The sequence below is a fragment of the Antechinus flavipes genome, chromosome 1 (assembly GCF_016432865.1).
Source record: "Antechinus flavipes isolate AdamAnt ecotype Samford, QLD, Australia chromosome 1, AdamAnt_v2, whole genome shotgun sequence".
Lineage (NCBI taxonomy): Eukaryota > Metazoa > Chordata > Mammalia > Dasyuromorphia > Dasyuridae > Antechinus > Antechinus flavipes.
Genome location: NC_067398.1, coordinates 657,546,357 through 657,686,893, shown reverse-complemented (window position 1 = coordinate 657,686,893; position 140,537 = coordinate 657,546,357). Strand labels below are relative to the sequence as shown.

Sequence of the window (140,537 nt, the reverse complement as noted above, 5' to 3'; positions counted from 1 at the left end):
TTACAGCATTATCCCTTGCATTCACTTCTGTTCCGATTTTTCCCCTCCCTCCCTCCACCCCTTCCCCCAGATGGCAAGAGTCCTTTACATGTTGAATGGGTTGCAGTATATCCTAGATACAATATATGCGTGCAGAACTGAACAGTTTTCTTGTTGCACAGGGAGAATTGAATTCAGAAGGTATAAATAACCCGGGAAGAAAAACAAAAATGCAAGCAGTTTATATTCATTTCCCAGTGTTCTTTCTCTGGGTGTAGCTGCTTCTGTCCATCTTTGATCAATTAAGGCTCTCTTTATCGAAGAGGTCCACTTCCATCAGAATATATCCTTAAATAGTATCGTTGTTGAGGTATATAATGATCTCCTGGTTCTGCTCATTTCACTCAGCATCAGTTCATGTAAGTCTCACCAGTCCTCTCTGTATTCATCCTGCTGGTCATTCCTTACAGAACAATAATATTCCATAACGTTCATATACCACAATTTACTCAACCATTCTCCAATTGATGGACATCCTTTCATTTTCCAGCTTTTAGCCACTACAAACAGGGCTGCCACAAACATTTTGGCACATACAGGTCCCTTTCCTTTCTTTAGTATCTCTTTGGGGTATAAGCTCAGTAGAAACACTGCTGGATCAAAGGGTATGCACAGTTTGATAACTTTTTGAGCATAGTTCCAAATTACTCTCCAGAATGGCTGGATGTGTTCACAATTCCACCAACAATGTATCAGTGTCCCTGTTTTCCCACATCCCCTCCAACATTCATATGAGGGGCTTCTTACCTCAGTAAAAAGAAATCCCCGTATGGGCCACCAAATGATGAGGTCTGGATCGTGGCAGGAATGTGGGTTGTTCTCCTAGTTCTCCAAAACACCAAGTTAGGGCGGGTTCAAAGCAAGAAATTTGCTAACACAAAAGGCTGTGATAAGAAAAGGCTTTTATTAGCCAGACACCAAGATGTTTTCTTGGTGGACAATGTCAAGTGATTGCAAAGAGACATCTTCTAGAGACTTATTTTATACAGGAACAGAACAATAGAAGGGAATAGGTAAAGTCATTTAAGTTTTGCATCCAAAGAGGTGCATACTTTAGATAATTTTTCTTCCTGCTTCCAGAGGGTGTGGGACCATATAAGTTTGTGTATGAAAAGAGTCTTTCTCTGGATTTTCTTCCAGAGACTGTAAATACACTTAAATTGTTCCAGGACAGGCTGTCTGGTTTTGTTCTCATCACATATAGTGTTTCTTTGGAAACTGACTCGGAACCATTATCATTATAATATTCACATAGTTGATCTCCTACAAATTTCCAATTATTTAGACTTATTTCTTCTTCTCCTAAGAACCAAGGGGACGTACATTCTAATGTATCCAGGAATCCATCAATCTGCTCCCAAGTCATAAATAAGCCCTGTCTCTTTATCAGTCTGAGTATGCTTCCTGCAGATCTCCTTTGGGGTGGGGTTGGGTTGGGGTTGGGGGAGAATCTTTTCCCAATATCTGCCCCATTGCAGCTAGAAAAGGTTACTAGTTTAGCCCCTAACAAAGTAAGTTCCCTGTTTGTCTTTTAAAATACTCACCCTATTTCCTGGTCACCTGGGACTTCTTCTGTGAAATTAGGGTCCTCAGGCCCCACACTTGGGCGCCAAATGTGATGACCACATTAGCATCCTAGATACCTTAAAATCAGCTGGAGTCAGGATAAGCAAAAGTCCTTAGTCTTTATTCTTGGTCTTTAGGGGTAGAAGTGAAGGGGATGGAAGTAGGATCTCCGAAATCTCCTTCTTCCTCATCCCCTGCCAAAGTGACTCTGGCTAGTCTTACTCCACCCCTTAGTCCCTCCTACAATGCTCTGTATACACTAATCATCCAGTCAGCTCAGGATAGTGGGAAGGGCCATTTTCCAAGCATATGCTAATTGAGTATTGTTCAATCGGCAATTAGCCTCAAGTGCTCAGCTGTCCTGACCTCAATGCATTGTCTCAAGAGTTTCAGCCCTCTATATAACACAATTTATTCAGCCATTCTCCAATAGATGGGCATCCACTCAGTTTCCAGTTTCTGGCCACTACAAAGAGGGCTGGTGGGTAAATGTTTTAACAGCTCTCTAGGGGGGAAAAATACACAGGATCCATTTTTTAGTTTAATCTGCATCATTAATATTTTCTCTATTATTTTCTGAAGTCTAAACAACCAATAAAACCATTCATTGAGCCCCAATCTGTAGTTCATGCTAATTTCTGAGGTATAAATACTACACACTGAAAATTTATCAACTTGGCTCATTTGGTTCAGCACACCCCTCCCAATATGTCATAATAAGAGTGGGCTCACATGCACAGTAAAGTCCACTTGAGGTGAGGATTATCTTTTTTAGATTTGAAGGGAGCCATCTCTTCTCTCCACTTCTCCAATTTTAATTCCTTTCAGAAGAGAAAGCAGGAATCACCACTCTCCCCACAGTGGGAAGGGGTTATTGAGATAAAATTAGATCTTTCTGCTCCCTTAAATATTCAAGAAGACATAATCAAATTTCATCTTACTTTTGATCAGCTTATCATTTTGGAGGGAAGGAGGGCCCTCAGCTCTATAGCAAAAGCTTGGCCCATTTCCTATCAAATGCCAGCTCCATAGTGAATACACATAACAAATAGCAAAGAAATCCATTTATCCAAATCTCAGAAATCAGAGAAGTATACATGAGAGAATATATATCAAACAAAATGAAGGGAAGGAGCTATTGGAAACAAGATAACTTTAGGTCAACTACCAAAAAAAGATTCTGAATCTCATCCAAGGAAAAACTCTAAATCTTTAGATAGCAAGCTGAAGGTGGGGGAACATGAAGGAGATTGCCAGCCACTTTCATATCTTCCCAGAATTTTTCCTTCAACAACTAAAGTGGGGTTGATCCCCTACATTTTCCTTTCTTAAAGCTGGAGGCCAGGAGCACCCAGCTTCACCCAAGGTGGGGCTGGCTAAGGTCAAAGCGATTCTGCTGTCACCAACTCCACCAGGCCCCTCAAATAGGGCAAGGAAATTCATCTTCACCAACAAAGAGAGAGTTTCATACCCACAGACTTTGGGACAGGGGTTACCAAGCCCTTTGAATAAGTTCTTTAAAGATACTGAGACAGGGAAAGAATGGGAAACAAAATGCATGCGGGCATGAATGAATGAATTTTAATGACTTTAAATACATATTTAATACATATGTGATTGTGATGGGATACTATTGTGCTGTAAGAAATGATGAGGGGAATGCTCTCAGAAAAACCTAAGAAGACTTAACATGAGCTGATGCAAAGTGAAATGTACTATATACAAGGTAACAGCAATATTGTATGATCAGACTTATCTACTCTCTGTAACATAAGGATCCAAGATAACTCTGAAGGACTTATGATGAAAAATTTTCCTGAGAAAGAAGTAGTGGTTTCTGAAGACAAGATTAAAACATACTTTTTAAACTTTATTTTTCTTGAAGATTTTTTTGTTCTATATTTTCTTTTACAATATGTCTATTGTGAAAATGTTTTGTATGACTGCATGTGTTTATCCTATATCAAATTGCTTGCCTTCTCAAGAGGAAGAATAGGGAAGGAGGAAGGAAGAGAATTTAGAATTTTAAATTTTAAAAATGAATGTTTAAAATTGTTTTATGCGTATATATGCAATGCATATGTAATATATTATACACAATAGATGCATATAATGCATAATGTAGGAAGTTCATGTATATAACTGGGGGAAAATAAAATTTTAAAATAAAATTAATAAATGAATAAGTAGATAGATAAATACACATACCTCCAGATGGAAATGTGGCATCTAGAAAGCACTAGAAAGAAAAAGATATGTGGGGATGACTTTCTGCACATTCACTTTCCTAAGAGCCACCTAATAGCTTGTGTAGATACAACTACTACAAACCTCATTGCCAAAGAAGCAATTAAGTGGCACAGTGGATAGAGTGCTTACAGTCAGTAAGATCTGAGTTCAAATTCAGCTTCAGATACTTACTAGCTGTGTGGTCCTGGACAAGCCAATTTACCCTGTTTGGCTCAGTTTTCCCAACTGTAAATGGGGATCCTACCTCAAAGGATTGTTGTGTGGATCAAATGAAACATTTTTAAAGCACTTAGCACAGAGCTTTCCACATAGTAATGTTAGAAATATATTGCAAAGACAAAAGGACTCAGGAGTGTATGAAGTAAGTTGGTTTATTTACAGTTCTTGCAGGAAAAGGACCATCCATCAAGGAGCAGATCGCATTTATAGAAGCACGAATGAGCCTTTTATTTCCTGTCCTGAAGTACAAGGTCCCTTCCTTGTCTCCCCGGTTGGCTGGGGATGATGAAGTTAATAGACTTCTTGATCCTCCCATTGCACATTCCTCCTTGACATGTTCCCTCTTGTCATACAAGCCACGTTCAAAAATGGTGAAAAACTCCTTTATCATAGAAAAAAAAGGACCCACATGTGCAAAGATGTTTGTGGCAGCCCTTTTAGTGGTGTCAAGAAACTGGAAATTGAGTGGCTGCCCATCAGCTGAAGCTGAATAAATTATGGTATATGAATGGTATGGAATATTTATTATTCTATAAGAAATGAACAGCAGGATGATTTCAGAAAGGCTTGGAGAGACTTCTATGAACTAATGCCAAGTGAAGTGAGTAGAACCAGGAGATCATTGTAAATAGCAACAGCAAGATGATATGATGATCCATTCTGATGGACTTGGCTCTTTTTAACAGTGAATGTCAGATCAGTTCCATCATGATAAAGAGAGCCATCTGCACCCAGAGAGAGAACTGTGGGGGCTGAATGTGAATCACAACATAGTATTTTCACCTTTTTTTATTGTTGTTTACTTGCATTTTGTTTTCCTTCTTATTTTTTTTTCCTTTTGTGTGGGAAAAGGTGAAGAACTTACAGATTCTAAAGTAGATTGAGCCTTATAGGCCTCAGTTTCAGCTTCTCTGCCTGGACTACATTCCATTATCCAACGAAAGGACGAAGTGGCCGAAGAGGCTGTATGTCACCTTGTCTACTACGTTCCACTGACCAACTAGGGGAACAGTAGATTTAAGTGAGGGTGGGATTTTGGAAGTTCCTTGTCTGAAATGTATAAAAGCTGTAAGCATTTTCAAGGCTCTGGCCCTATCCTGCTGTGAAATTTTGCTCACAGACCAGGATGGGGTCCACTTCTCGAGATTCTAATAAATAATTCTGCTTTCTATGAGTGATCTCTGTAGTAGTCAATTTGGGTAGGTCTTTTTGTCCCAAACAGTTGGGGGCTCTCTGGGATGGGGTCTTTGGGGGAGATGGTTGTGCACCCTGAACAGGGACAGGTGCCCACAGAGCAGTTTTCTCCATGGTCTCTGGCTCTGGGTGTGCAGCCTCCCTCCCTCTTAGACAATGACCCAAGGCAAGGATACTCAGTGGAACGCAGAATTGAAGAAAGAAGACAATAGACAAGTCCTGACGGCCAGCACAGTCTACAAGATCTACCTATAGCCCGAGAGATAAGTGCAAGTCGGAGCCTGGGGTCTATTGACCAAGGGAGAGACAAGTTCTCTAAATGAACTGGAAGACTGCCCAGACCCCAAGGAAAGGTCTTTCGAGAGCACTCTCGCGTGACTGTTGGTGTGAGGATGACCTACACTGATACTGATTGCAGTCCAAAGTTGTATGTCAGGACAAGATGCAGGGAATTCCCACCGATAATCCCCTTGGGAGTCGGTTAAATAACTGGGACAATGTCCCGAAGTACAAAGAGAAAAGTCAAAAGAAATTAATTAAATACTGCTGCTTTGTTCTGGGAGGACCTTTCCTGAAAACCTGGACTGGGTCCAGGTAGAAGCAGTCCATGAATTGATCAGGACGTTAGCCAGGGAATTCAAGAAAATAGAGCTCTGTGTCTGTCTGTGTGTCTATGTTTGTCTGCTTTGCATTCTGTTCTGTGTTAAAAGTTAGCAAGCTCATAAGAGATAAGAATTCAGCCTCTATGTTGCAGGCTTGGAAAAAATATCAGGCTGAATTGTGGGGGGAAGAGAGGAAGAAGAGAAAAAATAAGAACATAGATTGAAAGTCTGGAAAGTTTTGAGAAAATAAAACAGTGACTATCACTCCTGTAAACAAGGAGCTTGTTATCTGGACTCAGTCAGAAAGAAAAAAAATTTTTTTCAAGGTAAAGCAGGGATTGGTGCTTAACTCTTTCCTGGCTTACTAAAGAAAAGAAGTTTGAATGGAATATCTAGGTAGATTTTAGGAAATTTCACAAACTAAAGTACTGGTTAATATTAAAATAACTTTAAATTGGTATGTATGTTAAGATTGGAAATAAGAAGTTGCAGATATTGGGAGGGAGGAATAAAAATAGAGTAAGAGAGTCAAATAGTTGAACACAGGGCACTCTGATCTGTTGGATCTGTGGGAAAATTAGGCATATTTCCAAAAAAAATTTTTTTCCCCAGGAGAAGAAAGAAAAATCATTATTAGCAAGTTTGCTTTCATGGAATTAGAGAACAGAAAGTTTAGGAAGGCTAAACTGGATAATTGTTTGTCTACAGCATTTTATTAAGAGTTTTGGAAACTTACTATATTTTAAAGAGGTACTATAATTTTGAAATTGAAATAAAGTTGAAATTGGAATAATTTTGAAATAATTTTACTGTTGCCTTGCACATGTTAGGTTTGTTAAGAGGATAAAATCTTAAGAATTGTTTGAATATTGTGGCCTTTACAACCAAAGAGAAAAAACTTTTTTTTTTACCTTATTGTTTCGTTGGACTTCAAATTAAAATATAGGTTATTATTAAACAAAATGCCAATAGCTTACCTTGGGGGGGGGGTCATGTTTGTATTTCCCTTCTTAAATGGTATATTCCTTTTTAAAATATTGAGTAATTTGTAAACTATATTATGAGTTTCATGAAATTTGGTCCAAATTTAATTGTGATTCTTGAAGTTTAAAGTTTTTTTTTAAAAAAGATGATTTAAAGACAAGGGACAAGAGAGATTGATTTACAAAAGCAATTATTGGTTTGGGAGTGTTTAAAGTATGTTAGAGAAGGTTTGAGCACGTAGGCATTGGGAGGAGAGAGACAGAAAGATGGGACAGGAGAATGAAGGTTATTTAAGAAGGATTGATTAGTGGGAGCAAATGATTTCAAGAAAAAATTAGTGGGAAAAAGAAGGAACTGATTGGAAAGGATAGTCACAGAGAGATGGCTGTGAGATGGGATGTGTTTTTTTGCAGGGGGAGAGCAGCAATAGAAAGGTGCAGCCACTTTTGGCTGAAGAAAGCAAACTCATTTAAAGGGAAATGCTGCTCTTACAAGATATTAATTGATTGAACATTTGTTTCTTTAGATACATAATGGTTTTCGTGTTTAAAGAATATGATCAGAAAGGCCTTGTTTCCAAAATATATAGTAAATTGACTCTAATTTATACGAAATCAAACCATTCTCCAATTGATAAATGGTCAAAGGATATGAACAGACAATTCTCAGATGAAGAAATTGAAACTATTTATAGACATATGAAAATATGCTCCAAATCATTATTAATCAGAAAAATGCAAATTAAGACAACTCTGAGATACCACTACACACCTGTCAGATTGGCTAGAGAGACAGGGAAAGATAATGTGGAATGTTGGAGGGGATGTGGGAAAACAGGGACCTGATACATTGTTGGTGGAATTGTGAACACATCCAGCCATCAATTTGGAACTATGCTCAAAAAGTTATCAAACTGTGCATACCCTTTGATCCAGCAGTGTTTCTACTGGGCTTATACCCCAAAGAGATACTAAAGACGGGAAAGGGACCTGTATGTGCCAAAATGTTTGTGGCAGCCCTGTTTGTAGTGGCTAGAAGCTGGAAAATGAATGGATGCCCATCAATCGGAGAATGGTTGAGTAAATTGTGGTATATGAATGTTATGGAATATTACTGTTCTGTAAGAAATGACCAGCAGGATGAATACAGAGAGGACTGGCGAGACTTACATGAACTGATGGTAAGTGAAATGAGCAGAACCAGGAGATCATTATATACCTCAACAATAATATTGTTTGAAGATGTATTCTGATGGAAGTGGATCTCTTCGATAAAGAGAGCTAATTCAGTTTCAATTGATCAAGGATGGACAGAAGCAGCTACACCCAAAGAAAGAACACTGGGAAATGAATATAAACTGCTTGCATTTTTGTTTTTCTTCCCGGGTTATTTATACCTTCTGAATTCAATTCTCCCTGTGCAACAAGAAAACTGTTCGGTTCTGCACACATATAGTGTATCTAGGATATACTGTAACCTATTTAACATGTAAAGGACTGCTTGCCATCTAGGGGAGGGGGTAGAGGGAGGGAGGGGAAAAATCAGAACAGATTCAAAATCCCTTGAATGCAAGGGATAATGCTGTAAAAAATTACCCTGGCATGGGTTCTATCAATAAAAAGTTATTAAAAAAAAAGAATGTGATCAGAAATGTGATATGTAGTTTGAAAGAGTTGTTTCAAAAAAAGTTTAATTGATGTTTTTAAGAACTTTTCAGGGTCTCTTATGTAAAAATAGGAAGTTTTAATTAACTGTATTGATGCCAATTATTTAAATGGACTCTAAGAATAATAGTTTTTGCTTCTGTCCTTTTGAAAATGTTTTTGTTATGGACAATATGTAATTTGGGATTTTTCTGTGTATTGGATATTTAAAAAAAAGCAAAATGATTGATATAATATTCAGTTTATGGAACATCTATTTAGGTATATAAGAATTGTATGAACTGGAATAAATTTCTTATTGTCAAAAGTCTTACAATATACATATGATCTTCTTGTGGCAGGAAGGAAAAAGAGTGACCTTGTCCAAGTCACTATCAATTTGTTAAATTAGTTAGGAGCACAGGGACTGAGAATATCTTAAGACAAATTGCAATTTGTGAAATGTGAGGTAAAATATTTAAGTCATTGTATAAGTGAAGGGAAAAAGAAATTGGATCCTGTAAATTACTTGAGAGAAAGAATGGAAACAGTAAAGGTAAGGGATTGGCACACAGAGCACTGGTCACTGAAATTTTGACTAATCTTATGTTACCTAAGAATGTTGCAGTGATTCATGTGCAGGGGCACCAAAGAGGAGATTTCGGACAAGGGGAAACTGCTTTGCGGATGAGAAGTGAAACAGGCTGGAGAACAGGAATCTGTGAATATGGAGGAGATGATGGTGCTATCTCTGGCATTTCTGCCTCCAAAGCCTCCACTTTACCTTACCCCAGAAGAGAAGCAGGAAATCCAAAGCCTTGATGCTCAGGAGGATAAAGAGGGGCACTGGCTCCTCCCTGACGGCAGAGAGGTACTGACCACAGCAGGTATGGGACATGTGCTCCACCATTTACATCAGGGCAGTCCTTGGGGTGTCCAAGACCTGTGTGATGTGGTGCTGACTAAGTTTGTGGTATCGGCTTGTACACAATAGCAGGCAACTGGCCAGCGAGTGTCCTGTTTGTCAGAGGATGAATAGAGCGGCCCAATGACAAGTCCAAAAAGGAGGAAGGCCCCCTGGTGTCAGGCCTTTCCAAAGCATTCAGGTAGACTTTACAGAGCTGCCATCAGTGGGGCTTCTCAAATACCTGTTGGTCGTTGTGGACCATCTGACCTTATGGGTGGAGGCCTTTCCCCTTGCCCGGGCAACTGCCTCAGCAGTTGTAAAAGTCCTCCCTGAGCATATCATTCCAGGGTATGGGATGGTGGAGCAGGAAGATTCGGACCAAGGCACCCGTTTCACAGCTAAGATCCTCCTATCTGTGGCCCGAGCTTTAGAAATATCATGGGTCTTACACACCCCATAACCTCTGCCCTCATCAGGTAAAGTGGAAAGGATGGATAAGGAAATTAAACAGCAACAGACTAAATTGGCTGAGACACAATTGCCCTGTACCAAGTGCCTTCCCCTTGCCTTATTAAGAATAGAATAAAACCCTGAAAGGATGTGGGATTATCACCTTATGAATTATTATATGGTCACCCTTATCCAAAAGGGATTCAAAATTCTTCCTGGGATCCAATATTTGAGACCAAGGATTTGTTTTTAAGGAAATATGTCTTGTCTGTACTGCAACATCTGAAAACTTTACCACTAAAAGGGCTCATTGCTCAGACTCTTCCCTTAGGATTCACGGTGTATAAATTCTAGCTTGGAGACTGGGTCCTAATTCAGACGTGGAAGGAGGACAAGCTGACCCTGACCTGGGAAGGACCATTCCAGATCCTCTTGATATCAGACACAGCAAGGGCCGGTGGACACTCCAAGGGTGTGGACTTCCAAACTGAATCCAGAGAATGAGCTGAGACAAATATTGAAAAGGAACTGATGAACTCTGCATGTAAAATCTTGATAGTGGTATTGATCAGGGGGACCTTATTGGGGCATTGCCTAAATCAAACAGGTACAGGGCCATGGATGGGAGAGAGTAAGTGTGAATGGACTTTTACTCGTCGACCAGAGAGGATAGATATCATAGATTGTAATGAACATAGAAACAGAGGGAGCAAGTCAAATATTGTTTGTAATATGGGTCAGTGCTTGATTGTGTCCACCAGCATTTATTAGGGGGTAATGAGGGATGTTTGAAGGAATTTAGTTGAAGCCTATTTGTTGAACAACCCATAATCTATTCAAACTGGTGATACTAATGGGTGGGGAGATGCCTGGCCCTAGCACAGATTATCAAGGAATATGGACCGGCGACATGGGCCCAAGATGGTAGTTGGGGATATCGGACACCAGTATGTGTGTGTGTGTGTGTGTGTGTGTGTGTATGTATTAAACAGATTAATTCAACTGCAAGCAGTCTTAGAGGTAACAGCTAACCAAACTGCTCAGGCCCTTAATCTATTAGTCAATCAAGCCACCTAGACAAGAAAAGTAGTTTTATAACCTAGATTAGTTTTAAATGATCTGTTAGCAGAGGAAGAAGGAAGGAAGGGTCTGTGAGGAACAAAACTTGTCCATCTGTTGTATGCAAATTGATGACAACGGACAAGCAGTAAAAGAAATTACTAAGGGCATTCGCAGGATAGTTCATGTGCCTGTACAAATTTGGAAATCTCCCTTCACAAATAGCTGGTGGTCTTGGTTTGATGGTGGCTGGTGGAAACAGCGCTTATGGTACAGACATTGCAATCAGGGGTATTATTTTGTTGCCACTATGTTTACCCTGTATAATTACATTGGTAACAAGAATAGTTCAAAGATCACAGTGAAGAATCTTACATATAGAGGATGCCACTAAAATGATGATTTTACAGAAAGAAGGATGGGAGGCAGCAGCAGGGGATGATCCAGATGACGAGATTAACAAGCAATGTATAGACATGTTAATCGAATTTGACCACAATATTAGTTCTTCATGGGGAAATATATGTACAAATATATTTATGAATAACAGGGGGGACTGTGTGGGAAAAGGTGAAGAACTTATAGATTCTAAAGTAGATCAAGCCTTATAGGTCTCAGTTTAGGCTTCTCCAGAGTCACGTGATTTCAGATAAGGTCTGGACTATCTGTGAAGAAGCTGTATATCACCTTGTCCACTACATTCCACTGACCAACTAGGGGAACAGTAGATTTAAGTGACCAATCACAACATATAGAGGGTGGGATTTTGGAGGTTCTTTGTCTGAAATGTATAAAAGCTATAAGCATTGTCAAGGCTCTGGCCTATCCTGCTGTGAAATTTTGCTCGCAGACTAGGATGGGGTCTGCTTCTCGAGATTCTAATAAATAATTCTGCTTTCTATGAGTGATCTCTGTAGTAGTCGATTTGGGTAGGTCTTTTTGTCCAAACACTTTTTTGATCTGATTTTTCTTATGCACCATGATAATCCGTATAGAAGAATTGCACTTGGTTAACATAATGAATTACTTGCCATTTAGGGGAAGGGGTGGGGGAAAGAAAGGAAAATAAATTTGAAACATAAGATTTTGCAAAGGTGAATGTTGAAAACTATGCAGATATTTTGAGAATAAACAGCTTTAATGAAAGAAAGGAAGAAAGAAAGAGAGAGAGAGAGAGAGAGAGAGAGAGAGAGAGAGAGAGAGAGAGAGAAAACTTTCTCTTTTGGGGAAGAGAAGTTAAAAAGAATTACCTCATTAAGCTTGTGCACTCAGCGCTTGCAGTTACCTTTCACCTACTTCTTGTTTTGGGGCGATTTTTATCAGTTTATCAGTTCAGTATCTTGTTTTGTACAACTCAGTCAGCTGACTTGGCCTTTCTCTTGAGTCTTTGTCTGTATACGGAAATACAATTCTATAGGTTGCTATAGAAATACTTATTCTCTTCCCCATCGGGAAATGTCCTATGGAGAGACAAAATTATTGATGAGAAAATAATAGAGTGAGAAAAATAACACTATAACATGTTCCCTATAAACCTGGGGCACTTCTTCAGTATGTCATGCTGCTTTCTTCTGGGCCACCTCCCAAAGTATCATGTCTCTGTGTCTCTGTCTCCCCTCCTCTCCCATATCTGCTGGGCTCTCCTTGCTGCTGCCATCTGCCAGGCTCGGCTGTAGTCCAAGGCAATGTGGGTTTCAGGGGGTCTAATTCATCTCCCCATCACAAAGCAGTAAATACTTATTAAATGAGCACCTTTTGTGCGGTGAATGAGCAGCCACAGCAAGGAGGGAAAAGCAAGCCCCCAAACTGAAGAATCTGCATCTACATATATTGAAAGATGTTTTAGGAGTGTTTTAGTCGGTCCTTGGTCTCTAGTACATGGGAACTCAGCTACTGAGCAACCTGGAGCAATTCCCACTCGGAACATGCTCTCCCAGGCTTTGAGCCCGGTGTGGATCATTCTGGTGGAAGTGTAACAGCTTCAGAGCTATCTGCCCAGATCCCAAATGGAAGAATTTCATCTGAAGTTGTTGTTCTTGTTAAACAATAGGGGTGAGCGGCAATCGGATTAATTTTTGAAAATCAAGGAGATACAGGAGATAAAAAACAAAACAGAAAAAAAAGGAAAAGGAAAAAATCTTTTGGGCCCATATGCCTTTTTTAAGGATGAAGGGAAATGTCTTTTAAAAAGCACTTTAATTATTTATTTAGCAAGAGAGTTTCATTAGTTGGGCCTCTGAGCGGGGACCCATGCCTTTCTCATAAGCTGCAGGATTCCTTGTGGCCACTAGAGGGACTTCAAGATCGCAACACCAAGGCTATTATCCCTATCACCATGGGGATGTCTGAAACGCATCTTTGAGTAACCCTTCTCTCATATGTTCATCTTGGAAGAAATGGTTCTTTCTTCTGATCAGTTCCTCCTGGGACTTACATTTCAAAGAAGTGTCCACTCTGGTTTCATTCACTCTTCTATTTGACTTCAGGGATAGCTGAAGTGTTTTACATTGCCCGTATTTTTCAGACTTTTTCATTGTATTGATCAGTAATGCTGATTTTATTCTTTTTCCCCTTTTGTCTTAAAAAACCCCAACATTATTGGATGGCTCTCTGGGAAGAGGAGGTGGAAGGATTCTGGTAGAAACTGGTAATGTAAAAAACAAAAGACATCAAGAAAAATAGTTTAAAATAATACTATCAATTAATATATCAAAAATAATTTAATGTATTGATCCAAATGTTAAATGATATATATCTGGTGAAATTGTTTACTTTCCCAGATTTCTCCTCAAACACAACTTACATTCAGAGTCTTAGCCATTCTGGATTTGTATAGTTTTTATACTGTAGTGTGAGACTTTGAGTGACTCATTCACACAAGAAAATATCAAGAAACCACTAAAACTGGACAAAAGATAATGCACTTCCCCCTAGAAATGGATAGCTTCATAGGGTTGGTTTTTTTTTTTTAATAATAGTTTTTTATATTCAAAGTCTCCATAAGTTTTTTAAAAACCTTTGAGGGGATCAGGAAAGAACTCAGAACTTTGGAGATAGAAAACTGCTATAACATTAAAGAAATGAACTGGACTTTCCACTGCTCCTGGACTAAGGATCAGGGTTCTCTTTAAATGGTGTAGAAGGGAATACGAGTTTATTAAGAACCTACTATGTGCTAGGCACTGTGTTATTAAATATGATCTCATTTGTTCCTAACAATTCTGTGAGGTAGATGCTATTGTTATCCCCAAGTTAAGTAACTTGACCGAAGTTACATAGCTAAGAAGTGTCTGAGGGCAGATTTCCTGCCTCCAGGTCTAGCACTGCACTACCTAGCTCAATGAGTTCAGCTGAATCATGCTGTGACTGTGTGGACTTTGTTGCCATCATTAATCCTGGGATATGCCTTCCTTCATCCCTCTACTGAGTCTCTTTGGGCCTCCATTCTGGGGATTGGCTCACGTTGGCCATGCTTCATTCCCCTCCCAGCTCTGCTCCTGACTCTTCAGAGTTCATCCCTTTGTCCTTGCCCATGGTGCCTTCTCTCCCTCCATTTCTTTTAGCTCCTTTTTATGGATTGCTTTCTCCCATTAGAATATGCTCCTTTGAACTGTCCCGGTTCTGCACACATATATTGTATCTAGGATATACTATAACCTATTTAACATGTAAAGGACTGTTTGCCATCTGGGGGAGGGGGTGGAGGGAGGGAGGGGAAAAATCGGAACAGAAGTGAGTGCAAGGGATAATGCTGTAAAAAATTACCCTGGCATGGGTTCTGTCAATAAAAAGTTATTTAAAAAATAAATAAATAAAAAAATTTTTAAATAGAATATGCTCCTTTAAGGGCGGGAGCTGTCTTTATTTTTGTTTGCATTTGTATCTGCAGTGCTTAGCAAAGTGCCTATTACACAGTAAATGCTTAATAAATGCTTATGGCCTGCCTGCCTTGTAGGGGTTGTGGCCTAGCAGCAAAACCTAGTAAGGTAGAGATGTTGCAAGCCAGGTTGCTGAGCAGAGAAGCAAATTTTGTAGAACAGAGAATGTAGTGAAAAGCAGATTTAGGACACTGAAAAGATATCAAGCAATCTGCCGCATCAGATATGCTTCCCTTCCACAGATTGTTTTCCATTTGAAGAAGTATGTACAGTATATATATACATACATATGTTGTATATGTATATATGTGGGATAATTTACTATAGGTTTATGAGAGAATGCTATTATTATTATTTTTTTTTTTTTGGCTGAGGCAATTGGGATTAAGTGACTTGCCCAGGGTCACACAGCCAGGAAGTGTTGAAGTGTCAAAGTGCCTGAGACCAGATTTGAATTTAGATTCTCCTGACTTCAGGGCTAGTGCTCTATCCACTGCACCACCTCTCTGCCCCAAGAATGCTATTTTTTTACTATCTTTTTTACTCTTGTAAATGTCTTTTGCTCTCAGCTAATTTTCTCCTTTGGCTGACTACTATCGGTGGGGGCTTATGAACTATAATTTGATTTTAGTACCATTAGAGTACCTTGAACTTAGGGTACACACCCACTGGAGAACACAACTTTCAAATGCTTGAGATAGAGGAAAGAAAGAAACAAAAGTAGCCCAGAGGAGAGCTGTAATAAATAGAATGAAGTGAAAAGAAAATGGGCATAATACTACTGTTTCAAAATAGTCACCCCCACCCCCAGTCATTTTCATTTCCTAATCCTTCCATTTCACTGTGAAAGCTTTGCAGATGGGGTGAAATTCTGACCACAAACATTTTTAACTCTTGAAAAGGAAGTGGAAGAGATGGAGAGAAGCATTTACTAGACATTTTAACATCATAAACTAAAAAGGGAAAATGACTCATTCGCCAACCTGGATTCTAGAAGCTTTGCTGTTCAGTGTGTCTGACTCTATGGTTCTTTTTTAGGGGTTTTCTTGGCATAGATACAGACTTCTTTGCCATTTCCTTCTCTGGGCCGGTTTACAGATGAGGAAACTGAGTTGAAGAGGGTTAATACAATCCAGGGTCCACAGTTATTAAGTGTATGAAGCCACTTTTGAACTGAAGTCCTTCTGACTCCAGGTCTAGTATTCTATTGGATGAGCCACCAAGCTGTCCTCCCTGGTCCTCCCTCTCATAACCTTTTGAAATTTATAAGTCTATAGCCTCCTATCTTTGCCTCAGCAGGAGAGTGTCTGAATCCTCTCTCTCCCCTTACAGTATTGTCAGTCATTGGATGCCATTAATGATAGAGACAAACCAAGAAAAGAGGTCCAGTTAAGAGGGAAAAAGACTGAGACTGACTAATGCCTCTTGAAGGCACCCTCCACTCCCATTCTACTGCTGTAGCTGATCAAACTGCCTGCTCTTGTTGAAGAGTTTGCATATCAGAAGCAGTTAATGAATGTGTAAGTTTGGTGCAAAGTCCCTAAGGCACTTCCATTATGTTCCGCTTAGGAAATTTTATCAGTGGAGCAAGCTGAAACACTAGGCTCTGGATCATAAGGCTTATTGACCTTCCCTCATTACATCAGCCCTAAGAAAGAAAGGATAAAGCACTTAACTCAGGAGATACTCCAGCCCCTCATCCTGATCTCTAAATGCATCTGGTGGGAAGTAATGACTCCTTCAGTGTTGGAACATCCACTAAGTCGATGGAAACTGAGCCAGTCTCTCTGGTCTATCAAGTCTTAGGAACAGCTTCCTTGACTTCAGGGCTTCCTTGCCTAACCTATTGGTGAAGGTGAGGGAATCCCGGTAGTTACTGAGTCTATCACAGAGAGGAGTGACAGAAGTCCTGCCCCAAACTACTCTGGAGCTGAGTATGTGCCCCGGCCAATTCTGGGTACATGTGTGCTTTGACTGCCCAGGAGGATGAGAATGTACCCTACTCCTTTCAGTGGCCTCATGCCACTTTTGGTGGCCCGAGACCTTTTGCTGAAGGGTATGTTGAAACAGACCTAATTAGAAAAGTTTACTTGACAGAATTAGCTGCAGAGTTATTGACTGAATGAATAAATTTTTTTAAAAGGGAATAAATAAGTACTTACTATGTGCTAAATACCAGTGAAAACAAATGCAAAGGCAAAGACAGTCCCTGCCCTTTAAGGCTTACATTCTGATGTGGAAAGAGAGGAGAAATACACAGAAGGGAGACTAGAGAAGGATCTCTTCCAGAGAGTTACCAGGATGCTCATTGGGACCATAAGAGAGTAGATCAATAGAATCTACCCAGGAACAATGACAGAATTGATTTGATTCCAAAACTGTTTAGAGAAGGACAGGGGTTGAAAGAGCTGGTTGATAGGGAAGAAAAGGTACATGATAAAACAGTTGAAAAAAATGGAAGAGACAGCCAGAAAGTATAGAGTGAAGTCAAGTATGGTAGCTGGGAATATTAATCTGGAAGAGGTGGTCATCCATTAAGACAGTGAGACCCCAGGGCAAAAATTCCTCTGGGGCAAGATTGGTAATAGAAAATTATGAAAGCTTATGTTATAAATTGAACATCTGCAATTTATAACTGCATTTTAGAAAAAAAAAATCTGGCATAGGTGGCTTGAAATGGGAGTTTTGAGGGGGGGGAAAAGATGGCTGTTGTCATTGTCCAGGTGAGAGGAAATGAAGGCCTGAAGCAGGCTGATGGGTGTTTAAGTAGAAAGAAGAGGATGTGGGCAAAAGATATAGAAAAAAAAGATTGCAAAAGATTACAAGCCTTGAAAATGGATTGAATATGCAGTGATAGAAGGAAAGAAAGGAAAGAGGGGGGAAGGAAAGAAGAAGGAAAAAGAAAAAAGGGAAAGAGAGAGAGAGAGAGAGAGAGAGAGAGAGAGAGAGAGAGAGAGAGAGAGAGAGAGAGAGAGAGAGTAGGAAAATCCAGAATAGTGGAGGGTTTGAGGGAAAAGATATTTTTGGACATGTGGAATTTGAAGTGCCTATGCTACATCCTGTATGGAACTAGAACTCTGAAGAGAGTCTACATAGTAGTTGGAATCATCTGCATAATAATATACAGGAATGGAGGGTGGGGTTCTGCCCTCAACTCCCCCAATAATGTAATCAGGAAAGTTCTGATATGAAAAGTGAATCCATTAATCAATCAAAAGTAAACTTGGTATAAATGTGAATAACTTCTTAATTTTAAAAGGATGGGAGTGTGGTAGGGAGGAGACTGGATGAAAACAAGTGACACAATGCAAATATTCCAGCATTGGGTTGGTTAAGTAATGATTAAGTCACTCAAGGATTTCTTTCTTTCTTTCTTTCTTTTTTTTTTTTTAATAACTTTTTGTTGACAGAACCCATGCCAGGGTAATTTACAACATTATCCCTTGTACTCACTTCCGTTCCGATTTTTCCCCTCCCTCCCTCCACCCCCTCCCCCAGATGGCAAGCAGTCCTTTACATGTTGAATAGGTTACAGTATATCCTAGATACAATATATGTGTGCAGAACCAAACAGTTCTCTTGTTGCACAGGGAGAATTGGATTCAGAAAGGTATAAATAACCCGGGAAGAAAAACAAAAATGCAAGCAGTTTATATTCACTCCCCAGTGTTTTTTCTTTGGGTGTAGCTGCTTCTGTCTATCCTTGATCAATTGAAACTGAATTAGCTCTCTTTATCGAAGAGATCCACTTCCATCAGAATACATCCTCAAACAGTATCATTGTTGAGGTATATAATGATCTCCTGGTTCTGCTCATTTCACTTAGCATCAGTTCATATAAGTCTCGGCAGTCCTCTCTGTATTCATCCTGTCACTCAAGGATTTCTAAGAGAGAATTGATAAAGGAGAGAACATTTTCTTTCTCCCCTGCCCTCACTTCTCCATTGACCAGATGATGACAGTTTAAATTTCAGAAATACTAACGGTTCTATAATATTAAATAGCACTTGTAGTGTTACCCACTAATGCTGATAATAGTGTCTTTGGAACAGCAGTGACTGACATCAGCATTAGTGCACTGGGAACTAAGAGATAAACCTTGGACATTTTAGATAAGATGAAGAAAGTCAACTTTAGTCTCAATACTAATTTTCAGAGCTGAATAAAGCACTTTAAACACCATAAGGAGTTATTATTAAAAACCCATTCCCTTCCCTTGTTTTCCTTCTCACCAAATCATCCTATCAATTCTACCAGGGCAATGTCTTACCTTTGTCTTCATGCTGGAGCCAATAAGCTATTGCTAAATTTTCAGCCTGAGCATTTATACTTCAGAAATCATCGAGTGGTACAAATAAGAGCTTAATTTATGTTTTGTTGATTGTCTAGACTTACGAAAGTGTTAATAAGGAGCAGAGCTAAGATGGCAGAAGAAGGCAGAGATTCACCTGAATTCTTCCAAATTTTCCTCCAGACAATTCAACAATAATGCCTCAAAACAAATTCTGGAGTGGCAGGACTCACAAAAGGACAGGATGAAACAATTTTCTAGCCCAAGACAACTTAGAAGATGAGTAGGAAAGGTTTACTACACCTTGGTAAGAGTGGAGCTTAATCGAGTACATGAAGCCTAGAAAGATAGCAGCAGCACTTGAGGGCAACGGAATCAACAGCAGTGACTCTAGAGCTATTAGCCCACAGATATTAAGGAGTTGGATAACAGGTCCAAAGGAGAATAGAGAGGTTCCTTTGCTTGCACTGGGTATAGGACTCTTTTCTATACATAAATCCAGGTTGCAGTCTTAGGTTACAATGCCACAGTGAGGAGGAGTACTAACACATCAGAGCTTGTGACTTTGGGGGAGTGTGACTCTAGTGACAGTTCAAGAATAGACAGGAGTGCTTGTGGTCACTCACAGGCCAAAGCAATAGTAAACACACTTCTCCTTCACTTATATCACCTTGAAAAAAACTGGTAATTTACAGATACTCTTCCTGCCTACCAACCACCCATAAACACAATTAGCTCTGAAAATAGTTGCACCAAAAAAAACCCTGAATCTTAGGACAAAATCCCCTCCACCTTGGAAGATGAACTCCATTTTTATATAAAATTCAAAGTTAAGAAATAGGCTGGGAAAATGAGCAAACAACAACAAAAGAACCTGATCATAGATAGTTACTATAATGATAGGGAAGATCAAAACACAAACTCAGAAGAAGACAATAAACTCAAATCTTCTATTTGGGTCCCAAAAGAATTTCTAGAGGAGCTCAAAGGAAGTTTCAAAATCAAGTAAGAGAGGTAGAAGAAAAATTGGGAAAAGAAATGTGATGTAAGAATATTATGAAAAGAAAACTAACAGCTTAGCAAAAGAAGTACCAAAAAATACTGAGGCAAATAATACCTTAAAAAACAGAATTAGCCTAATGGCAAAAAGAGGCACAAAAAAATCACTAAAGAAAATTCTTTTAAACGAAGAATTGAAAATTACCCTGGCATTGGTTCTGTCAATAAAAAGTTATTTTAAAAAATAAATAAATAGAATAAATTAATTAATTTTTTAAAAAAGAAGAAGAATTGGCCAAGTGGAAAAAGAGGTATAAAAATTTACTAAAGAACCCAATTCCCTAAAATTCAGAATTACACAAGTAAAAAAGTAAAAAATAAATAGAAAAAAGAAAAAAAATGTGAAGTATCTTCTTGGAAAAACAACTGACCTAGAAAATAGATCCAGAAGAGAGAATTTAAGAATTATTAGATTACCTAAAAGTCATGATCAAAAAAAGAGCCTAAATGGAATCTTTCAAAAAATTATCAAAGAAAACAATCCTGATATTCTAGAACCAGAGTGAAATTGAAAGAATCTATCAATTACCTCCTGAAAGAGATCCCAAAATGAAAACTTCCAGGAACATTATAGCTAAATTCCAGAGTTCCCAAGTCAAGAAGAAAATATTGCAATCAGACAGAAATATTTTAAATATCTTGGAGCCCACAATCAGAATACCACAATATTTAGCAGCTTCTACAGTAAAGAATCAGAAAGCTTGGGAAATGATGTAAGGCAAAGGAATTAGAATTACAACCAAGAATCACCAATCCAGCAAAACTAAATATAATCCTTCAGGAACAAAATAGATATTCATTGAAACAGAGGACTGCCAAGCATTTGTGATGAAAAGGGCAGAGCTGAATAGAAAATTTGACTTTCAAATACAAGACTAAAGAGAAGCGTAAAAAGGTAAACAAGAAAGAGAAAACATAAGGGATTCAATAAGATTAAACTGGTTACATTCCAATATGGGAGGATGATACTTTTAACTCCTAATAGTTTTCTCATTATTAAGGTAAATAAAAAATCCAACCTAGAAGGAGAAAAAACTTCCTAACAAGTACTAGGAGAAAGTTAGGGGAAAAAAATAGGTTTTCCACAGGGACTACAGGAATACCCAGAAGAAATGAAGGAAAAAATTCAAAAATAAAACCAAAAACAAGAACTCTGAAGGAACGAATTAGGGGGAAAAAGTTCAGATAGAAAATAGTAAAACTTACTTTTACAAGTAATAGACTGCAGACTCCCTGAATATTAGAACAGACAAAACAAATCCATACCATAATGACACAGCAAGAAATACTAAAACAAAACCAAAAGACTGGAAAAAAATCTAAATAAAATATCAAGTGTCTATTATAAAAAAAAATTGATCTGGAATTGATCAAGGAAAGATCATTTAAGAATAATTGTACTCCCTAGAAGTTATAATCTAAAAAACAAAAACAAAGACAAAAACCAACTCTGAGTACTACATTTGAAGAAATGAAAACTGTACAGGTCTATTAGAACCAAAGGATAAAATGAAAATAGAAAACATTTACCCCTTCTCATGAGAGAAACTTCCAAAAGGATCCCAGGAATGTCATAATCAAAATCTTGAGTTTCTATATGAAACAAAATTGCAAAAAGTTCAGCTGTCTGAGAAACATAACTAGGATCACATAAGAGTTGAAAGCTTTTAGTGTAAATGAGAAGAAATCTTGGAATACAAGATACAATCTTTTCTCACTTAATTTAAATGGACCTTTCCACATACCTTTCTGTCCCCTCAGGGAGCTCAGAGTGATCCCACCCCTTTTGCAACTTTATAGCATCTGCATAATGCAAATTTATGTAAATCAAGAGTTGTTTTTCAAATGGCAAGTGACATAGGCTTACAAATAAGAATAACTTATCCTGAAAGGGCTTATACTATCATATAGGGGGAAAATGGATTTTTAATGGAAGACTTTTAAACATCCCTGATGAAAAGACCAAAGCTGAGTAGAAAGTAAAATATAAACAAACACAATGGTCAAGAGAAACTGACAAAGATAAACTGAGTTGAGCAACTAGAAGGAGCTATAGGATGGTGCAATACAAACTTTTAATAGGGAAAGAAGAAACAAATGTCCCCTCAAAACCATAAAGTATTCAAAGATTAGAGAAGAAATTAAATTAAAATACCCCCCCCCCCAAAAAAAAAAAAACAAGGGAAGGATTGGTTCTTTTCTGAAGTTCTTAAGAAAAGAAAGAAAAGAATGCAAAAAGGAATAAATACACTAGTGAAGAAATAAAGTAAAAGGAGGTAGAACTTATTATTTTTTGCCATCAGGGGAAACTCACTCCTGAACAAAGGAGGGTCAAACATATATCTTTATACGTATACAAAGTTTAATATGAAAACCATGCATCAAAACTTGAGAAAGAAAAAGATGCTAGACAGAAGGATAGAGGAGGAAGGAAGGAAACAAGAGTCTGTCTATCTGCCAGCTGCTGTACTGTGTTTGACAAATATTATCTCATTCAATCTTCACACCAGCCCTAGGACAAAAGTAATCTTTACATTTAATTAAACAGATAAGCAGAAAAAAAAAAAAAGTAGGAGTAGGGGCCTATTTCTCAGAAACCACAGAATCCTGACAGGGAGAAAGCCCAAAATCTTGCCTCTTCTTGCAATATTACTCAATGGACACTGAACCAAGCAGCTGAAGAGAGTCACCAAGAAGCACAATTGGGGTTGATGAAGACCTTTTGAATGCCTCCAGAATCAATGCAGGGCAGTGCAATGAAGGTGATGCAATGGATAAAGCACCAGGTCTGGAATCTAGAAGATCTGAATTAAAACCTAGCTTCAGATGCTTATTAGCTTATTATTTAGGTAATTATTAATTACTCTAGCTTATTAGCTCTGTGACCCTGCACAAATCACTTCCTCCTGTTTCCTCACCTGTAAAATGAGATGGAAAAGGAAATGATGAAACACTTCTTTTCAAGAAAACCCCAAATGAAGTTATGAAGAGTTAGAAACACTGAATGATAAACAACAACAGCCAATCAAATTCACGCTTGGTTAGTGGATTGATATCAGCTACAGAATGTTCACATATGCTGCAGGCTCTCCAAGCCAACTCCATCTTGCTGTATCACGATTTTTAACGCTGTGGCAATAACTTCAAATAACTTAATAATCTTACAGTTTTCATAAGTGGTAGCCCAATTATCTTAGCTTTAGAAAGGTGAAAAGGTGAAAATACCCAATGCCCTAAACTGCAATTACAAGATACCATCAGTCTTTTCCCTCTCGCAGCTATTACTATTGTAGCTTCTGGAAGCTCTCAGGAGGGCATGGGCTTCCCTCTCCTGTTCCCTTAACTAAATTTCCCTTTTGTTTTAGGGAGAAAAGACAATTCTTAAAATTCAAATAATAATTTGAATTAATTACTTAATTTAATTGAAGGCACTTCACAGAAAATCATTCATCTCAACATTGGCATTTTGTTGGTCACATCTACAATATAAACCCATTTAAAGTTATCAAGTATAAAGTAATTACATCCAAGAAAACAGCTAACATTCATATACCACAATTTATTCAGCCATTCTCCAATTGATGGGCATCCATTCAATTTCCAGTTTCTAGCCACTACAAACAGGACTGCCACAAACATTTTGGCACATACAGGTCCCCTTTCCCTTCTTTAGTATCTCTTTGGGGTATAAGCCCAGTAGAAACACTGCTGGATCAAAGGGTATGCACAGTTTGATAACTTTTTGAGCATAGTTCCAAATTGCTCTCCAGAAAGCTGCCCAGCATCAGGCAAGGAGACAATGAAGACTTTGGACTTTAACACCTGGCTGTCTTTGTGGTAATTACTGAACTGAAATGAAGGCTGCTCCCAGAGACCACCAGAAAACCAAACCAGAGAACATTTCAGAACCTAACATTCTGATGTGGTAGGTCAGTATCTGCCTGGAGCTATTAAGTAACAAGTTAGGTTAATGAATGATTTTTTAACTCTCCCAAGCAGAATCCTAAAACTTGAACTCAGGGCTCACTTGGATTTCCCTTGGAACAATGAACAACTGAAGCATGGTATCACTGAAGAATTCTTCAATAAAGTTACTGGATGAAAAATTCCATGTAAAGGTAAAGGAAAGGAAGATCACAGACTCTTGGGTTTTACATTGATACCCAGTGGTACAAAGTGGGAAGCTCAGCCCAGGATATATATTTTTTTCAATTTCTTTTTCCCTTTCATTTGGAGTTATTAGTAGTGCCATACTTGTTTCTTTTGCTTCTACATAATCTATAAAGTCCTTTTATATCTTCATGAAGTTTATGATTTATATGAGATTACAAACATTGTTTTCATAATTTTACAGATGAAGAACATAAGGCTGGAAAAGCTTTGTTTTTGCAATCATGCTATATACACAAATCTTAAGTATTTTGAGAATGAAGAGAATATTAACAACTGAGTAGGAAGGTATAGTGAAGTTGGGTGATGAGGTGAGGACAAGAAAAGTTTAACATAATAAGTAATGAGTTGACTTGGAAGGAAACTAGGAATTCTTACAAGTGGTTATCATGAAAGGGATATAAGGGGGAATTCAAAAAAAAACCTACAACAATGGAGATTGAATGTTAATTTTTGGGAACAACTAGCAGAAGAAGATAGGAAAGATAGGAAAAGGATTAAAAGACGCATTCCCATCAAAAGACTTAATTAATACCACATAATTATTAAATAAACAATATATTTAGAACTTAAATCCAAGTTTTCTGATTCTGAATCCAGCACCCACACTCTCTTTGACTTGCTTTCTCTTAATATGGACAATACAGGAATGACTCACAGATAATCAAAGCAAAGGAGACACAATAAAAGGAAGATAACAAAATAAATCAGACATTGAATTAAATAATGACTTTATTGGCACCCATCACAATATCTATCCACTCTTTTCAAAATTTCTAGGGAACACAAGTTTGTTCTACCAATTCTCTTGTAATTGCTAAATTAACATGACTAGATACATAGCATGGCGTAACAGATCAGTAAGCACAACAATCTCTTTCCTGAGAGATTATCCTATTCCATTTTTAAGTATACTTATCTATCTCCTGCACTTCTATTCTCTTTTAGCTAGGTTTGTATCTCTCCTTTGACAATACTCTTCTAACCTTATTTATATTTCCTACATGCTAGAAAACCTAATTTTGTTACAAAATCATGTATAATCTTTAAAACACTCCATCCTTTAAAAAAAAAAAAAAAAAGGTCATGAATTACATTTATGGGAGAGCTGGGACTAGAATACAGGTGCTTTGACATCCTTTCTAGTGTTCTTTCTGTTAAAGTTTTCCTTAATCCCTTTGGGGAGTCAAGCCTGTAAAGCTGAGTTCAGAGAGCAGAGTTGGTTGCATTATTTTATAAAATGAAGTTTTGATGTTTTTTTTTTATTTAAAATTCTGTTTTTGGTCATTTTCCAATGTCTTCTTCCCTCTTCTTCTCCCTTACCGCCTCCTTTCCCCCTCCCCCCCATAGTATTTCTTTCCTTTGTAACTAATTAAGGGCCTCATAGAAGAGAAAAAAAAATTTATTAAGTCCCTACTATATGCCAGGTACTCTGCTAAGTGCCTTATGAATATTATTTTATTTTATCCCCATAATGATTTAGTGAGGTAGGTGCTATTATTATCCCCATTTTATAGTTGAAATCAAAACAGACAGAAGTTATATGACTTTCCCACATCACATAACTAATAAGTATACCAGGACAGATTTGAACTTAGATCTGGTCAAATCACTTTACCCTGTTTGCCTCGGTTTCTTCATTTGTAAAATGAGCTGGAGAAGTAAATGGCAAACTACTCCAGTATTTTTGCCAAGAAAACACCAAATGGAGTCATAGTCAGTCATAACTGAAACAACTGAGCAACTTCCTTTCACCTAATTGAACTCTTCTAATGCACTATTTCTCACAATTTCTGCTACCTACCTATAAGAATGTGGTATATAGACTTTTAGGCTTTACTTTTTTCAGACCTTAAGGGATATCATCTACTTGTATACAAGTCCAGGAATTCACCAAGCAGTCATCAGAAACAATGATCTTGCTTTCTGTACAAATTAAAGCGTCTGAATCATTCCCCCTTCCCGCCCCCCAGGCCCATTCATTTATATGGACAAATGGAAGAAATTCATAAGTAAAACTTGGGAGAATTTAGAATACCAGAGATAGTTTGCGGTTATTGGGAAAAACAAGCATTGCTTGAGTTATAAATTACCCTTAAAAGTTATAAGTTTAGGAAATACATTGGCTAATTGTCAAAATAGGATGAGGTCTCTGACCAAGAGCAAGTAGCCCCACACAAAGAAAGAACTGTGGTGGGGAAATAATGTTTATCCTAAAAGCGATAGCTTGCTGTATGATTTTATTTTTATCCCAAAGGGATTACCATCTAGAGTTTAGAATGACCTTAGGTATTTGGTTTCCTAATGTTAATGTCTCCTACTTCTCACCTCTATACAGTTGCCTTCTCCCTGGTGATTTGTATGTTTATAATAGAGTTTATCAAAGATTTAAAAAGGAGATGCTAGGATTCTTATTATGCCCCTTCAGTAAATGCCTTTTCTTTGAACTAATTGTGATCTGAATTTTCCATCTGATTATTGCTAGAGGAACACTATAGGGCCTTCACAATTACAGTTTTGGGAGTCTAGACAATCAGTAGCTTAAATCTTTCTGAGTCTCAGTTTCCTCAGCTATAAAGTGAGGAAATTAGGCTTGATGACTTCTGTTATCTTTCAGTTTTAAATCTTATCAGTTTTAAAGTTGATGTGGTGAACCTCTTCGGATCTCTTTTTTCATTTGTAAAATGAAGGGGTTAGTTTAGATGAACTCTAATATCTCTCCTGTTTTTAAATCCCAGAATTCTAGCATACTTTCCAGCCTCCTCCTCTCCAAATCCAATGATCTTTTCTCAATCATCATTCTTCTTGATTTCATGGCAATTGTTATTACTCCTGATCACCCTTTTCTCCTGGATACTCTCTTCTTTCAGGATGCCAATCTCTCTTGGTTCTTCTTCCATTTATAAGTCCATTCCTCTGTTTCCCTTGCTGGATTTTCCTCCAGATCATTCCCTGTAAATATAGATGTCCCTCAGGGTTCTTGTCTTGGGCTTTCTTCTTTTCTCCCCCTTCTTACTTCACTTAGTGATCTCATCACCCAAGGGTTTAATTACTATCTCCATGTTGATGATTCTCATGTCTATCTATCTTGCCCCAATCTCCCACCTCTGATTGCTAATCTCACATTTCTAAATGCCTTTCAGACATCTTACAATGGTGAATGTCCAGTAGATACCTTAAATTCAATATATCCCAAATTGAACTCATCTTTATCTTCGATGCCTTCCCCCCTTCCTAATTTCCCTGTTCTGTGGAGGACAAGAACATCTTCTCAGTCTCTCATTAAAATAAAACTTGTGGGATCATACAGTCAGAAAGATAGCAACTGTTTTCTTCAAATTTCTCCAACCCCAGAACATCTCAAAAAAAATGATGTGCCAGTTAAGGAGTAATTAAAGCTGACTATACAGAATAATCAGGCAGAAATAGCATAGTAGGCTTTTTAAAATCTTAGTTTAAAATTTTAAAAATTAATTTTTAAAAAAGATTAAAATTTTAAAAATTAATTTTTAAAAAAGATTAAAATTTTAAAAATTAATTTTTAAAAAAGATTAAAATTTTAAAAATTAATTTTTAAAAAAGAACCATTTTCCAATTGATAGATGATCAAGGAATATGAAATGGCAGTTTCCAGAAGAAGAAATCAAAGTTATCTATAGTCATATGAGAAAATGTATTAAATTACTGCTGGTTAGAGAAATGAAAATTAAAATAATTCTGAGATATCACTTCATGCCTATCAGAAATGGCAAATCCTTGAAGGGGAGAAGGGAAAAATAGGTATACTTAAGAACTGTTGGAAAAATAGGTTCAGTATAATTGGTTCAGTCATTGTGGAAGACAATGTTAAATTCTGACCAAAAGGCAATCAAGCTGTGCATACCTCTTGAGCCAACAATACTCTTGCTATGCCTGTATACCAAAGAAATCATAAAATAATGGAAAAGAATTTACTTATATAAAAATATTTATAGCAGCTCTTTTTTATGCTAGCAAAGAATTAGAAATAAAGAGGATACTTATCAATTGGGGAATGGCTGAACAAGTTATGACCTATGATTGTGATGAAGTACTCATTGTGCCATAAGAATTGATGAGTAAGGTGGTTTCAGAAAAAAATGTGATTAGAACTATATGAACTGATACAAAGTGAAATGAGAACTAGGATATCATTGTTTATAATAACAGGGGTGTAATGATGATCAATTGTGAAAAACTTGACTACTCTGATAAATAAGATAATCTAAGACTTTTTTTTTCCTGAGGCAATTGGGGTTAAGTGATTTGCTCAAGGTTACACAGCCAGGTAGTGTTAAATGTCAGATCATATTTGAACTCAGGTCCTCCTGACTTCAGGATTGGTGCTCTATCCAATGTGCTATCTAGCTGCCACAATCTAAAACATTTTCAAAAGACTCATAATAAAAAATTCTATTATGTTCCCCTGTCTCCTCTACCAAGAGATAACTGATGAACTCTGAGTTCAAATTGAGGTATATTTTCTTACTTCCTTTATTTTTCTTGATTTTTTGAAATATGCCTAAAATGGAAATATGTATTATATGATTTCATATATATAATTGATATAATTTTGCTTGTCTCCTCAGTGCCTGGGAAAATCTGGAAGGAAGGAGAGAATTTGCAACTCAAAATTGAAGAAGAAAAGAATATTCAAAATACATAACAAATTAAAATGTTAAAAATAAAAAGAAGAAACAACAAGAATAAAATTTGCTTCCATGGTAACAAAGCAAAAATAATGTTGAACAGTATTTTTCTTCATCCTCTATTGGTCTAACTATCTATGAGTCAAAATAAGAATTTAGATCATCTAAGTTGCCTAAAACACAGTTATCTCATAATATAGTGATCATCCTTTTGTTCTCAGGTCATTAGAAGACATGATTATCTATCCAGGTAATTAAGAGGCTATATAATATAGTGAAAAATGTCTTGTACCTAAAAACAGTGGAACTGAGTTAAAAATTGTTACTCATTCCCTTGTTGCTTATTATCTCAGGCAAATTTATTATAATTATAATAATTCCAAACTGGAATTTATATAGTGTTTATTAATGTGCCAGGTTCTGTGCTAAGTACTTTACAAATATTATCTCATTTTATCCTTAGAATGATCTTGGAAGGGAGGTCCTATTATCATCCTCTTCTTACAGTTAAAAAAAACTGAGGAAGAAAATGGTTAAGTGACTAACTTTAGGTCACACAACAAGTAAGTGTTTGAAGCTAAATTTGAATTCAGATTCTGTAATGGGCTGAAGCTCAAGTTGATGCACTGAGGTCCCAAGCACGTGAGGCTAAATAGTAATTGGACCATACTCTATTAATATATATGCTTGGAGAAAGAATGGTCCCCACCCACTTTTTGTGCAAGTCCTGATGTATTGTATAGGAAATTATGATTTTGGTGGGTGGAGGCAGAGGGGTGGAATGAGAAGCGGAAGGAGGCTGCTGGCTGGCATCTTGTTGTAGCTGCTCACATTGCTAATCCCCCTTCACCTCAAAAAGAATAAAGATTGAATATTTTCCCTTAACCTGAATTCCTGACTCCAGCTGATTTTAAAATCCATGGTCATCACATTTGGCACCCAAGCATGGGAACCAAGGACTCTACTTCACTGAAGAAGTCTCCAATGACTAGGAACTTAGGTAAGTATCATAGACAAACAGGGAACTTATTTTCTTAAAGACTAAACTAGTAACCTTTTTTGGCTGAAATGGGACAGATGCTAGCTAAAGATTCTCCATTTCTTCCCAACCCCCTCACCCCCATCCAGGAGTGGCGCTATAGAAAGCATGCTTAAGCTGCTAGAAGGACAAGGGCTACTTATAACTTGGGAATAGATAGCTAGATTTCTGGGTACATTAAAATGCACCTCCCCTTGGAGGTGCTAGAGCTAGAGCAAAACTCTCCAGATAATTGGACATTAATTGGGCAACAGCTCTCCATATATTACAACAAAAACAGTCCTCATTCAATTTCCATCGAGGCATTCTATTTATACAGTATAATACAGTTGGCCTTAAAAAATTGTATGTTATAGAAGAAAGAAAAAAGGCTCTAGGAATAGCCAAATGGGGAAGCCTGAGATAAAGGAGGAAGACAATGAACACATTAATGACCTTATCCCCACAGGGAATGGAGACGTAAGTGAGGCTCCAGGGTATGGTGACTTTCTACCCCAGAAAGCAGCTGCAGCCCCACCTAAGGAGCAGGTAATTGACTCTCTTTCATCAACTCCACTCTCCGGGATGGAGAAAGGAGGGGTAGTGGCGGAGGCAGTAACAGCACCAGCGCCCCCCCCAGCATCCACCTGCTCCTATGAGTAGATTGCAAAAGGGACTAATTAAAGCCAAGGTGGAAGGGAGAGATGTAACAAAACTCCAAGATCACATTTTTCCTGTGATTCAACAGTTTAACTCTTCAGGTCAAGAAAGTAGAAAATACACTCCTTTTGATATAGAAATCCTCAAAGACCTGAAAAAGGCTTGCACTCTTTATGGGGCTACATCAGCTTATGTTAAGATGTTATTACAGAATTTGGCTTTTGAAATCTTGACCCCTAATGACTGGAAATCTATAGCAAGGGTATGCCTAGAACCTGGACAAAACTACTTGTGGCTTTCTGAATATACAGATTAATTATTCCATAGCAGCATATGAACAAATTGCTGCTAATGCTATCAAAGCGTGGGCTTCTCTCCACAATTAAGATGACAAAGGTGAGGCCTTCACAAAAATAACACAAGGGCCAAATGAACCCTTTGTTGACTTTGTGGGACGTTTGCAGACAGCTATCACAAGAACAAATGGGGAAAATGCAGTAACAGACATTTTGATAAGGCTACTTGCTAAGGAAAATGCTAATGAGGTTTGCAGAGGAGCTCATAAGACGCTGTGCCACAGTGGGCACAAATACCTTTTATACCCAGGCTATGATGCAGACTTCCCAAGATCCCAACATGGGAAGATAGGGTCCCTTCTGGCAAGGGACTTCCAGAGACTTTCAGTGTGGTAGAGTAAGGCATCTGAAAGCTCAGTGTTGGCATAGAGACAGAATGAGAAAACAGGGTGGGAGAACAAGACCCAATACCCCATGTCCAAAATGCAACAGAGGCTTCCATTGGGCCTCAGAATGTAGACAGATTCAGGGAAATGGGTTGAGGGGTCCAGCCCCAGGGCTCCAGGCAAAAAACACTTGGGGTATGATGGCAGCCAATGGTGCACCCAGAGAGTGCTTAGAAGTCCAGTACCCAGACATGACCAATCAGCTAGAAAGCCATATGATGGGAGAAGGGGATTACACAGTCAACCAGCCAGGAAGCAACCTGATGGCAGAAAGGAATTACAATTGGGGAGAATAGAGCTGTATGCAGCTGGGACAACTGAGATACCCCCTGGAGAGGTGAAATCTGTTCCTCTCCAGCCTATGGATCTCTTACCTCCAGACACAGTAGGCTTGACCATTTCACCTCCTTTTTGTATGTGCAAAACAGTGTCCATCGACACCTGATGTGGAAAACTGGGGAATGTGTAGACAATATCTCAGTCACTAATGACAATGTGTGACTTATCACCCAGGAAAAGTAGTAACATCAGGTTTACTCATACAGAATCCTAATAAGCAACCTGGTGATAGTCACCCAGATTCTGACTCCAGACCACAAAATCCAGGACTATAATAGATAGCAGCTGTAACAGCTGACTGACCTATGCTCACGATCTATATAAATGGCCTACCATTAGAAGGATTGGTACACACAGGGCAAATCATACAGTCATTAGAGGTGCCAATTGGCCCAGTCACTGGACAAAGATTAAAGCAGACACCTACATGTCTGGCATAGGAGGATCAATAGCAACTGAAGTTAGTGCTGCCCCTTTGAGATGGACTTTTGAAGGTGAAACAGGAGTTTTTGCTCCTTTTATAGTTGAAAAAATCCCCATCAATCTGTGGGGAAGAGATGTTTTACAGCAATTAGGGTTAAAAATGAGTACTTCGGTTTTTTAAGCAGGGCTGCTGTTGAAGGCCTGCCAACACTTTCACCTGTTCCTATCCAATGGAAAACTGATACACCAGTGTGGATAGAACAGTGGCCCTTAGGTAGCAATAAAATTCAGGCCTTATTAGATATAGTACAGGAGCAGCTTGACCAAGGGCACTTACAACCTTCTCTAAGTCCTTGGAATTCCCCAGTATTTGTTGTAAAAAAGAAATCTGGAAAATGGAGGATGTTGACTGATTTAAGAAAGGTGAATGAACAGATGGAAACTATGGGAACTCTTCAGCCTGGACTTCCATCTCCTACTCAATTGCCTAGAGAATGGCCTCTTTGGGTCATCGATATTAAAGATTGTTTCTATTCTATCCCTCTGGATAAGGAGGATATGAAAAGATTTGCCTTTTCAGTGCCCAGCATTAACTTAGCTGAGCCTTATAAAAGATATGAATGGACAGTTTTGCCACAGGGAATGAAAAACAGCCCCACTATGTGTCAAATGTATGTTGCTGCTGCTCTTGCTCCAGTAAGAAAAACATTTCCAAAAGTTATGCTATTACAGTATAGGGATGATATATTGGGATGTGCACCTGAGGAACAAATGTTAGAAGCATGTCTACAAAAGACCATAGAAACACTAAAGAATTACAAATTGTACATAGCTGCAGAAAAAATTCAAAGACATGCTCCTTTTCAATATTTAGGATATGAAGTATACCCTAAGGTGCTTACAGTACAAAAACTGTCCTTAAGAACAGAGAAGCTAAACATCTTAAATGATTTTCAGAAATTGATAGGAAATATCCAATGAATGCAACCAGTGTTAGGCTTGACTACCTATCAATTGCAACTGTTATGTGATATTTTAAGGGGAGACAGTGCTTTAAATTCACCACGCCAGCTTACAAAAGAAGCTCAAGAGGCTTTGAGAGAAGTTGAACTGGCTTTATCCAATGTGGTTGAGTCTCTCAAAAACCCTTGGAAATGTCAGTTTTTGCCACACAAGAGGCACCCACAGCAGTCCTTCATCAAGGAGACAGTGTGATAGAGTGGGTGAACCTCCTGGCACAACCAGAACAAAGCTTTACTCCTTACCCAGTGCTTGTGGCTAGAATTTTATTAAAGGCCATTAAGCGAGCAGTACAATTATCTGGGACAAGACCTGACAAGATATACACCTTATATACCAATGCACAAATTACTGTGTGCTGTGAGACCATCCCAGAGTGGCAAATTTTATTAGCCATGGCTCCAAATTTTACACATGGGTCTCCATTAAAGATAACCAGACTATTACATAATTGGCAATGGATTCTTGAAGAAAAAGTTTCTAAAGTTCCTCTTAAAGGACCAATTTTCTTTACAGATGCATCCAAACATAATATTTGTGCTGTATATTCTCATGACTTAACTATAAAGAGAGTAGTCAGAACTCTTTTTCAGTCCACTCAGCAGAATGAATTGTATGCAATCATTCTAGCTCTTACTTATTATCCAGGAGACATAAATATAATATCTGATTTGGCCTATTCAGTAGGTGTGGTACAAAGAATTGCCACAGCCCAAATAAAATTTGGATTCTCTGAGACATAAGACTTGAAAGCCCTCAGGAATCATTGGATTCTCTGAGACATAAGACTTGAAAGCCCTCAGGAATCATTGGATTCTCTGAGACATAAGACTTGAAAGCCCTCAGGAATCATTGGATTCTCTGAGACATAAGACTTGAAAGCCCTCAGGAATCATTGGATTCTCTGAGACATAAGATTGTTGTAGGACTTGAAAACCCTCAGGAATCATTGGATTCTCTGAGACATAAGATTGTTGTAGGACTTGAAAACCCTCAGGAATCATTGGATTCTCTGAGACATAAGACTTGAAAGCCCTCAGGAATCATTGGATTCTCTGAGACATAAGACTTGAAAGCCCTCAGGAATCATTGGATTCTCTGAGACATAAGATTGTTGTAGGACTTGAAAACCCTCAGGAATCATTGGATTCTCTGAGACATAAGACTTGAAAGCCCTCAGGAATCATTGGATTCTCTGAGACATAAGACTTGAAAGCCCTCAGGAATCATTGGATTCTCTGAGACATAAGATTGTTGTAGGACTTGAAAACCCTCAGGAATCATTGGATTCTCTGAGACATAAGACTTGAAAGCCCTCAGGAATCATTGGATTCTCTGAGACATAAGACTTGAAAGCCCTCAGGAATCATTGGATTCTCTGAGACATAAGATTGTTGTAGGACTTGAAAACCCTCAGGAATCATTGGATTCTCTGAGACATAAGATTGTTGTAGGACTTGAAAACCCTCAGGAATCATTGGATTCTCTGAGACATAAGACTTGAAAGCCCTCAGGAATCATTGGATTCTCTGAGACATAAGATTGTTGTAGGACTTGAAAACCCTCAGGAATCATTGGATTCTCTGAGACATAAGACTTGAAAGCCCTCAGGAATCATTGGATTCTCTGAGACATAAGACTTGAAAGCCCTCAGGAATCATTGGATTCTCTGAGACATAAGACTTGAAAGCCCTCAGGAATCATTGGATTCTCTGAGACATAAGACTTGAAAGCCCTCAGGAATCATTGGATTCTCTGAGACATAAGACTTGAAAGCCCTCAGGAATCATTGGATTCTCTGAGACATAAGACTTGAAAGCCCTCAGGAATCATTGGATTCTCTGAGACATAAGACTTGAAAGCCCTCAGGAATCATTGGATTCTCTGAGACATAAGACTTGAAAGCCCTCAGGAATCATTGGATTCTCTGAGACATAAGACTTGAAAGCCCTCAGGAATCATTGGATTCTCTGAGACATAAGACTTGAAAGCCCTCAGGAATCATTGGATTCTCTGAGACATAAGATTGTTGTAGGACTTGAAAACCCTCAGGAATCATTGGATTCTCTGAGACATAAGACTTGAAAGCCCTCAGGAATCATTGGATTCTCTGAGACATAAGACTTGAAAGCCCTCAGGAATCATTGGATTCTCTGAGACATAAGACTTGAAAGCCCTCAGGAATCATTGGATTCTCTGAGACATAAGACTTGAAAGCCCTCAGGAATCATTGGATTCTCTGAGACATAAGACTTGAAAGCCCTCAGGAATCATTGGATTCTCTGAGACATAAGATTGTTGTAGGACTTGAAAACCCTCAGGAATCATTGGATTCTCTGAGACATAAGACTTGAAAGCCCTCAGGAATCATTGGATTCTCTGAGACATAAGACTTGAAAGCCCTCAGGAATCATTGGATTCTCTGAGACATAAGACTTGAAAGCCCTCAGGAATCATTGGATTCTCTGAGACATAAGATTGTTGTAGGACTTGAAAACCCTCAGGAATCATTGGATTCTCTGAGACATAAGACTTGAAAGCCCTCAGGAATCATTGGATTCTCTGAGACATAAGACTTGAAAGCCCTCAGGAATCATTGGATTCTCTGAGACATAAGATTGTTGTAGGACTTGAAAACCCTCAGGAATCATTGGATTCTCTGAGACATAAGATTGTTGTAGGACTTGAAAGCCCTCAGGAATCATTGGATTCTCTGAGACATAAGACTTGAAAGCCCTCAGGAATCATTGGATTCTCTGAGACATAAGATTGTTGTAGGACTTGAAAACCCTCAGGAATCATTGGATTCTCTGAGACATAAGACTTGAAAGCCCTCAGGAATCATTGGATTCTCTGAGACATAAGACTTGAAAGCCCTCAGGAATCATTGGATTCTCTGAGACATAAGACTTGAAAGCCCTCAGGAATCATTGGATTCTCTGAGACATAAGACTTGAAAGCCCTCAGGAATCATTGGATTCTCTGAGACATAAGACTTGAAAGCCCTCAGGAATCATTGGATTCTCTGAGACATAAGATTGTTGTAGGACTTGAAAACCCTCAGGAATCATTGGATTCTCTGAGACATAAGACTTGAAAGCCCTCAGGAATCATTGGATTCTCTGAGACATAAGACTTGAAAGCCCTCAGGAATCATTGGATTCTCTGAGACATAAGACTTGAAAGCCCTCAGGAATCATTGGATTCTCTGAGACATAAGATTGTTGTAGGACTTGAAAACCCTCAGGAATCATTGGATTCTCTGAGACATAAGACTTGAAAGCCCTCAGGAATCATTGGATTCTCTGAGACATAAGACTTGAAAGCCCTCAGGAATCATTGGATTCTCTGAGACATAAGATTGTTGTAGGACTTGAAAACCCTCAGGAATCATTGGATTCTCTGAGACATAAGATTGTTGTAGGACTTGAAAACCCTCAGGAATCATTGGATTCTCTGAGACATAAGACTTGAAAGCCCTCAGGAATCATTGGATTCTCTGAGACATAAGATTGTTGTAGGACTTGAAAACCCTCAGGAATCATTGGATTCTCTGAGACATAAGACTTGAAAGCCCTCAGGAATCATTGGATTCTCTGAGACATAAGATTGTTGTAGGACTTGAAAACCCTCAGGAATCATTGGATTCTCTGAGACATAAGATTGTTGTAGGACTTGAAAACCCTCAGGAATCATTGGATTCTCTGAGACATAAGACTTGAAAGCCCTCAGGAATCATTGGATTCTCTGAGACATAAGACTTGAAAGCCCTCAGGAATCATTGGATTCTCTGAGACATAAGATTGTTGTAGGACTTGAAAACCCTCAGGAATCATTGGATTCTCTGAGACATAAGATTGTTGTAGGACTTGAAAACCCTCAGGAATCATTGGATTCTCTGAGACATAAGACTTGAAAGCCCTCAGGAATCATTGGATTCTCTGAGACATAAGACTTGAAAGCCCTCAGGAATCATTGGATTCTCTGAGACATAAGATTGTTGTAGGACTTGAAAACCCTCAGGAATCATTGGATTCTCTGAGACATGATAAGATTGTTGTAGGACTTGAAAACCCTCAGGAATCATTGGATTCTCTGAGACATAAGATTGTTGTAGGACTTGAAAACCCTCAGGAATCATTGGATTCTCTGAGACATAAGACTTGAAAGCCCTCAGGAATCATTGGATTTTCTGAGAAATGATAAGACTGTTACAGGACTTCAAAATCTACTGGAATCATTGGATTCCCTAACACATAAAAAGACTTTTGCAGGACTTCAAAAACTTGGGGGGATCATTGGATTCTCTGAGACATAAGACTTGAAAGCCCTCAGGAATCATTGGATTCTCTGAATCACAAGATTGTTGTAGGACTTGAAAGCCCTCAGGAATCATTGGATTCTCTGAGACATAAGATTGTTGTAGGACTTGAAAACCCTCAGGAATCATTGGATTTTCTGAGAAATGATAAGACTGTTACAGGACTTCAAAATCTACTGGAATCATTGGATTTTCTGAGAAATGATAAGACTGTTACAGGACTTCAAAAACTTGGGGGGATCATTGGATTCTCTGAGACATGATAAGACTGTTACAGGACTTCAAAATCTACTGGAATCATTGGATTCTCTGAGACATAAGACTTGAAAGCCCTCAGGAATCATTGGATTTTCTGAGACATGATAAGATTGTTGTAGGACTTGAAAACCCTCAGGAATCATTGGATTTTCTGAGACATGATAAGACTGTTACAGGACTTCAAAATCTACTGGAATCATTGGATTCCCTAATACATAAAAAGACTTTTGCAGGACTTCAAAATCTACTGGAATCATTGGATTCTCTGAGACATGATAAGACTGTTACAGGACTTCAAAAACTTGGGGGGATCATTGGATTCTCTGAGACATGAGAAGACTGTTGTAGGACTTGAAAACCCTCAGGAATCATTGGGTTTTCTGAGAAATGATAAGACTGTTGCAGGACTTCAAAAACTTGTGGGGATCATTGGATTCTCTGAGACATAAGACTTGAAAGCCCTCAGGAATCATTGGATTCTCTGAGACATAAGACTTGAAAGCCCTCAGGAATCATTGGATTCCCTAATACATAAAAAGACTTTTGCAGATTTAAAAAACTTGGGGGGATCATTGGATTCTCTGAATCACAAGATTGTTGTAGGACTTGAAAGCCCTCAGGAATCATTGGATTTTCTGAGAAATGATAAGACTGTTACAGGACTTCAAAATCTACTGGAATCATTGGATTCTCTGAGACATAAGATTGTTGTAGGACTTGAAAGCCCTCAGGAATCATTGGATTTTCTGAGACATGATAAGATTGTTATAGGACTTGAAAACCCTCAGGAATCATTGGATTCTCTGAGACATAAGAAGACTATTGTAGGACTTGAAAACCCTCAGGAATCATTGGATTCTCTGAGACATAAGACTTGAAAGCCCTCAGGAATCATTGGATTCTCTGAGACATGATAAGACTGTTACAGGACTTCAAAATCTACTGGAATCATTGGATTCCCTAATACATAAAAAGACTTTTGCAGATTTAAAAAACTTGGGGGGATCATTGGATTCCCTAATACATAAAAAGACTTTTGCAGATTTAAAAAACTTGGGGGGATCATTGGATTCTCTGAATCACAAGATTGTTGTAGGACTTGAAAGCCCTCAGGAATCATTGGATTCTCTGAGACATGATAAGATTGTTGTAGGACTTGAAAGCCCTCAGGAATCATTGGATTCCCTAATACATAAAAAGACTTTTGCAGGACTTCAAAATCTACTGGAATCATTGGATTTTCTGAGACATGATAAGACTGTTACAGGACTTCAAAATCTACTGGAATCATTGGATTTTCTGAGACATGATAAGACTGTTACAGGACTTCAAAAACTTGGGGGGATCATTGGATTCCCTAATACATAAAAAGACTTTTGCAGATTTAAAAAACTTGGGGGGATCATTGGATTCTGTGAGACATAAGATTGTTGTAGGACTTGAAAGCCCTCAGGAATCATTGGATTCTGTGAGACATAAGATTGTTGTAGGACTTGAAAACCCTCAGGAATCATTGGATTTTCTGAGACATGATAAGATTGTTGTAGGACTTGAAAGCCCTCAGGAATCATTGGATTCCCTGACATGTGAAGCAATGGACAATAGATTGGTTTTGGACTATCTCTTGGCTGCTGAAGAAGTCTTATGTGTGACTGTTGTTTACATACCCTCCTTCTAGGACTTTTGGCAATCTTTTACAACACCATGTTGATTTATATTGTTTGTTATACCGCTACTTGCGTGTACAATTCATGTTTGTTACACCACATTGAGCCTGCACTGACTATGGGGAGAATCATCATTAATAGCCTCTGCGTTATTGCTATGTGCTTGTGTAATACCTCCCATGCTGATGGGTTTGTGCATAATAAGACCCTTCAGCCCAGAAACCCGCTAGCAACCCCCACTTCCCTTTGGTGCTTTTCACCTCTCTTCCTGAGATGTCAGGGAGGGCGTGATCATCTCCTTTTTAGTGCTTTCACCTCCCTTGAGCTCAAGCAAGCCTGAGAGCCTAAATCACACAATAGTTTATTCTCATTTTATATTCATTCTGTTTTTTTTTTTTTTCTATGTGTCCCTCTGGGATCTGGAGCTACTTGGGGCAAGAGCTAGATGTTTTCTCCTCTGATCTTCCCCTGGATACTGCTGAGGAAGTTAATGGATTCCCCGAGCTTGTCTTTTTTAGTTGTCATATTTTCCAAAAACATTGGATCCCGAGTATGTAGGAGATCCTGAATGTGTCAAGGATGAAACTCTCCAGCCCCCCAGCTGACATAATTTGTCATTTGCCCCTAAAACTGGATTCCTCATATATCCTTATGAGTCAAGACAGGCACTAGTCAGGCTGCACTATACTGGAAAACTGCTTGTGCATTGGGGTAGCCTTGTAGATGAGCAGACCATCCCATCCCATCTTCATGGTCCAGCAGTTCCCAAGGGAAAAGAACTTGGCTTTTGACATCTCCGTCTCCTTGTTCTTGCTCTTTGGAAGAGATTTTGTAATTGGCCCACCCTAATTGCACCTTTCTATCTCTTGTGCCAAGCCCCTTTAGGTTGAAGATGTGTGTTTCCTTCCCTTTTCTTTGTCCTATTGTTATAAATATGCAGACTTCTGTATGGATTGTGAATTTTTTGAGTCCAACATGTATGTTCATTTCTCTTGTAATAAACCTAGTCTTCATGTAAATCTTGTGGAGTTGATTCCCTTTTTATAATACCAAGTTTTGAATTTCCTATAAAGTAAAAGAGTTAGATTAAATCATTTCTAAGGTTCTTCACTGCTCCATACCTTCTCATTGGCTGAGAACTGTAGATAGGAATATTTGTGCTTGGGGAGATCACAGACTATGCTAAGCAGGAAAATCAGTCCATCAACAAAGACATCAACAACAAACAGCACAACTTTTCACAACTTCCCTGAGACTGGGCTCAATAAAGGCAATAATAAGGATTAAATGAGGGAAGAACACAAAGGTCAGCTAGATGGTGCAGTGGATAGAGTGCAGGGACTGCAGTCAAGAGGAATTAATTCAAATATGACCTCACACTGGGCAAAAAACTTTATCTCTGTCAAAATGTTTTGCTTCTCAGGGTAAGGTCCAGCAAATAGACTGTGCCCTGAACTTGACATAACAATAATTCTTTGCACTTCAAATCTCACCCTCTAGCAAAGTGAATTACTTTATTAATTGAGGATTTATGATTAATCACTAGCTGTTTATTTGTTGGAAACCGCCCCTTCCACCTACCCCCCCCTCAATTTCCCAGGGACCTGAAAGCCATCTATCATATCTCTTAATATGTTCACAATCCCTTTGTTGTAGTTGCCAAGTAAACTGAACCAGATTCTGTAGTCCATTGTGAGAAAAACCTAGAAACTGCTCCAATTGGACCCAGGAATGCCTGCATTATCCATGCATAAGCCTTCTGTGAGAATTGCTAATCAAGACTTAAGAATGATTGTGTCATGACCCAGCCCACTTGTGTTTTTTCATGATAAGTCCTGGCTTTACCCCAGCATGTTAAGGCCTTCTCAGAATGACTTCTGTTTGCAAACATTTTCCTAGCTTTAAAATTAAACTTCTGCTTGATCCCTGTATCTCCAATCTATGAGATACAGACTCAGTAAAGACACTACTGGATCAAAGGTTATATATGTTCGATAGCCCTCTGGACATAGTTCCAAATTGCTCTCCAGATTAGTTGGATCAGTTCACAACTTCACCAACAATGTATTAATATTACCTATCTCTAGCCTGCTCTGTTCAGCTGTAGTCACCCAAAGGTTAGAAGCCAGTTCCAGTCTGGTGACACCTCAATTGACTCATTTGTAAAATGAGCCGGAGAAGGAAATGACAAAAGATTCCAAGAAAACATCAAATGGAGTCTAACACACTGAGAAAGGACTATACAACAAAGAGTGAAGAACAATGACTGCTAAGGTTTCCTTTTCTTTTTCTTCTGGTTTAAATATCTTTGCATTCCCAACCAGAGAGGATCTTGGGGAAGCCCACTACTGTTAGACAAGGTGAAGTTTGGCTGGAGAGAAAATATTCTACAGCTCAGTGGGCCAAATTTGGTTCCCTGCTGTTCTTTCTCTTAGTTCCAGCCCTAGAGCCTGGAGTCACCAGGCCAGGTACCCCACACTCCCAGGGGAGATAAGTACAACTGAGTGACGGGAGCAGATATCAACCCTGGGGACTCAGACTATGATCCTGGTCTTCTGACTCCCTCAGAGGAAGAAAACCCAAATATTCTCCGTATCCCACAGGATTCCAGGCTCTGCCACTGACTTGATATTTGACCTGGAAAAGCCTCTTCTCCCCACTTGGCCTCAATTTCCCCATCTGTAAAATGAGGGATCGGACTGGTCTCTAGTGAAAACAAGCCAGCTCACTGAGGGGGTCCGGCTCTGCTACAACTCATTGTTTGATCTAAAACAAGTCACTGCTTCTATCTAGGCCTCAGTTTATTCGTCTGAAAAAAAAAATGACAGGTCCCTTCTAGTTCTGAACGGGCATTCCCATCCTACAATCTCAGGATTCCACCCTCGATTTTCTAGAATTCTGTCTCATCTCAGGTCCGGAGGGCGTCCTGGAGGCGGTGCCGGCTCAGGACTACAATCCCCGGCCTGCCTCGGGCCGGGAGGGGCGGGACCGGAGCACAGGGAGTCGGAGCCCAAGCCTGGGCAGCAGCCGAGGTGCAGCAGGTACTCGGGCCAGGGCTGCGGCCATCGCCTTCGCGTGGCAGTGGGACGGACGGACTGGGGAGGCGCCGGGGTGAGCCAGTGTTTAGAGTGACCGGGCTGGCTGCCTGGCCCTTTAAATATCGCTGGATTTGGGGAGTGGGGGGGCGGGGGCGGGAACAGCCCCCAGCCCCTCCCCCCCTGGGCTGGGGACCGCCCCGAATCCCCCAGATCCTGGTATCCTCCCTCCTTAGTCTCCGGGTCAGGGTCTTGGAAGGGTCTATTCCTTCATAATCCATCCCTCCCTCCACCTACTTCCCATCCCCCCGTCCCCAGCAGTGCCCTTATTAAGCCCCTAAATCCAGAACCTAAACCTTCCCGGAATAGCCCTGCGGGAACTGGGTCCCGGGCCAGGCGATGTGTTGGGTGGAGGAGGGGAAGGGGAGAGGGATGGTTCAGGAACACCCCCCCTCTTGTCAGAATGCACGGAATTGGGGGGAACGTAACCTCCGCCCAAGCCCCAATCCCCAAACCCGAGGGATTCCCAGTGAGCACCTCTCAGTCCAATTCCTGTCCTTTAATCCAAGGGACTTCCCCCAGGTACCGAACCTCTTCTCCGCCTCCCCGACACACACCTGTCTGACTTTCTTCGCTTCCCCTCCCCACCCCTTAGCATCTTGGGACCCTGCGGAGCCTCGGTGGAGTCAGAGGGAGAGTCCCTTGACCTCAGGTGGGGGTGGGGTGGTAGGAGATAATTGCCTCTTAGTGTTGATGGGGCCCTCCTGCTAGGAGCAGGGAAGGCTAAGCTGTTGTCTAAGAAGGGGGGAGGGGGAGAAGAATGTTAAAAGTCCCAGCTTTGCAACTGAATTTTTGTAAATGCCTTCGCCTTCCACTCCAGCTTCCCGCTTTGTCAAATGAAGTGCTGGGTTTTTTGTAAATCCTTAACGACTCTGTGCCTCAGTTTCCCTGGATGTAAAAGGAGTGGATTGGACCAGATGGCTTTGTAAGAGCCAGCCTGCGGGGTGTCCCAGAATTCTTAGAACAGTTGTACACAGTGTATCCAGATCCTCACTATGTATCTGCATCCACGTGTGATACTTTGTCACCTTTAGAATCCACATTCATATTATGATGTTGAAATTATGATGCTGATCTCTGAGCTCTTCTGCGGTATCAACATTGTGTTCACATATCTTGTCCTCTGAGGTCCTCCATTTTCTGAGATGTTCTGTGTTTTAAGGATCCTTCCGAGGGGATGCTCTGAGTTCTAGGATTCAGCTGCTCGGCTCCACCCCGGCTTATCCAAAACACCCATGGCCTACAAGAATGTGTTGATCACTGGTTGTTCCTCGGGCATTGGCTTGGCCCTGGCTGTGCGGCTGGCCAAGGATGAGCTGAAGAGGTTCAAAGGTGAGCGGGGAATATCTGGGCTCTCTTCTCAATACCCCTTGCTCTTTTCTCCCTGCTTTTTGCACACTTGGGACCAGGCTAGGAAGCATTGGCTGTGAGGCTTGGAGAGGAGGGCACCTCAGTCTTGGTCTTCTCAGACTACCTGACCACATATACTTCCCCCATCAGAAGCAGAAAGATGTTCAGAGCTTTGGGGCTGCCTAAGACCCGAAAAAAGAATAATACTGTGATAGCTTTAGTTTTTCCACTTGTAAAATAAGATTGATCTCCATGACCTCCGAGTTCCCTTTCCGCTGACATTTTTTGGTGAGTGGAGAACTTAGTGGTGGGAGGATGGGGTACCTGCAGGAGTAGGGGAAGACATGTTTGGACTTTGACATGTAGAGTTTTGGCGACTTGTTCTGGGATTTGGGGGCAGCTGCTGGTCTAGATCTTGGTGGGAAATTTCTATTCCCTTCAACCCTAAAGTGATCGCTACCATGCGAGACATGGCAAAGAAGGGGCCTCTGGAGGAGAAAGCTGGGGAGACACTGGAGAAGACACTTCAGATCCTGCCCTTGGATGTCACCTGTGAAGACTCCGTTCGCCAATGTGTGGCAACCATACCAGACCAAAGGGTGGATGTTCTGGGTGAGTCTGACCCAGTTCTTATCCGGAGAGCTTCTCACAATGGAGGATCAGAAGTTAGTTTTGAGGATCCAAAGCCAAGGAGGCTCAGCCTTGGAGCTTTGGAGCGGGGCAAGGTGGGCAGTGGTTAACAGGAGGAGCCCTGCCTCTAGCTTTTGGGGAAGGGAGCACAGTTAGCATGCAAGAAAGATATGATCTGCTTATTCTCGAGGTCAAGAAAGGACCTTAGGAACCATCTTCTCCAACCTTTACTTGACCTAAAACCTTTCTGCCACATAGCAAACCTAGTTATCCAGTCTTTTCTTGAAGGTCTTTCACAAGGGACCATTTTTTAAAACTCCCAAGGCAGCCTATTCCTCTTGGGAATGCTGGAATGATTGGGAAATAGTTCCAGAAAGCAAACATAAAACTGCCTTGGAGTAACTACCACCCCCTGCTCCCAGGTCTCTTCTCTGGGGCCAAGCAGAATAAACCTAGGCTGTCTTTCCCAAGTCAGGCCTCCAAATACTTGAAGACAGCTCCCTAGTCCCTTGAAGACTTAAGTCCCTTCTTAAGTCTTGTTTTCTTTAGGATAACATTCCTTATTCTTTTACGGGATCCTGGAATGACATGAGCCTAAAACAGGGGTTTTTAACCTAGGGCCTATGAACTTAAAAAAAAAAAACCAAAAACTGGTATTTCAATACAATTGATTTCCTTTGCAATCTTGTGTTTTATTTTATGCACTTAGAAGTGTTATTCTAAGAAGGGTTCCTTCCTCTTCACTAGACTGACTGCCCAAGGACTACATGACAAATAAAATTAAGAACCCTTGCCCTTGGGGCTCTTTCCTATTTTGACCATGCCCTTATGGATGTTTCACTGCTTCTTAATAAGAGGAATCAAATTATATTAACTGTCTTCAAGTATTTCCAAGAATTGTCACAGGAAAGAGCCTGTTTTTCTATCTGGCTCCAGACTGTGGATGGGTATTGGGGTGGAGGTGGGATGAGAGGTGGGATTGACATGTGGAGAGGGAAATGTCAGCTAAATATAAGAAACTTCCTAAGTTTCCTAAGTGGAGCTGGGAAGGAAAATGAGTCGTGTTGGGAGGGAGTGGGCACCCCAACTTGCTCCGTGAGGGGCAGTCCTGCTTGGTACAGATTCAGACAAGACTGTGTTCCCTTCCCTTCCGGCCCTGAGTCCTCTCTTCCCTTCTCTTCTTCCCCCTCCCCGTCGTCAGTGAGCAATGCTGGGGTGGGTCTGATCGGCCCCCTCGAGTGTCACAGCATGGCGGCCATGCAGCGGGTGCTAGACATCAACTTTCTGGGCCTGGTGCGGCTGGTCCGGGAAGTGTTCCCCAGCATGAAGCGGCGCCGCCAGGGGCACATTGTGGTCATGAGCAGCATCCTGGGCCAGCAGGGTGAGGTCTGGGCCCTGGGACGGCAGGACGGGGAGGGACAGAGGCCTCCGGGGGGCAGGCTCGAGCCCCCAGCCCCCATTTCCTTCCAATCTGCAGGGCTCCTTTTCAATGATGTGTACTGTGCTTCCAAGTTTGCGGTGGAGGGGTTCTGTGAAAGCCTTGCCCTGCAGGCCCTCAAGTTTGGGGTGAAGTGAGTGGGGTGCGGGATGTATGTGGGAAGGTGGGAAGCAAAGGGCAGCTCAGCGGAGTACCAGGACACCCGGGCTTGCCAAGGGCTTTCCTCCCGCGACCCAATGAGGCATGAATTAGTGTCTTATTTACAGAGGAGGAAACCGAGTCTGAACGAGACATGATTCGGGGAGAAGTTAGCACCCCACCTTCATGGGCTGCCTTGGCCAAGCCCAGTCCAAACCGGGGTTCACGCCGTTAACCCCGCCCACCCTGGGCTGAATACCCGATTTTCCTAACTGGTTGTGAGATCCCTGAGCTTCATCTGGCTCATGTGAAGAATGAGTAATAGTGATGCATGCTCTGAGTCCATACAGTGATGACATAACAGATTGCAAAGGGTTTTGGGCACAGTCATGAAGCTCCAGGGTCCAATGTGCCCCTCATCCCATTCCTTGTCCCCATTCGTGGATCTGTTCCCTAGGGGGGCTAGGAGCTGGCTGAGGGGTCCCAGGCCCCAGAGGCAGCTGGAGCCTGTGTTCCCCAACTCCCAGCATCAGCCTCCTGGAACCGGGCCCCGTGGTGACAGAGTTTGAGAAGAAACTGTACGATGAGGTGGCCTCCATGGACTTCTCCAAGGTGGACCCCGAGACTCGGGACATCTTCCAGGGCTTCTACATGGCCTACTCAAAAGATGTCTTCTCTGCCTTGGGCCAGACCCCCGAGGAGGTGGCAGAGGTAACCTCCCCCTGGCACCCCCGGGCCTGGCCAGCTCCCAGCAAGATGCCCCCTTCCCTTCCCAGATCCTGCAGTCTGCCCCTTCGGGGAGGCTGGGCATTGCCATGCCAGAGAAACAGCCCCAGATGACGCTCTGCTCTCTCCCAGCATGCAGTGCAGGTGATCGGGGCGTCCAGGCCTCCATTCCGCTGCCAGACCAATAGCGTGTACACGCCACTGACCACTCTGAAGCATGCTGACCCCTCGGGCCGGCTGCCCCTCAGTGCTTTCCATCAGCTGGTCTTCCAGCACGACCGGCTCTTCCGGGCCAGCCTCAGCCTCCTGAAGATGCTGCAGTGGAGGAAGCGGCGTGACCTGGGCCCTCTGCCCCGGCCCCCGGCCCCCCCCTGACTCCCAGCCCTTAGCTGTGGCCGCCCCCACCCCCCTTCTTCCAACAGCCCCAAGGACCCCAGGCTAGCATCGATGACGGTGGGGGTAGAAAGGTCTCAGGCCCTAAGCCTGCTGCTCTTTTTCTCCTCTTCCTAGGCGGCTGGATGCCCCGGGGTGTTGGAAATTCTAAGTGTGTAGGGCAGGTTGGCTGGTCCTACCCCCAGTTCCTACTGCAGATGATGGCACATTTTCTTAGTCTCTTTGTCTCTTGCCCTCCTCCCACCCAAGTTCCTCCCAGAGGGCTACAAGCCTGTCTTCAGGCCTGGTCCAAAAACCCCAGACACTGGGCAGCGACCGGCATGGAGGCAGGGCTTGCCCCGTAGCCAGCACAAGCACAAGCCTAGGCGGATCTAGGTCCTGAGGGAGGGGAACCTTCCCCTTCTAATAAACGTGCATGTCTGAAACTCACTGTCAATTCTGCTTTGCCTCATATAGCTCGGGCCTGCACCCCGTGGGGAGAATGGGGCAGAGCAAAGGCAGACTCACACAGACCGTTTAGCAAAAAAGACTGATTATTATACAGCAGGAATGTGTGTGTGTGCAGTGTGTGTGTGTGTGTGTGTGTGTGTGTGTGTGTGTGTGTGTAAGAGGGGGGATCGGAGTAGGGGACCACCCAAAGCTGCCCTCCCCCACTCACCCGGGGCAGTGATAGGCATTGCCCTTCAACCCAAGGGGGGCTCCCCCGCTTCCCCCAAATCAAGTTCTCCCTGCTCCCTTGGGGCCTTGTCCTGGGAGGGAGAACAGGGAGGAGTGTAGAGGCCACGGAACGTGGACAGTGGACGGCTGGTGCCGGAGGGGCCCCCTCACAACAGGACACGCAAGGTTTCAGAGGGCTTCTCTGCTGGTGGCTGTTTTGTTGACCTTGGACAGGCCCTCCCGGAGTCCAGATTCTGTCATCCTAGTGGGAAAAGGATGAGAAGGAGGGGGCGCAGGGCCTGAGAAACAGTTCCCTCGCCTGTAGCCGGCAGTCTCTGGGTCAGCGCTCCCTCCTCCCCGTTCCCAGGCTGCTTACACTTGGTCCATCTGCACATCTTCCTCGTCGTCCTCCTGGGGCAGCTGCAGGTAGGGATTGTTGGATGCCGGGCGGAACTTGTAGCCAGTGAGGATGAAGAAAACCAGGGTGGAGACCTCCACCAGCAGCTGGGACGGAGGGAGGGGAGAATCAGTGGTCAGCGCCCGGGCCCAGGGCGTGCCGGCAGCAGTTGGTCTCCGGCCCCACTCACCTCATACAGCCACTGCCATTGAAAGGGCACACTGACCCGGAGCAGGACAGCCACGATCCGACTGAAGTAGATGTAGCACACCGTCTAGAGGCAGTTACCCGAGGAGACAGACGTAAGGGACAAACATGGGCAGCAAATGGGTATGGGCGGACAGGGGCAGCTCCCAGGGCACGGAAGGACAGAGAGGGGCAGCTCCCAGGGCACGGATGGACAGAGAGGGGCAGCTCCCAGGGCACGGATGGACAGAGAGGGGCAGCTCCCAGGGCACGGAAGGACAGAGAGGGGCAGCTCCCAGGGCATGGATAGACAAACAGGGGCAGCTCCCAGGGCACGGATGGACAGATGGGCAGCTTCTAGGAGTACATATGGACACATATGGGCAGCTCCAGGGTCATGGATAATCAAACAGACAGCTCCCAGTATGGGAGACAGACAGGCTCAGGTCTGGGAGCAGCAATGGAAAGGCAGGATCAGTTCCCAAAGGGATGACAGGAAGAGCTACTGGGCCAATTTCCAGGATGAGGGCCCCAAAAAACTATAGATACACCCCAGGATACAGTCCCCCTTCCCTGCCCCAGGCAGGCCCTGGTCCTTCTTGCCCCTACCATGACGTAGTAATGCCGGAACAACTTGAGCTTTGCCAAGTTCACTGCCACTGAGAGAGGGGAGAGATGAAGGAAGTCAAGGACCAGAAGGAAATGAGGAAGCAGGGGAGGGGGGGCAGGAAAGGACTCTGGAGCACAGAAGGGGCATGACTCACCCTTCCCATCAGTGCCCGATGCCTCTTGGAGATGGCGGATGGACCTGCCATTTGGGTAGGAAGGGTGAGAACACATGGTCAATGGAATGCCCTGCACCAGAGGGCTTCCAGCTACCCTCCCAGAATCCCAGGATCAAAGGCTCTTAGGGATTTGGCTAGTTCAAGCCCTTCTGCGTGATGAACGAAGATGAACTAAAGCCCAAAGTCACCCCTGTACACAGCATACGTGCCTCCAAGAGACACAATCCCCCATCTGCCATGCTATCCATGGCCTTGCCAGGAAGCAACCCCTGCCTGATGCCTCTACCCGGGATCAGAGATCCAGAGCAGGAGAGAAGGCCAGACATCACGCAGACCGAGCCACTCATTTAACAGAGGAGAAAAATGGAACAGATGCGGCCCTGACAGAAGAAGGGAATTGCTCGAATGCCTCAAGGTCATGGCCTCTAAGGAAGGCTCCAGCTCCAGAGGTCTGCTGTGAGGAGACTGGGCCAGGAAGATGGAAGAGGAAGAAGGGCCAAGGACTGAAGGCCAGGTCCTCACCATACAACAGGAAAAAGAATGGCCCCGCAGCAGATGAGGTCGACCAGGAACAGAATCTCCTTCCACAAGGCATAATCACTGGTTCCCTCCTCAGTGGACTCGATGATGATGTAGGCCACGTTGGCCAGAACCTGGGCAGAGTTGGACAGGAGTCACCCCTTGACTTCCCCTCACATTCTGGCACCTCAATCCCCAGGGTAGATCTGAGGGCAAAGGTGTTTCACAAACGGAGAAACTGTAGAAAAGGCTTGTTCAAGCCCTAAAGCTTGAAACCTAGGTCTCTAGCTATAAGCCCAAGTGTTTCTCCACCTAGAGAAGAAAGGATCCCTGTATTATGGGGGCAAGGCCCCGTCTAGCAGAACCAGGACCAGGATGGAGCAAGTACCTGCAAGGGGATGACAACCCCAAAAAGCTTCTTCTCCTTATCGGAAAGGACATATTTGACAAAGGCCCAGCCAGAGCCAATGAGAGCAATGGTGATGAAAAGGAGGGCTCCCTTCAGCCTGTGATAGGAAAGAGGAGAAGGAAAGGGGAGGGTGAGAATAACTGGAATGTGAGTGCTCCTGGGTATTGGCCCAGAGAATGGGAAATAGCCTCCCTTCTCTTCCCATCCTTTCCTTCTGCCCTCTCCTTTCTCTTCCCTTCCCTCCTCTCCCCTTTCCTGGGTTTCAAGGCTGAAAAATCTGGAATAGGGAAAGAGGATAGGTAGCTCCCACCTTCCACCCTGGGACCAGGGAAAGGTTTGGACCCTCACTTACAGGTGGGTGATGTAATCGGTGACAGCAAGACCCTCGATGGGACGGCCCTGGCTGTTGATGAAGTAGTAGTTGATCTAGAGAAAGAGGCCCAATCATGGGCGGATTGGGTTGGGGATGGGGAGATGGCCAGGTGCCTGTGGCCCTGGGGTGACAGTTCTGTAGAGGGTCAGGGTTTTCTAGCTGAGGCTCTCACGATGAACAATGCTTGCGGTCACCACTAAATCGGTCGGGAGCTCAGATTCCCAAGGGTCTCTGTGAAAGCCTGGGGCCTCCCTTCCCAGGCCTAAAGTCCCCCTTGCCCTTTCCCCATTTTGACCCAGCTGGGAGCTCACACTGTGAAAGAGGAGAGATGCGCTCTTGGTGAAGGCCAGAGCCGCCATCAGCCAGTGGATTTTGAAGACATTGTATCTGGGAAGAGGAGGACATGCTCAGAAGGGGAGGCTAGGGGAATGCCTTGGGATTTGGGAGGGACAGAAGTCTGGGTCTGGGGGAGCCCCAGGGACTAGGGGCTTCCAGAGTTGTGGAAGGGAGGGGATAAGGGCTCCCAGTTTGGGGTAAGCAGGATTGTTACTTGTGTTTGCAGAGAACAGAAACCCATAAGGCTCCGGCCCCCAGAAAACAGGCTGACATGATCAGGTAGAGCTTGAAGAGGGGGATTTCAGTAGCTGACAGAAAGCCTTCGGGGTTCTTCTCTCGGATCATTATCTGGATGAAGAAAACAGGATGAGGGGCGGGCCAGGTCAACACGAGGGCTGCACTTCTGACTCTGCACTTTCTCAGGGAAAGGAGCCTTACCGTGATGTCAAAAGGCCTCTCGTGACCAGGGATGGCATTGTAGCAGTTGTGAAAGTTGAGGTTGTAAAGTCCTTCCTCAGCTGGGGAGCCAATCACCACGTGGAACTGGTTGGGGAGAGAGCAGCTCTCAGGCTTCCTGCCTCTGAGGGCCTGGAGGAGCCCAAGCTTCCTTCTCCCTTTCCAGAAACAGGGGGCTGGTTTTCTAGGCAAGCAGGAGGCTGCTGTGCCAGGGAGGGGAGGGGAGAGGTCTGGGTAGATGGGGATGAGGATCAGACATTGGGGCAGAGAAGATGGAGCCCTGAAACCAGGAGACAACTTACACTGAAGTTGTAGGAATCGTTGTTGTAGCCCAAGCTCAGGACCAGCCCCTTCTCCTTATGCCTGGGGTCCTAAGGAAAAAAGAGCCCAGCATCAGGGCCCACCACTGGTTCATCTTGGCAGTGGGGTCTCCAGTGGGAATATTTATTGCCTGAAACAGCTCTTCCTGCCTTACACCCAGGGTTCTGAACCGTGCCCCATCCAGTCTGGTCTTTTCACCCCTCTACCCAATCCTGTCTATAACAGGAATGACTTCACTCTTTGTACTTATATCCCCACTGCCTGACACATAGGAGATGCTTAATAATGCTTGTTGATTGGCTGAACAAAGCCCAACGACATGCTTTCCCTTCAGGAAGTCTTCCCAATCCCATCCCACCTCCCTCTGAACTCCCCTCAAGACAGGGAGGCCTGTATTGTAGTGAGAAAGCTCTGGATTTGGAGAGAGTTCCAGTCCTGGTTTCATGGGATCCCTCTTGCCCTTTCTGAGTTTCAGTTTTCCCCTCTGTAAAAATGGGGATGGTAAACCTTGTGCTCTCATACGCTCACGTGGCTGATGGGAGGAACAAAGCTTGTAAACTCTAAACTGTGCCAGGTGGCATTGACCTTGTGGGAGAAGCCTCTCCTCCAACTAGTGAGGGTATTGCCCATGTCCAGTGCTCTGCCTGCTCCCCTAGTGTAGTCCCGGGGCACCAGTAACTGCTGGCAGCTTGATGCTCCCAGAATCCTCCTTACCTGACTCCTTAAAGACAGTGGTGAAGACTTCCCGTCCTGCTTGAGTGCACTAGTCCCTGCAAAGCAAGCACAGGCCTGTCGACCAAGGATGGCAAAGGGTCAGAAGGTGGGGTGGGGATGTGGACAGGCTGATGGTGACAGACAGACAGGGCTCCTACTGGAACGTACCGTTGCCTGGACTGGACCGGGATATGCCTTCCTGGAGAAGTCCCGGAGAAATCTGGAGTTTCTTTTGCTCCCCAAATTGGTATACCTGAACCCTATAATCAGGAGAAGGAAGTTAAGAATTCTGACTTCTAGCTCTCCTCTTGACACTGGGTTATCTTGATCTGGCACTTCCCATTTTTGGGGTCTAGATAATTTCCAAGACCTTTTCTAGCTACTTTCCCCCTTCTACCTTTATATCCCCCCAGGCAATATCTAATCTCTGAATCTCCCAAATATAATAAAACTCACTGTTTTCCCTTGAAGTCAATGAGGAAAGTGGCCATCAAGTTGCTCCCATTGTGTTTGAGAGCACAGGTATGAGGCTCTGGGGCCTGGAAGGAAGAGAGAGGCAGGATGGGTAGGAAGCCCAGGTTTATACCCAGACTCTGCCAGAGGTGCCTCCTCCAGCCCTAGTGTTTTATTCCTCATACAGGAGCAGGGGTGTACAATGTACACACACACACACACACACACACACACACACACACACACACACTTCCCCCTCCTGCTTCCCTTCACTAGCAGGAGAGAGCCCTGTGAAGGAGGAAGACGACAGACAGTAGGCAGGCAGGCGGGCAAAGACAAATACCTGGAAGGGAAAAATACTGGCAAAGGGCCCCTTACCCCAGTAATAACATTCAACTCATTTCTAAAGAAACATTGGCAGGTTCTACGTTAAATGTATAGAAAGCCAATGTTCCCCTATCTTGGGAGACCCATCCTCAATCCACCAGGCAAGGGACTCACGGAATAGGATCGAATGCTGCCAGTTCGAGCTCGAGACAGGCTAAAGCCCACCTAAGGTAAAAAGAAAAGAGTTATTTGGAGACCCCAGAGGGGGGGTCCTCCCTTTTTTCTCCCCTTCCTTCCCTCCAAGGGAATAAACCAATTCTCTCCAAGAGACTCCTAGATTTAGATCCCTTCCTCCTTTTTCCTTCAAATTCACTCTCATGCAGCCTTTCATTTGATGGAGGCAGGGTATCTTCCACCCCAGGTCTAGGGCCCTGTTTTTCACTTCCCTGAGTTTCAGATGAGGGTGTCCCCTCAAACTCTAAACCAGACCCCAAATGTCTCTGTCCTCACCAACTGGGGTTGATCTTCCTTGCTTTCCAAACGGATACGAAGGAGGCTGAGTTCCACTTCCAAAGAGCCATTGGTAAAGAAGCCGAAGCTGTTCAGCTGGATGTCGGCCCGCTTTTCCCCCTAAGAGAGAGTCCAACTATCTAATCACCAGAGCCAAGTGCACCCCAAAGGCTCAACAGACAATCCCTGATACAAATCTTTTTGTCATATGATAGACCTAATCTCACCTCTACTCCCTGACCAGGGGTGGGCAACATCCAGCCCATGGCCTGTATTAAGGTCAGGGAAATCATTTGCTAAATGATGAGCTGAAAGCGAGTTACAACAACCACCACTGATCGAGTCCTATAAGGTGATAATTTTGTATGGTCTGAAAATGCTGTTAAAAATATCCAAATGGTTCTTGGCAGAAAAAAGGTTCCCAACTCCTGCCCTAAACAATACCGAGACCCAGAAGGGAATGGAATTTTCTCAGGATCAGAGAGGAAAAAAGGAGGGCACCTTGGGATGAGGATGGCCGGAGCAGACACCTGTCTCCCTTTTCTCAACTTACCCTTCCCTCCCCAGGTTCTTTCCCTCCTTCAACTCAGAGCCAACACAGATAACGCAAAGGCTCTCGCTCGTCAAGATACCCATGCAGGAATATCCAGCCAGGATCTCCACACAAGGAGCTCTTAAACCCCGAGTCATGGACCCCCTGGCTGGACCCCTTCTAGGGATCATCATTTTAAACGCATAAGATAAAATCATAGGACTACAAAATAAACCAATTTATTGAAATGGTCATCAAAATATTAAGGAAAACAAAATCACAGACCCCAGGTAACAGCTTTTTGTCATCCCACTTATGCCCCCCCCTCCAGAAAAGCATGAGATATAGGAGCAATTCGAATGCATGAGGCTTTCGGAGGCGAGAGCTTCCTGCAAGCACGGGACAGGAGACCCGACCTGGGGATGGTACAGGCTGTTCGCTAAGATTACAGGATGGCGGCTAGCACCCCGGTGGTTGAGAATGAAAATGAAATCTCTATTCCCGATCACTCCCCCATTCCAAGGGAAGATAACAAAGCTGCTTTCTTCTCCGACACATCCCGGTGTGTCACCGCGCCCATTTTACAGATGAGAAATCCCCCGGAAAGGGAAACTGGCCGCCTCGCAGTGCCACGACTAGAAAGCCCTAGATCACAGACCGCTTCCCTTAGAAAGCTGCCTCATCCCGCTAGGCTCCTGGGGATCCTCGGAAGGCAAAGTAATTCATATTTTGGATGCTAGGAGTGGGGGGAGGCGAGGACGCTACACGCACGAGGGAGGAGGAGGAGTCGGGGGGAGGAAACCACCCCGCCCGGGGAAAACCAGGAAATTGGCGGGGGAAACCAGGCTCAGGGAGGAGGAGGAGGAGGAAGACGGACAGTCCCATCTGGGCGGGAAAGGGGTCGACCGCTGGGGGTTCTGGCCAGACGAGCCCATTAGGATAGGCGGTGGGGGGATGTGTGTGTGGGGAAGAGCTGGACCGCTCCATCGGGAGAAAAGGAGGGAGGGTGGACGAGTCCACAAGAGCCGGGGGGGGGGCCCAGGAAAACCTTCCCCCCCACCACTCCCTGCATCGCCCGCAACCTCACCGTCAGCACCAGCTGGTGGATCCTACCCGAGCAGCCGTCCAGCAGCAGCAGCCCCAGCAGCAGAGGTAGAGGCAGCGGCGATAGAAGCCGCTTTGCTCGGGTCCCACCGCCGAGCCCCCTCCTCCGGTCTTCGGCCATCGCTGGAGCCGCCACCGCCTCCGACAACGCCCCCGGCACTCTAGAGTCCGCCCCCCACATAGCCAATCGCAGCGTACGAAGGCAAACCCTACCTACCGGGGTGTTGAACAAGCCAATTCGCAACCAGGATTTCGACATCTTGGCACCTGACGGACGGCAAGTAAAACAAATCGGAGAGCCGAACACTCTCGTCCGACCCCTTAGTCATACCCAATAAGAGATGAGAATCCATCGGGTGTGCCTGACAGATAAGCAGATGAACCAATTGCAATGTGTCCGGTTCGGGTAGGTACGGAAGAAATCTTCTCTCACCCTAACTGACAGAGTCAGGACTACAATTCCCAGAATGCAGCATTTCAAATGACAGTACCCGAGAAAGGACCGGGAAGTAGTGGGACTACATTTCCCATAATACACAGGAAGGCAAACCAGTAAATTGGAATGTTTATTTCTTTCTTTGGCTTGACGATTTAGGTCTAGAGCCGGGCACACCCAACCCTGTGGGCCTGATCTAGCGTCGGCCCTTTCCTTATCCTAGTCCCACCTAGTCCCCGGGCCTAAATTGTTGCGTTGGTAAGTAAGCGCTTCTGGGATCACCTTCTGAGGGTCACCGGGGTCTCCAAGGTCACACAACTAAGACTAGAATTTACGGAGCGCTTTAAGGTTGCCCGAGTGCCTCACCAACCCCGCGGGTCCCGACGCTTCTGGGAAGTTGGTGCTTTTATTATTCCCACGTTACAGGCGAGGGAGCAGACACAGAAGGGAAGTGACTTGCCCAGGGGCACGTCGCTGAGTAAGGGTTTAACACAGTGCCTGGCACACAGTAGGCGCCTAATCCATGTTGGCTGAATGGAACTGGTTCCGATCCTGAGCTCCCGTCCCTGGGCTACCCAGCTGCTTGTGAATTAAGCAGAAACGAGATTTGATCCCGGAACTAGTTAGTTAATAACTAGGTCAAAGAGGATTTGAACCCTGGTCATCTAATTTCAAGGGGCAGTTGGCTTGCATTGAGGAAGAGTTCAAACCTAGCCTCAGATACTTCCTAGCCGGGTGACCCTGGGCAAGCCACTTAACTCTGTGTGCCTCAGTTTCCTCATCTGTAAAATGAGCTGAAGAAGGAAATGGCCACACCACTCCAGTGGCTTTGCCAGGAAAACCCCAAGTGGGATCGGGAAGAGTTGGACGCAGTCCAACAAGAAAAACATCTCATTTCAAACCAGACAGAGTCTGATATTCTCTCGATATCTTCCCATCTTCTCATTCCGACTCCCTCTAGATCAGTGGAATGTTCCAAAGGGATTCCCTCCGATTTCCCTTTGCTTGAAGACTTCTCTTTAAGAGGAAGCTGCTAGCTCCCAAGTCCTAGTCTTGCTTTCCAGGCTTTAGGACTTTTCTAGCATTTGGTCATGATGTTATAGCAAATTTGTAAAGAATTTTGCTGCTGTTGCTAAGTCACTGAAGGATCTCCCTCGCGGATATATAGTTGAAGAGGAGAAGCAGCAGCTGCTGCAAGAAGGATCAGTCTGCTCTGGACCTTATGAATCCATTTGGGGCTGTTGGATTGGTAAAGATGAAAAGGATTTTAAAGACTTTGTCAGTGGCTTTACATGGGCACCAGTGTTGGATTAAGCAGATTTGTGCAAACCTTCTGTCCTGTATCCAGGTACTTAGTGCCAAGAGTGGGAGAGGACTTCCTGACACGGAGATTTCACCCCATACATAAACTGAGTTATTAATTTCGAGGAGAGAGATTCCATGGGTATAAATTTCAAGTATGATTGAACGGCAATCCTTTGACATATTTTGTATTATAATTAAAAAAAATTTTTTTTGGGGTTACATTTTAAGTTCTCTGTACTTCTAGTTCACAGTTCCTTTTCTGGAGCTGAATAGCATTTTCCTTCATTGGCTTTTTGTGGTTGAGTTGAGTATTTATACTATTCAGAAAAACATTCATTCATAGTTTTTCTTCGATTGCTCCTGCTGTTACTGTTTATAACATTCTTTTGGTTCTGCTCATTTCACTCTTCATTATTTCATGCAAGTCTTTCTGTGTTTTTCTAATCAAATAGCCCATTATTTCTTACTGTCCAGTAGTATTCCACATTTCACAATTTTCTTAAGTTCTTTACTAAACAAACATCACATAGATGTTGTCCTATTTGGACATTCTCATTTACATAGTAAAGCCAAAAAGAGGATTACACATGGAATTGTGAATAATTATAATGTATAATACAGCTTTCTTGTAAATATATATTTTTCACATATATACCTATATTTATGTGCATATGTGATTTATCATTTATCATATACATCATCTTGTATATATGTTTCATATTATCATTATCATATTGTTTAGCTGCAATTTTCAAAGCTGTCCTTGTTTGTGATTCTTTCTGGCTTTCTTTCTGTTTTGTGCCTCTCTGACTTATATTTTATCAGTACCAAGGGAAGTTTTCACATTGGTATTGCTAAAGCTAGCCTTTCTAGCTTTATGTTAGTACTGGTGATAACGTACTTACTTGCTTAGAATTGGCAGAGTGGTGTGAGCATTTATACCTCAGAAATTTGGCCAGTGCCACAAATTAGGCCTTGATTTACTGTTTTGTATTGTTCAGACTTGAGAAAATGTGAATGATGCAGATTAAATTTAAAACTGTGTCATGGATACATTTACCTCTTTGGAGAGCCGATTGTTAAACATTTACCAGTATTCCCTGTCTTGCCCAGCTTCCCTTTCCCAATGTTATTAAACAGTATCACAAGTCCATGAGACATGTGTTGCAAGTGGATACATTACAAGAGAAAAGCACATGCATATGGGAACTCCTTATACCAAAGAGGCTAGAAATACAGGGAAAATCATGGTATTTCAGCTACAGGGATAGGGGGAAATCTTAGGGATTGATAAAGAACTGTCCCCTTCCAAAGGGAAGGAGAAAGGCAAAGGCAAAAGCAGCATTTTTTTCCCTTGGGAACTGCTGGACTGCTGGAGGTCGGAATGGTTTGCTTATCTACAAGGGTCCCAGATGCACAAAACAGTTTTACAGTGTGGGGCAGACCAACTGGTACTTGTCTTGACTCCCAAGGATACACAGGGAGTCCAGCTTGGGGTGCAAACAACAGATTATGTCAGCTGGGGTCAGGGAGGTTTAGTCCTTGATACTCTTAGGGCCTCCTGCATACTCCATTTCCAATGTATCTGGAAAATATGGCAGCTTAAGACAAGTTTGGAGGGCCTTCTCATTCACTCCATTAGTCCAAGATAACCCCTGGATACACAGAGAGTATACTTGGTAAAATGTTATCATGGATACTATCCAGGAAGGGTCTCCAAAGGTTAGGAGGAAAAAAAAACACTTCACAAAGATAAAGGTCAAAAGACAGAAAGCTTACATCTGAGGGTGATACAAGATATTTCTAATTACAAAGTGAGGTCAGAACCATTAACCAAGCACAGTACAAGCCAAAGAAGACTATTTAATCACGGGGACTAATCCAGATGGAAAAGTCATACAACATCAAGATCACCAAGAGAACTTATTATATAAATACAGAAAATAAAAGCCACAGGGGTACAATAATGGACATCAATATTAACACACAATAAGTCTCCTTGGAATTTTGTAAGCCATTCCCAGTGTTCATTGGAGTAAACATTTCATAGGGATCTCCAGATTCCAGACAGTCTTGGGACAATCTGAGGGCAGACTACCATACTCTCAGAGGCAGTGCTTTGGTGGATTTCCTTTCTGGTTCCCTGTAACTGTATATGTTAATAAATGTCAATACTTGTGTCAATTGTTATTGCATGTCTCCAGTTCTCTCTTTTTCAAATTGTTTTGATGTTTACTTATATTTGCTTATATGTTAATGTTATGCTCATATGGTTGCTATGTAGAAGACAAACTTTTTACTCTGCATTTTAAGCCAAACTCTCTTAGACACTATTAATCTGTTAAGTATTTCTGTTTGGAAAGATGTTCACACAGGCAGAATTCCCTCTACTAATCAGAATTCCTACTTTTCCTCAAGAATCTTCTAACTTATGTTGAGAAACAGAACACAAAACTATCTGGCAAAATCAAGCCGGAGATACATAGTTTAAGTTTGGGGTTTATGATTTGCCAAATAGAACAATAGAAATGTTAATGTCTGAAGTACTCTTGGGAAAATATCTTCCTGAAACCAACTCCTCCTCTGGACTTGAAGTCAGGAAGGTTTGTCTTCCTGAGTTCAAATCTGGATTCAGATACTTACCAGCCATGTGACTCTGGGCAAGTCACTTTTAACCTTGTTCACCTCAGTTTCCTCAGCTGCAAAATGAACTGGAGAAGGAAAAGGCAACCTGCTTCAGTATCTTTGCCAAGACAACTCCAAATGAGATCACTATTTAAACAAGAGAACAATTATTTCCCTTTTAATTTAAAAATGAGCAAGATAGATCTCTCTTAATTGGATTAAACAAAGATATGTCCATTCTATGGTTTGTGTCTCAAAAACAAGACAAACTCTCTCTGGGTTTCCTTTAATGGCTTTAGCCATTAAATCTCCCCTCAGGGTTATAGGAACATCTCTGAGGGGTTGGAGTGATGAAAGCAAATTGCAGGCAAAGAGACTTCTAACCCCATGGTTAGCAGACCAGAACCAGTTTCAAAATGTCTAAGCATGCTCCAAAGTCCCTCCCAGGCACTTCCATTGCATATAATGGGGAGTCCCTTGGAAGTAGGCTTCCCAGCACATTCCATGCAGGAAATTTCATTAGCTGAGCATACTGATATACTCTATCCTGGCTCAAAAGCACTGGGCTTATTAGCTACTCCTATATTATACTTTAATGATTCTACTTTTAAGGGATTGGATCCTCCCTAAAATGAAATCTTGAATTTAAGGAAGACTAAATAGATCTTTGATTTAAATAATCAAGCTCTTTAAACCCGGATACTCCCATTATTTTACTTTGTTTTTACAACACAAATTGGCCCTCAGACATCTTTATCAGACGCTGTCCTACCATATGCTTCTATCCTTTTCCCCAGCATTCCCACTTTCCAATTATAGCTCCATAATCAAGTCAGCTCTGTAATTTCACCTGGAAACCGTATGTCAGTCTACTCCTCTATGTTTCCACTAACCATATGGTTACATACCTGTAACTTTCCAACCAAAGCACCCCTCTCTCACAATTACTTTTCTGTTTGTGTGTGCCCCAGATCTGGGCAGCTTGGTGGTGGAGTGGATAGAGCATTGGGCTTGGAATGGGGAATCATCTTCATGAGTTCAAATCTGGCCTCAGATACTTACTAGCTTTGTGATTCTGGGCAAATTACATAACCCTATTTGCCTCAGTTCCCTCATCTGTGAAATGAGCTGAAGAAAGAAATAGCAAACACTCCAGTATCTTTGCTAAGAAAAACCACAAAATAGCGTTACAAAGAATCAGACAAAACCAAAATGACCAAAGAAAACAGATGTTTTAGGTCTATAGGCAAAATGCCCTACTGCTATTTTTCTTAATGTTTTCATTTAATGAATGCCTTTTCCCCTCAACAACCTGTCCTCTAGCTTCCAGCTTCTTAACCTGTGCTTTGCTGTCCTATCTGGGGTCTCATAACTGAATGTGGGGAATCACAAAATTATAATTTCTTATCAGTAATTGTTTGATTTATATACCTATATATCCAGGGTCATGCAAAAAGTTCTTGGGCAAAAAGGGGGCACAAGTGAGAAAAGTTTAAGAAGTCCTGAGTCTCACTTCAGTGAGTACTTGGGAACTTTATTCTGACTAGGATTGGCCCTCTGATTACCTTAAAGTTTTTCTGAATGGACCCATTAGCAAGTTGGTTGGTGTCCCAAGTATTCTAATAATAAACTACAAACTCACCTTTATATGTTACTGAAAAGTTTACAGAACATTAGACAAGTACTATTTCAGTTGACTGGAGGGCACTCTAGAGGGCTGATCATCTAGGATAAGCCCCTCATCCTAGAGAGGAGCAAAATAAAGCAGAGGCATGTGAAATACTAAACACATAGCCAACTTGGGCCCTTTAGAAGCCTTACCTTCCATTTTAGTCCCTCAGTCCTTATTTATTTATTAGTACCTCAGGATCTCAGAGGAGAGAGAGAAGAAGATGTGGTATAGAGTCTGGCTTTGGAGTTAGAGCAAGTAATCCTGTATCTGAAGCATGTTGCTTGTGTGATGTTAAGTAAGTCATTTAATTTTCCTTAGACCTCAGTTTCCATGTATATAAACTGGGTATTGGACTAGATGACTTCTGAAGTCTCTTTTGGTCCTGGGGCTCTAATTCTTACCTTCCCCCCATTTGTTGCATCCTTTTTGATCTCTCTGGAACCTTGGGTATGACTGACCGCCTCCACTTTCCCCTCCTCATCCTTGTCTTTCTCCTCCTCCCCCTTCTCCTCTGTATTTTCTCTACTTTTGACTTTCATAATGCAGTTTTTTCCTGATTCTCTTTCTTCTCATTCTCCCTTGCTGGACCGTTATCCATGCCTTCGCTCTAACTCTAGGTGCTCCCTCCAGTCTCTGTCCTAGACTTCTCTTCTCAATGCCTGCTCTCATCTAATTAGCTCCCCTAGATTCAAAAGCCATTTCTTTCTCCTAGTCTACTCTGTCCCTTTGGTTCTTTCAGGCCCCAACAGACCCCTCAGGGTTCTTAACTCTTTTATTCTTCTTCACTCCCTTCAACCATCCTCCTCTTGCCCCTTCCCCAAATTTCATGTCCCTTCAGTCCATTCTGTATATAGCTCTGGGCTCCCTAGCCCAGTCCTTCTCTTAGCCTTGTCAGCTCATGCTCCATACTCCAGTCCTGCCATCACCTCATCCTTCTAAGCCTCTTCAATTCAATCACAAATATTAGGTATCTGCTCTGTGTAGCACGCTATAGTATGTGCTAAGTTTATGAAGATAATATGGAAAAAGCCCTGCCTCGAAGGATATTACATCCTATTGGGAAGACACAAAGTGGATACAAAGAAATAAACACACATGTTATAAAACATGTAGTGAATGGGTACATCCACCACAGATAAGGAGTTTTAAATACCTTGCTCAATTTGACAGTTGATGACCTTTCCTCATTGTTGCTCCCCAAATCCCAAGCTTCTGTTCTTGTGGCACTTTTTTCCAGATGAAGGGAAAAACACTTGCAAAGACAAGATTTACATAGAAAATGATACAGAGTAAATTCAGGAGGCAGAGAGTGCTCAGTAACCAAGTGACTAGCTCAGGGTGAATCTGAACTACAGCTATGGCTTACGGTGTGTTTACCTTTCAGAAGTTGAACCAAAGATAGAATTAGCTCACAGCAAAATTAAATAGCAGAGTTAAGAAAAGCAGAAACATGTCTGGTCCATAAACTTGAGGAACACTCTGCCACAAATCCACCCACAGAATCAGCAAGTGTATGTACACAGAGCATTCTCAACTACGGTGACAAACTGGGACAAGTTGCAACTTCAGGGTACCCTACCTATCACATGTCTTTTTGCCATTTCCTTGTGTTAATCCTTCAACTGCTGTGAGATTAGGTGCAAGGGGTCCAAGGCTTCTAATGTCTCCAGCTTTGATCTGCATTGACATTCAGGCCTAGGGTACTTTCAGAAAGAACTGAAACCCTGATTTAGGACCAGTGAGAGTTTTGATTCAGGGACTTACTGCCTCACAAGCAGGATCCTAACTTGAGTTCCTTTCAGATAACTCAGCAATTTTACTTAATACTACAGCTGTTCCTTGCTATGTGCTTTGGTTGCAAGGTGCCACTGCCAATGGGGAAGGATGAGAAAGAAATTCTCTCTCTCCATCTGTTGAAGGAAGAGGAAGGAGGAAAAGAAAGGATAAAGAGAGAGAGAAGGAAGAAAATGAGGAAGGGAAAGAAGTAAACAAGCATTTATTATTATTTACTCCATAAAATATTTCATTTGACCTTCTAAACAACTCTGTGAGGTTGATGCTTTTATCATCCCTATTTTTTAATTGAGGCAAACAGATTAAGGAACTTGGCTGAGGTCAAATAGTAGCGACTTGAGGCCACATTTAAATTCCTGGATCTCTTACTCCAGACTGGAGTTTGCATTGTGTGATTTCATTGTTTGGCTCAGTGAGGTTCAGTTGATCAGGATCAACTCCTTTCTCCCATGTGTTTTAAGGATGTTAGCTTTGTAACTATTGGAATAATGCATTAGAAATTGGTGAGATTGGAAAGAGAGACACTAATCAGAAGGCAATATAGTCCAAGAGAGAGGAAATGAGGGCCTTGACTAAGATAGAAGTGGACTGAGTGGAGATATTGATGCAAAGATGTCCTAGAGACAGAATCTAATATTAATTTATTTATAATTTACTTGTTTTATTTCCAGTTTTGAATTCTCTCTCCTTCCTCCCATTAAGAAAGCAAGAAAAACAAAACCCATTACATGCACATGGATAAGTAAGTAAAACACATTCCCTAATTAGGCATGATGGAGGGAGAATCTCGACAAAACAAAAACTTCCCCAATTTCCTGGATCAGAAACCATGTCCTGGAATAATTAATCCTTTGAGCTCAGGACCTCATTGTGGCCAGCTACATCAAACCGACTCCAGTTCCCCACCATTTTCTCCTCGGCTGCCTCCAACCCTCTAACTCTGGGACTATAATCAGATCAACACTGCTATTGGAAAGAATGAGTCAATATACCTCCCTGGGAAGATGAGGGTCAGAATTAGGAGAGAAGTCGAGTGACTGAAGATGGAGACAGATGCAGATGCAACTCTTTCTGTTCCCTGAAACCCATAGTTTCCCTGTAACTCTTCAAACCCAAACCCTCTGTCCCGGCCTCCCCCTTGTTTATTTCCCTCTATTAAAGTGAGCTCTTGAAAGAAGGGACTATCTTCCCTTTTGGCTTCATAGCTCCAGAACTTGGCACAAAAAAGTTTGAAATCAATGTTCACCTTATACATAGCCGTTGCCTGTTGGTTGGTATTTCATTCATCGATTCATTTATTAGGTGCGTCGGCACATAGTAGGCACATAGTAAATGTCTGTTGGATTTATTGGACCCCAGCATGGCGGAGAGAGCTAGCCTCAGTACAAGTGACTACTCTGCCCTCGGGAATATGCAATCCTGCACAGGTTGCTTAGTTTTGTCCTGTCCGGTGCAGCCCTGGACTCTGAATTGCAGAAATGGTGCTGACTCCGATTGGCAGAGATGATTTCCACATTTCAGTAGTTCCCGGTATCACCAAAACCACAGGTCCAATCTCTATTCCCTATCATTTCTTGGGAGGGGGAAACTGAGGAAAATAGACCCGTGAGAGAGGAGAGGAAGATCTTCGTTTCTGTGTCTTCAGGAACTAGATTTGCTGCACTCTGAGGTGTGTGCTAAGTGACAGGTACAACCTACAGCGGTTGCTTTGGCTTCTTAGGTAGAGGACACCATAGCAATTTAGGGGAGGATTTGGCCCTACTTGGGCATGGTGCAAGTTTCCAGTGTCCAGAATGGCCAGTAGGTGGGGCACTAGTCCCGGCAGTGACTGAACTTCAAGGTTCCCAAGTCTGCCCTTATTTTGGGGTTATGGGCTCCCTACAATGCAGACACCCCTCATCCTAGATCCTCGTCTCCCCCCAGGAGGATCTGAAAGCACTTAACTCCTTTAAGGGAACCACAACTTCATGGACTCTAATAGTCTGAGGGGAGGAATCTTTTTGGCTCCAGCTGTGACCCCAAAGTGGCTGGGAACCAGGTAGCTCTGGACCCCAGCCCAGGCAGCTCTAAAGAAAAAAGCCAGTCTAGGCGATAGGATAAGAAGGAAGATGGGAGCAGGCTGGAACCTTTCGCCCCATCCTTTTCTTTTCATCCCAGCGCCTCAAAGAGTTTTACAAGGTGGGAACTGACTTTTATGGGCTCGGTGGTAGAGAGGTCTCCAGGCCTGGGATGGAGGTGAGACTAACTTCCCAGTCCCTCAGGGCAGGGTGTCTGGGGTGGTGAGGGGGGGAGGGGGCTGGGGCTGATCAAGGTGGAAATGAATCAGGTGGTAATTAGGCCTGTCTGAATCCAAGGAAATGGGATGGTGTTAAACCGAGTTGGGCAAAGGGGATGAGACAGCTGCTAAGGCTGAGGAGCTGGGGACTGCTCCACCGGCCAAGGTCGGTCTGTCTCTGCATTTCCGATGCAGAGGAGCTGGGGGCCTTGGCGTTTGGGCAAACCAGGCCAGGAAGCCGCGGGGTTTTTTGGTGGGGGGGGGAGTCACTAATGGAGCTGACCGCAAGGTGGCCTTGGAAGAGGTCAGCCTGGGGTAGGATCGAAGCGGCTCCATTCCCCTCCTTCCCTCATCTTCCCCACCTCTTCACCTCCCCCTCCCCCCCTCCGCGCCTCCCACCGCACACCCTCTGTCCTTGTGGCCGGAGACCATTAGTGGCGACAAGGTAGCTGTCTGGAAACTGGCCCTGTACTCAAAATAACCGAGTGACCTCAGCCTCCTGTCTCCTCTTCTGTGTGGTCTGGTCTGGGGAGCTGGGGAGGGGATTCTGGCCATGTCCCTTTAAGGGGGGGGAAGGAATTTGGCAAAGGGTGGTCTTCTTGGGAAAGCAGAAATAGCGTCTAGTCCCTTTAAGAGATGGAGGGGGTAGAGAGAGCGGGAGTGAGGGGGTGGGAGGTCCCTGGAAATCGGTTGGAGCTGGATAATGAATGGGTTAAGTGGCTGGAGGTAGCTCCGGGGCTATAGAATGAGTCCTAGGTCTTTAAAAGGGGGCGGGGAGGATGCCGCTCCACTCCCACTCGCGGCTCCACCTCTCCCAGAGTTTCCATTCCCGGGTTCGGTGGCGCTGGGGAGGTGGGAGGTGTGTCTAGCTTTTGGGGGCGGAACCGGGCCCGGCCGGGGGCGGAGCCTAGAGGCGGAGGGCGGGGTTGGGCCGCGCCGGGCCGGGCCCGGCCGCGCGGGGCTGGGGCAGTGTCTCGGGTCTGGCGGCGGGAGCAGCATGGATTGGGGCACGGAGCTTTGGGTGAGTCTGGTTCCGGCCCCCCACTTTTTCCATCAGTCCTCTCCGTCTCTTGGGGGCCCCCTTCCTGTATCCCAGTGCCCCCTCCCAGTTTTCTCCCTTAGCTGCTATCCCAGGTCAGTCCTCGTCCCCTTCTCTCCCCCCTCCGGGTTAGTCCTCTCTCGGCGCCCTCTCTCAACTCTTCCACCGGCCTCTTCGCCGTTCTCTTCCATTTCTTTCCCATTGCCCTACACTTTCTCTTCCAGTTCTCCCCCAGTTCTCCTAGTTGGCCCCTCACGTTTATTCCAGTGCCCCCCCTCAATCTTTTCCAATTCCCTTTCCCCCAACCCCCCTTTGCAATTCTCTTCACTTTGATTTCAGTTTCTCTTCCCTGGCGGCTGCAGTCATCTCCCTTAAAGTAATTTCTCTCCTGTCCCCTTCTATTCTCAGTTTTCTCCTAGTTCCCCTTCTCTTTCTCTCCCGCTCCCTTCCCCCGACTCTCTTACAGGTCTCTTCTACTCCCCCTCCCCCGGTGCTTTCAGGCCTTTTCACCCCCCCCCCTTTTCTCTTTCTCATGCTCCCTCCCGTTTGCCTCCTTTCCTCAGTTTCTTCTCCCAGAATTCTTCTCCTGTCCCCCTTCCCATACTTCCCCAGTCTCTCCTAGTGTCTTCCTCCGCACCGTGCTTAGAGTGCTGCCTTTTGTCACCGGACTAGCCTCCCTCTCCCCTTTTGAACTCTAGGGTTGGAAGGTTGGCGGAGAGAGCTCGGAGACTCCTCCGGGCCAGGAACTCCCCTTTCTCCAGTCCTGACCTAATTGACCTCAGCCGAAGTTATTTATGCCGCATTTCCAAAGGGCCCTTTGCCAGTCGGACCCTGTCCCTCCTGCCCCACCCACACAGGATCCCGATATCCAAGAGGTCATATATTCCTGGGTCTGAGGTGGAGGCTGGACTCTTTGGAGTCCTGTAGCCAGCGCTCCCTCTCCTTCCCATATATGCCCCACTCTTCGTAGCCCTGAGGAGGCCGGGCCGGCTAGCCTTGCTGGAGGGGGACCGATGTTGGGGGGAACCGAAGGGTTTCCCAGTGACTAGGACAGGCCACTCAGCACCCGACCCTTGATTTTTTGGGGGGAGAGTGTGGAGGGTTGTCACTAGTGACCCCTCCCTTGGCTTGAGCTACTGTGTTTACATCCCTTGCTCTCCTCCCCCTCCCACCCCCCCAACAGGAAGTGGATTTCCTTCCCAGCCTAATGCCTGGGCCAGGGATCCTAGCCCTCCCCCCACCCCACCCCAAAAGGCCCAGTCCTTAGGCTGCCTCGGTCCCTTCCCCTGGCTGGGCCTCAGGCGCTCTTCTCCCTGTTTTGTTTTCCTTACCCCTGGCCCTCTGGCCCTCAGTCTCTCTCCCTCTCCCTGGCAAACCAGTTTGTCCTCGATGGATGTCTCATAGTTTGGCTCCGTTCAAGCTTGGACCTTTGGGAAGGCTCCTAATCTAGGGCTGGAAGGAAGATTTCTTCCCACCCCTAGCCCTGGCTCTGGCTCTGGCTCTCCCCCTGCCCTCCTTGACCCTCTGGCTTTGGGAGTTCCTGGGGGAGGGGGAGGGGTGGGTGGGGGTGGGGACCTCACTCCATGGACTCTGGCCTTAGGCCCCTGGTGAGCATCGAGTTTCCCCCAGTTACTGGGGCCTTCCCTTGGAGAAAGACTTGATTTTTGATGGGCCCGGCCTCAGTTTCTCCACTCCCACTTTGGGGCCTGAGCTAGGTGGAAGGAGGATGAGCTATGTGGGGGTTCTGGCACTAGGGTCATTCCCTGGGAATCGAGCTTGTGCCAGATGAAAGGGGGGGGAGTATGTGGCAAACTGGAATAGGTCACCTATTTTGAGCTCCCTGACCAGGTCAGGCTCCTTCTTATCTTACTGGGTCTCTGGGTCTTTGCCCAGGGGCAGCTGGTTCAGTACATAGCTGGGGGGTTAGGGTGGGGTAGAGTGTTAAGCAGAGAGCCACCAGGTGGTTGTTAGGACCCAGGATTTCCGCTTGTTTCCAGCCTGGTGCCCCAATGCTTACTTCAGCCATGTTGTCCCAGGAAAGCTCTGACACTTCTTCCAGTGTGACTTGGAGACATCTTTCCTTCCCTTGTTCTCTTTTAGGGAATGGGGGCCTGGTTCCTGAGCTCCTCCCTCTTCCTGGCTGGGATTAATCCATTTACTGGGCTCTAAAGGACTGGCCTGAGACTGATAACATCCCTGCCGAGAGAGGGAGGGCAGACTGAAGGCTAAACGCCTTAAATAGTGGGAGAGGGGTCTTCTCCCATAAAGGGGGAAGGGCTAGAGAAGCTGAGGACTCTGGGGAAGGAGTCCAGTTAGCCATGGGAGGTGTGAGGAGTCTGGTCTCCAGAAGAAGTCTTAATTCCTCTTTCTCTAACTCTTCATCACCACCCCCCTCCCTTGGCTGTTGGGAGTTCCCATCCCCAGGGGCCTGGAAAATCCAGGGCCCTCCAGAAATCCCCAGGAATCCCAGTCAAGTCAAGTTACCAAGGACTGGAGCTGGGGAGTGGGAGGGGGATCTTATGGTTTGTAGTCCTGTTCCCCAGGAAAGTAGGAGTACACTACCTGGGAGGAGAAACTTCAGAATAAATGGCTATACCAATTTCTTGCCACTTTCTAAAGCCTGACTCATGAGGAAGGGCAGGGAGATAGGTTAAAAAGGGAGTATTAGAATGTCAAAATTGAGAGAGGTCTTAGACACCTTCTCATCTTACAGATGAGGAAACTGAGGTTCTGAGAAAGCCAGGAATTTAACCTAACGAGTTAGGAATGGGGAACAGAACCCAGTCAGCTTTTGAAACTCCACCTACAGTGTGGGGCCGCCTAATGGAATAGCTCCGTGCTGTTGGGGGACAGGGGTGGGAAAGAGAGTAGATATGGACAGGAGGAGGTGCGTTGGTGTTATATGACGGGGCCTGGAATAGGAGAGAAAAGGAGCACCCAAAAATACTTGGGATTTTATGGAGACTATTTGTGACTCTGGGGGGACTGAGTCAATGAGTAGGGTTTAGGATAGGACTTCCCTTGAAACTCTTGAGGGGGAAGGAGGGAGAGAGGGAGGGATGAAAAGAAAGAGACAGAATGTGTGTGTGTGTGTGTGTGTGTGTGTGTGTGTGTATGTGTGTGTGAGAGAGAGAAAAATGAGAATTTTCCTCACTTGGGGAGGGCAGTGATGATATTTCCTTTTGTCTTTCTACTGCACCCAGGTAATTGGGGAAGTAACAGGTTAATGAGTTTTAGAGGGGAAACCTTTTATGGGGAGACTGAGGCCATGGAAATTAAGTGACATCCTCAAGGTCAGATAGGGAGTAGAACCAGTATTCTAAACCATAGGCCCATTTTCTGATTCTTGTGTCCCATATGGGCCAAACAGCTAGGGTCCACCTAAGCTGTAGACTTCCTGTGGGTCTCCCTGGAGAGAAGGGAATTTAGGAACCCTTGATCTCAGGCCTTGGGGGCTGGGGGGTTAAGTACTTTTAGCCTCTGGGGCAGTGCCCGCCTCTTGCCTGCCAGTAATACTGCCCCCCTCTCTGTCTTTCTGTAGTGCCTGACTCACCCACTCCTGCCCGCCCAGCCGGATTTTCCGGAATGGAGGGGGATTAGGGGTGTGTGTGGGGTAACCTGGCTGGAGCTGGGGCCTTGGGGGTAAGGACCAGGGAACAGGCAGGTTCCAGGCTAATTTTGTCCCTGGGGAGAAGAACAAAGATTCTGTGAAGCTCTTGTAGCGTCTCCCCTCTCTCTTCCAGCTTTGCACTGACAAAGTCTTGGTTTTTGGTGGATGGGGATTCAGTCCCACCATCTTTGCCCCTTCTGGTTTAGGGACTCTGATGGGAGAGGGGGAACACCTTCTGCTGCCCATGGCTTCTCTTTTCTGAGAGCCCTCCTCCAGAAGGGCTGTTTTCCTGGCCACTCCCAGTCCAGGCCATTGGGGTGGGGCTTTGTCGGCTACACCCACAGGAGGGGGGGGGTGGAGAATTGGAGCTGTGAGCCTGGACTCCCCTGGCCTCTCTGAGGTCATAAATTTGGAGATGGCTGTCCCTGGAAGGAACATTAGATTTCTCCTTTTACAGAGAAGGAAACTGAGGTTCAGAGAGGGGACAGAATGTATTTAAAGTCCTGTCCCTTTTTCTTTCCCCATATTTCCTGCTCCCCTTCAGGACCAGTTTGAGGTGATCGAACGCCACACGCAATGGGGCCTGGACCTGTTAGACAAATACGTGAAGTTTGTGAAGGAACGGACAGAAGTAGAACAGAGCTACGCCAAGCAGCTCAGGTGGGCCTCAGGCTGGGATAGCAGGGCTCAGCGTGGGGACCCGGGGCTGGCTAATTCAGCTGCCAGGCTCCAGGGAGCTTAGGGGAAGCTCAATCTGGGGTAAAATCCCTTAGGATTCTGGGCTGTGAGCGGAGGTGGAATGCTGGCAAAGACTATGGGACGAGCCTTCTTGGGATCTTTCTGAGTGGGGAGGGGGCCAAACTTAGACTTAACAGTTCTCTTCCTTTCTCTCCTACCCATCTTCCCGACAGGAGCCTCGTGAAAAAATACCTTCCCAAGAGATCGACAAAGGATGATCCGGAGTCGAAGTGAGGAGGGAGGATGTGGCTGGGGTGGTGGAATTGGTCCCCTTCTCTCCTCCCTCATGGGAGCCTGGATGCAGATGTCAGTCATTGCTAAGTTCTCCCCTCTGTCTCTGTCCCTGCCCCAGGTTCAGTCAGCAACAATCTTTCATGCAAGTTTTACAAGAGCTCAATGACTTTGCTGGCCAGCGGGAACTGGTGGCTGAGAACCTGACCATGCAAGTGTGTCTGGAGCTGGCCAAGTATTCACAGGACATCAAACAGGAGCGGAAAATGGTGAGGGCATCCCCAAAACTCCAAGCCTTCACTCAAATTCTCCCCTTCTGGCAAGGCAGTCCCCCTACTCCATCTCCCCTAGTCCACTTGGGCCCCAGGACTTCATTTCTAAGCTCTCCTCCCACTCCTGCAGCATTTCCAGGAGGGCCGCCGGGCGCAGCAGCAGCTGGAAAATGGACTCAAGCAGCTGGAGAATGTGAGTGCTCCGAGAGGGGAAAAAGAGAAGGAGAGAGGGCGGAAAAGTGAGCAGAACCACACCTGGGGGCCCTACAGACCTCTCAGCTGCTGGGCCAGCAGGCCAGGACACAGGGTGGTGGACTGCCTTTGGTGGGCCAGCAGGGCCAGAATGGGGGTGTGGACCGCCTTTACTGTCCCTGCTTAAGTCCTGCCTCCAGTTTTTAGTCCTTACATTATTACTTACTTGTTTGACCATGATACAGAAAATAAAAGCTCTACCCCTGATGGACTGGATTGGGAATGAGGGGCTTTCACCTCACTGGGACTCAATTTCTCCTTCTTTAAAATGGGAAAAGGAGTCCCTCCCTCCTGGGGAGGAGGGGGAGAGTTCACCCTTAGGTGACTTCTTTCTCCTTGTCACCTTCCTCAGAGCAAGCGGAAGTTTGAACGAGACTGTCGGGAGGCCGAGAAGGCAGCTCAGACGGCCGAGCGGCTGGACCAGGACATCAACGCCACCAAGGCCGATGTGGAGAAGGTGGGAGGGCTGTGGGACTCGGGGGGCGAGGGTGGGGCTGCGGGCGCGGCGGGCCGTGACCCCGGAGTGATCTCCTGCAGGCAAAGCAGCAGGCCCACGTGCGCAGCCACATGGCCGAGGAGAGCAAGAACGAGTACGCCGCCCAGCTCCAGCGCTTCAACCGCGACCAGGCCCACTTCTACTTCACGGAGATGCCACAGATCTTTGATGTGAGCAGCCCGAGCCTCCAGGGGTTCCAGGGGTCCAGGCCCTTCTCTGTTTCCCCAGATTCCCTAAGACCCTCTTCCGAGCTCCCAGCATCTTGGGTTCTCCCCCTGCCAGCCCTTCCCCTCAATCCCCTGTGCCTCCCCAGAAGCTCCAGGACATGGACGAGCGGCGGACGGCCCGGCTTGGCGCGAGTTACGGACTTCTATCCGAGACCGAGCTCCAGGTCATGCCAATCATCGGGAAGTGCCTGGAAGGCATGAAGGTGGCTGCTGCCGCTGTGGACCCCAAGAACGTGGGTGCTGGGCCCTGGGGGGGAGGGGAGCTGACAGTGCCAGTGATGGCCCTGAGGAGGGCGGCTGCAGGGAGGGCCGGAGCCCCAAGGAGGCCCGAGGCCAGAGACCCAAGGAGGCCTGAGATCCGAGCCCAGGGCCAGAGTCCCGGGGAGGCCCGAGACCCGAGCCCAGGGCCAGAGTCCCGGGGAGGCCCGAGACCCGAGCCCAGGGCCAGAGTCCCAAGGAGGCCCGAGGCCAGAGACCCGAGCCCAGGGCCAGAGTCCCAAGGAGGCCCGAGGCCAGAGACCCAAGGAGGCCCGAGGCCAGAGACCCAAGGAGGCCTGAGATCCGAGCCCAGGGCCAGAGTCCCGGGGAGGCCCGAGACCCGAGCCCAGGGCCAGAGTCCCAAGGAGGCCCGAGGCCAGAGACCCAAGGAGGCCTGAGATCCGAGCCCAGGGCCAGAGTCCCGGGGAGGCCCGAGACCCGAGCCCAGGGCCAGAGTCCCGGGGAGGCCCGAGACCCGAGCCCAGGGCCAGAGTCCCAAGGAGGCCCGAGGCCAGAGACCCGAGCCCAGGGCCAGAGTCCCAAGGAGGCCCGAGGCCAGAGACCCAAGGAGGCCCAAGATCCGAGCCCAGGGCCAGAGTCCCAAGGAGGCCCGAGACCCGAGCCCAGGGCCAGAGTCCCAAGGAGGCCCGAGGCCAGAGACCCGAGCCCAGGGCCAGAGTCCCAAGGAGGCCCGAGGCCAGAGACCCAAGGAGGCCCAAGATCCGAGCCCAGGGCCAGAGTCCCAAGGAGGCCCGAGACCCGAGCCCAGGGCCAGAGTCCCAAGGAGGCCCGAGGCCAGAGACCCGAGCCCAGGGCCAGAGTCCCAAGGAGGCCCGAGGCCAGAGACCCAAGGAGGCCCAAGATCCGAGCCCAGGGCCAGAGTCCCAAGGAGGCCCGAGGCCAGAGTCCCGAGGAGGCCTGAGGCCAGAGTCCCGAGGAGGCCCGAGAGCTGAGCCCAGGGCAGGAACTCTGAGACCCGAGCCCAAGGCCAGAGTCCCGGGGAGGCCCGAGACCCGAGCCCAGGGCCAGAGTCCCGGGGAGGCCCGAGAGCTGAGCCCAGGGCAGGATCTCCGAGGCCTGCTCAGGCACAGGTGATCCTATCCTGGGGCCCTCCTTGCCCTCAGCTCGATTCTCAAGCTGTAAAATCAGATTGATGGACTTAGATGATCCCTGAGGTCACCTCGGCTCAGGCGCCCAAAGGGCCCTTTCTGCTATAATCTGTGAGAAGCCACCAAGTTGGGTAGCGGCCAGATGGTGAGAACCTGGATTGCCCCCAACCCCCGTCCTCCACCTGTTTCCCAGGATTCCCAGGTGCTCATCGGCCTGCACAAATCTGGCTTCACCCGCCCTGGCGACGTCGAGTTTGAGGACTTCAGCCAGCCTATGACCCGCGCCCCCTCAGATAGCAGCCTGGGACTCCCCCCGGATGGGCGCCCCGACCCACGAGGGCCAGTCAGGAATCGCCCCAAGCGCTGGCCCTTTGGGAAGAAGAATAAGGTAGGGGTCAGGGAGGCCTGGGCAGGCTCGCCTTGTGTGCCGGCATGCTCCATTCTGAGCCTTCCCCCATGGGGGCAGGAGCCGGATGGGGAGGGGGGTCATTGACCAGAGATATGAATGACTGGGGATGGGTGGGGCCCGTTGAGTCAGCCCCCTCACCCCTGAAGCCCCAGGGAGCCACCGGCCGGAACGCTGAGTCCCGGGCTGGAATCTTCCTCTTGGCTCTTGTCCCAGCTGGGATTGAGAACCCAGTCCCCTGGGGCTGGACTTCAGGGCGGGGGCAGAGGGGCTGAGGAGGGTTCCCAGCTTGAAGGTTTAACGCGGGACTTCCTGCTCTGCATGCAGCTGGCTCTCACTGAGATTGGGGTCAGAGAGAGAGCTGTGGGGAGGGGGTGTGTGAGAGTGTGTGTGGGGGGCTGTGTGTGTGTGGGGGAGATGGGGAAGTGGGCTCGCAGGGGAAGCTGTTCACTGTTCCTTCTCTCATTCTTGGGGACATCACTTCATGGGGGGGCGGTGGTTGGAGGCCAAACTTTCCTTTCCCACTGACCTGGCCCCAGGCCCACTCCTCCAGGGCTCTCCCCAGTGCTACCTCCAGGTTCTCCTGCCTCTGACCTAGCCCCCAGCTCCCAGATCCTGAGGGTGACCTTTGATCCCAAGGGATTTAATCTTTGACCTGCCACCTCTTGCCTGTCCTGGATCTGCTCCTTCTGCATGTGTGGACTAGGGAAGACAAGGCCTGAGACAGGGGGCTGGAGTAGGGGAGAGCAGGGGACCAGGATTCCTTGCTGGATGAAGGGAGGCTTGGTAAACAGTCGGGTGTTCTGGGGCTCCTGGGAGCTCTCGGCCTTGTCTTCTTGTCCCCCCAGCCCTCGCTCCGTATTTTGTGTTGCTCTCTGGAATGTGCATGTTTTGTGTCCCCGTGTGTATGTGTGTCCCAGTTTTCTTACCGTTTTTTTTCTCCATTTTGTGTTTCTTTTTTTCCTTTTTTGTGTGTTTGTCTGTCCATCCATCCCTGCTCTTGACCACCCCCATCCCATACCCTGTCCCTTGCCCCTCCTCCCCCGCCTGTAGCTGCCCCCTCCACCCCTGTCCCCCCTGGGGGGCCCCCCTCCCTCGGCGTACGCTAACGGACCCCCATCCCCTCGCTTCGGCCGGGACCCCCTGGCCTTACTGAGTGAGATCAGTAAGTCAGTCAAGCCCCGGATAGCCTCCTTCCGCAGCCTCCGAAGTCGAGGGGTAAGTGGGCCCTCGGCCCCTTGGGGAGGGCCTCAGGGTGCTGAGGCGACGAGCCCCCCCCTCCCCACACTGGTAAGGGAAGGGGTGGGTCAAGACGGCTGGGCGCCAGGCAGCTCCACCCTGATCACCCTCCTCTCACCCCTGTCTCCCCACTGCCCACTTAGGGTTTCATTAGGAGGGGTCAAGGGCTGAGCGTCAGCCCCACCGGTCACGTGGCTTTGCCTTGGGCTGCTGGGCTGGGGGGCATTGGGAGAAGGTTGAACCTCCTTCTATTTTTCCTCATAGACAGTGGCCACGGAGGATTTCAGCCACCTGCCCCCTGAGCAACGGAGAAAAAAGTTGAAACAGCAATTGGAAGAGCGAGGGCGGGAGCTGCAGAAGGAGATCGATCAAAGGTGAAGAGGGGGGCATTGGGGGCACCCGGGCCGACCTCTCACTCTCCAGAGGATGCGGGCAGGGAGGCCGGGGCGGGCAGGGGCCTGCCAAGGTCATGCCAGCAGCAGAGACGCCCTCCCAGCACCGGCTCCCTCGGGCCTGGCCATTTTCTTTTTATATTTGCTCTGCTTGGCTGAAATGGAAAGAGCTTGGAGGGCCGGGGGCATGGGGCCAAATGGCTGCTTTACGTAAGATTTGCTCAATTAGAATTACACAGTTGGGTTGCCTGGCGGAGGGAGGGAGCTCCCCGTCGCCGGGGGCCTCGCAGCCACTTTGGGGGCAGCCTGCTGGGGCTGGGGTGGGACCAGAAGCCCTCCCAGTCCCCTTGTGCTGAGGGAGAGAGCTGGGCAGGCTGAGGAACCCGCCTTCCCTCGCTTGCTAGGGAGGCTCTGAAGAAGATGAAGGACGTTTACGAGAAGACGCCGCAGATGGGTGACCCTGCCAGCCTGGAGCCCCGCATCTCGGAGACCCTGGGCAACATCGAGCGGCTGAAGCTGGAGATCCAGAAGTATGAGGTGAGCGGCTCCCGTCTGGGACCTGGCCACCGGCCCCGCTGAGTCACTGGGGGAGGGGGGGCTCCAGCTGTTTCCCATCATGGCCTAGGCAGGCAGCGGAGTGACCTCAGGAAACCTCCCGGCTCGGCTCCGAGGGTGGTGGGAGATGAGGCGCGGGGGGCACGGCCAGGCAGCCCTTCCCAAACGCTCTTCGCTTTGCTCTTTAGACATGGCTGGCCGAGGCCGAGAACAGAGTCCTGGGTAACCGCAGCGATAGCCTGGGCCGGCACAGTCGCCCCCCAGAACCTCCCTCTGGGGCTCCCCCCGACACAAATAACTGTTCTTCTGACAAGGAGAGGTGAGGGGCTGGGGCCGAGGGGGGAGGGGTGACATCTGCTATGTTGGAGAAGGGCCCTAGCTGGAGGGACGGGACGGAGGGAGATGGGAGGGAAGATGGAGGCCTTCGGGAAGAGAGAAAAACACGCGAGAGATAGGACGTGCAGCCCGGGTAACGGGGCGGCAGCGCTCGGCAGGGAGGCAGGCGGGGAGAGGGGGCTACAGTGGGGAGCAGTGGCGGGGGCGGGCACGGTGAAGGTTCACTCCCCACTCCTGCCCTCAGCCCGGAGGCCCCCCCCTCAGACGAGGGAACGGACACCTCCATCTACACCGAGTTTGAGGAGGACTTTGAGGAGGAGCCAGCCTTCCCCATCGGTCACTGTGTTGCCATCTACCAGTTTGAAGGTGAGAAGGAAGGAGGGGATGGTCGGGAACCCTCCTTGCAGGGCTTCCCCCCTGGACCCTGGGTCCTTCCAGGAGAACCGCCGCCTGGCGCAGAGGGAGCCCTGGCTTTGGAGCCAGCGCCCGGGGAGAGCCTGGTCTCTGCCACCTGGTGCTGACGGGATCCTGAGCTAGTGCTTTCTAGGCCTTATCTACAAACGGTCCCATCTCCACAGTCCCTTCCATCTGGATTCCGGGACCTTGGGATTGGCCCGCAGGGGGAAGTCACTCCCAGCCTGGGGTCCTCTGCTTTTTGGCCCCTCCTCAGGCTTTGTCCCCATTTCCCATCAGGCTCGAGTGAGGGCACGATCTCCATGGACGAAGGAGAGGATCTGTGCCTAATGGAGGAAGATAAAGGCGACGGGTGGACGAGAGTCCGGCGGAAACAAGGGGGTGAGGGCTATGTGCCCACCTCCTACCTTCGAGTCACCCCTAGCTGAACCCTTTTGCCATCTGGGGGGTGGGTAGAGGGACCGCCGACGGGCAGTCCGCCCTGCCCCCTCCTTTCCTCCTAGGGCCTGGCTGTTGCTGCTTTAGGACCCTGCCCAGGGGGCCGGGAGTGGGGCTGGGCCTGGCTGCCCCTCACTCCACACCATGTATGCACTTTATTCCCGGGGTGGCCTAGGCTTCCGCTCCCCCCATGCTCCTCAGCCCAGAGTTCCTAGCTGGGGCCTGTGTAACCCCTGCTGCCGGGCCCAGCCCCACTGTGCCTCCTACACTCGATGTACATACTTGTGCTCCGGCAAGTGCAGTTTTTTTTTTAAAAAACAACAAAACAAAAACTTGTATAAATGGACTGTGTGCAGCCCCTGACTTGGAGCTTTATTTAGGGTTTGGGTGGGCGGCCTGTGTCACCGGACCCTCCCCCAGCCCACTGTGTCCTCACCCACCTGTCCCCACAGCGGGGCCACCACAAAGGCCTCCTCTGTCCCTTCCCCTGCCCACCCTAGCTCTGCAGCCCTGGAAGGGAGCCTCCGTGTCCCATCTGGGTCTGCGCGTGCCTCAGACATTATTGATCTGATCCCTGTGACTTGTGGGAAGGGATATGGCAAGTTCCCACTTTGTGAGCATAAGGAGCTTATCCAAGAGGGGATGGGGGGGGGGGGCGGGGAGGCTCCTAGCAATGTCCCCTTCCCCCAGTGGAAGGAAAACAAGGTTTGCTTCGGGTGAAGAGCTGATCCAAAGCAGCAGATCCGACTTAAGGGGCAGCAACAACTTCTGCGAGGTAGTGAATGCCTCTCCCAGAAGCCTCTCAGGTTCTGGAAGGGCAGCGAGAGGCCGGGGGCACTTCCAGGTCCCAGGAGCGGGGAGAGGAACTGGGAATGAGGGCTCAATTGTTGTCCCTTGCTCTGGAGGCCCTCACTTCTCCAGGTGTGGGCCAGGGGGGCAGGGCTCACACCGGCCCAGCTAGCATTAGTCAGACTGGGGAGCAGGGGCAGAAGACTTCCATCTTCCCAGGAGGCTTGTGGTCCAAGGGGAGTTCCGGCCAACCCAGGTGACTTCAGCCCTCGGGTTCCAGCCTCCGGGAGAGAGCACTGAGAACAAGGTGGAACTTCTTGTGCCGTTCCTCCGGTCCCACGCCAGCACCCCGGCTGCCCCAGAGGAGCCTCAGGGCAAACTCAGTCTGGAAGGCTTCATACAGCTCTGGGGTGGGCTGGAAACCTAGGAGGGGGAAGGGCAGAGGCCGGGGTAAGGCAGGAGATCCCAGGGGACGGCAAGGAGAAGGGGAGGACGCAGCTTACCCTTCAGCTTGGCCCTGGCCACCTCTCGATAGTGGGAGGCGTTGTCGGCCACGGCGCGGGCTCCCTGCAGCGTCCACAGCAGCCGCTCGCAGCTCTCCTCGTCGGACCCCCACAGCTGGGCCCCCTCCAGCAGCCGGGCCACGGGCACTATGTGAGGCAGGGCCACCTCCCCAGGCCGGCCCATCCCTGGGACGAGAGGAAGGGACCGCTGGGGCTGCCTGGCTCCGAATCTCGGCTCCAGTTCGGGGGCCCCCTCCCTGCTTCCTTTCCTTCACTTACCAGTCCCCTCATCCAGGGCCCGGACAAAGGGCTTGAGCTCCTTCTCAAAGGCCAGCGCAGCCTCCGTGTGGTTCTGCCGGAGGAGGCGCCATGTCTGCTCTAGCCGGGTGATCTGGGGGGGAGCCGACACTCAGGCCCTGAGCCCCTGGGACCCCGGCTCCCTTCCCCCTCCACCTTACCTGGGGCAGCTGCAAGGCCGTCATCACTGAGGAGAGCGCAAACAGATCTCCTGTGCCCCCGGGGGCCCGGAGGGCCAGCGCCAGCTGGATAAGGCCGAGCAGGGTGGCCGCGCGTTCGGCCACTGGCCCCGAGCATCCCACCACAGCTATGGCCGCAGCCAGGGCCAAGGCCTCGTGCCTGGGGGGAGACTGCAGGGTCAGGGAGAAGAAAAGGGGGTTGGAGACTGGGGCAGGGCTGTGGCTGGGGAGCACTGCCAGGGAACGGAACACGAATGTAGGAGGCTGTGAAGTCTGGAAGGCAGAACCAGCAATCCTGAACTGATGCCGGAGCCAGTGGGGGGCGAGAATGTATGTGTAAATCATTATAAAATAAACCCCACATGAGACACTTTATTTTTGTATATGTAGCTAACTACTTTAACTAGTTTTTGCTACCTGGGCCCCTTTACACTCTTCAATTTTGTTTGTATGCTGACAAGATAATGCCATCTGCATCCCCTTTAAATTTTACCATCCTGGACCAGAATCCCTGTTGTCTCACCCTAGTTGTGGCTCTGGGGAGGATCGGAAGAAAAGGGAAAGTTTGAATGGCTTTGAGGACGGCATAGTTATTCCCTAATGCTCCTGGGGGAGAAGGGGGAAGAGACCGAGGCAGGGTTAAGGTAGAACATGGAGCTCACCTCTCCAATAGGTTAAGCCGAAGCTGGTGACCATGAGGTAGCGTGAGGAGTTCCAGCCCCGAGGGGACACCCATTGCCTGGCGCTGAGCTCGAGTCACACCCAAAACCTGGACTGCCTGGGAGGAGAGGGGTGGTGAGCCCAGGGAAAGCTGCCTTGGGGACATCTCGGGTCATGATGCTGCCAGATTCTGGGCCCCTGACCTGGCAGTCGGTGAGAAGCAGGTGTTGGGCTACGGTGCTCACATCATGCTGCAAGAACAAGGCGCGAAGGGTCTGAAGGGTACCGGGCTCCAAGGGTCGGTTCTCAGGGCCCAGCAAGCAGGAAGAAAAGGCTTGGGGCTGAAGGGCAGTGGGAATTCCTCCTCGGGGTCTCACAAAATCTTCAGCCTCTTCTTCCTCCTGCTCTTCCCACCAAGGGATCTCCTGTGCACCTTGTTTGTGGCTGAGGTGGGCGTGTGAGGCCTCTGGCTCTGGTCTGTCTCTGGGTCCATGTCCGGCCTCCTCCCTGCTTCCAGCTTCCTCCCCTTGCCTTGCCTTCCCTTCCAGGTGGAGCATCTCCTGGGGCACCAGCTCAGAGGAAGTGGGAGTCCCGGAGTGTTCAGGCAACATTACAGAAGGTGCCCGTGGAGGTTTGGGTGGCACCTTGGGATGCAGCTGCCCATCTGAACCCCACTGTGGGATGCCCCTGCTCAGGTACTGGGCCCTGCGCAATACAGGATCACTGCCAGTACGGAAAAGGGGGGAAACAGGAGGTACCACTTTGGCCATCTGGAGCTCATCTGGGAAACCAGAGATAAAAAGGGACAGATTTGGGGCTTGGAGACAACAAGGCAGCGATGGGGAGAAGTCAAAGGGGCACAGAGAGAAGGACCCCAGTGGAGTCCCAACTTACCTGGGCCTTTGCTATCCTTAGGAGGGCCTCCCTTATGCCCCAGGATATCTAGGCTGGCTGGCTGGCTACCACTGAGCTCCTTGGTCCTAGTTGGCAATTCAATTCAGGAAACATTAATGAAAGGTACCCATTTTCCCCAAGGAATTGTGCTAAATGCTAGATAGTTACAAAGGAATCAATCCTCACATTGAGAGAGTTTACTTTTGATTGGTGGGATCAGGGAAGGGGGAATACCACATGCAGATTAGTAACAAAAGACATACTAAGTAATTTGGGGTTGGGGGGAATTTCCATAACAACTGGTAGATTAGGAAAGGAAAGGCTTCCCCTCCCAGAGCTGAACTTTGAAGGGAACCAGGGAGTATACAAGGTACAGATGGAAAGGAAGGGAGTACATTTTGAGACTGAGAACTGTGTAAAGCAAAAGTGGGCAAGTGGGAAATGGGAACATGCGTTTCCTCCCTTTCAGAGGAGCCATGCCCCCAGCTCATTTGGGTCCCACCTCAAGGATGGGTATCCCCTCCTCTTCCAAGGGTTTTGCAGCAATGGCCAAGATGAAGTAGGGTGCCGTGACTGATGCTCTTCCCCGCCTTTGGCCCCAGTGTCACCCCATCTCCCCTTACCTGAGCAGGTCCCTGAAGGCCTGGCGTGCACCATCACTGCAGCCGTCCCCGCTCAGGCTCCGCCGGTGGTGGGGCTTGCCGGAGGTCACTGGATGTGGAGGTCCGCGGCGGGCTACAGGGCGAGAGGCCACGGCCCCTGAAGCCTGGGACAAGGGACGCTGCGTGGTCACGTAACAGTTTACCAGGGCGGGCACGCTGGGGAAGCGCTCGCCTTCCAGCTGGAAGAGCGCCCGAGGCCTGCCGGGGCGAGGGCGCAGCTGGATCCGCACCACCTCCAGGTGGAGGGCTCGGCCGCCCCAGCAGCAGGACAGCACCAGGGGGCTGGAGCCGGAGGCCAAGGCAGAGGGGGAAGCCCATACCAGGAAGTCCCCGTCCGCCAGCAGCAGGGCTTCTGCTTCCTAGGGACGGAAAGGGCAAGAGTGGCTGAAGGCTTGGAGCATCCGCAGGGCCAGGCTGGATGGGAGCCAGGGACTCGGTCCCAGAGACAGGAGTTAGACAACAGGAGGGAGAGCAATGGGCAGCAATGGGCAGGAGGCCCAGATGTCTGACGGCCTGAGAGGCTGGACTGGATGGGCTGGGGGGCCCTGGTTGACGGACGGAGGTACAGAGAGAGTAGGATGGGGCACTGGGATGTGCCTGAAATTCAGGAGGGCGAGGAGACCTCAAGTAAGGGTGGGGAGGGCTCAGATGTCTGGTCAATCCCTTCCACTGAGTCTGGCTTTGCTAAGGGAGGCGATGGGAAATTAGGCTTGAGCCCAGGTACCCAGAGTACCTCTCAGCCAGAAGTCTCCACCAGGGGGTGCTCTGGGGTTACCTTTTCAGACAGTCCTCCATGGTACCAGATCTGCTCAACCAACTCTTTCTCAGGGTCCAAAGGCTCCTCTCCCTTTTCCATCCGCAGCTCCTGGGCCCATGGAAAACACAAAATAGGGGACAGGGATCATTGAGGGGGACAGCATCAGGACTGGGAGTTAGGAGACCTAGCATCTGACCCTAACTTGGCCGGGATAACTTGACCAAGTTTTTTACCTCCTAGGGGATCCCAGTTTCTTCATCTGTTCTAAAAAAAAACCCAGGCCACGTGGTGAAGGAAGCATGAGGAGCAATCAAAACATCCCAGAGTTGGAAAGGCCTTTAAAAAATAACAATGCTACATGTATACAAAGCCCCAAAGTTTACAAAGTCATTTCCCTGCAATTAATACCCTTAAATAAGAGCATGATGGGACCTTAGAATGTCAGAACTGGAAGGGGGCATAAGAACAGAGAACGCCAAATGCCAGAGACCAAAGGAATCTTAAGAGGGGGTCATCTAGTTCCAGTGCTAAGTGGGCGGGGGGACAAAGGGCTAGACTTTGAGAAGCAGGAAGACCCGAATTCAAATTCAGCCTCAGACACACAGCAGCAGTGTAACCATTGACAAGTCAGTCACTTAAGTTCTGTCTGCCTCAGTTTCCTCATCTGTAAAGTGGACGGTCCCTCTCAGAGTTGTGACGATTCAAAAAGTTTAACAGTGCCTGACACAGAGTCGGTGGCTTAATAAATGCTTATTTCCTTCCTTCAGAGAGAGGAATGTTATTTGTCTAGGGTTCTACAGAGTTAACGCTGATTTTAGATAGAACTCAGGACTCAACTCTCAGTCATGTTGGAGGGCAGAGTACAATTTGGGAGAGGAAACGAAGGGAAGGGAGACGTTTCCCCAGTATTCTACTGTGCCGGAGGGTAGGGAGAATTCAGGACCTTAGGGCGTGGAGTTGGAGTTATGACTGTACCTGGGATTCCAGCGGCCTGAGTCAAGAGGGATGGGGGGGCGGGGATGGTGGAGAGGAGCAGAAGGAAGTTCCGGGGACAGAACAAGGGGAAGGAATCCTTTCCAGCCACTTTCTCCTAATTCATGACCCCAAGCCTCAACATCCCCTCACCCCCCCTGCAGAAAGTCCCCGAGTGTAAATGTGGGGAGGAAGGGGCGGATGAGTGGAAGTTTCTATGTACTAGAGGTACGCATGAGAACGGATGTCTCCAGCAACAAGTGACCGCGATTTCCCGTCCCCTTCAACCCTGCAGGTACAAAGTCGAGGAGCTTTGGCAACAAGCCCTCCACACCCCCACACCTCTGCCCAGAGCCTAAGGAACCCACCTGGAGGGGCTCAAGTCAGGTGCAGCTGTTTCAAGTCCGAGCGCCTCAGTTCTGCACCTGGGCCGGCATCACCTACGGCCCCAACCTGTGCCCAGAACCCCCCTCACCTGCAGAGGTTTAAGTCAGGCGCTGCCCTTCCAAAGAAGAATGCACCTGGCCCCGCCCCATCCTGGCCCCGCCCCGGCCTGGCCCCGCCCCAGACGGGGCCCCGCCCCAGCCTCGGCCCGGAACGCTGGGATCTCACCTGGAGGGGTGTTTAAGGCTGGCGCAGCTATTCCAAGCCGGAGCTTCCTCGGCCCGGCGCAGCCCTCCTCCGCCGGCACCCGGCCCCGCCCACGGAGGGAACCGCGCTGGCTCCGGCCGGAATCACCTCGCCACGCCCCCTGGTTTCCTCCCAGTAGGAGGGGCGCTGCGGAGGGGCGGAGCCCTGAGCTGCGTTAACTTGAATCATCCCCTCGTCTTCCTTTCCCACCCCTAAACCTCCCCTTTCTGGTACAGAAATTTTTTCCGGCCGTGGGGGGAGGGACGCGTCCGGGAAGGGGTGCCTGGGAAATGCCTCGATTTCTAAGGGGGGCGGCGGCTAGTGAGCAGGTGAGCTGGGACGGGGAAGAATGAAGCGCCCGCTTGGAAATCCGAGGGTGCGCCCCGGGTTTCATCTCCACCAAGTGGACTTGATGAAGTTGCTTAATCAATTCGAAGCATTCAGTTTAAATAGTTATGAATGATTTTCAAGAATTCAGTATCAAGTCACTGCTGTTGCTTAAGATGACTGGCCAGCTGAACTAGACCAGAATGTCCCGATGAAGCTTCTTTTTTCATATTCCCAGCTTGTTTTCCCTAAGAGAAGACAAACTTGCCTCTTTAATCCCCTTGTTCCCTGGATACAGTTTCCTGATAACCTGGGGGATATAAAGTCCCAGCCCCATGGAGTCTCACCCTCGAAGACTTGCCTAAAATCATGGGAGTCCCTAGACCTTGATAACCTACCGAACGACGCATTTCTACATGGAGAGGAGAGAAATTTCATCTAGAAAAAATTGTTTTTGTTTTTAAATAATAGCTTTTCATTATCAAAATATATGTAAAGATAGTTTTCAACATTCATCTTTGCAAAACCTTGTGTTCCAAATTTTTCCATTCCCTTTCCTCCCCTAGGCAGCAACTAATATATGTTAAACACGTGTAATTCTTCTACACATATTAGGAAAATTTACTTTTTATTTAAGGTTTTTTGTATCAATATTCATTAGGAAAATTGGTCTATAATTTTCTTTCTCTGTTTTGACCCCACCTGGTTTTGGTATCAGCACCTTATCTATGTCATAAAAGGAATTTGGTTGGACTCCCTCCTTCTTTCCCTAAAGCATTTAATTAAAAAAAAAAAAAAAAGATACATTTAGGGGCAGCTTAGGAAGCACAATGAGCACCAGCCCCAGAGTCAGGAGGACCTGAGTTCAAATTTAATCTCAGACACTTAACACTTCCTAGCTGCGTGACCCTGGGCAAGTCACTTAATCCCAATCGCCTCAGCAAAAAAAAAAAAAAGGCATTTATTAAGTGCCTACTATGTGTCACTTGGATATGCAAGAAAAAAAGAGAAACTTCCCTCGGCCTCAGTTTCTTCACTTGAAAATGAAGAGGTTGGATATGATTTCTGAGGTCCTTTCAGCTCTAAATTCTGATGATTTCTTCCCAGATACAGCTGAGATCTGATTCCCTCGCCTCCCTTCTCTCTTCCAACCCTATGGCCTTGAATCCAAACTAAGTGTTTGCCCAAGACCAGTTTCAGAGACTGTCCATTTGCATATATTTGCAATTTTTTAATATCATGTCCCTAAACAGAAGTAAGGAGGAGTGGTGGTGGACCGTGAAGTTAGATCCTTTTTTTCCCCCAGGAGAAAGAAATGAAAATGGATAGTGAGCTGGCGATGGCTTCCTAATGCAAACCTCTCTTTTAACCATCCTTCCTTGGGTCCTTCTCAGAGACCCTAAGAAATGATGGGGAAGAGAAATTAGAACTCCCTGATTTCTCTTTTTCCATTCCTCAGTCCTGTAGTGCTTCTTAAGGACAGGAAGGAGGGCTCCATTTCAGTTATCCTTCTTCCCCCAATTCTGAACAGGGATGATTGGGGGCCCAAGGTTAGGAAACTCTGCCCCATCAGAAAGAATCTCAGTTCATATTCAGCATACAACCAGGAAGATGCTTCCATCTCAGTCATTTGAATAGATGAGGTAATTGAGGCTGAGAGAGGACTTGGTGGCAGAGAACTGAGCTCCAGACCTGCTCATTTCTGTGTCCCATTTTTCCAGCCTCCCCTGGGGAGGTGAGACTGAACTGGGCCTTACAGAACTGGGCACTAATGACCAGGTGCTCAGGGCTCCTCCTCCTCCTCTGGGGGTGCTCCTTTTCACTCCCCCAACCGGAGGCCCCTCCTCCGGGACTTAACATCTTTGTAACTGGCAGAGAAGAGGAAGTGGTACTTTAGGCCTCAGAGAGTGAGTGGTGTCTGGGCGGCGAGACTAGCAGTCTGGGCCTTGGGGTCTGCCTGGGCCAGGTTGGGGGGCCACCATGGAGTTGTGGCGCCAGTGTGCCCACTGGCTTATCCAGTGCCGGGTGCTGCCCCCCAACCACCGGGTGACGTGGGACGGGGCCCAGGTCTGCGAGCTTGCTCAGGCCCTCCGTGATGGCGTCCTCCTGTGTCAGCTGCTCAACAACTTACTGCCCCATGCGGTCAATCTTCGAGAGATCAACCTGCGCCCCCAAATGTCTCAGGTGAGTCCTAACCACTGTGCTGGGGGAGCCCCAGTCAGCTCAGAGTTACCTGAGGATTCAGGTCAGGGAGGGCCGGGGACTCCCAGATGCCAGGCTTGTACCCCCAGGGTGAGGGCAGTGTCTGAGTGGTTATTTATAGGCTCAGAAACCTCAGAATGTGGGGTCCCAAGCTGCAGGGGCTGTGGTCTTAAAGCCCCTTTTCTCCAATGCAGTCCCTTTGAAGGGCTTAGTGGGGTTCAGCCCCACTTAGAGCTGAAGTCCCCATGTCTGGGGGGTGGCTTTTGGGTTGGGGTTTGGTTAGGGTCACAGAGATACCCTTTCAGTAGAGGAAAAGCTTGGAGGATGAGATGGAAATCATTGTGATAAATGTGGAGTGCAGCTTGAGAGGAAAGGGGTGCCAGAGGGTGGAGGGGGGATAGTGGTATAGTCTAAAGAGTTTCAGACTGATGGGTTTAGAACCAGAAGTCCTGAATTCAGTTCCCAGCTCTGCCACTTACTAAATTATATGATTTTAGTCATTATTTTTCTTCTCTCTTTGGATCTCAATTCCCACCTGTAAGGGTGTTAAATGGTCTGCATGGTCCCTTCCAGCTCTGAGTCCTATTAGAGCATCTAATCTGCCTGGGTTGGAATCCCCCATTGCTGGGGATTCTGGGAGAAGGCTCATAGGATTGAAGCCCCCATTGTTGAGGTTAGGGGAATTGAGATGAGGGATGGAGGGTGATGAGTCCCCCTTGACCAGTGGGAGATAACAGGAGGATGCATCTTCCCTTCCCTGCAGGGGCATCCTGGCTGGACTCCTAGCTTCCTCAGGGTCCTTCTCCCTGGATGCTTGCCACCCCAATCCCTATCCCTACTACACACACACATTCCCACAAACCCCCAGAAGCCTGTAATTTCCAGCTGAGGTAATTGGTCTCAGGCTCAGGAAAGAGGTCACTGTATCTTCAGAGCTTTTGCTGTTCCTACAAGGCTCTCCCCCAGTTTCTGTCCCCTTTTCCCCTTGCTGCCCCAGACCCTTCCTTCCTCTTCCCCTTTCTCCCCAACAGCTTCCTGCCCCAGGCTCCAGGAAGGCTCTGAGCTTAAGGAAGGAACCTTTTGGGGTTTTGGGGGGGTGAAGGAGTCAGATACTCCTGGTTTGCCCCCTCTTAGCCTTTGGGAAGGGAGGCTGGGATTTTTGGACAGCTGGGGTTTCTCCTGGCCTTGGGGTTGAGGCCTAAATCCCTGGGGTCCTTAAACTTCCTGCTATACCCCGAGGCCCTTTGGGGCTAGTAGGTAGAAACGGGAACCCCAAAGCAATGAGTGCAAGTGACAAAGAGACATTTTAGTTTTTTAATCTCTGTTAAAAAACAAACAAACCCAAAAACCTTCCTTACAATTAGAATTGTTCCAAATTGGAATGGACACCTCAAGAAATAGTGCGTTCCTGCACATTGGAGGTCTTCAAACAGAGGCTGTAGTACCACATGTTTAGTATGATGGGGTTCTTCTTTGTGTGGGGTTGAAAAATAGGCTTTTCGAGGTCCCTTCCAATTCTGTAATTCTGTGAGCCCCCTCCCCTTCTTCTGGGCTCTTCTGACTTCATCCCCTTCTTGGCTTTTATGAGTGCTCTACTGCTTCCCACCCCTCCTGCTGATGAGGGTAGGACATCTGGCTCTTCAAGGGGTGGTCTGCCATCTCCAGAAGCGAGGAAAAGAAATTATGGCTTCTTTCCAGAGGGAGATGGAGGCTCTGAGTCCCCCATAAATTAGGTTTAAGCAAGAAGACACAGGCCCCATCTCCATGTAGACGTCATTTTCCAGGGCTCCAGACTTTGAAGCTCGGTGGAAGAGAAGTTAGGATGAAGCCATTTGTACACAGCAGTGGGAGCTGAGGGAGTAATCTGGACAAGCTTCCTGGGGAGGGCTGAGTGAAAAAGGGAAGTGAATGATAAAGTGAGGGCAGAGAAGAGCCTTGAGGGTCGATGGGGTTTTCCCAGGCTTGGTGATGGGTTAGTCTGGGACAGTTACTAGTTCCTCTGTCTTTTCTCCTCCTTCTCTTCCTCCTCTTTTAGTCTCTGCCCTCTTATCTCACCCTGGACAGAAAATACAGAGCTCTGAGAAGACCACTGGGTGTTGAGCTAGAAGATGCTGGTTTGAATTCTGTTTGCCCTGTCTGGGGCTCAATTTCTAATCTGCAAAGGGAAGATATTGGATTAGATGATCTCTCAAGTGCCTTCTTGTTCTGTCTCCCCCAATTTCCTTGGAGTACCAGACTCCTGGCAACAGCCCTTTCCCTCTTCCCTTCTTTCCCCACCCCTTTTCCCCCCAGGGATGCACAATGAGTGTAGTGTAGAGAGACTGGCAGGAGCAGATTTGCATTCATTTGCATGTCATTTGCATATTACTCCTTTTGTCTAAACTCTGATGGGAAAAGAACTCCTTTTCCCCTTCTCTTCTCTGTCTGTGGGTACCAGAGTCCAGAAGGGCAGAAGACAGGGAGTGGAGGGATTTGAGCCGTGTCAAACATCAGATGGAAGACGCCAAGATATCACTAGTCTAACTCTTCCATTTATATGTAATAAAACTAGTGACCAAGAGTCTTTGCCCACTTGTAAATAGTTTGGGTAGGATTCGAACTCAGATCTATCTCCCAATCTAGTAGCCTGCAACTTTCCCAAGGCGGCGCCTCCAGTCAGCAGATCTTCTGGGTCCCCTTGGTGAGATCAAGACCTTCTTCACCATGTCCATGTTCTGGGAGGGGATGGGAAGCCTGGAATCTGCCCTTAGTTTTCCCAGGGATACTTAGCCTGGGAGGAAGAGCAGGGATCGGTATGAGGGTTCCAGGAAGTCAACCATGGGGGGACTCAGAGGAGGCCGGGTTTGTGGGGCCCGAACAGGTCTGAAATGGAATGATGTGACCCTTTATGGTCTCCTGGGGACCTCAGGAAAGCAATTACCTGTCTATAAAGGCAGCTGGCTGGTGCAGTGGACAGAGTCCAGTCACAAATGTGACATTAGCTGTGGGATCCTAGACACAGGAGTGGGGACAATAAAATCACCTTCCTCAGACCAAATGAATTAATATAAAGTGCTTTGCAAACCTTAAAGTGTTAAATAAACGTTAGCTGTGGTTATTACAATAGGGATAAAAGGGAAAGGAGAGCAGAGACTTTGAGGAGACCCTCCCCCCCCCAGGACGTTTAGACTAGTCTTGGGTAGAAGTAAAGAGGGCTTGGGTTGGAGAAGAGGCAGGGAGTATGAAGAGGAGGGGACTGATTCAAGAGATCTCATAGGATCTATCAACTGATGGGAGAAAATTTGGAGGAAGAAAAGAGGCTGCTTCAGGGAAACCAGTAGTAACAGTGCTAAAATAGAGGCAGAAGAGCTGAATTCAAATCCTGCCTTTCATTTTAGGACTCTTTTGGTTTGATTATTTCTTCAGTCCTTTCTTAACTCTAAATCCTGTGATTTGATCTGTGGTTTTAACCTGTGGCCAGGGAAGCTAAATCTGTAAGACAGAGATGGGGAAGTCAGGAGAGATTCTGTAACAGATATACTCTGACCCATATCGTTCTTTGGTGAATGGGGGAGGGCCAAAATGGTTCCAAAGAGGTTCTACCAGCACCAGAATAATAAAAACAATTTTCTTTCTTATAGCATGTAAGAGTTTATAATGCATTTTCCCTGCAGTAATCTCCCGAAGGTGGTAGTACAGGTATTATTATCCCATTTTATAGATAAAACAACTGAGAAATAAAGTGAATTTTCTGAAATTATATATCCATGAACATTCCCCTATTGTTGCTAAGTAGTGGTTCTTAAAAAGCATGTCTTGAGTTTTTCAGGGTGTACTTTGAAATCCCCAGCTCTTGCTCCCCCTCTTCCTCCCCAGCTGCTCTTCTTAGCTTGACTTTGGGAAGGTCACAGTAATAGCAATATGCTGCATAAAGTCTCCTTCTCCCTTAGGGAAGTGTAGAAGAGAAGGGGAAGGAGTAGTGGTAGCATCCTAAGGCCTAGACCAGGGCTTTTTAAATTTTTTCCATTCATGACTCCTTTTTGCCCAAGAAATTCTTAAGTGATCCTGGGTATATAGGCATACAAATCAAACAATTACTGATAATAAATCATAATTTTGCAACCCCACCTCACCCACATTCATTTACAAAACTTTATATGAGGTTGCAAACTAGTTTAAGAAACTAGGGCCTAAATTCCATAGACTTGGGATAGAAAATGCCGTCTGCATCCAGACAACTATGGAGACCAAATATGGAGACATACTATTTTCACCTTTCTTTGTTTTTTTTTTCTTTTTAGTCTGATTTTTCTTGCTTAATAAGACAAATATAGAAATTTGTTTAAAAGAATTGCATGTATTTAACTTTTATCAGATTATTTGCTATCTTGGGTAGGGGGAGTTAAAGGGAGGGAGAGAAAAAATTCGGAACACAAATGAATGTTGAAAACTATCTTTACATGTATTTGAAAAATTAAATACTTTTGAAAATTAAAAAAAATTAACTACTGAATATTGGTGGGGGAAAAAAACCGCTGGGGCCTAGACCATAGGTCTGGAAACTCAACGGCCTGGGAAGATTTTTATTGCTAATTTCCTTGTTCAGTATAACTTGATTGCTCCTAAGTGAAGAATATTGTACTATGAGGTAGAAAAAAAAAATATGAGAACCACTGGCCTAAGGTAATGGTCAGTATAGCTATGTCCACACCCAGGAAAACAGAGGAGCTTTTAAGAGGGATGGGGATGTGGGTAGTGGGGGAAGAATGTCAACTATATCAATTCTCAGCAAGACTGAAAGAAAGGAATGGCAGATCAGTGATAGGAATTTCAGTGTTGAACATTTGAGGAATATTTAATGCAAGCACAGGATTTAGACCTGGAATGGACTTACAGTGATTTCATAAACCAATCTCCTGATTTTACAAATGTTGAAGCTCAGAGAAATAAACTGACTCAGTTTACAAAACTGAGGTCCAGAAAGATAAATTGACTTGTTTAAAATCATCTAAGGAGTAGGGAACAGAACCAGAATTCAAACCCAGGTCCTCTGATTGCAAGGATTAGTCTTTGTCTGTCTTTGTCCCATGCTAGTTAGTAGTGTGGTTCACTCTTGTTTTTGAAATCCATGAAGGCCTAAGGTCTTGAAGAAATGCTTTTGTAGATCTTAGAAAGTTGGGAGGAAAAGCTAACTCTACAGATAAGAGTTGGCCTGAAATATTAGGGAGTGAATGGCTGAAGATCTTTAAATTTCCGAAAAACTACCAAGAAAGAGAGAAATCTGTAATACACACTCCCTCCCCATTCTCCCCACAGGTCCTGTTCAGGACTATAGAAAATGATTTATTTTTCTTTGTCCCAAGAGACAATGAGAATTAATAAGGAGAAACTGGAGCAGGCAAATTTTTACTGTATCTCAAAGAGTATCTTAAAAACAGTTCAATTTAATAAGCATTTATTAAATTCCTACAATTTTCCAGGCAGAGTGCTTGGAGTGTCTTTGGATTTAAAGACAAAATCAAGAAAATCCCTGCTTGCCTTCATGGAGTTTATGTTTTTGAGGGGTTGAGGGAACCAGCATGTCCTCAAATGTGTAACTGCAAAGGAAGTGAAGAGTTTAAGAAAAATTGTTGGTGGATTAGAAAGATCTGCAGAATGTGGGACTAGAAGTAAACCTAGGGGGAGAACATTCCAGGCCTATAGAAAGGCAGGAAAGTGGGAGCTGCTAAGATCCCAAATGGGGGAAACAAGCAGGCAGCTTGGCTGGAATGAAGACTTTATGAGGGAGGGTAATGTAGGATCCTGGTATCCTAGCTTTGGAACCAAGAAGGACCTCAGAGTTTATCTAGTGAAAGTATAATTCCTCTTATTTCACAGTCTAGAAAATCAAACTGGAGGAGGCCTAAGGTCCGAGAGAAAGAATCTGACTCCAGAGAGAGTGGGCCAAGTAGTTCTCAAACTTTTTGATCTCAGAACCTTTTTTAGACTTTAAAAATTCTTAAATTAAATTATTAAAGAACTTTTTTGTTTATGTTGTGGGTTATGACTACTAATATTTGCTGTATTAAAATATAAAGATGATCAATAAAATATTAATTCATTGAAATAACTGATAATAGAAATAGCATTTTCTTTTTTTATAATAGCTTTTTATTTTCAAAATGTATACAAAGATAATTTTCAATATTCACCCTTGCAAAACCTTGTGTTTCAAATTTTTCTCCCTCTTCCCCTACTCCTTCCGTTAGACAACAAGTAATCCAATATGGGTTAAACACATGCAATTATAAACACATTTCTGCATTTATCATGCTGCACAAGAAAAATAAGATCAAAAAGAAAAAAATGAGAAAAAAACCAAGCAAACAATTAACAAAAAAGGTGAAAATACTATGTTGTAATCCACATTCAGTACCATAGTCACTCTTTCTGGATATAGATGATGGCTCTCTCCATCACAAGTTGAAATAACATTTTCTTAATAATAAAAAAAAAGTATATATATTTTTAAGACAGGAAAAATATCAGGGCAGCTAGATGGTATAGTGGATAGAGTGCCAGCCCTGAAGTCAGGAGGACCCAAGTTCAAATCTGGCCTCAGATTCTTAACACTTCCTAGCTGTGTGACCTTGGGCAAGTCACTTAACCCTAATTGCCTGGGGTGGGGGGGAGAGAGGGGAAGAAAAAGAAAGAAAGAAAAACAGGAAAATATTAGGGAGAAAGAGAGTACTAACTTTTTTAGGGCCTACTATGTGCCAGCCATATAATATCTATTATGAACCCATATTTGAACTCAGGTCTTCCTGACCCCAGTTCTAACCCTTTATCCACTATGCCGCCAGCTGCCTTAAGAAGAAGAGTGATAGCGTTTGACATATTTTGGAAAACTCTCTAATGTCTTCTATTTTAACATGTTTAACAAATATTGGATTATTTGCCATATAAGGGAGGAGATGCGGTAAGGAAGGGAAATTTGGAAAAAAAGGTTTTGCAAGGGTGAATGTTGAAAAATTATCTATGCATATGTTTTGAAAATAAAAAAGCTTTAATGAAAAAAATTTTAAAATATCTCTAATGTCTGATGATAGAAAGCAACTATATTCTTGTCTCTGTGTTTGTATTCAGTCTATTGCAATGTTGTTTTGGTTGAAAAATCTACAGAAAATCTGGTCTCACACAGATATGTAGTAGGACCAGGGAGAAATATTTTAATAGACAAAAACCATCCTATTATTATTATGAAAATTGTTTTGACCTCCTTTACCATCCCCCAGGGACGACCAGAGGTCCCTTGACTACACATGCAGAACCTACATTATATGAAAAATTGGCTAGAGCCAGACTACAAAGGGCTTTAACTATCAAAGAGAGGAGTTAATATTTTATCCTGAAGGCAACAGGGAGTTATTGAAGTTTATGAGTAGGGGAGTGATGTGAACTTTAGGAATATTAGTTTGGCAGCCATATGGAGGAGGAATCAAAACTGTCTTTGGTTAGATTAACTTGTCTAATGAAAAGATACTTGGTCCTGTAATGAGGAGGTTTTGTGATTGCTATTTTTTAACCCTATGACTTTAAACCTTCTAATTATTATTTCTTCCCTTCTAGAATGATTTTTTTTTAAAATAAAATTTTCTTGATGTCTTTCATTTTTACATCACCTAAATTATCCTTTGTACCTTTTCCTCTCCACCTCCCAAAGAGCCATGATGTATAACAAAGAATTTAGTTTAAAAGAGAAAAAGGAAAAGGGGTAAAAACAGCAAAATCAATCAATATACTCCCCCAAATTAACTCTCTATATTATAACACATCCATAGGCCCCTGCCTCTGTAAAGAAGGATAAGGAAGTGGTTTCTTATAGCCTTTCTTTCAAGACAAGTTTGTTTTTTGCTGTAACATTGAAATTATTTTCTCTATATTTTTGTATTTATTGATCAGGATGTACATTTTATCTCCTTAGTAGAACACAAGTTTCAAGTCCATAACCACCTTTTTGTGAATCCATTCCCAGTACTTACCAGAAGGCCTATAACCTCATTTAATTGAACTGGAGTGATTTAGGGCAAAGCTTTGTTGAGCCTTGGTTTCCCCATATGCAACTAGGACACCAATACTCTTACAAAGTTATTGTGATGTAAGTGCTATATTAACATTATTATAAATAATATCAGTAGTTAAAATGGGACGAGCTGCCTTGGGAGGTAATGAGCCCCTCAAGGTGTCCAAGCAGGAAAGAGATGGATGCCCTTCTTCCAGAAAGTTATGGGGGGGATTCCTGCTTTGTGGAAGGAGGTTGGACCTGGGATCCTGAGGGTCTTGAGAGCCCAGAGATTCTAGGATTCTTTAAGGGACTAATTTGATGAAATGTGAATTAGTGAGCCGAAAGAATGTGGGACCAGAGCATCACAGATTCAGCGTCCAGTAGTGAGGTTGACATGATGCACAGCTCACACCGTGGCTATGGTCCGACAGCTGGGCCGTATTGGTGGCCAAGGAGGGAGACAGTAACAGCAGGGGGTTTAGGGGCGGAAAGGGGCCTCCCCCTTAGGCAGGGCCTATTCTGGGCTGTCATTTCCTGTTTCCGGCCTTGCTCCCAAGGGCGGTGGTTGGAGGGGAGTGAATGGGTGCCCTCCTTCCCCCCACTAGGTTTGGGGCATATTCTCTGGGGTGGGCCATCCCTTTCCTCAGCCCAGAACCAAACCTGGGAGGTGGCTGAGCTTGCAAGGAAGAAGGCTATTCCTCTTTCCTCCCCTTGTGGAATCTGGCTGAGGTCCCTTCCACCCTCACCCTGGGGAGAGCTAGTGAGAAAGTCTATCCTGTGGTTTAAGCCAGATCCCTCCCGCAGTGCCGGGGAGCCCCCAGTCTTGAGTCATAGTCTCTTGTCATAGGACTGAGGGTAAAAGCCTTTGACCATCAGCTGATCTTCCAGAGGTCAAGGAGGAACTTCCCCAGCCTCTTTCTCCTATCTTTTCTCTTACCTCTTTTCTCTCTTTTCTTCCTCCTCCTCCTCCTCTTTCTCTTCCTCCTCTTCTTCTTCTTCTTCCTCTTTTTCTTCTTTTTTCCTCCTCTTTTTCTTCCTTCCTCCTCTTCTTCTTCTTCCTCCTCTTCTCCTCTCTTTCTCCTCCTCTTTCTCCTCCTTCTTTTCTTCTACTTCCTCCTCCTCTTTTTTTCCTTCTCTTCTTTCTTTTCCTCCACTTCTTCTTCCTCTGTCTATGTCTCTGTCTCTCTGTCTGTCTGTCTCTCTCTCTTTCTCCTTCTCATTTCTTCTCCTTCCCCTCATTCCTCTTCTTCCCTCTCCTCTTTCCTATCTTCCTTCTTCTTTTCTTTCCTCTTCTCCTCTCATCCCTGTTACTTGGGAGGTTAAGGCTGGAGGATCCCTTGAGTTTGGGAGTTCTGAGATCTAGCAGGGATAAAGCTGATCAGTGTCCACACTAAGAATACCAATATGGGAAGTCCCTGGGAATGAGACCCACCAGTCTGTCTAGGGAGGAGGAAGTAGAAGCCCAAACTGTGTCTACACAAACACACAGACATGTCTTTTGACCTTTTTTTTTTTTTTTTTTTTTTTGTCTACATCATTGGTAAGAGAACTCCCAGGGAGGGGATAATTACTTCAAGTTCTGAGATGCTAAATAAGTTAACTGAGGCTCCCCTAGATCCAGAAGGTCAGACAGAAGGTCAAGACAAGAGGAGTTGTTAGATTTTTGGAAATCTAATCATGATTAAAAAAAACAGGGCTTGATGTATTGTTTTGTTGATCATCTAGACTTAAGAAAAGGAAGGGAAAAGTGTTAATGAAACAGACTGCTGTGTTGGTGAATAGACCATATTGTCTCTTCTATAAATACATTAAAAAATACAAAGCCATTTAATGGGGGTGCTTTCCCTTTGGGGCTGAGCAGTAGATCAAGAAGGGTGCGGAGAGGATGGTATATATGTGGAATTTTAAAGAAACAGTTGGTTCTAAGAGACAGTGGAAAGGAGGGTGGATGATCTGGTCATGGGGAACCAGCTAATAATGCAAAGGCGCACAGAGAGGAGATGGAATGTTCCATGTTTCAGTGAGTGAAGAGGAATATACAATAAATCAGGAAAAGTAGGTTGGATCTAGGTTGTGTATTCCTCTCCCCCTCCCCAGGCTATTGGGGTTAAGTGACTTGCCCAGGGTCACACAGCTAGGAAGTATTAAGTGTCTGAGGTCAGATTTGAACTCAGGTCCTCCTGACTTCAGGTGCTCTATTCACTGTGCCATCTAGGTGTCCCTAGGTTGTATATTTTTTAAATGCCAAGTAGAGGAGTCACCTTTGATCCCATAGGGAATTGGGTGCCACTGATCAGAGAGAATTTCTTGATCAGAGCAATGACATGGTCAGACTTGTATTTTAAGAAGAATACTTTGGCATCTGAGGATGCCTTGGAGAGGAAAGGCATTGGAAGTAAGAATTCTAATGAGGAGGCAGTAGTCCAAGTAAAAGGTACCAAGGGCTTGCTTGAGACAGAAGTCAGAGATTCTAGGGAGCCAGAATTTGGCGATTGTCCAGATTTAGGAGTGACTGAGAGATGAGATACAAGGATGATTCAGAGGTGCTTGAGCATGGAGCCAGAGTTCTCAAAAGGTGACTCTTGATACAGGAAGCCTTTTCACCTGAATTTTTATTGTAAAATAATTTTTTGTTATGAACTTATAAACACGAACATTTTGATATGCAAAGAACAGAAAAAAGAATTATATGCGAATCTATCTGTGTAGACTATAGTCTGTTTTTTATTCATTCATTCATTCATTTTCTTATTTATTTATTTGCCGAGGCAATTGGGGTTAAGTGACTTGCCCAGGGTCACACAGCCAGGAAGTGTTAAGTGTCTGAGATTAAATTTGAACTCAGGTCCTCCTGACTTCAGGGCTGGTGCTCTATTCACTGCTCCACTAGCTGCCCCTATGGTCTGTTTTTTTAAAGAAACCATGTATTAAGGTTTTTATCTGTCAGCAAGGTGGATTATGGATGGAGTGTTGGACTTCGATTCAGGGAAACCTGACTTCAAATCCAGCCTCAGATGCCTAATAGCCACATGACACTTGGAAAAGTCATTTTAACCTTTCTTTATCTCAGTTTCTTCAACTGTAAAATGTGAATAATAATAGCACTTACCTCTATGCGGTATTTTGAGGATTAAATAAGATAATATTTGTGAAATACTTAGTATAATGTCTAGTGCAGAGTAAACATGATAAATATTAGCTATTATTAATATATTATACATAAATATATTATATGATATTATTATTATTATTAAGTTGAACACAATAATAACAAAACTACCCTGCTTGTCTATTTCCTTCTGCTTTCTTTGGAACATTTTTTGTTTCATCATTCTTTCATTTCTTCTTTTTTGGTGTATATCACTGTCACTAGCTACCAGCTCCACCTCCTCTCAGCCATTTAGATGTTCTCCCTCATAACAAATACACTCATGCAAAACAAATCCTCATGTTGACTTCGTCCAGAAATGTCTGTCCCTTTTGTCCCTCCATGAGTCCCTAACCTATCCATCACTCCTCTCTCAGGAGTTGGGGAGCATGCTTCCTCTGTGGGTGCTTGTGTGAACCTTCTTTGGGCATTTCATGCTCCCAGTTTAAAGTTTCAAAAATATTTTTTTGCTTAACTTTACATTTTTACCGTCATTGTATGAATTGTTTTGGTTCCACGTGTCCTCCCAGGTTTCTCTGAATCTCTCCCTTTTGTCATTTCTTAGAGCACAATGGTATTCTGTTTCATCCAGGTGCTATAATTTGCTTAGCGTTTCTCCAATTGAAGGATGCTTATTTAGTTTCCAGTTCCTTGACACAGCATGAAATGTTCTGTGAATATTTATGTGCATGTGGGCCAAGATCTTGCTGAGAAAAGAGCCTTGCTGCTGATCTGGGGGTAGGATGGAGAGGATGGGGGTAACATCATTCCCTTTGCTCCTCTCTGTCTTCCAGTTCCTTTGCCTCAAGAACATCCGCACCTTCCTGGCGGCCTGCTGTGAGAAGTTTGGGCTCCGCAGAAATCAGCTGTTTGAGGTCTTTGACCTTTTTGATGTACAGGACTTTGGGAAGGTCAGTCCTTTAAATAGCTGTCTCTCCTTGCCCCACACTGGGACCTATCATCCTCTTTCTAGGAGCAAGAAGGCTGAACTAGAATCCAGGATTTAGAGTTAGAAAAAATATCAGAAACCATCTAAAGATCACTAATGTTGACTGCTCTCTGACTCCTCCAAGTGAAAACCCAAGATCCCAAACTTCGAAAGAAACTGGCCAATGTATATGTGTATGGGTGGGGAGTGGCCAAAGTTGCAAAATGACAGGGTAAAAAAATTGAATTGTATAAACCACAAGTCTACCTACTATGTATGAGTGGAGAGAATCCAATCTGCGGGATATTATCTTAGGGATGATATAGGGAAGAGAAAACAGATTTCCTTAAATTAATTAAGGAGAAGGGGAAGGTGGGAGAAAAAGAAGTCACTGATTAAATAAATTGGAAGGATCTGGTAAAAGCAACTCTTAGTAAAGGAAGCATCAGAGACTTGGAGGGATAGGTTGGAGGGAGAGATGTTCAGTTAGGAAGGCTTTCATGAAGAAGGGGGATTTGAACTTGGACGTTTAGTGACTTATTAGGAAAGGAGGAAAAGAGAAAGGGTTGGCACAGCAAGTCCTTGCCAAGGATTGCTGCACTTTGGGAATGGAGATGCAAATTATATGTCTCCAGGGTTTTTACAGCTTTGTCTACTGGTGAAAAGTTAATGGATAACTGGCTTGGGGACTCTGGCAGTTCTGGAAGCTTAGAACCTGGAAATCCTGGAACATTCAATACCCAAATTCATAGAATTTTAAAATCCCAGGCTCTTGGAATCTTGGAAGTATAAAACTACGGACTAAGAAGCTGAAATTCTGGGATTTACAAAAATCAGAATATTGGAGTACTGAAATTAAGGTTCTAGGGGAGCCTGGGCTTAAACTCAGGCTTATCTGAATTCATGATGCCATGCAAAGGGTGGTTACCACCTTGGTCCCAATTTCTGAGTCTTTTTTCATGTTCAGGTAATCTATACCTTGTCGGCTCTATCATGGACAACAATTGCCCAGAACAAGGGGATCATGTGAGTTTTTCTTGTACTTTCCATGCTTCTAACTCTCTCCTCTTGCCCCTTCCCCCATTACCTAGCCCTTCCATTTTTGTTCCTCTGACTGCTATCTTCTTGTCCTGTGGTAGAGACCAATGTACACACAGGATTTTTACCACACTTTACAATGCCTATAAATGTGAATAATAATGACGATGAGCCCTGAGAAGGGCTCAAAACGCCAGTTCGTTGCCCAGGAAAGGTTCCCCATCCTTCTCTTCCCAATTCTGCCTCTCTCCTCCCCAGGCCCTTCCCCACAGATGAAGACAACTTTGGGGATGATGACATTTACAGTGGACTGTCAGATCAGATCGAGTGAGTGACCCCCTCTGGGAGATGGATCAGAAACCTGGAAGCTTTTTCAGAAGCTGGAGATGAGGCTTCTTTCTATTCTTTGACAGAAAGAGAGAGAGCAGGAACAGCTTTACCTTTGGGGTAGGGGGCTGAAAAGCACAGGAGAAAGGCAGAGATACCATCAAGGGAGGCTTCCCAGAGGAGGTGTTTTGGTGGGACCATTTTAATTCCTAGGCTTTGGGCACCAGAGAAAAGGGGATATAATGTATGATGAGCATGCCTTCTCCTAAGTGACACTGTGGAGGAAGATGAGGACCTTTATGACTGTGTGGAGAATGAAGAAGCAGAGGGGGATGAGATCTATGAAGATCTCATGCGAACAGAACCCGCACCCATGCTGGTAAGTTGGGGGGGGGGTGGATTGTGGTGATGATCCTGGATATGGGAAGGGGCTGATGAATGACCCCTGGGGCTGTTCCTGCAAGGACCTCTAAAACGTATGTGTTCCTCCTCTCTTTCTCAGCCAAAGATGACGGAGCTGGACAAGAAGGCCTGTTGTCTCCGGGAGATCCAGCAGACAGAAGAGAAATATACTGACACTCTCAGCTCAATCCAGCAGGTGGGCAGCCAGCCTAGGGCATGTCTTGTGGCCTGGCTGGGGGATCCTTTCCTTTTCTTCAAGCTCATTTCTCTCTTCTCTAACCTCTAGCACTTCCTGAAGCCTCTGCAGCGATTCCTAAGACCAGAAGACATTGAGATCATTTTTATCAACTTGGAGGTGAGCTTAGACCTTCCTTTCTTTAAGTCCTACCAAGGCTCTCCAATCCAACTTTTCTGCCCCATTCTCCCTTCATCCATTCACTTGTTCATTCTTTTTATCTCAAATTCAGCATGACAAAGTATCCAGAGTACTGGTCTCACAGTCCTGTCTCTCATGGACAGTAACAGGCTGTATAATCTTGAGCAAGTTACTTGGGATCTCTGAGCCTCATTTATCAATCTATAAAATACAATACCTGTAATATCTATCTTATAGTGACCTAGCCTTACCAGATCAAAAAGTCTGTTATAAAGTGGCAGCCTATCTTATAGTGACCAGACCTAAAACTCTGCTATGAAGTGGCAATCATCAAAACCATTTGGAACTGACTAAGAAATAGAGTAGTGGATCAGTGGAACAGGTTATGTTCACAAGACATAATAGTCAATGACTATAATAATCTGGTATTAATAAACACAAAGACTTTAGCTTCTGGGATAAAAGCTAATTATTTGACAAAAATTGCTGGGAAAATTGAAAAATGGTATGACAGAAACTAGGCACTGACCAATACTTAACACCCTATTCCAAGATAAGGTCAAAATGGGTTCATGATTTAGACATAAAGGATGATATTATAAACAAATTAGGAGAGCAAGGGATAGTCCACCTTTCAGATCTGTGTAGAAGGGAGGAATTTGTGACCAAAGAATCATTAGACAACATTATGAAATGCAAAATGAGTAATTTTGATTACATTAAATTAAAAAGTTTTTGTACAAGTAAAACTGATGTAGCCAAGATTAAATGGGAAGCAGAAAGCTAGTAAACATTTTTTTAGCCAGTATTTCTGATAAAAGCCTCATTTCTTCCCCACTCCAGGTTTTTCTTTTTTTACTTTTATTGTTAAATTTTTAATATCCAATTATTTATTTAGTATTTCCCTCCAGTTATATTTAAAATGATTTTTTGCATTTCTTTAAAAATTTTTTTTGGGTTTCAGATTCTTTCCCTTATCCCCAACCCCCGCCCTCATTAAGAAACCACATATGAAGTTATGCAAAACATTTCCATAAAAGTCATGTTGTGAAAGAAAACCCTACCCTTAAAAAAATCCTCAAGAAAAATAAAGTAAAAGATTTTAAAAAATTAAAAAAGAGAAAAAAACTACATTATAGGATCAAACCAAGTCAAAAAAAATTATCTATTTTATGGGGGAAGCTAAGTGGTTCGGTGAATAGAACATCAGTCCTGGAATCAGGAGAACTTGAGTTAAAATCTGGTCTCAGACACTTACTAGTTGTGTGATGACTCTGGGCAAGTCACTTCACCCTGATTGCCTCCAAAAAAGCCCCTGCCCTACTATGTGCCAGACACTGTACTTAAGAAAGGCAAAAGACAATTTCTCTTCTCAGATTATTGATAGTCTTATGAGGGAGGAGAGAGAACATGCAAACAACTATGTATAAACAAGACATGTATAGGGTGCATTGGATATCAGTGTGCACAGTGGAAAGACTGCTGGATTAAAAGTCTTTCCAATAATTGCCTGTGAGACCTTGGCAAATGCCCTCTTTTCTGAGCCTCAGTTTCTCCATCTGTAAAATGAGGGGGATAGATAAACCTAAGTCTTATGGGCCTGTCTAGGTGGCTATGTGCAGCAGGTTGGTGAAAATAGAAGGCTGGAGTTCAGGTGGGAGTCATTTGTGTACCTAGCAGGGAAATGAAGTGAGGAGGGCAGGAGGATGAGAAGAGAGCCTGAGAAGGAAATCTGGGAAGTGCCTCCATTCAAAGGCAAGGAAGAGGAAGAAGGTGAAAAATTGGGGACAGGGGAGGTATAAGCCAAGCAATTGGCAGGAATCAGGGAGACTGGAGTAGTCCTGCTTACAGGTCCAAGAGGAGGTAAGAACAGAAAAGAAGGATTTTCTGCCTTCCTCTGGGTATTAAATGTTTCTGAGAAATCCCAAGTCATTTTGTTCCTGTCCCTGGTTCCTGAAGGACTTAGGATAGTTCTTAGGTCTGGAAAGAGGGTGCTCTGGACATAGAAATTTTTTGATGTTAAGGCCCCTCTTCCCTATAAGGGAACTTGTGACTTGGTCATCTATATATGTGGTAGATGTGGGTGTAAGTTCCTTTTGAGGGACACCACATCAAAGTAACTATAGATCTGGGCGCTATAAGAAGGTTGCCAATGATTTTAGATTTAGATTTAATAAGCATTAAGCAATAAAAATTTTAAATATTATTAGATAACATTAATTAAATAATCACATATTAAATAGCTACTATGTGCCAGGTACTGTGCCAAGCATTTTTATAAATATTAGGTCATTTGATCCCCTGGACAACCTTGGGAAGGAGATACTCTTATTATTCCCATTTTATATATGATGAAACTGAGGCAAACAGCAATTAAGTAACTTTCTTAGGGTTAAATAGTATCTGAGGCTAGGTTTTCTACTTATGTTTTCTAGACTCCAAGTACAGGGCTCTATCCACTGGGATACTTTGTTTCTTCTCATGATTTTTTTCTGTCCTGGGTTTTACCTGTTCCTAAGCAAGCCTTCATAGCTCAAGATCAGTCCTCTACCCACCCCCTACCCCACATCTATTTAATGAAGATAAATGAAAATCTCTCTACTTGGGGTTCAAAAACAAACTGCTCAAGTACAGTTTATGCGAAATGTAAAGCTATTTAGTTGAAGTTCAAAAAACAAACTGCTCAACTATAAGTTATGTGAAAAGGACTTTTTAGTGAATGGCAAGCTCAATGTACAAATCAACATAGTTCTTCCCAATTTATTTATTTAGCTTCACTATATTTATATTTAGCTTCATTAAGAGAGGCAGAAGAGTGTCCAGAAGAAGGGAGATTTTGGTCTTTCTGTACTGTACACTTTCAGATCACATTACATCTGGAATTCTGTGTTCCATTCTGGTGTCTCATTTTTAGGAAGGAGATTAACAAACTGGAATAATTCCAGAAGAGGACCACCAGGAGAGCAAGGGATCTGGACACCAGGCAATTTCAGGCTGATTAAGGAAATGGATATCAAAAGATCATTGATTTAGAATTGAGAAGGGATTTTGAAGGTCGTTTAGTTCAAAACCTTCATTTTGTAGCTGCTAAACTTGTGTCTAGAGAGAATAAATGAATTGTGGTTATACAAGGAGTAAGGGGCAGGTGTGAACTCTGGTTCTCTCACTCCTCTGAGTCTTAACTTAGTGTTGTCTCCATGATATTTATCTTGGAGAAGAGAAGAGAAGATTGGAGTCTGTGGGGAGACACATAGTATCTGTTTTCAGATATTTGAAGGCTATTGTGCAAGAAGCCAAGATCTCACCAACCTCAGAGTGCTATATAAAAACAAGATATTGATTGATGATATTATTAGTTCTGCTTGTCCTGAAACAGCAGAACTAGATGTATTAGGTGGAAGCTGCTCAGAGATAGATTTTAAGTCTGATGTAGGCAAAAACTCCCAAATTCCTAACAATCAAAGCCCTTTAAAAGAGAAAGGTAGGAAGTTTCTTCATTCATGGAAGTTTTCAGAAGGATTAGGGATGGTCGATTGCAAGGGATGTTAGGAGGAGAGTCCTGGTCATGTGTGGATTGGACCAGAGTGATGGTGTCAAACTCTGATAGAAATGGGGGCTACCAATCCATGCATGAAGCTCCCTGCCAGCTGTCGATGGACTTCCTTTCTAAATGAAATATTATTTAATTCTATTTTTATTTATTTTGTTAAATATTTCTTAATTGCATATTAATCTGGTGCCATATGCCTTGTGTTTAACACATCTGAGCTCTTGGACTCCTGAAGTCCCTATTATCTCTGAGGTTCTTTGATTCTGTATTTTCTGCTCAGGACCTTCTCAGTGTCCATAGCAGTTTCCTGAGGGACCTGAAGGAAGCACTTTCTGCCAGTGGTGCTGCAGAACTTTATCAGGTGTTCATCAACTATAAGGAGAGGTGAGTCTGGAAGGTGGAAGGGTGATTAGAGGGTCTATTTCTGCCCAGGCTGATACTATGTGGTCTCTAGCATTTTCTGACCACCAGCCACTGGGGGACTGCAGATCTGGGTCCAATTCACCCATTGATTGGCTGTGTGAGTTTGAGTAAATCATTCCCTTTCCCTTGGACTTTAACTTCCTCCATAGTCAAATGGGGGTACACCAAAGCTCAATGGAGTTTTAGGGTTAGGAGAAGGGATGCTTAAGCTGAGGCACTAAAATTCCTTTGGTTTCTCAAGGATGTGCTAGGCCAATTCAACTCTTGAGAACTGATTGTTAAATTTTCAGGGTAAGCATTTACATTGAAATTGACAAATATTACAAATAAAAGTTTAATTTATTGTTTTGTTAATTGTCTAGACTTAGAAATGTGATGGATAAAATGCTAACAATACAGATTAAACTTTTTTTTAATTTAAATTTTATTTTATTTAATAATAGCTTTATATTGACAGAATCCATGCCAGGGTAATTTTTTACAACATTATCCCTTGCACTCGCTTATGTTTCGATTTTTTCCCCTCCCTCCCTCCACCCCACCCCAAGATGGCAAGCAGTCCTATAAATGTTAAATATGTTGCAGTATATCCTAGATACAATACATATTTGCAGAACCGAACAGTTCTCTTGTTGCACAGGGAGAATTGGATTCAGAAGGTAAAAATAACTCGGGAAGAAAATCAAAAATGCAAATAGTTCACATTCGTTTCCCAGTGTTCCTTCTTTGGGTGTAGCTGTTTCTGTCCATCATTTATCCATTGAAACTCAGGTCTCTTTGTCATAGAAATCCACGTCCATCAGAATACATCCTCATACAGTATCGTTGTTGAAGTGTATAACGATCTCCTGGTTCTGCTCATCTCACTTAGCATCAGTCCATGTAGGTCTCTCCAAGCCTCTCTGTATTCATCCTGCTGGTCATTTCTTACAGAACAATAATATTCCATAACATTCATATACCACAATTTACCCAGCCATTCTCCAATTGATGGGCATCCATTCATTTTCCAGTTTCTAGCCACTACAAACAGGGCTGCCACAAACATTTTGGCACATACAGGCCCCTTTCCCTTCTTTAGTATCTCTCTGGGGTATAAGCCCAGTAGTAGCACTGCTGAATCAAAGGGTATGCACAGTTTGATAACTTTTTGGGCATAATTCCAGATTGCTCTCCAGAATGGTTGGGTTCGTTCACAACTCCACCAACAATGCATCAGTGTCCCTGTTTTCCCGCATCCCCTCCAACATTCATCATTATTTTTTCCTGTCATCTTAGCCACAGATTAAACTTTAAAAAATATGTTGTGGACACATTTCCTCTCTCTTAGAGAGCTGGTTGTTAAACATTTACCATTTCTTCCCCTACAGGTTCCTTGTGTATGGCCGTTACTGTAGCCAGGTGGAGTCAGCCAGCAAGCATTTAGACCGAGTGGCCAATATGCGGGAGGATGTGCAGATGAAGCTGGAGGTTGGTGGGCTTGGAGTGGGGTGGGAAAGGAGGTACTGATAGCAACAAGGAACAACCAGTGCTTGTCTATCTAATAAGATTAGATTGAAGTGTACGCTATCTAACTATAATCATACCAGCAACAACAATAGCTCAAAATACCTAACTGGCTCAGTGTTTTCATCAATATAATATTCTCTCTCATAGTGCAGATTGCTAACTATCTATCCCTGTTTATGCTGTCTAATTCTTTTTCATGTTACCTCCCTTTCTATGGTCTACCAGAAGAGGACCATCCAAAATTCTGAAAGTCTTTCTTGATTTCCCTTGATTAAGATTATATCAAGGGGGCACATTGGCTATCCCTTGTTTTGAGATCCAAATAGGTTTAATCATTTACTTGTGATTATATAGCAAAGAAGTAGAAGAGGCAGATTTTGAACTCAGCTCCTTTGACTCCAAATTCAGAGCTGCATTCTTCTTTATTCTCACTACTATATCTTTTTTTTTTTTCATTCATGTATTTCCTTGATGACTCCTATTACCCCAAATTTTCTTCATAATTCTCTGTTGGTAATGTATTAGTTTGCCTGAACCCATTATGTGTCTATCACCCTTAGGATGATGGTACTCAGGTTCAGTTCTTTAGAGATTGTAATGTTCCATATCTCGCAGTTGTACAAGAACACCAGAAGACTACAATAGTATTAAATGAATGGAGCCTTTTGTTTTCCTGAGGACTTTCTCAAAGTCCTGATGCTTCATTGTGGTGTAAAGGTGACTTGGGAGTTTTCCAGGTTATGCCAGCAAAACATAAATTCTGTCAGGTTCTAGTTCTCAGAGAAGACAGTGAGTGTGATCTCAGACTCTGTATGCTTGCTGAAGATAAATCTAGCAGGACCTGGAAAGACCAGACAACTGAGGATCTTTGGTTTTGACCACCCATGAAACAAAAGTGCAAAATGGCCCTTATTTCTCACTTACTTCTGCAGTAATGGTGGCAACACACCAAGAAAAGCAGCAGATGGGGCAAGAATTGAAAATTTTAATGCTCTGAATAAACTTTTTCCTCTGTCAGTGGTGCAATTAAAAGTGCTCCTTGTCTAATGATTAACAATGGCACATACTACTGACGGGTATTGAATCATATCCTTCTTGACACTCTCACCCTGGAGAAAACCAGAAAAAAGGAGGAAGTTGCCTCTGGGACATCATGGGAATGATGGCTCATAGGTTTTGATTTTTTTTTTTTAATATAGGCAAATAAAGGAGCTGGTGGAGTTGGTTTTAAGGGTGTGTCAAAAGAAAACAAGAAGCATCATTTCATGGGACATTTAGCTATTTGGTATTACATCAATCATGATAAGAATTTGCAAAAAGGACCACCATCAAAAAACTGTAGCTTCTGCACAAACATTTATTGTCGAGAATGAAGAGAGAAATTTTATGAAGAACCTAGTAAAAATTTTTAAATTAAATCAACATATATTCTGATCCTTGAGAATTTCAATGCAAAAGTGAAAGTAGTTGAGGATGGGGAAAAGTATGATGGAAAATGTGCCAGGTGGACGCTCTAGAAGCCTCACTTCTATGTATCATAAATGCTTTCTTTTGGAAAAAAATTGAAAGACTCTGGCCTTGGAAAAGATTGATTAGCATCCCAGAAAATACACTTTATTTTATTTAACAGAGAGAGAAATGGCCCTTTGCTCATATGAGGAATCATCTCTGAATTATTAATTGCCTGTGTACAGTCAGATTACCTACTTAATAGAGCAAAGATCAAGAGTCATATAGATCTAGAAGGAAGAAATGAGGAAAAGATTTATTGTACATTAAAAACAACTCAAATCTGATATGGCCAAACATCTTTTAAAAATATTTTATTGATACCTTATTTTTTATTAAAGCTTTTTATTTTCAAAACATGCATGGATAATTCTTCAACAATAACCCTTGCAAAACCTTGTGTTTTAATTCCCCCTCCTTCTCCTATCCCCTTCCCTAGATGACAAGTAGCCCAATATAGGTTAAACATGGTAGAAATTTATATTAAATCCAATATATGCATACATATTTATAAAATTATCTTGCTGTACAAGAAAAATCAAATCAAACCGGAAAAAAATGAGAAAGAAAATAAGATGCAAGCAAACAACAACAAAAAGGGTGAAAATACTATGTTGTGATCCACACTCAATTTCTACTATCCTCTCTCTGGATGCAGATGGCTTTCTTCATCACAAGACCATTGGAACTGGTCTGAATCATCTCATTCTTGAGTCGCATCCATTAGAATTTATTTTGATACCTTGTTTTTTACATTACATTAGACAAATGGTCAATGATGACAGTGGGATATGGGTGGAAGAAAGGACCTAGACACAAACTATAATAATTTCATATAGATGTTTAGCTGGTATCAATCAATAATCATTAAAAAAAAGAGAGAGAGAGAGAGACCAAAGGAATCTAAAAAGTGCCTTAGCAAATACTTGACTAATTTGCCAAGAGGAAAGATATGACATCTGTGGGTTATGCCATTTAAGATATAAACTGATTTGCAAATTCTTATAGAGAAGGATGATGGGTGATTATGAGATGTAGCATCTAAAAAAATGAGAGAAGATAGATCAACAAGTATTTATTAAGTGCTTCTTGAGTACCAGGTACTCTGCTAGGGGCTGGGGATACAAGGACAAAGAATGAAATGATCTCTTCTTGCAATGAGCTTCCATTCTTCTAAGAGCAAATAACATATTCACTGATAAGTCAATCCAGTTTATATATGACATTAAATATTAATTTGGCAACTGTGTAGAGGATGGATTAAGAAGAGGAGAGCCTGGATAAAGGGTGACCAGTAAAGAAGTCAGTCCAAAGAAAAACTAGTGATTTTAATGTGACTAGAGGGAAGAAAAAAAGGGGTAGATGAAAGAGATGTTGAGGAAGGGGAATTGTTATGACTTCATAAGTGAAGTCATAACTGGAGGGAATTAGTGATAATGAAGAGTTGAAAATAACATCCGAGTTGTTAACGTGGGTGACTGAGTGATGGCATTTTGATAGAAATTGAGATATTATGGGAGTGGAAGTTTCAGGAGAATGATAATGAGTTCTAAGATAAGTGATGGCGAGCAGGCAATGGGACATATAGGACTGAAGTTCAAGGAAAGAGATGAGGACTGGCGATGTATATCTGGGAATAATGTGCATAAAGATGATAGTTGAATCCAGAATGAAAATATCTAGAAAGACAAGAGAAAAAGACTCTAGACAGAAGGTGGCAAGTGGAGGGGCAAAACCAGTTTAAAGAAAGTTTAATAATAAGAGACTCAACTAAGCAAAGTCATCCCAAGAATGAGGTTGGAAAGAAGATAACCAACAAATGGAAGATGGAAAAGATACGAAGAGGTCTTAAAATAAAACCCAAAACTCTTTTTACCATCAAGGATAGTAGAAGTATGACGCATTAGTTATATTTCCAGAAGTGCTTAAAGAGAAGGAAGAAATGCCACTTAAAAAAAACAAAGATGGATAAATCAGCTGGACTAGGACAAATATCCCAAAAGGAGATTTAAGCTGGAAGTGGTATAATTATAGGGACAATAAGGATTAATTATTTTAAGTTTCTGTAGGGGGCAAAAATACTAATAGTGTAGAAAAACAAACTTGGACCTTATTACCATTTAAAAAAAGATGATGGAGAGAACAATAAAGTGAAGGCTATTTTTCCATCCACTCATACACACCCACTCACCCACCCCCATATACCTGTACACACAATACAGTGACACACGCGTACACATGGTACACACATGTCCACAAATGCCCACATGTTACATATAAAGCATGCACATAGACTTCAATCTTATAATATAAACACTTGCATAGATATTGCATATATATTACATATACATTTATATGCATATGTGTATACTTTGAGCATATCCTTGATAGAATATTAGAAGGAAACATAGATTTTTGCATATGAAATTCCACCACAGAGCACATTTTTTCCATCATGCAAGTAAGTGAAAGATAAAGATCTCCCTTATTGTTTATTGACTATACAAATGTACTTAATTTGATAAAATACCTCTCCTTCAACAAAGTATCTCATGCATCTGTCAATATAATTATAGATTCTTTTAAACATATGATAAATATCCTTGTTTGACAAACTTGTGATCATTAAGATAAGGCAACACCAAAAAGAGGAAGATCTACGTTATTTACTACTGCCATAGAAGAAATCCAGCTTGGAGTTCAAATTGAAGACATATTCCATTATGGGATGTTGAACTCTAGATGCTACTCTTTGTGGATGACATTGTGCTAATTGCATCAGGTCTTCTGGATAAGATCCATAACCATTCAAAAGAGTTTTCCCTCATTATCCATCCAGAAAAACGAAATGGATGAAAATGACATGGACTGTTTTTGCTTCTCTTTGTATCAGCATCACTTAGCACAATGCTTGGCAAATAGTAAGTGATGATGTTTGTTGATTGATTGACTGATCTACAGCTGGTTGGAAAATCTATAGAACTCATCTATCAGAATAGGTATATGGATATGCACAAAATACATATATATATATGCATACATACATGTCATATATTTCAGAGATTTGAATTGGACAATAAGCTGGCAGCAGATTTGAACCTTAGAAGCAGCAGCAGCAGAATAGATTGAGTTGCCTTTGGGAAATTACCAAATTCTACAAATGATAAATAATAGAATTTGGAACTGGGAGGGACCATCTAATGCAAAACCTTCAGTTTACAGAGAAACAGACCCAAAGAAGTTAAATAGCCTGTTCATGATCATCAGATTAATAAATGATCTCTCTAGATTCCTAATCTAGGATTCTTTCTACTAGCTAGCACTGTAGTGATAATGTCACAGTTCTTCACTTCCAGTCCGCACGAGTTTACAAAGCACGTTCCTCACAATAGACCATGCAAAGGATAAATATCATTATCTCCACTTTACAGATGTGGGAACTGAGTCAGGGGAAAGGAAGTGACTTATCTAAGATCACACAGCTGGAATAATAACTGATAAACTATATCATTTGCAGGCTATCCAAAAGCTTTACATACATTATCTCTCTTGAATCTCACAAGAGCTCTGTGGCTACTCTCCGTCAGTACTACAAGCATTATTCTTAGCCTTACTGAGACTCAGAGAGATGCAGCTGTGACTTGCCCAGAGTCACCCAGCTGGCAATTATTATCAGCATATTTGCAATCGGGCAACAGCAGGGTTGTTGGTAGTTATTCAACAACTCTCAAATAAAACAAAACAAACATCACCCCCACCAGCACCGCCGAAAACTCAATCAACCGTGCCCATGTCTTGCTTTTAAGTTTAAGCTGCATTATTTACTTTTCCCATCACTTTAAATCTAGACCAGAGGTGTCAAACGCATTTCTTGTGGGCTGCCTCCTTGTACATCTGCACCAGTAAAATGTAATTGGGAAATATTTAACAAAATCAATACAATGTTAATTTACTGTTTTCTGAGCCATTGTGCTGCCGCCAGGGATCTTCACATGCAGTCCTGGGGCCCTCTGTTCGATACCACCAGTCTAGACGGTCAAGAATTGATGGATAAATCAAGCTCTGACTTGTAGCATTTGTGGAATTTCCCAGCTGTAAATGCTTACTCTGAAGATTTTCTTCTGACGGGCGTGGGTCCGATTTGGCTCCAGCGCAGCCCTGAACTTGCATCCCCCTGGCTCCCAGAGCAGCATTGTCTATCTAGATGCACGCATCTCTCTGCTTCTCGAGCCTGACTTTCTTCGCAGAGAATGGTTAGACATGGTGGGATGTCAGCTCTTCCCTGGCTTCTCCCCACAGGAGTGTTCCCAGAGAGCAAACAACGGCCGGTTCACCCTGAGAGACCTGCTCATGGTGCCCATGCAGAGGGTGCTGAAGTACCATCTCCTTCTTCAGGTGAGTTCTCTACCTTTCAGTCTGGGGAGGGAGAGAAGGCATAGGAACCTGCGCCAGTGTTGGCTTGGGGGGCTCAAAGCAACGGAGTGACTGACTTGGGAGAGGGAGAGGGGGAGAGAGTGCACAAAAAAAATAAGAGATATTTTATCCCACTTATCCCACTTTATCCGGTGTGAATCCACTTCTCTAGTGAAAGATGTGGGAAGAGGGAGAAGGGAAAACTTGGACCACGTATAGCCTTCTCTTACCTTTGGTCTCATTCAGGAGCTGGTGAAGCATACAACGGATGCCCTAGAGAAGGAGAATATGCGGCTGGCACTGGATGCCATGAGGGTGAGGGGGAGAACGGGAGGGAAGAGGAGGGGGGCTCCTGGTATTGGGGGAAGGCTTGAGAAACACACAGACAGTAGGCATCCCCTGGTGGAGACAAAATGATCAGTTCATAGTCGTGGGACCTGAGTGAGAACATGGACTCAGATTCTGATATTTCTTCCCTCTCTTGAGTTTCCACTTTTGTGACATGAAGGACTTGAGTTAGATAATTGTCAGAAAGACCCTTCTGGCTATTAGTTCTGGGGTCTCCCTGCTCCTCCTCCTGAGGACCCCTACTGCTCACACCTGGCTCAGGGCTGCTCTGACTTCTTTGTCTCCAGGATTTGGCCCAGTGTGTGAATGAGGTCAAGAGGGACAATGAGACTCTGAAGCAGATCACCACCTTCCAGCTCTCCATTGAGAACTTGGTGAGGACTGCCGTTCTGGGAGAAGGGGGCACTCCTGTGGGCTGCTGGCTGGGGAGATGGGTGAGATTCTGTCGTCCCCAGTGCCAGTCCCTTTTCATCTTCCACCCCTAGACCAAGAACCTGGCGCCCTATGGACGGCCCAAAATCGACGGTGAGCTCAAGATCGCCACGTCTGAGAGGAGATCTAAGATAGACAGGTACCAGTTCTGCCTTTGGCAACCCCCAGCTTGCTCCCAGGCCCTCAAGCACGATCTCTTATTAAAGCGTATTAATATTAAATAAATAATAATATTAATATTGATATAACTTAATAAAGTTAATAATAACACACCCTCTAGGCATTCGTTTGTAAATGCACAGTCATGGATTACAGAGGAAACCCACCATAGTGCAATAAAGATGCATTTCCCCCCCAGTCCAAATCCATGGACCCTTTGAGATCTATCCATGAAATCCCTGGAGGCTGCAGACTCCAGCTGAAGAACTCCTGTATTGGAGGCTTATCCACAGCTCCTGGTGTCCCCTTCCCAGCCTCCAGATTAGCCTGTTGGTAGTCTATGTGTATTTTGTTTGTATTACTGGGGTTCATGTAGTTTTCTCCCCAGTGGAGTGAACAGAAGCTCCTTTGGGGGAGGGGACGTTTCATTTTTGTCTGGTAGACCCCTGGCACATGTAGGTGTGTAATGAACATTTGTTAAACGAATGAAAATGAGACCGGAGGAAGAATGGGGAAAGCTGGCCGGGCAACCCCCCGGGGCCTTTCAGGGATCAGCGACCCTTCTGTCCCCTGCTCCAGGTACGCCTTCCTCCTGGACAAAGCCCTGCTCATCTGTAAAAGGCGAGGAGACATCTATGACTTAAAGGACTTTGTGAACCTGCCCAACTACCAGGTCCGGGACGATTCCTCTGGGGAACGAGACAACAAGAAGGTACCTTGCCTGAGGATGCTCGGGCTCCTGCTCTTGTGTGCCTGGTCAGGGAGAGCCCTCAGCCAGAGATGGCAGCTCCACTGCCCTACCTCCTTCATGTATGTGTGACCGGGGCTCTGAGTTCGCATGCCTGAGGAACTGGGACCCTGTTGGGGAGCGCAGGAGCCAGAGCCCTCCCTGACCATCTCTCCCCGGCCTCCGCAGTGGACACACATGTTTCTCCTGATCGAGGACCAGGGCACCCAGGGCTACGAGCTCTTCTTTAAGACGAGGGAACTGAAGAAGAAGTGGATGGAGCAGTTTGAGATGGCTCTGTGAGGACTGGCCCCAGACCCCCCCCCCTTTCTCTGCCCTGGTGAGGGTGCCGGGTTACAGCCCCTTACCTTCCCATACAGGAATCTGGCAAGGTCCCAGAGAGGCAGAGGGTTGGGGGAGAGGGAAGGGTACTGAATGAAGGGGATTGTGGGTGGGGATGAGCAGGAAGTCTAGTTTCCACTCCTAGCTCTGCCCCCGATTCTGTGTCCCCTCAGCCAGGTTCCTTCTTTCAGGGCCTTTGAAGGGCTGACTAAATGTCCCGAGAGCTTTGGCAGCTCTGTGAATGTATGTGCGGGAGTCCTAGGGGGACTTGTGTGCTCCTGGTCCCCACCTCCTTTCCCTTCACTATCCCTCGGGCCAGACCTGACCTCCCTTCTCCCACTGCCTCCAGGTCCAACATTTATCCTGAGAATGCTACGGCCAATGGCCACGACTTCCAGATGTTCTCCTTCGAGGAGACGGCCTCCTGCAAAGCCTGCCAGATGCTGCTGAGGTGGGGGCTTCCTGGGCTGACTGGTGGGGCTGGGAAAGTCAGAGGTCCAGATTCTTTCCCTGCAGAACAAGGCCCCAAGTCCTGGCTGGTGGGCCCCATGGCCTGGGTTCCTAAGGACTAGGGAGTGGGGGGGATGAGTACATGATAAAAGGCCTGGAGCTCAGAGGTTTGAGACCAAATTCTTTGTTCTGCCCTCAGTTTCCCCAGTTACAATGTGAGTGAGCTGGGGAGGTCCCTTCTAATTCTGACACTCTGTTACCTCTTCTCCCACTCCCACCCAAGCTAGAGGAGGGAGAGTGAGGGATTCAGGGGCAGGCAGGCTGAACTCACTCACCTACCCCCTCCCGTCCCCCAGAGGCACTTTCTACCAGGGATACCGCTGCCACCGCTGCCGGGCACCTGCTCACAAGGAGTGTCTGGGGAGGGTTCCTCCCTGCGGCCGACACAGCTCAGGTAACTGGGGAGGGGCCCTATTGGGGATGCAGTCCTTGAGGTCCAGGATACCGTGGGGTGCTGTGGTGAGGATGTGGGGCGCTTCAGGCCGCTTGACTCTGGCATTTGGGGGAGAGAGAAGGTGGGAGAAGGGAATATGCTTCCCTTCCTCCCCCCCGCCCCGGGGTCTCTGATATCAGAATGCCCCCTTTTCTTCCCTCACAGATCATAGCACTACTATGAGAAAGGTAAGGCTGTTCCCCGTTCCCAGGATGGTAGCAGGGCCGGGCCCGAGGGTGGAACCCATGGATCCAGTCCTGCAGCTGGGATGGGGTGACCTGTAATCAGGAGAGGAGGGTGGGAAGCTGGAGCTGGGGAGCAGGGAGGTCGGCCAGTTTGGGAAAGAGCAGGATTTGGAATGAATAAAGTTGGAAGGTCTACATGTGGATTCTGCCTCCAGTATTTCTTACTGTGTGACATTGAGCAAGGCCCTTAACTTCTCTGAGCCTCAGTTTCCTTTTGTGTAAAATGGGGATGATCATCCTAGGGCTCTTTTCCTGAGTTTGGAGAAGAGGCAGGTGGGATTGGGGGGTGGCAGGGATGGCAGGAGCCAGGTTCCACCCCCCGCCTTCTCTTCTTAGCACAAGACAAGCCGATCGGCCCCAGACAGGAGGAAGAATGAGCTGGGTGAGTCCCCGTGGGAGCAGCCCCATCTGGGCCCGGCTGCGGCTGGGTGGTGGCTGGGAGAGGAAGGAAACGAAGGCCTTCCACATCCTCCTTCCAGGAGCAGCCTCCCCGGCCTTCTGGAGCCTGGGCCCTGATTACCTGCTCTTTGTCCCTCCCCTTTCCTCCCCTGCCTTGTTCCTCAGGCTTGCCCAAGATGGAAGTGTGCCAGGAGTACTACGGGCTGCCCCCGCCTCCTGTAGCCTTTGGCCCTTTCTTGAGGCTGAACCCAGGAGACATTGTGGAGCTAACCAAGGCAGAGGCTGAGCAGAACTGGTGGCAGGTGAGGGCTGGATGGGCCTGGAGTCCGGAAGGACCTGAATTCAAATCTGACCGCAGACATTTACTAGCTGTGTGAACCTGGGCAAGTGATATAACTTCTGTCTGCCTCAGTTTCCTCATCTGTAAAATGGGCATCATGACACCACCTACCTGTTAGGATTGTTGTAAAACTCAAACGAGATAATATTTATAAAGCATTTAGCAGTGTCTGCCATACAGGAGGTACTTAATAAATGCTTATTTCTTTCCTTCTTGGGAGGAAAATATAGAAGGTGGAATAAGGTTTTTTTTCTAGTTTTATTTTTTCATTTTATTTTTTATGAAAGCTTTTTATTTTTAAAACATCTGCATGGATAGTTTTTTCAACATTGACCCTTACAAAGCCTTGTGTTCCAATTCCCCCCTTCCTCCACCCTCTCCCTTCTATCCCCATAATGTCTCTTTCTCTCTCTCTCTCTCTTTTTTTTTTTTTTTTTTTGTTGTTCATCCTTCTTTCTTTTCTTTTCTTTTTTTTAAATATTTTATTGTTTTATTTAATAATAACTTTATATTGACAGAATCCATGCCAGGGTAATTTTTTTTTACAACATTATCCCTTGCACTCGTTTCTGTTCCAATTTTTCCCCTCCCTCCCTTCACCCCCTCCCCAGATGGCAAGCAATCCTATATATGCTAGATATGTTGCAGTATATTCTAGATACAATATATGTTTAATGCCTCTTTCTCAATGTCACCCCTCTCCCCCCACATACAGGGGAGGAACACGGCCACCAATGAGATGGGATGGTTTCCTTGCAAGAAAGTCAAGCCCTTTGTTCATGTGAGTATGGCCTGGGCCTCTGTCCCGGGTCCGGCAGGGCCAGGGCCGGAGAGTCCCCACGGGAGGTTGTCCCAGAGTTCCTGGGCCGCTATCCCATCCCGGGGGTGGGGAGGAAGGCTTCCCTGGTCTCTCTGACTCGTTGTCTCTTTGTGTGCCTCCTAGGGCCCCCCGCAGGACCTGTCTGTCCGTCTCTGGTGAGTCTGGGTAGGGGGACGCTCTTCCCTTCCTTCAGTTGGTGTTTGATATCTCCAAGGTGTCAGGCCATGGGGTGAGAGGGCAGGGGCAGGGCTAAAAGCGTCGGTGTGGTATGTAGAACACTGGACCAGGATCACAGTTAAGGATCAAATCTTTTTATTATTTTTTTATTAAAGTTTTTTATTGACAAAACATACGCATGGGTAGTTTTTCAACGCTGACCCTTGCAAAGCCTTTTGTTCCAAATGATCCCTCCTTCCCCCCACCCCCTCCCCCAGATGGCAGGTAGAAGGATCAAATCTTGCCTCAGATCCTTAGTGACCTAATTTAGTGACTTAGTGCAATTTAAACAAAAGTCACTTAACTCACGATCCCTTAATTTCTTCATATATAAAATGGAGCTAACAATAGCATTTGCTTCACAGAGTTATGAGGAGCAAATGTGATAATAATACATAGAAAGCCCTTTGTAAATCTTAAGATAATTAGATGAAGCATTTAGTTAGTGCTTACTGTATGCCAGGAGGCAGCTAGGTGGTCCAGTGGATAGAAACTCTGGGCTGAGTTCAAATCCAGCCTCAGAGGCTAACTAACTGTGTGATCCAGGGCAAGTCCCTTAACCCTGTTTATCTTAGTTCCCTCATCTACAAAATGAGCTGGAGAAGAAAATGGCAACCGCTGTAATATCCTTGCCAAGAAAACCCTGGGTGGGGTCATGGAGAGTCAAATAGGGCTGAACCAAATGAACAACAGCATATACCAAGAAGAAAGGCAGTTCCTGCCTTCGAGGACTTTACAATCTGATGGAGAAAACCTGCAAACAAATATACAAAGCAAGTTGCATATTGATGAGCAGGAAATGATAAAAAGTAGGAAAGTGCTAGAATTAAGAAGGGTTAGACCAGAGGGCTTCCCAGATGTGCTATATAAATGTTAATAAATGCTGGGATTATTATGAAATCATAGAGAGATGGAAGGGGCAGCACAGAGCCTGGCATGTCACATAGGTGTTTAATAAGTGGTTTTCCATCCATCCAACCAGTCTAGTCCATTTTACAGAAGAGCAAATTGAGGTAAATTGAGCTATTTAAGATCACACATAGAAGTAGGATTGTACTGATTAGAAACTGACAGTTAAATGACTTAACATTCATTATCATATTTGGCCCTGATATGTGCTTAATAAATGGTTTTTCATCTATCCAACTAGTCTAGCCCCATTTTACAGAAGAGCAAACTGAGGTAAATTGAGCTATTTAAGATCACACATAGAAGTGAGATTGTACTGATTAATAACTGACATTTAAATGACTTTAAAGTCTATAGTTTTTAAAAAGCATTCATTATCATATTTGGCCCTGATATGTGCTTAATAAATGGTTTTTCATCCACCCAACTAGTCTGGCCCTATTTTACAGAAGAGCAAACTGAAGTGAACTGAGCTTTTTTTTTTTAACATCAATAATCTTTTTTGATTCTTACCATAACCCTATGAGATAGTTTCCATAGGTATTACTATTCCCATTTTACAGATGGGCAAATTGATGCCCGGAGAAATACCGGTGTTTTGCCCAAGCTCGCACTGCTAGCAAGTGTCCCAGACAAGGTCTGGACCTGGTCTTCTGGCCCTTGCCCCAGTATTAGCCGCCGTACCATATTGCCTTGCCCATCCTGCCAAGTGCTCCGACTCCCAAGCTGCCGAGCTTTTCCCTGCCTCGAGGAGGTGGAGCCTGGCTTTCCTTCAGCTTCTTACTTCCTAGAGACACAGATGAAAGAACAGGACCGCAAGATCCCCTCCCCGAGCACTTTCTTTTCCATTATCTGATCCTGGAATGGGGCCCTCAGCCCGCCCCTGGGAGGAGGCCCTTGGGCCGGCCCGGCTTGGCCAGGAGAGATGGATCCTGCCCCGTCCCTGTCCTGGGGGAGCCTGGCTCTTGCTGGGAGGGGCGGCCAGGGGACCGAGCTCATGGGCCGGCCAAGGGCGTTTCAACTGTGACTCACAGGCTCAGAGAGTCAGAGATGGAAGGCTTCTTAAAGGTCACTGAGTCCTAACAGATGAGGGAATTGAGGCTCAGGATTTGTGTCTTGCCCAAGGTCACAAAGATTGTAAATGTTAGAGCTGAAATGAGAAGCTGGATCCTCGGTGTATACAACATGGATAAGCCCATTGCTGGAAGGAGCAGCTTGATGGCCCAGGGGCTAGAGCCGGGCCCAGAGTCAGGGAGACGAGTTGTGTGACTGAGCCCTGCTTACCCCCAGGGAAGAGTTTCCGCCTGATTGACTGGGGAGGGGGAGGGAGGGGGGGTACCTGGGTGCTGCTGAGGTTCCTTCAGCTGCCTCTCACCGACTCAGGGTGGGCTGCTCTGAGGCCCCGTGGGCCTGGGCTGGCCTGCAGTCACCCCCTACCTTTGTGGCCCTCTGTCCGGCAGGTACGCAGGCCCCATGGAGCGAGCGGGGGCTGAGAACATCCTCACCAATCGTTCTGACGGGACCTTCCTGGTGCGGCAGAGGGTGAAGGACAACGCCGAGTTTGCCATCAGTATCAAGTAACTATCGCCCGTCCTGGGGCTCCCCAGACCCGTCCCTGCCTTCTCCCTCCTCCCCCTTCGTGGGGGCCAGAACAAGGGGGCCGTCGGCTGTCCAGTCCAGCCCCCCCTTCCTATCCCTCACCGGAGGCCTAAGCCACCTGCTCGGCGGCACCTGCGCAGTACCCAAACAGGGAGCTAAACCCGGACTTCCAACCCAGGGCTCCCGGGAATGGACCCCATCCATCCCCAGAGCCCTCCTGTCCCATCCCAGACGGATTCCCCTCCAGTGTCCACCCGAAGGCCTCCGTCCCTTAGGGGGCCCCCTCCCTGCCGAGGCAGCCATTCTGCTCTTTCCACACATAGACTGTCCAGCTGCCTCGCAGCCCTTACCCACCGGACCTAATTGTGCTCTCAGGGGCCGAACAGAACAGATAAACCCCTCTTCTCCACGACAGGCCTTCCGAGCCTCGCCCGGCCTCCCTGTCCCCACAAACTTGTCTCTTTTCCAGCTAAAGATGCTCCCATCATCGCTCAGTCCTCATAGGACACGGTGGTCCCCAGCCACGAACACTTGCTGACTGTGGGACCATTTATCTCTGTGTCTGTCTGTCTGGGCAGGTTCAACATGGAAGTGAAGCATATTAAGATCCTGACAGCCGAGGGGCTGTACCGCATCACGGAGAAGAAGGCGTTCCGGGGGCTGGTGGTGAGGGCCCGGGCTCTCACCCGGGATGGGGCCGGGCGCGTGGGAAAGGCGGCTGCTCCCGGGTCTGCGAAGCTGGACGGGTGCCTGTCTGTCTGTGTGTGGGGAGAGAACATGGATGTTAGTGTAGTTGGGCGGTGTGTGGAGGTTCTTCCCTCCCAGGCTCGGGGCTCCCCCAGGGCCTGGGATGACTCTCCCCGAGCTCAGGCGGGCTCAGCTACTTCTGTTTGCTGAGCACCTCCCAGACTGACGATTCCCTCTGGTCCCGCATTTCCCTCCCAGGAACTGGTGGAGTTTTACCAGCAAAACTCCCTGAAAGATTGCTTCAAGTCCCTTGACACGATGCTGCAGTTCCCCTTTAAGGAGCCGGAGAGGAGGGCCATTGCCAGAGCTCCAGGTAGGCTCCCACGAGGCAGTTTAGTTTGAAATCTTGAGTCTTGGGTGCAAATCCTACTCTACCACCAATTCTTCATGACCTTAGTCACATAATTTAACCTTTCTGGGCCTCAGTTTCCCCATCTGTAAAACACAGAAATGGATCATTTTGGTTTCTAAGGTTCTTTTCAGCTTTACTTGTGAACTGGAGCCCAGAGGAATGGAGGAACAAAAAAGCATTTAATAAGCTCTTACCAGGTCCGCGGCTACAATTACAGCAACCCAATGCATTGTAAGGGGAGAGGGGGAGGAGCAGTGGTCCATATCCACTTGCTCTTCCTTGCACTCTTTCTCTTTCTCTTTTTGTCTGTCTCTTTTTCTCTTTTTGTCTCTGTCTCTTTTTCTCTTTGCATCTCTGTCTCACTTTCTGGCTTTCATACACACACATGCAAGTACAATCGCACATTAAATCTATCCCTTCCCTCCCTGATACGCTCTCAGAATTACAGCCCCCAGGAGCGGGGTGTGGGAGTGTGGGGGGGTGAATAGGCATTTATTAAGCACTTACTGTGTGCCGGGGACAGTGCTAAGCAGGAGGAGAACTGAAACTAAAGCAATCCGAGTTTCCGGTCTGGTCCCGGCCTCTGGCTCAGAGGCACTGGGCCGACTGTGAGGGGGCTTGTGTCTCCAGCCGCAGGGAGCACCAGATACTTCGGGTCGGCCAAAGCCCGCTACGACTTCTGCGCCCGGGACCGCACGGAGCTGTCCCTCAAGGAGGGGGACATCATTAAGATCATCAGCAAGAAGGGGCATCAGGGCTGGTGGCGAGGGGAGATCTATGGCCGGGTGAGCTGGGCCTGGGAGGGCAAGGGGCAGATGGAGGGGGGCGGGCAGGGAGGAGGCTGAGACCGGACTATGGAGGCCTTTTTTATGTCATGGCCCTAGGGAGCGCCTTCTCAGAAGAATATTTTAAATGTGTTTTATTTAATACTTATGATTACAACAAGAACCCATGATACTTTTAAATAGGTCCAAATTCATAGCCCCCAGGTTAGGAAACCTTGCTGTAAGCCATGGAAAGCGCTAGAGACGGCCGACAGGGACTCCACAGCCTCTCTCCTTCGGAGTCACAGAAGCAGTTCCCCGCAGAGCTGGCCCGGCCCCTCCAGGGGAGCTCCATCCTTACCCCTCTCTCCCTTTCAGATCGGCTGGTTTCCATCCAACTACGTGGAGGAAGACTATTCCGAATACTGCTGAGCCCGGGAGCCCGCTCTCCCCCGAGCTGAGGCGCTGCCTGAAGCAGGGAAGCCCGAGGCCGGCCTGAGGGGGTCCCCTGGGGTTCCTAGGAAGGCCCTTTTCAGGGGTCGGGCCCAAACCCTAGAACTGTTAATTTATGAAACCCTGGTTTCCTCCTTGGTGGAAGGAAACCAATTTAAATAAACAAATAAAAGAAGAGAATGGGCAGGTGGTGTATTTTGGGAATGGGGGCCTAACAGCCCAGCTCTGAGGGGGCAAGAAAGAAGGGGGCGTCAGGGTGGCAAGGGGGAGAGAGGGGAGACAGCCTGAGTTGGGACCTGCCCGGCAGAAGCTAAGTGGCCCCCAGGTTGGAGAGGGGGGCTGCCCTATCTCTCTGTCAGCCTCACCACTTCCTGCTGCGTGCTGTCATCCCTCCCTCCCCCGTCACCGCATGTGGGTGCCTACACACATACTCGTGCTCACTCACACACACAAACACACACATCCCCTCACTCATCGCCACAGAGGCACAGAATCCCACGCGGGCAGAGCTGTTCAGACCCACAGAATGACAGAGAACTGACGTCAGCGGCTTCCCTTCTGTGGGACTCAGTTTCCCCACTAGTGAAATGCTAAAATATCTGTTGATGTGAAGGGGAAAGAACATTGGATTTGGACTCAAAGGCTTTGGCTGGAATTCACTTCCTGGCTGTGTATCTTCGGCCAGCTCGCTTCATTTTTTTGAGCTTCAATTTCCTTACCTGTAAAACCAGAGGGTCTCTAATTCTACCTTAGCCACTAAGAGCCCTGCAGGATCCCTCCCTTTTAAAACGAGTCATTGGATCTCCCAGACCCCTGGCCAGCTCTAATACTCTATACTTCTCCCAGAGAGAAGCAGACACACTGAGGCCCCCCCAGAGAGAAGCAGCACTGAAGGACCATCCCCAGAGAGAAACAGACACACTGAGGGCCCCCCACAGAGACAAGGGGGACACAAGGAAGGCCCCCCCACAGAGAGAAGCAGACACACTGAGGGCTCCCCTAGAGGGAAGCAGACACACTGAGGCCTCCCACAGAGAGAAGGGGACACACTGAGGCCCCCCCAGAGGGAAGGGGGACACAAGGAAGGCCTCCCCACAGAGAGAAGGGGACACACTGAGGGCTCCCCCAGAGAGAAGCAGACACACTGAGGCCCCCCCAGAGGAAGCAGACACACTGAGGGCTCCCCCAGAGGGAAGCAGACACACTGAGGCCCCCCCAGAGGGAAGCAGACACACTGAGGGCTCCCCCAGAAGGAAGCAGGCACACTGAGGGCCCCCCCACAGAGACAAGGGGTACACAAGGAAGGCCCCCCCCAGAGAGAAGCAGACACACTGAGGGCTCCCCTAGAGGGAAGCAGACACACTGAGGCCTCCCCACAGAGAGAAGGGGACACACTGAGGCCCCCCAGAGGGAAGGGGGACACAAGGAAGGCCTCCCCACAGAGAGAAGGGGACACACTGAGGGCTCCCCCAGAGAGAAGCAGACACACTGAGGCCCCCCCAGAGGGAAGCAGACACACTGAGGGCTCCCCCAGAGGGAAGCAGACACACTGAGGCCCCCCCAGAGGGAAGCAGACACACTGAGGGCTCCCCCAGAAGGAAGCAGGCACACTGAGGGCCCCCCACAGAGACAAGGGGTACACAAGGAAGGCCCCCCCACAGAGAGAAGCAGACACACTGAGGGCTCCCCTAGAGGGAAGCAGACACACTGAGGCCCCCACAGAGAGAAGGGGACACAAGGAAGGCCTCCCCACAGAGAAAAGGGGACACACTGAGGCCCCCCCAGAGGGAAGCAGACACACTGAGGCCCCCACAGAGAGAAGGGGGACACAAGGAAGGCCTCCCCACAGAGAGAAGCAGACACAAGGAAGGCCCCCCCACAGAGAGAAGCAGACACACTGAGGCCCCCCCAGAGGGAAGCAGACACACTGAGGGCCCCCCCAGAGAGAAGGGGACACCCTGAAGACCACCTCCCACAACTGTGCACGGTCTCATTGATTTCCTGACTTATAACTATCACTTTCCTCCCAGAGAGAGTGATTGGAGACTGTTAAAAAGTGAAGGAAATAGCCCTAATTTGGACACAGGAAAGATGCTCTTCTTGAGTCAGGAAGGAATTGCTGTCTCTGGTTTTTCCCTTTCTCTCCACACTGAACCTTCTGGCCCAAGGCCTCAAATCACAGCATGTCAGAGGTCATACGGCCGGACCTCTCATTACGGGGCATCAGCGTTTGGCCGAAAGGCCGTCGTGTAGATTTGAGGGCACAGGACTTGGGTTCCAATCTCAGCCCCGCCACTGATCACCTTTGGCCCAGTCCTCTCCCGGGGAGGTTTCCTATCTATAAAAAGAGAAGGTTGGGTTAGAGCTCGGATACCTTATCCTGCTCTAAATCAGTAAACAAAGGAGAGACAAGAAGGCTTGTCCAAGGTCACGCCATTAGCGGCTGAGCCCGGTCCAGAACCTCAGCCTCCTGGAATCCTGGACTTTTTCCACTCCTCATGGGACCCCACACTTTCCTGGTGAGTAGCAGGCGGGGGGGAGGGGGTAGTGTGACTCTGGAGGAGCAAACTTCTAGTGGTGGGACTCTGAGTTCTGGACCAGGCAGGGGTGTGTGTGTGTGTGAGAGAGAGAGACAGAGAGACAGGAGAGAGACAGAGAGACAGAGAGACAGAGACAGGAGACAGAGAGAGACAGAGACAGAGACAGAGACAGGAGAGAAACAGAGACAGAGAGAGACAGAGAGACAGAGAGAGAGAGACAGAGAGACAGAAAGAGACAGAGAGAGAGAGACAGAGAGAGAGACAGAGAGACAGGAGAGAGACAGAGAGACAGAGAGACAGAGAGACAGAGACAGAGACAGAGAGAGACAGAGACAGAGACAGAGACAGAGAGAGAGACAGAGACAGAGAGAGACGCAGAGAGAGAGAGACAGAGACAGAGAGACAGAGAGAGAGACAGAGACAGGAGAGAGACAGAGACAGAGACAGACACAGAGACAGGAGAGAGACAGAGAGACAGAGACAGAGAGACACAGAGACAGAGATAGAGAGAGACAGAAAGACAGAGACAGAGACAGAGAGAACTGGGAGGGAGGAATTTGTGCTGGGCTCTGCAAAGGGCCCAGAGTCACCACTACTACTCTTACTCTTCCCACGGGCCCCAAGATCTTGGGTGAACTGAATGGAGGGATAGATTAGCTTAGGAGTTTCAATTACATGACCTTGGAGCTTAGTCTCCAAGTCGGGGATATTCAATTCAATTTGATTCAATCTTCATTTATTAGGTTCCTGCGGTGTAGGACGTTGTGCTCAGCCTGGAGAAGGATGGAAAATTGAGATAAGACAAGGCCCTTGCCTTCCTGGAGCTTATAGTCCATGTGAAGGAGGGGTGGGGGATGGGATGGTGCAATGTGAATCATGGGAATGTACGATAATACTTTAAAAAGTGCCCCAGACGGGTGCGACACAAAGTGCAGAGTGCTTTGTTTGGTCCAAGGTAGGGGAAATCTATTTCCTGGAGAAATCAGGAAAAACGAATGGAGAAAATCCTGCTGTTGGGTTTTCAAGGTCAGGAATACAAGTTGTAAAGAGGAGGTAGAAGGGCAATCCCAGAATATAGGAAGCAACCTGAGCCAAGTCATGGAGGTAGGGAAGGCAGGAAGTGTTCCAGGCGTGGGAAATAGACTCAGTGGCAAGTGAGATCAAAACTAGTTGTGGGGTAGTGGAGAGCCTTGAACACCGGGTTAAGAATTTTGAATTTTAGGCAAGAAGTAACAGGGAATAACTGAAAAAAATTGAGCAGTGGAATATGGTACGTTTTTGTTTGTTTGTTTGTTTTAATAGAGCTATGAAAGAAGGACCGGAGGGGGCAGAAAGTAAAAGAGAGAGGATGTTATTGAATTAGCCTTTTGTTGGCCAACACAGAGATGGGCTGAAGGGCCCTTTAAGCCCTTTCAGGTTGTAATGCCGGAGAAACTGAGGCAGGAGAGAGATTAGAGAGTTTTTAATATTTTATTAATGGGAGAGTAAGATTGACTGGACAGGACTCTCGTCTCAGATTATCCAGTCAGACAGAGATAAGTACACTGGGACCAAGGAATCCATATTGGTCCCAGGGCTGGAGGACCCAAAGAATCCAGCGTCCAGCATACAGCTGCCAGACGCCGTTCTCCAGCAATGAATGGAGGAACAACAACTTCTTAAATACCTTTTTGGAGACAAAGAAGAGAAAGGGAGGGAAAGTTTTTTTATCAGGGAGGGGAAGCCATAAAACCTAAAAATTCCAGAGACAAAGAAGTAAAGATATCATGGGTTGATCTTGGAATATTCTAAAGGATATTGTAAATCCCTAAAAGAGTCAGGAGATCTACTCTTTTATCTTGCTAATTTATAACCCGAGAGCGAATAATCCTTAGTTTTACTGGGTCAGAGACAGAACAGTTAAGGTAACTGAGACAGGGAAACTGAGTCAGGACAGTTAAAGAAAACTGTGGCATAACAAGGTCTGAGCCTCCAAGACTGAGGTCCCCCTGCAGTTGTGTAAAATGGGGATCGCTGACAGATTTCTACCGAGTAGGGCTATATGCTGCCCTCTTGTGGGCTGATTACGCAGTTCTGTCCTGACATTCTTGGCTGAGCTTCTGACCCTTTGGGGGACATGAGGGTACTTGGTGGTCTAACTTGTAGGATATGCCATAAACCCGAAAATTTTAGTGGTAAAATGCCTTTATTTTACAGATGAGGAAACTGAGGCTCATAGAAGGTCTCAGAATTTGCAGGGATACTCTAGAGAGGTATTTTTAAAATTTGTGTTGGAGGCTAATTCACTTCCAACTCTTTGTTTCTGTATATTTTTGGATATTTTCAGTGACAAACACCTTTTTTTGTATTTAATTTTAATTTTTTAAACATTTTACTTTTCCCCCTTCAATTACACGTAAACAAAGAATTTTAACATCCATTAAAAAATTTTTTTTGAGTTCCAAATTCTCTCCTTCCCCCTACGTAAAAAGGCAAGCAATTTGATATAGATTATGCAAAGACAATCATGCAATCCTTCCCATATTATCCATACTGCAAAACAAAATACAGAGCAAATAGACCAAGAATAATAAAATCAGTTTTTTTTTTTTTTTTAAGTATGCTTCAATCCATATTCTGATGCCATAAGTTTTTCTCTGGAAGTAGATAGCATTAAACTCATTATCTCTTAAGGAAGCTTATTTCATTGTTGGAACACTCATTATTTAGTAGTTCTTGCTCCTATTGAGCCAATATCTACCTTCCCATTCTGTCCATTGCTTTTAGTTTTGTCCTCTGGGACCAAGCAGAATGTTTACTCCTCTTCCACATAATAGTTGATATAGTTTAAAGAGAGTATTCATGCTCTAAGACTTATTATTTTTTAGGCTAAATATTCCAGATCTTTCAATTGAATCTAATAGGGTTAGGGCTCCAGATTGTTCAGATTGTTCGCTTTTGTATTAAGATTTTTTTGGTCAATATCTTGCTTTAAAAATGCATCTGGAGTCAGACAAACGCTCAGATGGTGGCTCACCACGGCAGAGATTAGTTGCTATCTCCCTTGCTTCCCACAATAAGGAAAACGGAAGTTGAGCTGGTTAAGAAGGTAGCAGTTGCTACCAGGAGGCCGAGGGAGCTCCTCCAGACTGGCAGGATGTTAGTGTTTGTGACCTGCTTAGACTTGGAAGGTACATTTGACTATAGCTGCAGAGCTGATTCTCACTAGACTAGAGGAGGAAGAGGAAGAGCATGTGAGTATGCTCTTCATGGTGGAGCGGGGCATTTGTGCTAGTCTGATGTTCCTGGGTGGTTTTCTCTGTGTGTGTCTCTTCCCCTGTGTTGTGGGTAATCTTGGTGGAGTCCCATTTGCAGTATATTGCCTATGATCTTGGTATTTTTTGGTTGAATTTTGGTACCTGTTTATTAGGTCCGGTTATCTTGATTTTGGGTTTTTGTTTTAAATAATTGGAACCCTATCTTAACCCTTCCATCTGTATTTCTTTTTTGAGCCCTTGGTGTTAGGGAGGAAAGGGAGTGATTTCCTAGTAATATGGGCTGATTGACTAACTATTGTCATCATAGAAATCATAGCTTCATTTATGAAATGTTTTAAAGTTTGGAAAGTGCTTTACAGATATTAATACATTTGATCTTCATAACAACCCTGTGAAAAAGGGACTACTGCAAATGAGGAAACTGAGTCAAAATTAGAGTTAAGTGATTCACACAAAGGCATTGGTTAGTAAATATCTTTTACATTTTTTTCTAGTTATACAGATACATTATTTTTTTAAAACAACATACATTTCTTTGTGAATCATATTGGGAGAGAAAAAAATCACAATAAAAGGGAAAAACTGCAAGAGAAAAAAAAGAAAAAAAAGTGAACACAGCATGTGTTAATTTGCTTTCAGTCTCCAGGTTAGTAAATATCTAAGGCTAGATTTAAACCAAATCTTTCCAAAACCATCCATGGAAATGAGGTATTAAAGGACAGATGCCCTGTTTGATCCAGCATACCCAGGGGGCACATCTCTGGGACATCTTGGAAGCCAGAGATTTAAAACTGGAAGAGATCTTGGAAGGCATTTATTTCATTGTTTTTCATTTTACATAGAAGGAACTGACAGAATTCTATCCTTGGTCCTCTACTCCAAATCCAGCGTCCTGGGGCTTCCCTGGCTTCAGAGATGGAAGCTTTCTTAAAGATCTCCTAGTGAAATCCCCTGATCATACAGATAAGGAAACTGAGGCAAAGAGTAATTAATGACCTGCCTAAAGTCACACAGTAGCAATAAGCATCAAAGTCAGGATTCAAATATTCTGGCCCCAGTTCCACACTCAATACCACACTGCAGACTCCCTCCTGGTCTGTGGCCAGATGACCCTGGCTAGGGAAACTCCTGATGAGCCAAGCTAGGACTGGAGAGCTGTAACAAGAGAGAAACATTCAGGAAACAAGCTCAGGTGCCATCAAGTCTGGAATTAAATAGACTTAAATAGGCTTCTAATGACTTTGCTTTGTGATTTCTAGATTTATACATTCTCTCTCTCTCTCTCTCTCTCTCTCTCTCTCTCTCTCTCTCTCTCTCTCTCTCTCTCTCTCTCTCTCTCTCTCTCTCTCTCTCTCTCTCTCTCTCTCTCTCTCTCTTTCTCTTTTTCTGGGTGTGGAAGGAAGAAACACTCCTGTGGTCTTGTGGAGGCAGGAAAAAGAAAGGAAAGTGAGAAGTGGGTGGTTCTGGAATCCTGTTCCCAGATGTGATGGCAGGGGCAGGAGAGGGGGCACAGGACACTAGCCAACAGATGTGGCAGATCTCTACAGCCGGAAGCTCTGCTGGTTCGGGCCAGGAAGTTTCAGGTGGCTGGGACCTCTGAAGGAGCAGGGGTGACTGAGAAAGAAATGGTGTAGTGGAGAGAGGGTGGCTTAGAGCCAGGATGACTCCTAAGGTTAGAGTCCCACATACTCTCTGGGCAAATAAGTTAATTCCCTTCCCTAGGCAATTTTAAGATTATAAATTTCAGTGCAGTTGTGGACTTGCATTGGCAGAGGGAGTTTCATCATTGGGAATTTTAGATATTAATGAAAAATTAGTCTGGAAAGGAAAAAACAGCAAAATGATAATGTTATGAATATCTCACTTTTTCCTCACAACCATCCCAGAAGGTATGTTGAAATGGACATGGCCCTCCTTTCCGCCTCGGGCCAGCAGAAGAAAGTTTGCTCAGCTAGATTGGGGGACTTCTTTTGCATTTCAAAGGGCCAGCTCAACAATGCCCTTAAGGGTATCTGTTCCAGGAGGGTGGTGCTGAGAGGGTGGTACCCCGAAACCCTCTATCTATGTTAAAACATTTGCCCAGGTGGGATTCTCCTCTTATCCTGTAAAACCCCCTATCTTCCTGTTGTAAAATGCAAATCACAGATTAAAATGTAACAAGTCGAACCAAAAAAAAAATGTTTATAAGGCTGTCTTTAGTTCTATGAGGCACGGAATTCGATTAGAACTCCTTCCCGAGCTCGGTACCAAATAAATTCTAAATTTTCCTCATTGTGGCTGTCTTGAATTTTATTGCCTGGGCTATTTCAATGTGTTATTATCCCCATTTTGCACTTGAGGAAACCAAGGTAGACAGAGATTAAATGTCTCACCCAGGATCACACAGGCAGTGAGTGTCTGAGGTAAGATATAACTCAGGTCTTTCTGACTCCAAGACCATCACTTTATCCACCGTGTCACCCCGGCTTTGAGGCTGCCTCCAAGCAGAGTTGCGCTCAAGTTTAAGGTGGATTCCTCTTTAGATTCTGAGAAGTTGAAGGATTTGACTCATGATGACTTTATGCAAAAAAGTCAGTATCAGCTGAGTCCTTGATGATGTAGCGTTTGGGGGGTACCCCCATCTCACACGTGAGTCTTTCAGATACAGCTACAGAGGTTCAAGGTAGAATATATGTTTCACTAATTCAGAATCATAACCCACAATCCCCTACCAATGTGCTTACTTTTATTAGTCAGCTCCAGGGTCCGGATCTACATCTTGCTACTGGACCCAGAAGATTCTGGAGCAGATTGTGAAGCTGGTGATTTTGCACTTCAATCCAATTCACTTGCATGCCATGGCACCCCCTCCCCAATGTCATGGTTTTTTTCCAGAATAAAGAATAAATTACAACAGTAGACAAATGAGTTCAAAGCAAAAGTGTTTAATGAAGTAGCATAGTAAAAAAAGAGAAGGGGCAGCAATAGGACTTTCTTCCTGTAAAATGGTGGGCACACTCCCACAAATACAACACCCTCATGAGAAACAGTGGACAAATGTAATGTGAAAAAGGCATGTGGCTAGAATGGGTATTTCCTCTTCAGAAAAAAAAAAAAAAAGATTACTCTCCACAGGTGACAAGCTCTTTGAAACCTAGAACCATCCCAGACAACCATTACCTAGACACTTACATCTAAGTCTGCATTTTTTGCTTATTAAGGGTAGGCCCTCTGTCCCATGTATCTAATTCCTTGCAATTCTTCTTCCCTGCTTAACTTCCGATTGCTCAATAGTTCCCAAGAAACATCAAACAGAGAGACTACATTTCTGGCAAATTGTCAAGGCTTCTATGGTTCAGCGACCCCCAGTTTTTAGATTCCAACACAGTTGGGTCTTCCATGCAAATGAAGGCCATGGGGAAAATGCTAAACCCTGGGGTGAGGATTTTGATTTCTTGCCTAACTACATTCCTTCCCTTATTATGTATATGTGATGGAGAACTAGCTCACCCCTTCTACATCCTTCCCTATTCACTTTGTCTGAGATCCCAAGACCCTGGCTGTCTCATGGGTATCATGGAGTTTCCTTTTCCTGTTCTTCCAGTTCTGGTGGTTTTTATTGCTGGGTTCTAGCATGGAATTCTTACGCAGATCCAAGGGGTGGCAGGAACAGAACTTGGGTTTTTGAGGTCCGTGGAAAGTAGTATTTAAAACCCCGTCTGGGATTTTTGCGATAGATTTTTTTTTTTTAATCAGAAAACTGTGGGTAGACAAGACTCTTTGGATGTGGCCCTTCCTTTGATAGATAATTGCCAGTATTTTAAGCCAATGCCTAACTTTCAGGGGTACCTATGCCAGAAACAAGATGTTTCTTAGGAATATTCTTAGGAATATGACAAAGGAGTCAGTTATTTATGTGACTCCGTTCTCTCTAGGTCTCTAGTTAACTTCTCCAAGTTGAAAGTATTTGCAGATCAGAATCCTTTCAAAATCATGGCTCATAAGCCCCCACTAATGAGTTTATGTTTTTTAACCAACCAACCAGATGATACACTTAGCTCATTAAAAAATAGTATAAATAAATTAAACTGCAAAAGATATTCCTCCTCTGCCCCATGAACCTTAACCATACTTTGTCACAAATAAATGTGTACGTGGTGAGAAGAATGGACCTTTATAAGATGTGTGAGACATACACATGGGCAATAGGTGGCCATCCATATGTTAGGGAAACACACGGACAGGATAAATTCATATATATGGCAAATTTGGCAAAGATGGTCAGGTTTCCTCTTCTATAGATGAGGATTCTATTTTCTGTGAGGCTGCTCCCTGCCAGGAATTGCTTTCTACTTTAGCTGCTCATCAACTTCGGCTGGTTTTTTCTCTTCTTCTTCTTCTTCTTCTTCTTTTTTTTTTTTTTTTTTTTTTCATTAATCTCAGGTCTCCACCTACTAGACATGCCATGATTTAGTAAATCTTTCCCCTGTAAGAAAGGTGAACACTGCAGACAGAGATTAAATGACATAAGCTAAGGCAAGATTTGAACTGAATTTTTCTGACTGCCTTGTATTCTATCCACTGCCCCACCTAGGTTTTTTTTGTTTTGTTTTGTTTTGTTTTTTCATTTTCCTTTCCTTTGAACTCTTCTCTCATTGAATTGCCTTATCCTCTACTGCCTCCCTTGGGTATTTCAGTTTAACTGTCACTTAACCCATGATCAAAAACTTGTTTGAGGCCTTAATATCTCCAACATAAAGTAAATTAGATTCTGTTTCTTTAAATAGACAAGGGGAACAAGAGACAGTAGTAAAGAAAGTAAGTTAAATTCACCCTAGTAGAACTCTATTCTATATAAAATACCAATGAATAAAGAAATCTAAAAACTTCTTGATATATATTGAATTTTCCCCAGAAACACATTATAGCCTCATCTTTTTCTTTGGACTTTTTCCCATTTGTATCTAGGAGTTTCACAAATTTAGAGCAGGAGGAAGTAGCATTATGGGAAATTTTTAAGCAGTGGGTAAGCAAAGACAAATACATTATCTTCTCCATATACTTGACTAGTTGGATGGATATATTAGTCTAACTAGGTGGTTCCATAACAGATGGGGAAAAGAAGTAGATCCACAGCTGGACAAGGAAAATATTCCTAGTTACTGGGGAGCAATAAACCCAAAGCTATAGGAGAGACCAAAATCCATATAGTTATGTTTCCTTAAAGAGTTGCCATGTTTTTTTTTTTTTTTCTTTTCTTATTAAATTAACTTTTCCCTAATGAACAAAAATCTATTTTCTTTTTTAAAAATAGCTTTTTATTTTAAAAATACATGCAAAGATAATTTTCAACATCCACCTTGTAAAACCTTATATCTCAATTTTTCTTCCTCCCTTCCCCTACTCCCTCCCCTAGACAGCAAGTAATCCAACATATGTTAAACATGTGCAATTCTTCTCTACGTATTTCCACATTTATCATGCTGCAAAAGAAAAATCAGATCAAAATGGAAAAAAAAGAAAAAAAAAGCAAGCAAACAACAACAAAAAAGCAAAAATACTATGTTGTGACCCACATTCAGTCCTCACAGTCCCCTTTCTGATTGCAGATGGTTCCATCAAAAGTCTATTAGAATCAGTCTGAATCACCTCATTATTGAAAAGAATCACATCCACCAGAGTTGATCATGACATAATCTTGTTGCTGTGTACAATGTTCTCTTGATTCTACTCACTTCACTCAGCATCAGTTCATGTAAGTCTCTCCAGGCCCCTCTGAAATCATGCTGCTGGTCATTTCTTTTAGAATAATAATAAACCATAACTTATTCAGCCATTCCCCAGCTGATGGCCATCCACTCAGTTTTTGCACCTATGGGTCCCTTTCCCTTCTTTAAGATCTTTTTGGGATACAGACCCTGCAAATCCACCAACAATGTATTAGTGTCCCAGTTTTCCCACATCCCCTCCAACATTCAGCATTATCTTTCCCTGTCATTCTAGCCAATCTGAGAGGTGTGCAGTGGTATCTCAAGGTTTTCTTAGTTAACATTTCTCTAATCAATAGTGATTTAGAGTAAAAAAAAAAATCTATTTTCTTTCTTTCTTATCCCCTCCCCTCCCATACTACTGGGGTGTTGGGGAAAGAAATAAAAACATCTTTTATAACAAATACAGTTAGTCAAGCAAAACAAATTCCAGAATTGGCCATATCCAAAAAGGGTATCTTAATCTGCTTCCTATGTTGATCATCATCTCTTAGGAGACTCATTGATCAGTTTAGTCTTTACAATGTTGCTATTGTATAAATTATTCTTCTGGTTCTGCTCACTTCACTCTGTATTATTTCAAATAAGGTTTCCCAGGTTTCTTTGAAGTTGTTCTCTTCATCATTTTTTATGACACAATAGTATTTCATTACATTCATATACTATAATTTGTTCAGTCATTCCCCATTTAATAGACACTTCCTTAGTTTTCAGTTCTTTGACACTGCCTAAAGTATAACTATTAACCTTTTTATGCATATAGGTCCTTTTTCTATTTCTTTGATCTCTTTGAAGTATAAGCCTGTTCACTATATTTTATTTTTGGGAGGCACTCGGGGTCAAATGACTTCCCTAGGGTCATAGATAATAAGTATCAAGCATCCTGACTCCAAGACCAGTTCTCTAACCACTGAGCCACTTAGTTGCCACCATGATCAATATTTTAAATTTATCCCCTTAATCTTCTGGCAGTAGTACAAATCTGGAGTCTAAACAGTAGTGGAGGTTTTAGGAAGGCAGAGGAGCTATGAATCTGGAGGGGAAAGCTGGAGACCTTCAACACCTAAGGTATAGAATGAGCTCATAAAGAGTAAGGCTTTGATAAAGTCCAGCTTCTTAAACTGTGGTTTGTGATGCAATATGGGGTCTCATAACTTAATGTGGAGGTTTCAAAATAATGATCTATTATCAGTAAATGTTTGATTTGTATGCCTCTTTTATATACTTATATACCGGGTCTTGTAAAAATTTTTCTGGCAAAAAGGGATCACAAGTGGAAAAAGTTTAAGAGGTCCAGGTAAAGGACCTTGATGTGCTGGCCACAGCCAAACACGGGGAGAAGGTTTATCTGAGGCTCAGGGAAATAGAGGAGTCATCCTTAGATGTTTAGTTGGGGAGGCTGGGAAGCCGGGATAGGGATAGCCCTAAAGAGTTTGGGGAGTCTTCAGAGCCTGTATTAGCTATAATTACCTTATTAATGAGGTGGGGCATGATATTTCAGAGGAAGATTGTCCCTGGGTAGCTCATTAAAATTTTAGAGGGACATCTAGGAAGAGGGTCACTATGACAGGAAGCCATTCTACTCACCTTGTTAGGATTGGGGAGATCATAAGTGAACACTGGAATCAGTATTAGGAGTTAATATTATGGTAAAAGGGAAAATTGATAACAGCTAGAAAAACATCCTTCACTCTAGACTCTCCATTAGTTCTATCAAATTCTAATATTTTGTAGGGCTGTAATTCTTTCTGGGTAGTTTACATGGTCTCAGCAGGACAGTAGAAATAGTCCGCCTTATATTTTCTATTTTGAGTACCAGTGACCTAATGGGCAGATTCCTAGTTCTATTCTGGGTTCCAGTCCCAACTCGGACATATACTAACTCTGTGACTCTTATCTTTCAATATTCTAATAAGTTGCTAAGAAAATGCTGACCTGATTGGGTAAAGGGAATATATTCCCCTTGGGGTGAAATCCAGGATTAATTCTGCTGATCTCCTATTATTGAGAGCTAAGGAGGCAACTCTGAAACCTGAGAGATCTGAATTCAAGTCCTGCCTTGAAATGCACAGGCTGTGTGACTAGGCAAATCATTCATTTTCTCAGTACCTTAAGATCATAAATTGCCAAGAAAGTGACAATTTATGTTGGTAGAGAGAGAGTGTCTTCATTTGGAAATTCCGTATACCAATGAAATCCCAGTACTTATCTCTATTCCTCTTCAGTGTTTGTGTGCATGTTTATGTGTTTTGTTTTTCTGGCATTCTTCAGTGCTCTGCTGCCCTTTTATATTAATATTTGTTATACGCCTCTCCTGTCACTCTTTGAATGTGCCCGTTAAATATTTGGACACATCAAAAATCTAATTTTAAAAAATATTTTTATATTTGAGAATCTTGCTGTTTTTTCTTTTATACTGTCAGGTCATAGCATCCTACCTTTTTCCCTCTCTGTATTAAAAAATATCTGTTCTGCTTCTGTCTAAGGGATACATCTGACTGACTCCTCTCTGGCTAGCATGACTGTTGTGATGAGGCTGTCACTTTCTCCCAGTGTTTCCCCCCTCCTTTTACATACTCAACCATTTCCTCCTTGTGGGTCAGATTTTGGCCCAGAATAGTGGTTGTCTTCATTACTTCCTCTATCTTTTCTGAGATTAAATGATTAGGAAGGTACATTACTATTGTGTCACATACTTGGCTTTAGTAGAATAAAACTGGGAAAATGAACCTTCTTTTCTCTCCTCACCCCCACATACAACCCTACTATATAGGGATCTGTACATACATATGTGTACACACACACACACATCCTAGCTGCCTTGGCTTTAGGAGATCTTTGCCTATAGTCTTGGCTTAATTAGAGTAGAACATGTTTATAAAGAGCATTATAAATCATCTTCCTTAAATCAGCCTGTGAAGTTATTGTAATAACTACTGTTGCCTCCATTAGAGTGTGGACTCCTTGAGAGGAAGGACTGGCTTTTGTCTTTCTTTATTTTCCCAGAGCTTCGCTAAATTTCTGGTTCATAGTAGGTATTTTTTTTTTTTTAAAGAGATATTTTACTAAGGTAGTACAGTACAAAATGTCCCCATTCCTCCCTAATAAAAGTCTGGAACATACTCTCTTTTCAGTACATTCTAATTTCAGGGAAAGTAGACTCAAGTTTTGTGCACATGTGGCAAAGGAAATAATTTATAGCTCCTAAAAGTCCTTTGAAAGGAGAGGTTCTCAAGTTCTTAAATGTAGTGTATCTTTTTGCATATAAAATTCTTTTAAAAAAATCATTTCCTCTCAAATCACATGTAAAAACAATTTTAAATAATCATTTCTTAAAACTTTGAGTTCCAAATTCTTTCCTTGTCTTCTTCCCTTCCCCCCTCAATGAGATGGCATTGCAGTTTGACATAGGTTATACATGTGCAGTCATGCAAAACATATTTTCATATTAGTCATGTTGTGAAAGAAAACAGACAAAAAAAAAACAAGAAAAATTTAAAAAGTTAAAAAAAAGCATGCTTTGATCTGTATTCAGACTCCATTAGTTCTTTCTCTGGAGATGGATAGCATTTTTATTATAAATCCTTAGAAATTGTCTTGGATTATTATATTACTGAGAAAAACTAGGTCACCCACAACTGATCATTGTACAATATTATTGTTACTGTGTATAGTCTCCTGGTTCTGCTCATTTTATTTTGCATCTATTCATGTGTCTTTACAATTTTTTTTTCCTGAGAAAATCCTGCTCATTGTTTCTTAAAGCACAATAGTATTTCGTCACAATCATATATCACAATCATAAACCACAAGTTGTTTAGCCATTCCCCAATAGATAGGCATCTCCTTAATTTCCAATGCTTTATTACCATTAAAAGAATTGCTATAAATATTTTTGTACCTATAGATCCTTTCCCTAGGTATAGAGACCTAATAGTGAAATTGTTTGATAAAAAAGTGTGCAGTTTATAGCCCTTTGGACATAATTTCAAATAGTTCTTCAGGATGTTAAATCAGGTCACAATTCCACCAACAATGCACTGGTATCTCAATTTTCCCACATCACCTGACTGGGGGGGGGGGGTTGTGTTAGTATTTCATAGTTGTTTTAATTTGCATTTCTCTAATCATTAGTGATTTAGATCATTTTTTTCATATGTTAGCTTTAGTTATCATTTTCATAGATAGCTTTAATTTCTTCACCTAAAAACTGCTCATTTATTTATTTTTTGATTATTTGTTAATTGGGGAATAGCTTGGATTTTTATAAATTTGACTCAGTTTTCTAAAAATTTGAAAAATGAGACCTTTATCAGAGACATCAGAGACACTTGGTATAAATTTTTTTCAGTTATGATCACTACATATTTCTCACTATTTACCTGTATTTTCCTCCTGTTTCTCTCTCTCTCCCTCCCTCCCTCCCTCCCTCTCTCCCTTATTCCTCCTCCTCCTCCTCCTCCTCCTTTTCCTCTTCCTCCTCCTCCTCCTCCTCCTCCTCCTCCTCCTCCTCCTTCTTCTTCTTCTTTTCCTTCTCTCTCTCTCTCTCTCTCTCTCTCTCTCTCTCTCTCTCTCCTTTCACTCTGTCCATCCTCAAAAGTATCTTGCTTCATCCTATCCCCCAGTCCACTCTTTCTTTTATCCCCTCAAGTGTTTAATAAATGCTTTTTGATTATTGATAATTATCACTTATTTTGTGGATGATAGTGGTTCACATTGGGGCATGTTAGAGGTTATACTCCCATAAAGCATCAGACTTGAGTTTTGAAACCAAATCCTCTGCTTCTAAGTCTGACCTGTCTTGCTATACCATACTTTCTTTCCAAAAATTGCCAGAATGATCTCTCACTTTATTCCCTCAAATCCCAAGCAATGTACTTACTTACTATTGTCTCAACTCTGCAATTTCCCCTACAGTGACAGGATCATAGGAGTAAAGAGTTAGAGTTGGAAAAAGACCTGAAAGGGTTTTTAATTTAATCTACTGGTTTTAAATATAGACTATCTAATTTTAGATATAAATCTAAATATCTAAATTTTAGATATAAAAATTGAGGCTCCAAGAGGTTAAATGTCTTGACTATGGTTGCAGGAGGTAGTAAATAGTGTAAGTAAACATCCCTATTTACACTTCAAATCCTGAACCTAATTTCCCCTGGATTTTCCTTATTTTATGTATTAGAGAGTGGAAGTACAGTTCATAAAATCAGGACCTCTATTGGAAAGGATTGTTACTAAGGGCCATATACTATAAAACTCTTTTAAAAAGCCCTACACAGACCTAGCTGGCGCAGATAATAAAAAAATTCAAAATAATAATAGCTAGTATTTATATAGTGCTTTAAGGTTTACCAAGCACTTCACAACTATTATTTCATTTTATTCCTCACAACAACTCTGGGAAGTAAGTGATATTATTCCCCATTTTACAGATGAGGAAACTGAGTCAAAGAAGTTAAATGACTGCCAAGGAACAAATAGCTAGTAAGTATTTCAGGAAAGATATGAATTCAGAACATTCTTACTCTAGCTCTATCCAGTTGGATACATAGTTACTATTTTTTTTCCTGAGGCAATTGGGGTTAAGTGACTTTTCCATGATCACACTGCTAGGACATGTTAAGCGTCTGAAGCCAGATTTGAACTCAGGTCCTCCTGACTTCGGGGCTGGTGCTCTATCTACTGCACTACCTAGCTGCCCTCTACATAGTTACTGTTTTCCTTGTAAAGAAATATAGAGCTGGGGCTAGTGTCCAGGGAGATAGCTCAGATTTCCCAATGCCAGCCTGCTGACTTGTGGTATAGCTGGATTTAGTTGGTGAGTGGCCAGAAATTGGGTACAAACCATTCATTATAGGAGCAGCAAGATGAAGGAGATGAGGGAGCTGAAATGACATTTCTATTTTCTTTGCTGTTCTTGAGATCTAGAATACTTGACGGCAGCTCTGTTTCAGTGTTCCTCCAAAATGGCATTTATTAAGTATTTATCACATGTAGAATCATGCGTGAGGTTGTTAGGTCATAAGCCCCATGTAGGTAGGGTTTATCTAAATTTTGAAATCTGAACAATAATTATAATATTGATTTAAAAAAAATACAAAACAATTATTTAATAATTTCCCCTTCATATGGGGTAAAAAGTGTATCAGAAACTCCATTTTAAGGATGGATTCAGGTCAGCCATGTTACTTTTTTATTTTCAAAATATATGCAAGAGATAATTGTATAAATATGTATGTCTATGTTGGATTTACATATATTTTTTATCACGTTTAATATATATTGGATTATTTGTCATCTAGGCAAGGGAGTGGGGAAGAGGGGGAAATTGGAACATGAGGTTTTACAAGGGTCAGTGGCAAAAAATTATCCTTGCATATATATTTTTAAGCTTTTTATTTTCAAAACATATGCAAGCTAGAAATATTGTTCTAAAATTGTTTGTCCTTTTTTGGAAAGGATCATAACATCAGGGAGGTGATACCATGACATGCACATGAATTGGATTTTTAGAGGGAGGGATATACAAAGTCCCAGCTTTATTTTTATTTCTCTTCGCACTCTTTGAATTCTTTCTCCCCTTTTCCCCCCTTTTCTCCCATCCTTTTCCAACTCCCATTTTTGGGGTCTCCTTTTGTCTTTTCAATTACTTCTTTTGGGGCAGGCGCTGCCTTTCCTTTTGCTTGTATGTATATGGCCAGTACTTACAGCAATGCTAGGACATAATCAATTTTAAGATTGATTAAGATAAATCTTTATTGACTTAACCTGGCAGACAAATATAAAACAAAGTATCCTAAAATTAAAGACTGGGTCTTTCTAGTAATTACTTAATACATGTTTGTTGGCTGAATCAATGTATGAATGGACATTTCCTGTCAACTCTTACTCCTGGGCAGAAGGGAGTAAGAGGGAATGGTGAGGTTATTATATTTGGGGTTTCAAATCTGGGTTCTGTTATTTAGTAGTTTGTAGTTATTTGTAGTTATTTAGAAGTTTGTAGTCCTTTACCACTTTGAGACTTCCATTGGAAATGTTTTAGAGTGTAAGATTCCCTTTTTAAATGTGTCAAAAACATGCCCAAATCTCACTAGATTGGTAGTTGTACGTGTTAGAATTTATTGTTTGAAAACAAACCTGAATATACAAAGCTAGTGTGAATTTAGCAATGCTTTTAAATGCATATATGTATACCCATATGTGTATATGTACATGTATGTCAGTATATATATGAATATATGATTGTATCTGTATGCACACATACATGTATGTGCTGCATATACATA

At 44.7% G+C, this 140,537-nt stretch overlaps 5 protein-coding genes across 15 annotated transcripts; 3 read left to right on the top strand and 2 right to left on the bottom strand.

Annotated features, from left to right (window-relative positions):
* The first annotated feature begins 42,364 nt into the window (after positions 1 to 42,364).
* On the top strand, positions 42,365 to 47,625 carry LOC127544863 (retinol dehydrogenase 8-like). 6 transcript variants are annotated; one of them, XM_051971738.1, is made up of 7 exons: positions 42,365 to 42,467; positions 43,684 to 43,853; positions 44,322 to 44,483; positions 45,703 to 45,882; positions 45,979 to 46,072; positions 46,605 to 46,788; positions 46,936 to 47,625. In XM_051971738.1, the coding sequence occupies exons 2-7, from the start codon at positions 43,757 to 43,759 to the stop codon at positions 47,176 to 47,178; spliced, it is 960 nt and encodes a 319-aa protein (XP_051827698.1). In that variant the 5' UTR covers positions 42,365 to 42,467; positions 43,684 to 43,756; the 3' UTR covers positions 47,179 to 47,625. The 6 variants fall into 6 exon arrangements, with proteins under 6 accessions (XP_051827698.1, XP_051827696.1, XP_051827695.1 ...); XM_051971736.1 differs by having other exon boundaries at positions 42,398 to 42,467; positions 43,650 to 43,853; XM_051971735.1 differs by having other exon boundaries at positions 42,428 to 42,537.
* An 86-nt stretch (positions 47,626 to 47,711) lies between these two features.
* On the bottom strand, positions 47,712 to 55,549 carry GPR108 (G protein-coupled receptor 108). Of its 3 annotated transcripts, XM_051971733.1 has the most exons (18): positions 55,259 to 55,549; positions 53,640 to 53,759; positions 53,304 to 53,354; positions 52,806 to 52,888; positions 52,518 to 52,609; positions 52,350 to 52,405; positions 51,617 to 51,685; positions 51,297 to 51,401; positions 51,073 to 51,206; positions 50,834 to 50,909; positions 50,502 to 50,575; positions 50,129 to 50,246; positions 49,744 to 49,874; positions 49,201 to 49,244; positions 49,046 to 49,095; positions 48,441 to 48,524; positions 48,230 to 48,357; positions 47,712 to 48,115 (listed from the first exon to the last, which is right to left on the bottom strand). In XM_051971733.1, exons 1-18 carry the CDS (start codon positions 55,532 to 55,534, stop codon positions 48,043 to 48,045), a joined length of 1,764 nt encoding a protein of 587 aa, XP_051827693.1. In that variant the 5' UTR covers positions 55,535 to 55,549; the 3' UTR covers positions 47,712 to 48,042. The 3 variants fall into 3 exon arrangements, with proteins under 3 accessions (XP_051827693.1, XP_051827692.1, XP_051827694.1); XM_051971732.1 differs by having other exon boundaries at positions 49,046 to 49,244; XM_051971734.1 differs by lacking the exons at positions 52,806 to 52,888; positions 53,304 to 53,354; positions 53,640 to 53,759; positions 55,259 to 55,549 and having other exon boundaries at positions 52,350 to 52,424; positions 52,518 to 52,605.
* A 9,772-nt stretch (positions 55,550 to 65,321) lies between these two features.
* On the top strand, positions 65,322 to 77,749 carry TRIP10 (thyroid hormone receptor interactor 10). Of its 4 annotated transcripts, none has more exons than XM_051971730.1 (15): positions 65,322 to 65,342; positions 70,576 to 70,691; positions 70,943 to 70,999; positions 71,122 to 71,269; positions 71,403 to 71,465; positions 71,877 to 71,981; positions 72,062 to 72,190; positions 72,334 to 72,480; positions 73,808 to 74,002; positions 75,074 to 75,238; positions 75,524 to 75,633; positions 76,056 to 76,188; positions 76,395 to 76,525; positions 76,787 to 76,908; positions 77,236 to 77,749. In XM_051971730.1, exons 1-15 carry the CDS (start codon positions 65,337 to 65,339, stop codon positions 77,382 to 77,384), a joined length of 1,776 nt encoding a protein of 591 aa, XP_051827690.1. In that variant the 5' UTR covers positions 65,322 to 65,336; the 3' UTR covers positions 77,385 to 77,749. The 4 variants fall into 4 exon arrangements, with proteins under 4 accessions (XP_051827690.1, XP_051827688.1, XP_051827687.1 ...); XM_051971728.1 differs by lacking the exon at positions 65,322 to 65,342 and adding an exon at positions 66,295 to 66,403 and having other exon boundaries at positions 72,337 to 72,480; XM_051971727.1 differs by lacking the exon at positions 65,322 to 65,342 and adding an exon at positions 66,295 to 66,403.
* On the bottom strand, positions 77,728 to 83,623 carry SH2D3A (SH2 domain containing 3A). The gene is made up of 10 exons (XM_051971731.1): positions 83,476 to 83,623; positions 82,154 to 82,243; positions 81,340 to 81,737; positions 80,717 to 80,802; positions 80,026 to 80,603; positions 79,825 to 79,940; positions 79,145 to 79,322; positions 78,966 to 79,077; positions 78,687 to 78,872; positions 77,728 to 78,606 (listed from the first exon to the last, which is right to left on the bottom strand). The coding sequence occupies exons 2-10, from the start codon at positions 82,232 to 82,234 to the stop codon at positions 78,446 to 78,448; spliced, it is 1,896 nt and encodes a 631-aa protein (XP_051827691.1). The 5' UTR covers positions 82,235 to 82,243; positions 83,476 to 83,623; the 3' UTR covers positions 77,728 to 78,445.
* A 2,322-nt stretch (positions 83,624 to 85,945) lies between these two features.
* VAV1 (vav guanine nucleotide exchange factor 1) lies at positions 85,946 to 121,887 on the top strand. The gene is made up of 27 exons (XM_051971726.1): positions 85,946 to 86,248; positions 98,232 to 98,348; positions 99,333 to 99,391; positions 99,662 to 99,730; positions 100,001 to 100,109; positions 100,233 to 100,328; positions 100,419 to 100,487; positions 104,339 to 104,442; positions 105,852 to 105,951; positions 111,799 to 111,894; positions 112,159 to 112,227; positions 112,548 to 112,634; positions 112,746 to 112,831; positions 113,431 to 113,563; positions 113,768 to 113,877; positions 114,270 to 114,371; positions 114,727 to 114,824; positions 115,029 to 115,051; positions 115,445 to 115,490; positions 115,673 to 115,809; positions 116,563 to 116,628; positions 116,791 to 116,822; positions 119,253 to 119,369; positions 119,970 to 120,057; positions 120,337 to 120,451; positions 121,121 to 121,275; positions 121,633 to 121,887. Exons 1-27 carry the CDS (start codon positions 86,045 to 86,047, stop codon positions 121,684 to 121,686), a joined length of 2,541 nt encoding a protein of 846 aa, XP_051827686.1. The 5' UTR covers positions 85,946 to 86,044; the 3' UTR covers positions 121,687 to 121,887.
* Positions 121,888 to 140,537: the final 18,650 nt, after the last annotated feature.

What these genes read in the sequence shown, in the direction of transcription:
- SH2D3A (XM_051971731.1), bottom strand. Translation starts at nt 82,234, where the DNA reads ATGGAAAAGGGAGAGGAGCCTTTGGACCCTGAGAAAGAGTTGGTTGAG. An exon ending in TAAGGATAGCAAAGGCCCAG is followed by an intron (nt 80,604 to 80,716) that starts GTAAGTTGGGAC and finishes CTGGTTTCCCAG; the next exon opens with ATGAGCTCCAGATGGCCAAA. An exon ending in GGCCAGGGCCAAGCTGAAGG is followed by an intron (nt 78,607 to 78,686) that starts GTAAGCTGCGTC and finishes TCCCCCTCCTAG; the next exon opens with GTTTCCAGCCCACCCCAGAG.
- GPR108 (XM_051971732.1), bottom strand. Translation starts at nt 55,534, where the DNA reads ATGTCGAAATCCTGGTTGCGAATTGGCTTGTTCAACACCCCGGTAGGT. An exon ending in ATTGACTTCAAGGGAAAACA is followed by an intron (nt 52,610 to 52,805) that starts GTGAGTTTTATT and finishes TCCTGATTATAG; the next exon opens with GGTTCAGGTATACCAATTTG. An exon ending in TCCGGCATTACTACGTCATG is followed by an intron (nt 48,525 to 49,045) that starts GTAGGGGCAAGA and finishes AACTGCCTCTAG; the next exon opens with ACGGTGTGCTACATCTACTT.
- LOC127544863 (XM_051971738.1), top strand. Translation starts at nt 43,757, where the DNA reads ATGGCCTACAAGAATGTGTTGATCACTGGTTGTTCCTCGGGCATTGGC. An exon ending in TGAGCTGAAGAGGTTCAAAG is followed by an intron (nt 43,854 to 44,321) that starts GTGAGCGGGGAA and finishes TCAACCCTAAAG; the next exon opens with TGATCGCTACCATGCGAGAC. An exon ending in CCAAAGGGTGGATGTTCTGG is followed by an intron (nt 44,484 to 45,702) that starts GTGAGTCTGACC and finishes CCCCGTCGTCAG; the next exon opens with TGAGCAATGCTGGGGTGGGT.
- TRIP10 (XM_051971727.1), top strand. Translation starts at nt 66,380, where the DNA reads ATGGATTGGGGCACGGAGCTTTGG. An exon ending in AGATGCCACAGATCTTTGAT is followed by an intron (nt 72,191 to 72,333) that starts GTGAGCAGCCCG and finishes GTGCCTCCCCAG; the next exon opens with AAGCTCCAGGACATGGACGA. An exon ending in TGCCATCTACCAGTTTGAAG is followed by an intron (nt 76,909 to 77,235) that starts GTGAGAAGGAAG and finishes ATTTCCCATCAG; the next exon opens with GCTCGAGTGAGGGCACGATC.
- VAV1 (XM_051971726.1), top strand. Translation starts at nt 86,045, where the DNA reads ATGGAGTTGTGGCGCCAGTGTGCCCACTGGCTTATCCAGTGCCGGGTG. An exon ending in TGCGCCCCCAAATGTCTCAG is followed by an intron (nt 86,249 to 98,231) that starts GTGAGTCCTAAC and finishes TCTGTCTTCCAG; the next exon opens with TTCCTTTGCCTCAAGAACAT. An exon ending in AGGCGTTCCGGGGGCTGGTG is followed by an intron (nt 120,058 to 120,336) that starts GTGAGGGCCCGG and finishes TTTCCCTCCCAG; the next exon opens with GAACTGGTGGAGTTTTACCA.